The sequence below is a fragment of the Furipterus horrens genome, unplaced genomic scaffold, assembly GCF_987537825.1.
Source record: "Furipterus horrens unplaced genomic scaffold, mFurHor1.1.pri manual_scaffold_5, whole genome shotgun sequence".
NCBI classification, from domain to species: domain Eukaryota; kingdom Metazoa; phylum Chordata; class Mammalia; order Chiroptera; family Furipteridae; genus Furipterus; species Furipterus horrens.
This window is the reverse complement of record NW_028327175.1, coordinates 80,389,851-80,534,029: the sequence shown is the minus strand read 5'-3', so window position 1 is coordinate 80,534,029 and position 144,179 is coordinate 80,389,851. Positions and strand designations below refer to the sequence as shown.

Here is a 144,179-nt window from a genome sequence, read left to right as displayed (position 1 = left end):
CCTGAGACAGAAAGACAGGGTGAGGCATGTTAGGCAGCAGGAGAAACTCAAATTGCAACACAGCCCAACCCAGTGGGGAGCTCGGGAGTAAATAACTTGTCCCAAAACAACTGCCTGGGACTTTATATCCCTGAAATCAATGGCCAGTCCAATTTAGTCACCAGATGCAGACTGCCCCAGGATGGGCATGGCTTCAGGCAAAGAGACTCTCTGCAGCTAAGTCAGATCCTGAAGGAGTTGACAGCTGGAGGCTGTCTACTGGTTGCACTTCCTACTGCTGGTCTGAAAATCTTTCCTTGAAGAGGGATCTTCATGGTGTATATCAGTGTCTACCACACTAATGGGTTAGTCTTAACCAGGGATGGGGGAAAAGAGATAAGAAGATAAAAAGATATGAATGGATAACGAGTGAAAAAGCTGGAGCCACCTAGAGTGTGAAGTCAAATCCCACTCTCAGTCTTGGGCCTGGGAAGACATTGGAGTCAGCAGTTCCTTACAGCCTTCACTACTTTGACCTACTCCATGGAATCCCCAACCTGCCTCTGTCATCTCAATTCCTCTTGGTCTGGGCCTCAACTTCCTCGATGTTGATGAGGGCATTGGGTCACTCAGTGTCCACACTTACAGAATCCAAAATGTGCGAGTTAACGGGCTGGGCAGTTAATGCTCTATTTGATGACCCATTGACCAAAAGGAAGTAGAATATAAATTTTGTCTTTCTCTTAGAAGACAATTCTGTGAGGTTGAGCAATCAGTTGTATTTGACACCAGCTGTGCAGTGGGTAACAAACTATCATGTTGACTCTCTTACCTTTCCATCTCAGTCCTTTCTCTCATTCTTTCCCTGGGATTTCACTCTCTAACAAAGCTATAGCACATAAACTTCTGCCTTAGGCTCTGCTCTTTGAAGAAGCCAGGCAAAGCTGGTTTGTTTCTTAGGTTAGGGTAAAATGTCTCAGGATCAAAATTTCCCACTCAGCAGACAAGCTAGTCATGTGCAAATGGGTGGGTTGTCCAGCACCTGAAGACGTACTGTGGAGAAAGAAACTCCCAACCAACCCTCTCCCTCATCAAGGGGAAAATCTGGATTCTCATCTTGTCCCTTCCCCACTTCCCCTTGTAATCAGAGCTTTAATGTATGCAAATCTCCCCCAATGCCTTGCCTACCACTATGACCAAAAAATTTAAAATTCAGGACAATACTTATGTCATTTTCCTCCCTACTCAGAATGCAGGAATTATTAAATGTGCTTGTGATTTTTCTCTTAAGATGGGGAACTCAAGAACATAGAGAGAGAAAAAAACTTTTTACATCTTGAAACTTCATCTGGTATTTAGTGTTTGATATAGAAACATTACTCCCATTGTTCAAACGTCTAGCCTCTGACACACCTACAAGAGCACTTTCAGATGTTCCTTTATGAAGAATTCCTTGGGGCCATGGTGGAAATGGGCCAAATGAAAACTGAAGTCCATTATATCAAACGGTACGGTTTACAATTCCAAATAGATTATTCCCAGACCAATGTGATGCACCAAATGGAGCCTCTTGGCAATGGGGTTTATTTTCAAGTGTCACTCAGTTCAGCAGTTGAGTTGCACATAAATGTACAATAATGTAAATAATGTAGCTGATTCACCTGCTGAAGATTAAGTGTATATTTTTTTCTTCCTCTTTCGGACACTGGAAGTCATTCCATCTGAAGGCAGATGTGTTCGGGTGGCTATTCTTGGAACAGGGCTAGAGTTCCATTGTGGGAAAAGAGAGCGGGACCAGCCTTCTAGTGTCCATGGTTGTTACACTCCCAGAACACTCCAGACCACCTCCAGATACCATGATCCTTTGAGGAACATGGACACCTTGGGATTGGTTACCCTCAGGCAAAACGTGAGAAGCCCCTACTCTAGGGATGAGCTAGGGCCCAAGAGACAGGGCAGAACTTACCAGGAAAGCCTAAAGTTATGGAAGCCTTAAACTGTTATCTCCTGGCCTCCTTCTCCTTTCCTCGCAATCTCCAATATTAGAGAAACAGATGCTTCACCAACTAATTCAGCATGTGGCTCAGAGGAAATAATAAGAGATCAAGAGAGTTTGTCAAAGCTTCATACTGTCATTGCACTGAGGCAGAGGCCTGAGACAGCTGTCCAGATGTTTGCACTTAGATGAACTTAGGCTCCACAGGCTCTCTCCTTCTGTAGCCACAGCTCCTTTCAGGATTCTGTGAACAGGGGTCTTATTTTGAAAAGATTTTCTCAAATGGATAAGAGAAATATAACAAGAGGATGGCCAGATACACTTGAATTAAATATCAAAGGCTGGGTGTAGAGAGAGAGTGGTGTGGAGGCAAGAGCACTGGTCTTTCCTTCCCAAGGAAAGACATCTCTGAGTTCCCCAATAAGGCTCACTCACACCTCTTAGAACAGCAGAAGTCTCATCTCCAAGAATGAGGGTGTTAGCTTATATTACAGATTTTCAAACTTGTTTGTTGTGAAGATTAACACTAGCCAAAGTATTTTTTCAAAAAACTGCTCTTACTAAACTTGGAAAAAAAACCAACTGAAAACTATTAATCTAAAGGATTGCTAAAGTCCCTGACTGAAAATTCCATCTCTTATGCCCTGCACCCTCCCCACAAACAGATAATATCTTATCCTCCAGATACATGCAGCACAGATCCAACCTTAGTCAATTTTAAAGTCATAGATTGATATTCAAATATTAGAACAGTTATTTTTTTCTGGCAGAGAAGAAGAAAGGTTAGTAGGTGTAGCCACAATGGGAATAATCCTTGATAAACAGAAGAACATGTATTGAGAAATCTTGTCCTAGTTAGCATATCCTGAATTTGCATAGGAGGAAATGGGAACCTTATATATGGCTCTATAATTGAGAGCCTTAATTTTATGAAGGTTTAGAAGGTTACCAAGGTCCCTTCTGCTCTGCAAGATAGTTCTTCAGCCCCTTACAGGTCTTCTTTCTACCATTAAAGACACCTTCATTCCACTTTGGCTCATCCCAACAGATCAAGAATTCAGAGACTCCCATGGATGGATGTCAAAAGTCCCTGATATGCTGCCATTAGCTTGTTTCTCCTTAGACACTGGGAGGGAGTTAGGCAGATCTATTTGGTAAAATATAAATGTGGAATTGTAAGAATGCAGCTGGCTCAGAATCTCTAATATACTAATCTGTTGTATTCCTAGTATTATCCAAATGTGGAACAAAAACATTTTATATATACCCCTTGAAAAACCAGTCTATCAGCACTGAATTAACTTCTTGAGAGCAAGATAATAGTCAAGATATTTACCAAGGACTGTATCACGTGAATGGACATATCAGAATGGATGAGGAACTGGAGTGAATTCTAGAGACCTCCTATTGTGCCAAGTATTGACTTTTAGTTGACAGATGACGTTAAAAGTTGAATTGTACCCATCCCACCTCACCCCTCAAATTCATATATTAAAGTCCTAACTCCCAGTATCTCAGAATGTCTTATTTGGAAATAGGTCTTTGTAGATGTAATTAGTGGACCTCTAACCCAATATGACTGGTATGCTTATAAAAAGGAGAAATTTGGACACAGATGCTCACACAGGAAGAGCACCATGTGAACATAAAGACAGAGATCAGGGTGATGTTGTCTACAAGCCAAGGAAGAGCAAAATTTTTCCACAAACTACCAGGAGCTAGGGGAGTGGCCTGGAATAGATCCTTCCCTAAGCACATTCAGAGGGAGCATGACCCTGTTAATACCTTGATCTCAGACTTCTAGTTTCCAGCGCTTGTAAGACAATACACTTATGTTGTATGAGCCACCCAGTCTGTGGTGCTTAGTTATAGCAGCCCTAGTAAACTAATATCGATGGTGAGGAGTTCTGGGAGTTTCAGGAGTGGGGTATAAGTGGCAGTAGGAGAACATCTGGAGGCTTGTGCAGTGCCTATTTTCATACTAACAGGTATGAAAGCATTTCAGCATTTACCAATCACTTTGGCCATACCATTGACTGGAAGATCTTGGGGTGCTCACAGTCTCTCATTTCCAGGAATGTATGAGAAAGGGAGAAAGAAATATCTTTTCTGGAGAGTTAAAGGCTGCACCTGCTTTAATTGGGGATTGGAGAAGGATATTTTTATTTAGGGCTAGTTTAGTTTTGTAATTTACAGTATTTTGTACCTACTGCTAGTTGCTTAAGTGGCCTTGCTACTGACAGAGGAAACAGGAGTCTAAGACTCTGATCTCTGGCAATTTACAGTCTAGTTGGAAAAACTAAGATTACGTCACTTGAAAGAGAAGCTTATATAAAGCAACTGAAACTTAAGTGCAATATTCTTCATATAAGTTGTTGTTGTTATTATTATTTTAAGAACGAGCACAGATGACTAACTTGAATCGAAGGTTCCTATCAATCCAGAAGCTCCTCTGTGAGATGAATGGCTATGAAATGCTCAGGCTGGTAATTTATATCTTCTGCTCCTCCTCCCCCTGCTCCAGTGTGCAAGTTGCTCAGAATATTTGGGCGTGAGCATCCCTGATTGTGGGCTCTTTCTAAAGAATTGGAACAGATCCCTATGCTTTCCACATATGATGTCAACGTTCTTGCAATTTTTTTTTTGGTCTCGATTTTGACATTTTAATTCATTTTTACATTTGGTTTCTATGAGTCCTTTCCTGGTTGTGAAATGTTAGGGTGGTTAGTTTGTGTTTCATTAACTTCCCCTCAAGCCTGTCAAGATTTCTAGTTTCCTTAGAGCATGTGGATGTGGGCCAGACCCATAAATGTTAGCTGTGCACTGACCTTTTCTAGCAAAAGCCAAGGGGGAGTTCTCTGCATGGTAAGGAAAGCAGGTCTGACTAACAGGAAGAAGGAAGGAATGTGCAAGGCTGAAACATAAGCAGCAACAGGTCTTCCCAGAAGTGGTGGAATTTGCCAAGGGACACATTGGAACACAGGGCCTGCCAGGAACACTCTGCAATTTTTAGCCCCATTTAGCGGAGCCTCAGCAATATCACCTCTAAATGAGAATGTTCATACAAGTGAGAGGACATGGATAAATTCTGATCTCTCAGAGAATTACATTTGGGAATTCTAAGGGATATAAGCCTGGCCACACAATTCAGCAAGAAGCTCCAACATCTGCTCCCTCTGTCTCTGGGCCCAGTGTGGGATCCCATGAAGCCAACTGGCAAATGTGTTATTTCCTCTAGTCAGAAACATAGCATCTTGAGAAATCTAAATTTACCTTGAGTTTTCTCCCCCTTTCATAAGTTGTTTGTTATCAGGCTTCGTTTTTCTTCTAGTCAGATTTTCTTCATAATTATTTCAAACCTTAAACTTGGACACACACTCAAAGCTAAATGGTGCCACTGCATACACTGTGAGCCTAGAAGACAAGAGTTTTGGAAAGAGAACTGGAAACAGATTTTGAACAGCAATTATTTAGAAATGGATCTAGGTGCTTTTATGTACATTTAAAATTATTTCCATGAACCTCCTATTGGATCTTTCTGGATCCTTCATAATTGCTTCAGGGGTAACATTGGTGTGGTATAAGTAACACTTTACATTTTATCAGTTCTACCCCAATTATCAACCCTTTATAAATAATCACCTTGACTTGCACACAACTGCTTTGCTGATATAAATAAAGGATTAAATTATGTTTACTTTTCATTTTTTCTCTAAATCTTAGAGTTGGTCTATTGGTTTTACAAATTCTCAGCCTGTAATTGTCTATAACCAGATACCTTCTTCAGGGTAGAGCTTTCAGAGGAGTGTGTTGATGATACTTAGGCTTTAACATCCCCCTTCCTAGTAAAATCTTAACATACTCCTAAAAAGACTGAAAAGGAACAGAATGACAATGACCAGAAGGGAGGGGGGAGAGGGAGTAGGGGGGAAAGAAGGGGAAGCATCTAGTCAAGGAACTAGTATAAGTGACCCATGGACATGGACAACTAAATGGGGATTGATTGTGGGAGAGGAGGGAGGTGGGCGGGACAGGGGAGAGCAAAGAGGGGAAAATGGGACAACTGTAATAGAAAAACAACAACAACAAAAAAAGACAAAAACATTAGTATGATTTTCTGAAAACTACAAGCCAGTAATCTGGATGAATTAAAGCATTAAGACACAAACCTGCCATAAAATAGAAACCCAAAATGAAGGTCAATTGAAAAAGGAGGATCAAAACTATGAACACTAAAATGAAAACTGCATCATAAGAAACAACAACAGAAGCTAGGGGATTGAAACAAAGGCAAACTAAATAGGCAACGAGAGTGGGAAAAGAACTATAGGTATGGGGAACATATTGGGGGGAGGCCAGCAGGGAGGGGGAAGGGGGAGAGGGAGGGAGATGGTATAGGATTAAGAAGCACAGTAGGAGGGAATGGAATAGACAGAAGTTGAGAAGAACTATATGCACAACCAATGGACATGGACTAAAAGGGGGGGACAACTGGAGAGAGGGGGGCCACTGGGTGGAGGGGAGCAGAGGGAAGGGAAATTGGGACAAATGTAACACTATAATCAATAAAACACATTAAAAAACAAAAGAAAGAAAAAATAAAGGATTTAGAAGAATTTTAATATTTTCTCTTTTCCAGTCCATTTCTGTTCTGGTTGGATTGTTTGTGGGAATCTACATATGTGAACACTTGACTTGTTTTAGTCAGATGCTTTGGGGCTCTTGGTCTGGTATACAGAATAGCAATGATGGGAAGTCAAATGGGGAGGAAGATGAAGGCCCAGGAAATGGGAGTGAAACTCAGACCAATGGTTTTTTTTGCTGGTCACTGGACTCTGGTGATTTCTGAAAACTGTTACAACCCGTCTTGTATGTTTACAGAGGAATGTCATTTTCCAAGATAAATGAAGTTTTCTTTAAAGTTACATATTACTTCATAGCAAAACCGGGGTCCGTTTCTACTTGCACACAGAAGACATTCCAAGAATGTGTATTTGCTAAATTTAGATGAATTCCTAAAGGTTGTGTGTGACTTCCATTTTTATAAGTTGAATCATACTTTTAAAACATATGGGGCACACATTTAAAGGAATACTACATTGGGTCATTTTGTAAAATTAATACCCACCTCCTGATATATGTTTTGTAAGCAGAATTGGGTTTACTGGTTTTCTTAAAACTGAGCACACAGATCCTGTTTTTCATCTGTAACATGAGACGAGTGAACTCAATGATTTTGGGTATTTCTTTCAATTGTTAAAATTATAAAATTTTAGAATCAACTTCTAACTAATGATACATTTGAGAAATTGAGAGATTTGGCCACCTTTTCTGCTTTGAGGGATCGGGAGGAAAAGAATAGTGATTCTGCTCATGTTTTGTCTTCTTTTATTCACGGTTAACCCCTTATTGTAATTATATTCACCTGTAATAACAATTATTTGTATTAAGCCAGATCCACTTCTCACATTAGGCAGAGCTCTACCATGGATTAGATGCATTGTTCACTTTTAGATGTGCTTTACTGCTTGACTTATAAATGAACTGAACTCTGCTGAGTTGAGGGAGGAACACTTGAGAATTCCTCCTCCTTGCTGTGGCTAAACATACTATGTGTGTTAACAGCAAAATCAAGGGCCTTTTTTTTTTTTTTTGGTGGGAGTTCCCACAGGAAACAATCAAGAACATCTTTCTACTTTTTTGTTTTTCGTTATATAGTTAACTGTATTTAAATACACTGATAAATAATGGTAATTTAGCAAACCCTCTCTTGGACCAAATCTTATCCCACAAATCCTTACAAAATGAAACAGTTTGTTGGTTCCTATCATAACTAGAATATTATCAAGATAAAAAGTTCTTGATGATTAGCATTTTTCTTGTCCAACTTCATGTAAAAAAACATAGCGACTTTAATACTGTTAGAAATAACGTTTATTAAAAATGACTCAAGCAGTATAAAAAATCACCATAAATTCCACTAGTCAGATGCAGTAGTCATTAAAATGTGATGGACAGCATTACAGGCATCTCTCTATCTATCTACAGAGAGAACTGATGGAAGAACAGATAAATGTACAGATAGGTGGAAAGAAGGAAAGAAGGAAGGAAGGAAGGAAGGAAGGAAGGAAAGATAATTATACTATAAAGGCTTTTGGATTTTTAAAATGTGCTCTTAAATACTTTTATACTTTAGATTAGCTTTATATTTACAGAAAAATTACAAGAGTAGTACAGAGGGTTCTCTTATACCATGGTCCAGGTGTCCCAGCTGTTAATCTTACATTAGTATGCTAATTTGTCAAAACAAATGAAACGATACATTATTAACTGAAGTCCATACTTTAATTTTTATCTGCTGTCCTTTTTCTGCCCCAGGATCTCACCCAATATACCACATTATATTGTCATCATTCCTCCTTAGGCTCATCCTGACTTCGACAGTTTCTCAGATCTGTTGTTGTTGTTGTTCTTGATGACTGGCAGTTTTGAAGACTACAGGTCAGGAGACTTTGTAGGCTGGTCCTCAATTTGGATTTATCTGATTTTTTTTTTTTTCTCATGATTGAGGTTAGAGTTCTTGGGAGGAAGACCACAAAGGTAAAGTGACATTCCCACATCATATCCAGGGCACATGCTATCGACATGAACTTTTCCCTGATAACGTTAAGCTTGATTGCACGGCTGAGGCAGTGTTTGTCACCTTTCTCCACTCTTCTCCCTCTTTCCATATAGTACTTACTGCTTGGATGGAAGTTGCTATGCACAGCCTATACTTAAGGGACAGAGAGTTATGCTTTATCAATTTGAGAATATAATACATGTACCTATATAAATTATTTGAAATTTTTTGTATAATTTTCTGTTATTTATTTACCCACTTATTTATTTGTGTCAGTATGGACTCAAAGATATTTACTTTACACTTCGGGTTATAATCCAATACTATGTTATTTATTTTGTTGTTCAAATTATTTTAGCTGTGGTCATTGAGATCTTTCTCAGTTGGCTCTTGGGTCCTTTCAACAAATACCCATTGTCTTGTTTTCTGAGCACTTCCTTACTTTCTGGCACCAAAAAGTGCTCCAGACTCATCTTGTACATTCCCTGCTCCCACCCTAGAATCAGACACTTCTCCGATGAGCCCTTTCCTTTTTATTGAAGAATGGTATTTAGAATCCAAGATCTGGGTGTTGAGTGTGCTTATTTCCACCTGGGTAAGGCACTTTTCATTTTTGCTTCTTCCAGATCCTTTCAGCTGACAGAGTAAAGACATATGTGTGTATACTAACCACTGTATACATATTTATAAATATTTCTATATGCATCCATCTATATCTATATTAGGCTAAACATGAGTTCATAGTTATGTCTCCAATTCTAATGCATTAGCATACATTCTGTAGATATTGCAACTTGCAGAAGTATAAGCTAACCTGGTTTTCACCTCTTTCACATAACTCACTTTCCATAACAATTTTGCTTACCTTTGAAATTCAGTAACTTCACCAGCCAATATATTAAAGTTGATCATGTTAACTGGACCCTGATTCCATAAGAGCAACAAAAGTGTTCAGAAGACAAGACTAGGAAGACACCTTCTCCACAATTCCCTAGGTGGTGGCCCCAATCCTGGGACAAGGAGTTATCTTCAGCCTCTCCTGTTGTCCATATTAGGGAAGACAACTTTCCCCAGGGCAAGGATCTCCAAATAAAGAATTTATAATTTTATTAAAAATCACCTGATTTTAAATGTTTAAATTTGTACAGAGTAAAAGTCACCATCTGTGATGTACAGTTCCATGTCTTTTGACAAATGTATGGAGATGTACACTATATCTACCACCACAGTCATGGTGTAGAACAGTTCACTTAGCTCCCATCCACTTTGATTCCCTCCTGTTGCCCTCTGTAGACACCCTCTCCCTCTATTTATAATTGTTGTTACCCATTGACCTACTCCTCATCCCTCAAGTTTGGTCTTCTCCAAAATGCCATATAAATGGAAACATATAGTAAGCAGCCTTTTGGGTCTAGCTATTTCACTTAGCAAAAATGCATTTGAGATTCTTCCATGTTATATCATAAAATCATTTAATTTTAATATTAATACCAATATATTAAGTCAGCATAGCTTAGATTTTTGCTCTAATCATTTCCATGAATGCTTGGATTAGTTTTCTATTTCTAAAAAGATGTTATGTATTTATTTTTAGAGAGAGGAAGGGAGGGAGAAAGAGAAGGAGAGAAACATTGATGTGAGAGAAAAACACCAGTTAGCTGACTCTCATATGTGCCCTGACTGGGGACCAAACCCACAACTCAGGCATATACCCTGTCCAGGAATCAAACCAGTGACCTTTTGCTCTGCAGGACGATGTCCAAATGACTGAGCCACACCAGTCAGGGTTGTAATAGTTTCTATTGTGGCATAACAAATTACCAGTCTTAGGAACTTAACATTTGCTTATTACCTCAAAATTTCCATAGGTCTGGAGTCCAGGAACAGCTTGGCTGAGTCCTCTGTTCAGGGCCTCACAAAGCTGCAATCAATATGTCAGCCTAGGGTGCTACCTCATTTGAGATTCACAATCTTCCTCTAAGCTCACTGGTTGTTGGCAGAATTTAGTCTCTTGCAACTATAGGACTGAGGTCTTGTCCTGTCAACACTGACTTTTGTGCAGTGAAACTGATTTTGGATTTCTCACCTCCAGAACTATAAGAAAATGAACTTGCATGTTTTAAGTTTAAAGCCACTAAGTTTGTGGTAATTTGTTATAGCAGTAATGAGAAACTAATACATTGCACATTAGGAGAGAAGTGTATGTTCAGGAGAAATATTAAAACACAACAGGATTCTCAAAGTCTTTTAATTGCCAACTCCTGGCAAGTAAGACATTTTACATCAATATCCAAGATGAACAAGCATACACAGTTGTATACACACAAACACATAATAAAAAGTTTTAAAAGTTATAATTTATTCTAAAAAGTATACTCTGATATTTTCTGTACTATTTTATTCTACTTCATTATTTCATTTTTTAGAAAATGCTGGTTAAGACCCACTACATTGATTTGTTAATCTCTTGACTATCTTGAAAAACACTGAAGTTCAGTGGAGAAACTTGGTCCTAAGTGAGAGAGACTCTGGGTCCCTCGGAGTGGATGAAGAAACTACTCAGACACTCTCCATCTGAAGAAGGAAGGGAGGGGGTTTTCTCTAGTGGAAAATCGCCTATTTCTTTATTAGCCAGGGTTTTTATTCACTTTCCACATGCGGAAGTACTTAAGGAAGATATGCAGCACTTCCCCAAATGGTAGGGAGTGAAAGGGAAATGCAGATCAATACAGGGTTGAAACAACCAGTTATTTTACACAAGGTCAAAAGCACTTCCTCTTACTTAATCGTTCTGTTCTTCACATTTTACTGACAAGGATTTGAGGCTTTACAGAGAAAAACAGAGCAGGTTCCATTTTCCTTAAAAGCCACTTCATATTCTATTCTATCTTTAAAATCCCCCGGAGGGTGGGGTTCAGAGCAGGCCTGGGAGACAACCTGCTGGCTATGGGCCCAGCTGGGGGCGGCTCCGCACAGCGGTCAGAGCCTCTTAAACCAGGCCTGTCTGCTTCCCACATCTCCCCATGTCTGTCTGTCCCCCAGACCTAAGAAAGGTAGATTGGGATCAACTGAGATAAACTTTAAATGTCAACTTCTTGACAGCATATGATAAATTCTTCTTAGTATCTCATGGGTGGTGTCACTGCCATCAGGGGCCTAAACAAAAGACAGTGCAAATTTTTCCCTGGAATTCTGAATTCTCCGTTTCAGTGGTTCTCAACTGAGGGTGATTTTGCAGTCCAGGGAACATTAGTCAATGTCTACAAACATTTTTGCTGTTATAACTGGGAGAGAGGCCATTCCTGGCATCAAGTGGGTAGAGGCCAGTGATGCTACTGCTAATCATGCTCCAGTGCAGAGGACAGACCCCTCAACAATGAATTACCCAGCCCCAAAGGTTAATAGTGCCAAGGTTGAAAAACCAAGCTCTAGCTGCCTCTTCTCTTAGTCAGCTGTATCCAACAGGACAGTGTTAATGTCTTCTGAAGCCCTTCTCCAGGCTTGTCCTCCTTTATGCTGTCATATGGTCCAACATTATGCCTTTCCTACCCAGCATAAAATATTCACAGGCTCTTGTGAGTTAAGTTTGTGTTTTAGTCCATTTGAGCTGCTGTAACAAATACACAGACTGGGTAGCTTATAAACAACAGAAATTTATTTATCCCAGTTCTGGAGGCTGGAAGTCCAAATCAGGGTGCCAGCATGGTCAAGTAAGGATCCTCTTCCAGACTACAGACCTCTTGCTGTATCCTCACATGGTGGAAGAGACATGCAAGCTCTAGGGAGCTTCCTTTATAGGGACACTGAACCCATTCATGAGGGCTCCACCCTCATGACTGAATCACCTCTCAAAGGCCCCATCTCCTAATAACATCACCTTGGGGGTTAGATATCAACATATGAACTTTGGAGGGACACAGACATTCAGACCATAGCAGCTGTGATAAATGACAGCTGCGTTTTAAAAAAAGTTTATTAGTAAATCTGAAAGCAGTAATTGGTGAAATGTGCTAGAATCTCCTTGGCACACAGTGGCTTATTCCACACTGCTACTCCCAGTGAACTAAACCACCACACCTACCAATTGCTTCAAACTTTCAAACTGCAACATATACTACTTAACTCAACTAGTCATCTAAAATCAGCTGCTTTAGGTTGTTACATTTTACTCCAGTCAGATTTAAAGCACATTTGAAAATCATTTGAGTGGGACACATGAATGCATTGGCTCATTGAAAATGGAAAAGATAATGACTTCAACATTATAAAGCTATTTAGTAGAAGTTTTTGTCACTCTAAACGTAATTTTACTAGTCCCTGATTCTATATATTCCACCACTGGGCACTAGAAAACATTTTAAGGGTAGAAGGAATACTCAGTAACCAGCTTTTGTTGTTTCCAAAAATAACTGATATAAAATATACCATATGTTTAGGAAATGACACCTAATTAAAGCCAACATGGGAGAATTTTCTGAGGAAGATCCGGGCTACAGTCACAAGGCCAGGTCATTGGGGTAGGGTGGGTGGTGGTACACATAAAGTGAGTAGTGGTACTTAGTATTAGATAATAAATTGTTAAATCACATAAGGGAATAATTTTTAACCTAATTCCTGTTGAGTTTGATTTCTCAGCTGTTTTAGACTTAAATAGGCATGCTGATCTCAAAACTGCAGTTAGTTTTCTTCTATCACGTCAAGTTTTTTTCTGTACAGCTTATCTTAATGCGACCACTCTAGGCTGCATTGAGCCTGGATGGAGGGAAGCACTAGTACTCTCTCCTACTGGCTGAGAGCAAACCTCCCATGAGTGGGGAGGGGTGAGGGATGACTTTGGAGACCAGCGACAGGATCATACTTGTCTAGGCTATTCAGTTACACATGAGACAGTGTGGTGAGAGATTGTGTGCTGCTCTATACAGTGAATCGTATTCTGAAGTGTAGTCTGACTTCTAGTCTGTAAACAAGGAGTTAGCAGTATTGTTTTATTTACATACGTACTTATTCCCTTTCCTTCATACCATGTCTGCCTCTGCTATTTCTCATTGTAAGTGCCTAAACAACCCTGATTCGTTTCGTTATATCTGTGGCAGTATCACCATTCCCAAAGGACAAACATCAGCGCATTTGTCAGGAAAGGCTTTTTTTGCATATTTTAAAGTAAAACTTGGTGATCAAGGTAAGTCTTGGGCCCCTCACAAGGTGTGCAAGCAGTGTGTCGAGAGTTTACGGATGTGGATGAAGGGAACACATGATAAATTGCCATTTGGTATACCTATGGTTTGGCAAGAGCCCAGAGATCATTCAAGTGACTGTTACTTTTGTGTAGTGAAAATGTCAGGATATAACAAGAAAAATAAATGTAAAATAGAGTATCCTAGTCTACCATCAGCTATACCCCCACTGCCTCAATCAGCTGAAATCCTAGTGCCAGTTTTCATAGAATTACCCTCTTCTGAAAAACAGGAGTATGGTGAAGAACTAAGTGACAGCAACGATGAAGATTTTGACATTGAAGATGACTCAGTTTGTAAGGGATTTGATCAGCATGAGTTGAATGACTTGGCATGAGATTTGGGACTATCCAAAAAGGTTTCATAACTCCCAGCATCTAGACTGCATGAAAAAAACTTGCTTGAAAAAGGAGTGAAGGCGTCCTACTTTTGATCAAGAGAAAGTGCATTTCTGCAGTACTTTCAAAGGCTGTATGTATTGCCACAACATACATGGTTTAATGGAGGAATTGGGAATTCCAATCTAGAATGCAACTGAATGGCAACTTCATCGATAGCTCAAAGCGGAGCTTGAAGTGTGTCCTCCTGCACAATGGCAATTTATTTGGTGCTGTCCCAATTGGCCATTCAGTTTGTTTTTGTGAAGAATATGAAGACATAAAGAGAGTCATTGATCTGTTGCAATATCACAAGCACAATTGGATCATCTGTGTTGACTTTAAAATGGTCTTGTTTCCTTCTTGGTCAGCAATGTGGATACACCAAGTATCCCTCTTTTCTGTGTATGTGGGGCAGCAGAGCTCATGAGAAGCATTAGGTGGAGTCGAATTGGCCTCCAAGATCTGACCTCAAACCTGGTGATCCAAACATTCTACATGAGCCACTTGTTGACAGAAAGAACATTCTATTCCCACCTCTGCACATAACACTGGGTCTCATGAAGCAATTTGTTAAGCTTCGCCAACTGAAGGACTGTTTCAAGTATCTCATTTTGTCATTTTCTAGCCTGTCATTTGAAAAGATAAAATACCTTAATATGTATGTTTGGTAGCAGAACTTTACTACTTGTACACAATCTGACTTACAGTAACAATATATAGCCTTTATATGAATAAAATAACTCTAAATAAACAGTATATTCAGGTAATTTTTTCTTTATTTTCTTTTGTATGTACATTGTGTATGATTTTGGGGACAAAGGGAGGATATTCTGTGCCTTAAAAAGTTGATGTGACAGAGAAAAACTGGGGTCATTTTAGGATTCAGATGCCAAAAGTTAGTCAAAAACAAGTGTCATATCTAACTCAATGAAAATTGTGTTCCCCAGTGCCATCTATTTTACCTTTCATATTTGGGGAGGGGATTTGGAAAAATATATCACATGTATTGTTAATTCCAGAATGAATGGTTTTGCAGTTTGGGTATTATTTTCTCTTCTAGTTTCACAGGAACATGAAAATACTTATAAAAATAAACTCCAGGAAGTGAAAGCTACATTACAAAGAACGTTTTAAACATAATAATTAGAATTTCTGTCTTCTATGGACAACGGGGAGGGATATGATTGCGGGAGAGGGGGTGGGTTGGGTGGGGGAGAAAAATTGGGGGAAAAGGGGACAACTGTAATTGAAAAACCAAAAAATAAATAAATAAATAAATAAATAAAATTAAAAAAAGAGAATTTCTGTCTTCTGAAATTAAGATAGCTTTACTGTGGAAAATACTCTGTGATCTTAATTTCTGTGTTGCAATATGTACCACCAACCCCTGGGGAGGTTGGAGTCCTGATGAGGAGAGGTCTTAGAAACCAAACTTCACACTTGAATAGTTAAGGAAGGTGTCTGAAAGAGAAATTTTCAGGAGGGCATTGTTCTAAGAAGGATTCTTCTGTATTTGTATATACATATTTCCCCCTGCAGCAAAGGCATGTATACTTGTTTTTTTTTTAAGTGACCATTTTATTAAATGCTGTCTTTGTGTTTGGCACTAGTCTAGGCATTAATTCATGTAGACATCTCGGTAATTCTATGAGGTAAGTACCATTGGTATTTCCACTATCCATTATAAAACCAAGGTTTAGAGGGATTGAGTGTCTGGCTTAAAAAGGAACCAAGCTAGTATTAGAAATTAAGCAATTGGACACTAGCAGTCATGCAAACCATCATCTAGATCATGCAGTGCATGGGGTTCTTTCAAGCCCTCCAAGAGATTTATTTTATCATGGAATCAAAGCGAAGGGAATTGTTAAGGAATAGATGATTGAAACAGGAGAGGTCTGAGAGTTTCTTTTTCATCCAGTCCTTTTAATTATTTTTTTTAGATTTTATTTATTTAATTTTAGATAGAGGTGAAGGGAAAGAGAAAAAGAAGGAGAGAAACATCAATGTGAGAGAGAAACATTGATTGGTTGCCTCTCACACGCGCCCTTACTGGGGACTGAATCTGCAACCCAGGCATGTGCCTTGACTGGGAATAAGAACCAGTGACCTTTTGCTTTGCGGGGTGATGCCCAACCAGCTGAGCCACTCTGGTCAGGGTTCAATTTTATTTTTTTAAATTGAAATATATTTGACATATATTTAATATATAACATTGTGTAAGCTTAAGGTGTAAAACATGTTGATTCGATACTATATGTTGCAGTATGAGTGCCATTATAGCTGGCACCTCTATCACAGCACGTACCTCTCATTTCATTTTTTGTGATGGTAATGATTAAGATGCAGTCTTTCAGCAAGTTTTCTGTTTATAATACCATATTGTTGACTATCATCACCATATTGTGCATTACATCTCCAGAATTTACTTACCTACTAGTTGCAAACTTGTCCATTTAAATCTCTCTCCTATTCCCCCACCCTCCAGCCACTACTAACCATCATTTCACTTTCTTTTTTTATGAATTTGGCTTTTTAAAGATTCCATATATGTGATATCACACAGTATTTTCTTTCTTTGTCTGACTTACACACTTAGCATAATGTCCTCAAAGTCCAACCATGTTGTCACAAATTGCAGGATTTCCTTCTTTCACATGGCTGAATAATATTCCATTATATACATATAATATCTTTATTGATTCATCTATTGATGAGCACTTGGGTTGCTTCCATATCTTTGCTACTGTGAATATGCTGCAATAAATATAGGTGTGCATATATCTCTTCAACATTGTGTTTTCATTTCCTTGGGATGTATACCTGGACGTGCAATTGCTGGATCATATAGTTCTAATTTTATTTTATTTTTTGAGGAATCTCCATATCATTTTTCACAGTGGCTGGTCCAATTTACATTCCCACCAACAGTTTACATGGGTTCCCTTTTCTCCACATCCTTGCCAACACTTGTTACCTCTTGTCTTCTTGATGAAAGCCATTCTGACAGGTTTGAGGTGCTATCTCATTATGGCTTTGATTTGCATTTCTCTGATGATTAATAATGTAACACATCTTTTCATGTTTCTGTTGGCCATTTGGATGTCTTCTCTGAAAAAATGTCCATTTAGTTCCACTGCCCATTTTTAAATTGGATTGTTTTGCTGTTGTTGAGTTGCATGAGTTTTTATATAGTCTGGATATGTACTCCTTATCCAGTATATGGTTTGAAAATCTTTTCTCTCACTCTGTCTACTATCTTTTCACAATTATTTCCCTTGCTGTGTAAAAGCTTCTAAGTTTAATGTAGTCCCACTTGTTGATTTTACTTTTGTTGTTTTGCTTTCAGTGTTATATCCAAAAAATTATTGCCCAGACCACTATTGAGGAACTTTTTCCCTGTATTTTCTTGTAGGAGTTTTACAGTATCAGGTCTTATGTTTAAATCTTTGAACCACTTTGTGAGTTAATTTTTGTGAATGGTGGAATACAAAAGTCTAATTCTGAAGAATTCAACAAATTCAATGAAGAATGAGCTTAGGAAATAGGGAGATCAGATTGAAAAAAAATCACAATCTGGAGAATAGGAATTTAAAAATAACTCACAAGAAGATAACTAAGATTTTAAAAGGCAAAGAAACCCTAGTAGAGCTATCAGATAAAATGACAAAAGCAAATAGAAAAATAATTGGTCTAGATCTGACCAGTAGTCTCAGTTGTGTATCATCCGCAAAGCAAATGGCTACCAGTTTGATTCCTGCTTAGTGCACGTCTAGTTGGGGGTTCAGTCCCCAATTGGGCAACTGTTCAATTTTTCTCTTTTGCATTAATGTATCTCTCCCTCTCTTTTTCCTCCCTTCACCTCTCTCTAAAATAACAAAAATAAAATCTTTAAAAAATAAATAATAAATTAATAAATAACATTATTTGGTCTACCAGAAAGAGAAGAGAAGGAGAAGAAAGCTGAGAGTGTAGTTAGAAAAATAATAACAGAGAACTTCCCAACCCAGGGGGAAAAAGCAATTATCTCAATGGAAAAAGACCTTCTCCAAAATACATTATAATGAAACTGTCAAAAATCACTGATATAAAGAAAAATCTTCAAGACAGCCAGAGAAAAAAGAAAAGTAACCTAAAAAGAACCCTGAGTAGGCTATCAGCAGATTTCACACCAGAAACTACTGTCTAGAAGAGTGTGTGTGGAATGACATATTCAAATAGTTGAAAGATCAAAATTGCCAGGTGAGAATACTTTATCTGACAAAGTTATCCTTCAGACATGAAGAAAAAGTAAGGGCTTTTCTAATACAAAACTGAGGGTGTTCACCACCACTATGCCTGCCTTATAAGAAATGCTGAAGAGTTCTTCAAACTGACATGAAATGAAAAGATGCTAATAAGTGACATAAATATAAATGAAAGTACTTAACATTCTAGCAAAGGTAAAAATAAAAAGAATATAGATGGTATTGGGTAGTAGGGACATTTTAACAACTCATAAACACAGGATGTCTTTTAATTTGTTTGTGCCTTCATTGACTTCTTTCAAGTCTTGTATTGGATTGCCCAAAATGTTTGTTTGGCTTTTAAGTAAAAGTAAAAGATATTTTTCATTTTCACCAATAACAAGATTAAACAACGTATTCACTGTTTTGCTCCATTACTTTCTGCCATCTTTCAGGCAACTTCATAATTCCACCTTCCCAAAACGTTTTATCTTTTTGAGCAAAGAACTGTTCCAGGTGCCTTTTGAAGTCTTCCTGAGATTTGAAATTTTTTCCATTAAGAGAATTTTGGAAAGACCAAAGTAAATGGAAATCTGAAGATGCACTGTCTGGTGAATACGGTGGATTAATCAGAACTTCCCAGCCAAGCTGTAACACTTTTTGCCTGGTTATCAAAGAAACATGCGGTCTTGCATTATCCTGTTGGAAGATTATGCACTTTCTATTGACTAATTCTGGACACTTTTTGTGGAGTGTTGCTTTCAGTTGGTGCAACTGGAAGCAGCACTTGTTGGAATTAATTGTTTAGTTTTTGGAAGGAGCTAGTATTAGAGGATTCCATTCAAATCCTAACACATACACATCACCTTCTCTGGATAAAGACCAGCCTTTAGTATGGCTGGTGGTGGTCCATTTCACTTGCCCCATAATCTCTTCTATTCCACATTATTGTAAAGTATCCACTTTTCATCACCTGTCACAATTTGTTTTAAAAATGGAACATTTTCATTACCTTTAAGTAGAGAATCACATGTGAAAATACAGTCAAGAAGGGTTTCGTTTTTTTTTCTCCTTAACTTATGTGGAACCCCAAACATCAAAGTGAGTAACATAATCAAGCTGGTGCAAATGATTTTCAACTTTTGATTAGAATATTTTGAGTATGCCAGCTATCTCCAGCCTGGTATAACATTGATTTTTCTCAATTAATGTTTTTGACTTGATTGCTACCAACTTCAACTGGCCTACCTGACTGTGGAGCATTATCCAGTGAGAAATCTCCAGCACAAAACTTCTCAAACCACTTTTCACATGTTCAATCAGTCACTGCACCTTCTCCATACACTGCAAAATCTTTTTTTCAATTTTAGTTGTGTTTTTACCTTTCTTGAAATAATGAAGTACAATATGTCAAAAATGTTGCTTATTTTTGTCCATCTTCAATATTAAAATGGCTACACAAAAATTCACCAACTTTGATGCTTTTTTAAATGCACACTGATATGACAGCTATTACAATACAATCTAACAAAATTGATTTGAATAAAGTTAAAGACAACTAAGCGCTACTAGAGCCCTTTTACAGAAAAACAAACAAACAAACAAATGGACTTGTTGGCCAACCTTATAGTTTTCATTCACTGGAGATTTCTTTCACTTCCCTGTGGAGGTCGTGCCTAATCTGAGAGATACAAAAAAATTTTTTCTTTTAAAATTTAATCTTGTATCTTTTCCATTACCATTTAATCCCTTTTTATACCTCCCTCTTTCCCCACCAATCACCACACTGCTGTCAATTCCATGAGTCCTTTTTCCTTTTTGCTCAATCCCTCCATCCCCTAACCTCCCCCCGCTACTAGCTGTTGTCTGCTCTCCATCTATGAGTCTGTCTCTGTTGTGCTTGTTAGTTCAGTTTGTTCATTAGATTGCACATATGAGTGAAATCATACGGTATTTGTCTTTCTCTGACTGGCTTATTTTACTTATTTTATCATAATGTTCTTCAAGTCCTTCCATACTGTTGCAAAGGGTAAAATTTTCTTATTTTTTACAGCCAAGTAGTATTCCCTTGTGTAAATGCCCCATAGTTGTTTTATCCACTCATCTATTGATGGGACAGTTGGGCTGCTTCCATACCTTAGCTATTGTAAATAACACTGCAATGAACACAGTGGTTCTTATGTTCTTTTGAATTAAGTGTTTTGGTTTCCTTCAGATATATTCCCAGAAACGGAATCCCTGGGTCAAAAGGCAAATCCATTTTTAATTTTTTGAGGTATCTCCATTGATTTCCACAGTGGCCGCACCAGTCTGCATTCCCACCAACAACAGAAAAAGATTTCCCTTTCTCTACATCTTTGACAGCATGTTGTTTGTTGATTTATTCACGGTAGCCATCCTGACAGGTGTGAGATATTATCTCATTGTGGTTTTAACTTACATTTCTTTGATCAGTGATGTTGAGCATCTTATCATATGTTTATTGGTCATCTGCATGTCTTCTCTGGAGAAGTGTCTATTCAGGTCCTTTGCCCATTTTTTAATTGGGTTGTTTGGCTTTTTGGTGTTGACTTTTGTAAGTACTTTATAAATTTTGGATATTGGCTCCTTATTAAATGTATGGGCAAATATGTTCTCCCATTCTGTGAGTTGTCTTTTTATTTTGTTGATGATTTCCTTTGCCATGCAAAAACATTTTAGTCTGATATACTCTCATTTCTTTATTTTTTCTTTTGTTTCCCTTGCCTGAGGAGACAGATTTGTTATAAAATTGCTATAAGCAATGTCCAAGATTTTGCTGCTTACTTTTTTTTTTAACAAAAATATTTCACTCTCTATTACAGTTGTCCCAATTTTGCCCCCTTTGCCCTTCTCTGCCCAGCCCACTCCCTGCTTCCACAGTAATTCCCCACCTTTTGGTCCATGTCAATGGGTCATTCACACATGTCCCTTGACTAGTCCTTCCCCTCACTTCCACCCTTATCCCCCTCCCCTCTGGATGCTGTCAGTCTATTCCTTGTTTCCATGCCTCTGGTTCTATTTTGCTCGTTAGTTGATTTTGTTAATTAGGTTCCTCTTATAGGTGAGATCATATGGTATTTGTCTTTCACCAAACTGGCTTATTTCACTTAGTATAATACTCTCCAGTTCCATCCATGCTGTTGCAAAAGGTAGGAGTTCCTTCTCTCTTTCTGCTGCTTAGTATTCCATTGTCTAAGTGTACCAGTTTTTTGATCCACTCATCTACTGATGGGCACTTAGTCTGTTTCGAGCACTTGGCTATTGTAAACAGTGCTGCTATGAACACAGGAGTGCATAATTTCTTTTGAATTGGTGTTTTGTGATTATTAAGAGTATATTCCTAGCAGTGGTATTGCTGGGTCAACTGCTGCCTATGTTTCCTTCTAGGATTTTTATGATTTTGGTTTTACATTTAAGTCTTCGATCCATTTTGAATGTATTCTTGTGTGTGGTGTAAGAAGGTAGTCTAGTTTCATTTTTCTGCACCTATCTGTCCAATTTACTCAACACCATTTACTAAATAAACTATCTTTAGCCCATTGTATGTGTTTGCTTCCTATGTCAAATGTTAATTGACTATAAAGTTGTGGGATTTTTCCTGGGTTCTCCATTCTGTTCCATTCATCTATACATCTGTTTTATGCCAGTACCAGGCTGTTTTGATTAGTACAGTGTTGTAGTATAGTTTGATATTAGGTAGCATAACTCCTCCAACTTGTTCTTTTCCAGAATTGCTATTGCTCTGTGGGGTCTTTTGTGGTTCCATATAAATTTTTGAAGTATTTGTTGTAGTTCTGTAAAATATATCATTGGAATCTTGATAGGAATTGCATTGAATCTATAGATTGCTTTGGGTAGTATGGACATTTTAAAGATGTTAATTCTTTCCATCCATAAACACAGCATGTGCTTCCACTTATTTGTATCTTCTTCAATTTCTTTCTTCAGTGTCTTATAATTTTCCATGTACACATATTTCACATCCTTGGTTAGCTTTATTCCTAGGCAGTATTTTACCCTTTTTGAAGCAATTGTGAATGGGCTTGTTTTCGTAATTTCCTTTTCTATTAGTTCATTACTGGCAATATAAAAATGCAACTGATTACTGGATATTAATTTTGTATCCTGCAACTTTGCTGTATTCATTTGTTAGATCTAGTAGTTTTTTGGTGTAATCTTTAGGGTTCTCTACAGTATCCTGTTATCTGTGAATAAAGACAGTTTTATTTCTTCCTTTCCATTTTGGATGCTTTATATTTCTTCTTCTTGTCTGATTGCTGTGGCTAGGACTTCCAGTACTATGCTGAATAAAAGAGATGAAAGCAGACATCCCCGTCTTGTTTCCAATCTTAAGGGTTCCTGGGAATGCTTGTAGTTTTTGCCCATTAAGTATGATGCTGGCAGTGGATTTGTCATATAGGATTTTTATTATGTTTAGGTATGTTCCCTCTATTCCCACTTTGCTGAGAGTTTTTATCATAAATGAGTGCTGGATTTTATCAAAAGCTTTTTCTGTATCTCTTCATACGATCATGTAGTTTTATCCTTCATTTTGTTTATGTGGTGAATCACATTGATATGTTAATGTTGTACCAACCTTGCACTCCTGGAATAAATCCCACTTGATCATGGTGTATGATCTTTCTGATGCATTGCTGTATTTGGCTTGCTAATATTTCTTTTTTTTTTTTCAGATAGGCCTGTAATGCTATGAACTTCCCTCTGTCCCATAGATTTTGGGCTATTGTGTCCTCATTTCCATTTGTTTCAAGGTATCTTCTGATTTCTTCCTTAATTTTGATGTTGAGACCATTCATTGTTTAATAGCAGGTTATTTAGCTTCCATGTCTTTGTGTGTTCTTCAGTGTTATTCTTGTGATTTCTAGTTTCATAGCATTGTGGTCAGAGATGCTTGATATGACTGAAACCTTTTTAAATGTATTGAGACTTGTTTGTGTCCTAACATGTGGTCTATCCTAGAAAAAGTTCCATGTGCACTTGAAAGGTATGTATAGTCTGCTGATTTGGGGTGAAATGTTCTGAAGGTATCAATTAAATCCATTTGCTCTAGTGTGTTGTTTAAGGCCACTGTCTCCTTGTTGATTTTCTGCCTGGAAGGTCTATCCATTGAAGCCAATGGGGTGTTAATATCCCCATTTATGATTTTATTTCTGTTGATCTCTGCCTTTATGACCATCAAGATTTGCTTTCCATATTTAGGTGCTCCTATGTTGGGTACATAACTGTTTACTAGGGTTACATCCTCTTGTTGGATTGTTCCCTTTATCATTAGTAGTGTCCTTCTTTGTCTGTTACTATACCCTGGTTTTAAAGTCTATTATGGAAAACGGTGGTGTGGTAGACATGGGTCAACTCTTTGTACAACCACATCAAAATTACAACTAAATATAGAACAACAATCACTCAGAACTGTCAGAAATGGAGTTGAATGGAAGTCTGACAACTATGAAATTAAAGAAACCACATCTATCCAGACTGGTAGGAGGGGCGCAGATGTGGAATGGGCTGGTCCCCCACCCACATGTGGTGGATAAAAATTTGGGAGGGATACCTCAGGAGTGAGGAGTCCCAGCCCCATACCAGGACCCCCACGCTAGGGTTCCACTGCCAGGAAGATAAGTTGCCACAACTTCTGGCTGCAAAAACCAGTGAGGATTGAGGTGGTGGAAGAAATAGCAGCAGCCCCAAGTGGTTTCTCTTAAAGAATCCACACATAGACTCACCTACTCAAACTCACTCCCTGTGAGTTCCAGCACTGGGGTAGCAGCTTGAAAGGCACCAATGGCATACAGGGAGAAATTGTCTGGCATCAAGGTAAGCAGAGGCCACTGTCTCTTTTCTAAACCCTCCCCAACAGCAATCAAAGCTCAACTGCCAGAGGGGGGTGTATCAGCCCAAACAAAGGACACACCTCCAGTACTCAACTTGGGTGATAGGAAAAGCTGTGCCACTGGACCCTACAGGACACCTACTGCATTAGGCCACATTACCAAGACAGGGAGCAAAAGTAGCTCTACCTAATACATAGAAACAAATATAGGGAGGCTGAGAAAATGAGAAGACAAAGAAACATGGCCCAAATGAAAGAACAGACCCAAACTCCAGAAAAAGAGATAAACAAAATGGAAACAAGCAATCTATCAGATGCAGAGTTCAAAATACTGACTATAATGATGCTCAAGGAACTTAGTGAGGACCTCAGCAACATAAAAAAGATCCATTCAGAAATGAAGGATACACTAACTGAAATAAAGAGCAGTTTACAGGGAAACACAGGAGAGTGGATGAATCCAAGAATCAAATCAATGATTAGGAACATAAGGAAGTAAAAAACCACCCATCAGAACAACAAGAAGAAAAAACAACCCCAAAAAACGAGGATAGTATAATTAGCCTCTGGGACAACTTCAAGAGGTGCAACATTTGCATCATAATGGTGCTAGAAGGAGAACAGAAAGAGCAAGAAATTCAAAATATATTTGACAAAATAATGAAAGAAAACTTCCTTAATTTGGTGAAGGAAACAGACATGCAAGTCTACGAAGCAGATAGTCCCAAACAGGATGGATGCAAAGAGGCCCACTCCAAGATACATCATAATTAAAATGCCAAAGGTTAACAATAAAGAGAGAATCTTCAAAGCAGCAAGAGAAAAGAAGTTAGTTACCTTCAGGGAAGTTCCCATAAGACTGTCAGCTAATTTCTCAAAATACACTTTGCAAGCGAGAAGGATTTGCCAAGACATATTCAAAGTCACGAAAAGCAGAGACTTATAGCCAAAATTGTTTACCCAGCAAAGCTATCATTTAGAATCAAAGATCAGATAAAGTGCTTCCCGGACAAGAAAAAAACTAAAGAAATTCATCATCACCAAACCATTATTTTATGGAATGATAAAGGGACTTATTTAAGAAAAAGATGATCAAAACTATGAACAATAAAATGGCAATAAATATATATCTATCGATAATTGAATCTTCAAAACAAAGTAAGCAAATAAGAAGAACAGAGAGAATCATGGGTATGGAGACCATTTTGATGGTTTACTAGATGTGAGGGGGTTAGAGGAATGAGTGAAAAGGTGAGGAGATTAAGAAGTACAAGTAGGTAGTTACAGAATAGCCTTGAGGGATATAAAGTACAGTATAGGAAATGGAGTAGCCAAAGAACTTATACACATGACCCATGGACATGAATAATGGTGGGGGATTGCCTGAGGGAGTTGGGGTGCTGGGTGGAGGGGGACTAAGGGAGGAAGATCAGGACTACTGTAATAGCATAATCAATAAAATATAATTTAAAAAAATAAAATCTGTTTTGTAAGATATAAGTACTGCTATCCCAACTTTTCTTTTCTTTTCCATTTACATGAAATATCTTCTCTATCCCTTTACCTTTAGTCTGTGTGTATCTTTCATTCTGAGATAGGTCTCTCGGATGCAGTATATCTATGGGTCTTATTTTCTTATCCATTCAACTATCTTATGTCTTTTGCTTGGAGCATTTAAGCCATTTACATTTAAGGTGATTATTGATAGATACATAGGTATGTAGGTAGTACCATTTTATTTTTATTTTTAGACTGTTTTCCTCTGGTTTTTTTCTTTTTCTTTTTTTAAAGTGTATTTTATTGATTATGTTGTTACAGCAGTCCCAATTTTTTTCTTCCCTTTGCCCATTATCCCCCTTCCCTCCAGCAATCCCACCCCCTTTAGTTCATGTCCATGGGTCGTGCATATAAGTTCTTTGGCTTCGCCCTTTCCTATGTTATTCTTAACTTCCCCGTCTATTGTGCACCAACCAATTATCCTTCTTAATCCCTGCACCGTTTCCCCATCCCAGCTGATAATCCTCCAAATGATCCCCATACCTGTGATTCTGTTCCTATTCTGGTTGTTTGCTTAGTTTATTTTTTAGATTCAGTTGCTGATAGTTGTGAGTTTGTTGTCACTTTAATGTTCATAATTTTTATCTTTTTTCTTAAATAAGTCCCTTTGACATTTCATATAATAATAGCTGGGTGATGATGAGCTCCTTCAGCTTTACCTTGTCTGGGAATCACTTTATCTGCCCTTCCCTTCTAAGTGATAGCTTTGCTGGATAGAGTAATCTTGGTTGTAAGTCCTTGCTTTTCATCACCTTGAATACTTCTTGCCAGTCCCTTCTTGCCTACAAAGTTTCTTTTAAGAAATCAGCTGAGATTCTTATAGGCACCCTTTTGTAGGCAACTCTCTGCTTTTCTCTTGCTGCTTTTAAGATTCTCTCTTTGTCTTCTTCTTCTCCTTCTTAAAGCAAGCCCCTTATTTAATATCTGTTGCAGTACTGGTTTGTTGTGAACAAATTCCTTTAGCTTTTTCTCATCTGGGAAGCTCCTTATTTCTCCTTTGATTTTAAATGATAGCCTTCCTGGATATAGTAGCCTTGGTAGTAGGTCCCTGCTTTATATCACCTTGAATATTTCATGCCACTCCCTTCTGGCCTGAAACGTTTCTGCTGAGTATTCAGATGCCAGTCTAACTAGTGCCCCTTTGTAAATAACTACCTGCTTTTCTCTTGTACCTTTTAGGATGCTCTCCTTGTCTTTAAGCCTTGTCATTTTAATTATGATGTGTCTTGGTGAAGGCTTCTTTGGGTCCAACTTGTTTGGGACTCTCTGAGTTTCCTGGACTTGTGTGTCTTTTTCCTTCACCAGATTAGGAAAATTTTCAATCATTATTTCTTTAAATAGGTTCTTAATCCCTTGCTCGTTCCTTCTCCTTCTGGTATTAACATAATGAGGATGTTGTTATACTTCATGCCACCCAAAATGTTCCTCAAACTCTCATTTTTTAAAATTCCTTTTTTGTTTTTGCTTTTCTGCCTGGCTGTTTTTTCTACCTTGTCTTCTGAAACACTGATTCAATCCTCTGCTTTAACCTACTGTTTGTTTCCAAAGTATTATTTATTTCAGACAGTGCATTCTTTATTTCTGACTGGTCCTTTTTTATGGTTTCTATATCTTTTTTCATGCTGTTGAGTATCCTTATAATCACTACTCTAAACTCTATCTAATAAATTGCTTGCCTCCATTTTATCTAGTTCTGGAGAATTCACTTATTCTTCCATTTGGGGTCTGTTTCTTTGTCTTTGCATTTTGATTGCTTCTTTGTATTTTCTGCCTTAGCTTTTAAACTGATCAGTTGTTAATCTTATCAAGCTGTGATCAGCAGCCAAGATTAAACACCACATGGTGGGACAGAGCAATTCCTGCAGGATGGGCTGTTGCTTCCCCCTCAGGCTGATGCCACTTGGAGGAGAGTGGTCTGCCTGAGAAAGATGGCCTCTGCAGTATGGGGAATGACTCAGCACAGGGATCCTGGTAGCTGTTCCTTCAGTTCTCTCCTCAATAACCACTAGCCCTAGATCTCCTTAAGGATCTCCAGTCCACTGTGCCCTCCCCATGCTGGAACCCAGGGTAGGTGGCTACAAATGAAATTTTGTGCATTGGCCCTTTGAGAGGCTCTCTGTGTCTCCAGCCATCTCTCCTTGGCAGGGAGAAACCCTGCTGCTTTTCACAGCTGGATGTTATCTGGGTTCCCTTCTGGTTCTAGTGTTGTAAGCTGGGGAGCCAGCTTGGGTTTTAGACCCCACACTTCTCAGGGGAACCCCCCAGCCACTGAAATATTCCTCTGACACTTCAGCTGGAGTCCCTGGGAGGCGAGCCAGCCCTCTAGCTCCTCCTCCACACTGCCTACCAGTCTTGTGGTATGGTCGTTTCTTCTGTCTGTCCATGGTTATAAGGCTTCTCTCCAGCTAGCGTTCAGTTGGTTATTCTGGACGATTTCTCTATAACTTAGTTGTAATTCCATTTTTGTCCTGGGAGGAGGTTAGTGTAGCTTCCACTTAGTCCTCCGCCATAGGTTCAAGGTCATAACTGGCTTGAACATTATGGCTTAACATTAGTCCTGTACATACATGTATGCACCCAATATATATAACAATATTTAAGAAAAGAGTATTTGTATCTCTCAGATCAGCTGTTCAGCTGTAACCTCTGCCATGTAAATATATTCCTAGGTAGTTGGGATCGAAGATGGCAGCAGAGTAGTTGACAGTAACACCTCCTCCCAGGAACAAACTGGAATTACAACTAAAAAAAAAAAAAAAAAAAAAAACAATCAACCTGAATAACCAATCAAAACCAGCTGAACAGAAGTCTTATAATCTTTACAGAGGAGGCCATATTGTAACTGGAAAGAAGGACAGAGATGTGAAAAGGGCTGGCTGTGCTTCTGCTGTCAGTGGCTGAGTTTCTGAAGGGATACCTCAGCTGCAAAGGCCTCCCTGAGGAGTAAGGGGTTTCAACCCCATGCTGAGCTCCCTAGCTCAAGGCACCAAAGCTAAAAAGAAGTACCCACGTAGTATCTGGCTATGAAAATCAGCAGGGATTCTGTCTACCAGGGAGAGACAAGAGTCTGCTAGAGATCCAGGTACCTTCTTAAAGGGTCAACACACAAAATGTTGTTTGTAACCACTCATCCTGGGCTCCAACAAAGAGAAGGAAGAGCAAACCTGAGTCCTGTGACAACAGAATGGAGTTTGTGGCTCTGGGAAAAGGACTAAAGGAACAGCTGCCAGGGTCCCTGTGCTGGGCCCCTCTTCCACTACAGATGATATTGTTCTTGGATGGAGTGTTCCCCCCATATGACAGCAACCTGGGGGAATGCGATAGCTCCACCTTCTGGACTCCCTGTCACCTCATCCTGCAGAGCTTGGGCCCTGCAGAGGAGTCAGCCGCCAGGGCCCAGAGTACAGAGGTCTGGGCAGACCCAGAGGGTGTCAGTGACTGAGTTGCGTGGATCTAGGGTGGGAACCATTCCCCCCACCTTCCCCTGAGTCATCCAGCACTTTCCCTGGCACCTTCCCTAAGATCCACTAGTCCCACCCTCTGGACTCTGGGCAGTCCCACCCACCTGATGCCTGGCAGCCCACTGAGCTGAGCTCAGGAACTCAAGGAGGTTGGGCAGAATCCAGGACAGGGAGAGCTGTGTGGCTCTGGGGCCAAGGCCATTCTCTCTTTATGGGAGCCTGACTGGTGCCTACCCCTCACAAAGATGCACTAGCCCCAACCTCTGGATTCCCTGAAGCACCTCTCTGACAAACTTGGGCTCTCCAGGTGGTCCATGCAGAATGCAGGACAGATTGAGTTGTGTGGCCACTATTCCACTCACACACCCAACCGGTGGAGAGCCCTTGCATCACACAGCCAAATCTTGGTTTCAAAGAGAACATTTGGGGAGGCAAGACAAGAACTGTAAGGAAAACCTTGGTCTAACTAGAAGAGGAATCCCATTCATGGTTCCCAACGTAAGACCATATAAGAAAATGTGGCTGATCATGAGAAATCAGAATTATAAGTGTTAGAACTTAAGAAAATAGTATAGCTTTGACTTTGGGATGGAACAGTCAAGTGGAGCCCCAAAGAATTTTGTGTTCAAAAGCAACTAAGTATTTGCTGAAATTATTTTTTCAATATCTGAGCAAGAAGGGATCAGATTCAAGATTTAAATACATTAGGTTATGCAGTTTTTAGAAAAAGGTTTGTTATCTCCCACTCCAGAACTCATCCTATACAATGTGTTATAAGATACACTCCTCTTGATTGTGAAATAATTGAGCTTTAGAATAATCCAGTGAGTTTCTGAATATTAAAAACAGAAGTATAAATTAAATAAATCATCATTAACAGCTGCTTAACAGTGATAAAATATACTTTTATTTACTTTGTTGAGTCAAAGGGTCGTAAAAAAAATTATTGCTAAAGTAGATATCAGGCAAACAGAAAGGTGCTTTAGAAGTCCAGTTACCTTGGAGTTTATTTAAACTAATAGGAAAGGGTTATAATGTTTTCATGCAATACATACTTGGTTCTTTAAATAACAATTGTGACAAATAACAGAAAGAATTAAGGAATGTTGCACGTGTGATTTATACAAAACATCAACATTTTGGGTTGTACATAATTTAGAGAAATGTTCCAAACACTTTTTGAAATACTGTTGTAGCCAATATATAGAAGCATGCCTTATGTGGGCATAGGAATGCAGTTTAGAAAAGAAAGAAAAAAATCATACTGGAATTACTCAATTTCTTCAGAATCACTCAGCATGGAAAACGACATTGAACCACCATATTGATTTTACACAACTTCTATACAGTACCTTGACTTAAATCCAAGAGCAAAAGTTAAGACTCTCCCCTATTTTTGGTAAACAACTGCATGGTAAACTTAGATATCTTTTCCCCCTGGATTTTACCTGGGAGTGGCCTTTAAATTTTTTTTTTATTTAAAAGAGGGCAGGTTTGGCACTTTTATACTGATGTCACCAATGTTAATATTTCTTGGGATCTCAGGAAGATTCATATTCTTTACAGCTGATACAGCACGGGCTGGAGCTCCCGCTAAGCCAGCCTGTATACAGAAGCAAATAAAAGAAAAAGAAAATGCACAACTCAGGTGTAGCTCATAAAATAACACTAAAAATGGAGGGCAATACTAAAAGATTTTCATATAACAAGCTTAGAGACCACATGGTAAATCTGAATTGATATGAGATGGTTACTTTGAAATACTAATCTATAAAGAGAAAACAGTTGACATTAAAAAGTACAGAAAATACATGCAATGATAACAATGTAAAAATTTAAATACAAATTAAACTGTACTACTTGGTACACACAATAGTCAAATGACAAAGCTATATCTTCACCTATATCATGATATAACTGACATAAGCATGAAGCATAGTTTACATTAGTTTTGTTATTAAGCATCTCTTACAATAATCATGATATATCTTGGGTTTTTTGCTTTAAAAATGGCATTCACTATCAATATATGGTTTGAAATAAAAACTAAAAGTAACAAATCATGCTTGTTTAGTTTCTTTACTTAGGGCTAATGTCTTAAAAACGTTTCAAAACAATAATATTTTTAAATATTTTTTAAATATTATGAGGGCTATTCTAAACTTTAAAGGAAGTTCTTGAACATTAAAAAAAAAAAATTCAGGCTTTTAAAGTAAAGCCTCAATCCAAAGAGAAGAGTTCTGCCTAAAAATGAAACTGTAACAAGAGGATCATTCCAACCTTCTTTACTATGCATTAATAAAGACATAAAAAGAATCTATCATATCAAATAGGTTCAACAACATATGTTTAGTTTACAAAATACAAATTTAAAAAATAGCATAAATGGAAAAGATAGCATATACATAAATATAAATAAAATTTATAAATAAATTTATAAACAAAATTTAAAATTTCTAGTACCATTAGTGTACATATTTGGCTTTTACTTAGTAAGAAAATTTATAATTTTGTGAAGTAATTTTGAAAGAAAGTATGCTTAAAAATAAAAGAAAAAGGAATATATATCATTTTTTCTCAAATAGCTACATCAAGAGTCTTCATATTTTTAAGGTTTAATTTATGTATCAATTAGAGTTCATCAATTTTTATTCAGGCTATATAATAAAGCCAACAAACACATTCAATTTGTGGCATATATTGTCTTGCACAAAAGCAGACACTTAAGTAACAAAAACAAATCTCTACTTTCATTAGATTACACATATACAGAGGTGGGCAAAAGTAGGTTTACAGTTTTTTGTATGAAAATATTACCATAATTAAAATATTATAACAGAAGAATAAACTGTTTCGCTTACTGACAACTGTACAACTGACAACCTACTTTCGTCCCATCCTGTATAAGAAACAATGTTTATGTAATTAGAGACACTAATTTTAAAGTCCGTTTTTGTAATTTTAGGGTTTTTTTTTCTCATGTCATCCTACCTTTTTTGTTAATTAAAAATAATAATAATAAAGCTGTTACCTGAGAAAAATCTTGACTGATACAAAATAGGCCAGTGTAAACTATTTGCTGAATAAAGGATACAAACATTGTTAAGCAATGAAATAAAGCCATGGATTATCAAGTCAGAATTGGAAATAATAGAAAAATCTGTAAAATAGTATTAATAATAGATATGGTCCACACAGGTAATGATTCGAGTGATATGGATGAAACACTCCATACCCAATTGAAGACTTAATAGGGCTGGGACTTCAATTTTTTTAATTTAAAAGTTGTTTTTGATGTATAACTAAAAATTTGACTGACCTCTACATTTATACCTACCTGAAGTGATGCAGCTTTTGTTATATCCCACTTCCCTCCCACTGCCCCGAAAGACGAAGATACATATGAGTATTACTTAGGATAGCATAAATCATATTGAAAAGGGTCTTTAAGTTGATCATTTCAAGATCAATGTCAAGCTATCAAAATTTAGAATGGTGAAGGATCAAAGAAGAATTTGGTTCAAATAGCTTTACTATCTTGTAGGCTCTCTTCCTTTTACCAGGAAGTATATTGTCTCCCAAGGGGAGAAAATGATTTTACAAAATTACAGACACCCTGGAACTAGTATCATTTTTCCAGGAAGAATAACTTTATAATTTTTCTAAATAGCAAACCAATTTGCCATTATTTTTACTTTGAAATTTCTACACAGAGTACAAATGATGAGTAGGTTATAGAAAAGTATTGATTATATAAATATAAATGTTTTAAAAGGCATAAATTATTAGAAGGTTTTGTGAGAGAGAAAAGATAGATATGTGTGTGTTTTACTGGATGCTATGATTTATATTTATAAATAGTTAAAATAATTGTTTTCAGTATTAAACTAAATATAATTGTCAAGAAGCCTTCTTTTCCATAATACGCTATACCATGAATGGCTAAACTGAACTTAAGCAAACAAAATGAGAATTAAAATACACCCTGTTTAAATTTCATTAGATTAACTCATTTCTTTGTGACCAGAGATGGTGTCGACTATTGGCTACTAATGAGAACATATAAAGGCAATAGCATATATGTGCCAAGTACTTATTATGTAGAAACAAAAGTTTTTAAATACAACAAATTACAATTCTTCTAAACATAAGCAGCAAGCTATAGACATGCAAAGGGTGGTAATTATTCAGAACACACAAATGAATTAAACGAATCAAATTATTTCTCAAGCATGTTCAATATTTTTGTGTAGGATGCCATGAATTTAAAAGGTACACAACCTTAAAATTGTAATGTGTATGTCAATTAAGTTTTAATTAAACAAACATCTTAAGAAATTAGATTCTACAGAAGATAAAATGTAAGGAAAAATATAAGAAGGACTGTTGATTAGTAAGTAGACATTTAAATGATCTATCAATGTTTATATGTAAAAACTAAAGACTTAAAAAAAAACCTTCATGTTACCAGGTAGTTAACACCCAAAGTACTACAAAATCAATTTCATTTTCAGACTTCCATGAAAGTGAAGTCTGAAACATTTTTATTAAAGAATAAAATGTAAAAGAGGTAATTTGCCACTAGAAAATCAATTTGCCAATACAAGTGTAATTTTCACCCTAGTTCAGCTTTTTTTCAATAAGATATATTCAAAGCAACAAGATAACTTTTACTAACACTCAAATTTATAAAATTTAAGTTTACCTGACTTGTTAGTAGTTTATACAATTTAAAATGTAAAAAATAAGATATTTTCTGACAGTACAACATAGTTCTTAAAGATTAAAGATTACACAGTTGACACAAGCAGAAATAAAAAGAATGAAACCCTACTCGAGAAATAACTTGTTTCCATCTATGTTATTTTACTTGAGCACCACCATGGCGGGTAAACTGCAGCAACTCCACTAACAAAAACAAATACATGAATCCAAAGCCATTAAGAGTATGAATTAGATGAAAGAATGAAGTACAGTATAAAAGAATGGTCATGTTTTCTCTCCCATGAGGTTAAATAAATTAACAGAATTAAGAGAAAGAAAACAAAATGAAGTCTGCAAGTATACCAAAATGAGGCCAAACAGATAGAAGACTTATACAGACATACTCTCGGAAATTTCAAGCACTAAAATCACAAAGATAGTAATGGATGGATATGATCTTTTAGATTTTGTTTTTAAATTGCCAGACCCAAAAATAAACAAAATATGTGCAAGCAAAACTGAAAAAGCAGCATTACTAAAATATATTTCAAAAAATCTGAAAGCTCCCTTTTCCTTATGCAATAGCAATTAACTTACTCAGAGGGAAAAGGAAAGAGTCTAAATATTTATTTTATCTAAGACATTAAATACCAACCTACCATCTAAAAATTTTTTTTCAAGCTTGAAATATAACATAAGAAGATGGTAGCTGGAATAATTTGTACATACTAAAACCTTTATCCACCCTTCCTGCTGGAAGTTGGTATATGCATATTCAAAATTTTGACTTAACAGCAAAGTGAAAGAACATCAACATTAATAAACACAGTATTAAATGGTTTCAGACTCAAAATCATTAACAAAATAATGGCAGATTGTGGAAAATGTTTTAAATAAAACAAAAGGTATTTAATATTTAAATTTCTAAATGTAAGGTAGAATAACTTTTAATCTGGGAACTATTAACAGGCTTGCTCTTTGCTTTAAAGACAATGCTTTAATACTACAACTGTAAACAAAGAGATTAGAAACACTGATGACAATCCTCTAGTAAGCAAGAACATAGCATTTTATTAAAAAATTTATCAATATTAGAATATTTAAAAATTTTAAACCTCCCAAACTACTAATCATTTTGTATAATCATTTAAAATTTTAATTCTAGCAAAGGATTTGCATGTGTGAAATAAATATAGCAGATAAAAGCTAGTCATGGATTAAACATAACTAGTTTTGACCATTACAAGTACCTCAGGGGCCTTCACCATAATTTTTGCAGAAAACAGTATAACTGTACATGTCAGCATCGAGGGGAAGAACCAATTTACAAGCTGACTTTCCAACATCTGTTACTTAGTCCCTCTTTTCTTATTCTATACTCTTTAAAAATAGATACTTGATTTTTAAAAAGAAAAAAGCAAAAAAAAAGCTAATTACTGGTTCTAGTTATGGAAGTTAAGTGGCTGATAGCTCCTTGCTAGCAAATAGCAATTTAACATAAATTAAAGACTAGAACATTGAAATTGGCAGTGATTTGGTTCAATAAAGTGAATCACACCGTTGTTTATTTTCTATTTCAGGGATAAAGTAATATGGATACAGGAATCAAACATAGTACTCCAGCTTCATGACATAGCCCATGATCTTGGGATAAGAAATTATAAAGCCACCTCTCTGTTGCTGTTTCTCAAACACATCCAGAAAGTAATAATTTAGTGGCTAAAAACTATGCCAAATTCTCAGTGCCATTTTCCTAATCAGTAAGGTAGGTAACCTAACTTATTAAATTTATAGATTTTTTTTTCTTCCCAAGACTCAATAAAGTATTTTTATTTTGAAATTTTTAAATGGGGTCCTATAAACATTTTCATTTTTCCTGAAATGGCTTTGTACAAAAGAGTTGTTCATCATCTACATGGAAATGTTTAAGAAGTAATTGACACGGTTAAATTATAGTGTGAAAAACTGTATAGAAAATACCAGAGAAAATTTAGTTTTTTAAAGCTAGGAGTCTACTGAAAACATTTCTGATATTTAGCAATATGTTTTACAATAATATTCAAGATTTATAATATTTTATTGAGTCTTATTATGACATGTTTGGATGTCAAAGGTTGTTATAATGGAAATCCACTTTATTTTGGTAAATATAGTTAATTCTACTTTTTATACCATTTAATTCAAATTTAAAAGATTTATGATCTTGTTTTTTTATTGGCCACTTTTAATATGCATCTGTTAGTCAAAATTAGTAAAAGCAATTCTGTTAAGACTTTGGAAACGAAAACCATTAGGGGAGTGGGAAGAGTACTATTTAACAGTCACTATTCTAAGCCTTCACTGATTCCTACTTTGTATGAAAAATTCTGAAGGTTCAGCTTTTGGTTTTTAAATTCACAGCTTCTAAAACCTAGCAGGCAATTTTATGTTAGAATTCTAATTTAGAAAGACAGAGAAAAAAATCTGCGAGAGTTAAAGATTGGTTCTGCCATATGATGTCCAAAATAAACTCTAAATTTAATATACAGAGTAAATTGTCATTTCTACAAAATGGAATTTTGTCAATATAAAATGACAATATTTAAAAAAAAAGAACAAAAAATTTAAACTTTCCTTTTACAATGCAGGCAGACAAAACAGAACAAACATGACATCAATGATACACTAGTAAAATACACTAAGTCCAATAAAAGATGAAGAAATTACAAGGAGAAACTAGAATGAAAATAGGCTACAGGGACTATATGGGTTCATTAACACAAAGAATTTTTGAGTCTGGCCTAAACAATAAATTGCCTTTGACATCATTTTGCTTTCCCTTTTGTTAAAGTACATTTTTCCCAAAGTCAGCAATACCTTGTCTACCTGTCCTGTCTGGGAGATTGAAAGATAAAGGTCTGTAAGAGAGAAGAATGGAAAGAGCTAGAAAGATCACGATGTTCCGGGAAAAAAAAGAGGACTGACTTTAAAAAGGTAGTGACTAGATACAGAGCCATTTATTCATCTTATAAATAACATGAAATACATAAAAACTAACAAGTCTCCCCAACCCCACCCATCTACCTCCACCCCCCACATAGTCCTTTCACTCCTAGGCAGATTCGTATGCCTCTCAGACTTTCCCCGAATCCCACCACTTCCCAGCTTAAACTCTCCTTTCTCAAGATCCCAATGTTATAGTAAACCATTTTTCTATCAAAGCAGGATAGATGAAAATATACTTAAAACACATCTTTGTTTCTTCTCTGTTTAAAGATGTGGGTGATCTTTGCTCCTACCTGTCTAGGCATTAGGAATTAAACTGGATCACTTTTGACTATCACTGAAAATATAGTATCATTAACCCAAAATAATAAAATCTTTGATATCAGAGTAAGTAAAGGCTCCTAGATAGATCCATATTACCTTTTAAAAGCTGTATTTCAATTAAACCTTGGCTGATTTTTAAAAATAATGCTATTCTAAATATTACTTAAGTTAATTTTAAATATATGATAACCAGGTCTTTTCATCAAACATGATACTCTGGGTTCTAATTAAGTCTTTCTTGGTAAGTTTTTGCTTACATAATAAATTTTAACTAAAATTTAATGAGTTAGATCAATAAAAGTTTATAGTTTGCTTTCAAGTAATCTTGGATTATTCTACAGTCATATGTTTGGTAGATATAATCATTTTAATTAACATGGAAATAGAACCCAAATGAAACTTTTTGACATTTCAGTGTCTAGAATAAAGCTGGTAGACTTCCTAACATACTTAAAATATTTGAAAATTACTGAAAAATTACAAAAAGTCAACATTATTTTTCAATATAATTTCTTAAAATATGATCAAGACTAATGGCCTCACTTTGACTCAAAATCCTATTTTATAACTATATATTAGCAATGAGACACTTAATAAACATATGTTGTGGTTTATCCTCAATGAGATTTAAAACATACTTTCTTGTAAAGGAGAAAAAGAAAAACTAATCTGGTAGCAGATAACAACTGACTGCATATTAAAAGATGATCAGTGGATGAAAAAAGGGAGTATTCACTAATATTCAAAACCGTTTTAAATGGCATTGCTTCTGTAAGAGAATTTTTAAGTTATAGTATTCTTATAACTATTTCCATCAAAAATATAAATTCTGTATTTTACTACTCTTTATAGATTAAAAAACTGCTCTAACAAAATTTTACTGGATAATCAAAAAGCAAATATCCATTATGCAGTTATTATAGGCCCTTTATGACTTCCATCAATATTATATACATCACACTAAGGAGAAAGGGGAAAAAAGGACACTACCAATGGAAAGACGTTAAATACCTGGAAATGTAAACATTCCAGACAAGAAGTCAATATATTTTTACAGATGATTCCACGGAATTTACAAATTACCACATCTACTCATTTTAGAGTGATTAATGGATTGTGTCACTGTCTCTTGGCATTTAAAATCTGTATCCACACAGTATTGTAACACAAAGTTTAACGGATTATGTAAATTTAAAACAATCATTTTAAGACTTTAAAAACTACAACTTACAGTTTATAGTAAATCTTTTACTATACCATATAATATATTGCAAACTAACCACATTAAATAATATTTTGAGTTGCTTTTCTTGTCCTAGTCTAATCTAGTTTATGTTTTCCCCTTTCAAAAACTAGTATTTTAAAAATTGGCTATAGAATACACAAAATATATAGTTACTTAAAAGAGTCATAATTTTAAGTTCTTCAACATTATAAGCCTTACTTTTGGAAAACCAATAGGGATGGTATATTGAGATAAGAAATGCAGGACTATTTTAATTTTCAATAAAACATGGGAAAGTGTTTTTATACAAAGCTCAACTGCTTCTAACTCTCAGATTTCATATTTATCCATCATCTTTATTTTATTTAATTCCAGTAAGCATAGTATTATATTAACCTGGTCCTTTAAAGTGTCAACAGATAATAAGTCTTTAGAACTCACCTGCTGTAAATTAACACAAATGTATTTTTAATACCTTGCTGCTTTTATATAATGTTTACTTTATATCAACCAAACACATGAATTTGTACTAATAATTATAAACAAAATATATTTTCCTAATCTATATTACTATAAATACCAAAGGTAAGAGCGTCCTCAAACAAGCATAGCACTCACTGAATGATATGCAATGCTATTATCTCTCTAAACCTGTTATAGTAATAATAAAACCACCAAAATAATGTGAACTCGAGTGGCTCTGCTACAGCACCTGTTACTAATATTCAGCCTAGCTCATGAGGGAAGAGTCACTAAAATTCTAACCTACAGTTTTATACAGTGCTAAAGTGCTGGTAGGTCTTCATTCTAACGATACAAAGTTAGCAGTGTATAACTAACCAAATCTTTCTCTTATAGAATGCAATAAAAGCCATGAATACATGTAGCAATGAATGTATAACTCAGCAAATGGGTCAGTGACCTTTGGCAAGATTAAGGCATTGAATTTCCTTTTACAATATGTACTCAGGCTTGCTAAGCAACTATTATAATTTATTACCTCCTCATGAGAATTCCATTACTTTCTCTTTCCTTTCAGAAATAGTTTGTAAAGCTAAGTTTGTATAACTTTAAAATATAAGTTCTAAGATTTCCTTGATAATTACTGACTAATGTTTTCTAAAGCAAACATTTATTCCATTTTCAAATACATAATTTCTTTTTTAAGTAACAAGAATTTGGAATTGTGATAATTACCCAAGGCAGTTGACTATGGCTAAAAGTAAGATGCACAAAACTATTTGGTAGATAGTAGTCACAGAACACTTGGCATATGAAAATTTGTATATTCCCTTTTTAAAACTGAGTAAGCTGTACCTAAAGGGTGATACTGAAGGACAAACAGTGAAAGCTACAAATCATACATAATTCATTACCATGCTAACTACCTTCATTAACTAGAGCACTTTCCACTCTTACCTCAGATTTCTCCAGTTTATTTTGTGCATCAATTTGTGTAACAATCTCATTCATGTTGGTCTCCAATACCATTCCCCCCATCACCATTTCTGCAAGAATATTGTGTACCTAAAGAAAAAAAAAACACACACACACACCCATAAAGAAAACTCACTACAAAAACATTTCATAATTCCAGTAGTTTTTTGTTTAAATACTGCTGTGTCTACTTTTTAAGTATAAGCTGTAAAAGAAAATAATTTGGAGTAAAGGCTCATAATCCACTTTTGTCACTACTGTCAAGCCTTAGATAATTATATAACCTTTTTAAGTCTTAGTTTAATGGGCTGTAAAACAGAGATAATAATAGTACCTCCTCCATACATTGTTGAAAAGATTAAGATCATTCATGAAAGTGCCCAAAACAAAGTAAATGATCAATGAGCATTAGCTACCATTTTTATCATATTAACCTTAATGCTAAAAAAACAAAAAACAAAACAAAACAAAAAAATCTGCAAAGGCCTTTTATAGACTCTTAGCCAATAATTATTAATTTTTTTATGCTCAAGGTGCTTAATAAAGCTATGTAGCATTACTACAAGCTCTAACTGAAAAATAGAATGAAAATTCCTTTTTATTGTAGGTACTTTTAATATGCTTTTGTCCCAAAGCCCTACCTATATGAAACACTGAAATTTTTTATCAAATACATCTTATGACTAAAAATAGTATCTTCCATTGGGGAGAATAAATTTAACCCAGGTTTTTTTCTCATAAGGTATTGGATCAAATATCACCAATTCAAAGCTGAATTAAGTTTCACTGAATAATTATACTCTGCTATAAGTTTTACAAAATAATAAGACATTAAGAATGGAGACTCTGAAATTAGATAAGACAGAAATACTGACTCTACCACTTACTAGTCATATGCCCTTCAGCAGTTACACGACCTCTCTGAGTCTGTTACCATACTGGTGAATTAGAGAAAGAAATAGGATAGGCATTTCATAAGATTATCATAAGAATAACTTATGGAAAGTGCTTAGAGTACTTATAGGTATTACAGAGTAATTTCATTTTTTTAAATAAAAACTTTTTTTATTAATCCTGACTGGTATAGCTCAGAAGGTTAAGCATCGTCCTGCAAACCGAAAGGTTGCTTGTTCAATTCCTGGTCAGTGCACATGCCTGGGTTGCAGGCCAGGTCCTCCAGTCAGGGGCTTATGAAAGACAACCGATTAATGTTTCTCTCACATATCGATGTCTCTCTCCCTTTCTTCTCCCTCCCTTCCCCTCTCTGTAAAAATAAATAAATTCTATAAAGAAAAAACAAAAATTTTTTGGTTAAATATGATATATAATTATATTATTTTATTTTTATTTCTTTATAACAGTTCATGCAAATATATTCATGATTTTAAAAATATCCTGTCATATTTACTAACTTTTCATTACGGCAAGATGGATACCTCATGTACAAATTTTGAATAAAGAATTACAGAAATTACTTTTCCTAGCAAACAACACAAAACCAGAGGCCACAATTCTTTTTAAAAACCTGTGCTAATCAAATCATCACTTATCTTTTTTGTTACTAGATATTATTTATTAAAACTATATTTTGATGCTGTACTCACAGTATCTAATATATTTCTCACATTAACCTTTGTTAAAGCTGAGAGAATAAACCAGCTTACTCAAGTCACATAAACTAATATGTGGCAAATTAACAATTCAAACCTAAATCGGAGTGATCTAAATCCAATTTCTTGCTTTCTTCTGTTAATAGTAAATGAAATTAACAGTAAATTAACTTTTAGTCGTAATTTATGAAAATTCAATTAAAGGTCAAGAATGTGACTAGATAATGAAATAAATTTATCTTATAATAGCTAATAGGTACTACATGCAGGAAAAGTATTCAGATAGAAAGGCCATGGTCAGCCAACAGAGATTTATTAAAACTTCTGTTTTAGCAGCAGTACTTCCTCCCTCCTTTTTAAAACAAATTCTCATGAAAAGCAGTCTGTAAAGTTGATAAAAGTGCATCAACTCCACCACTCCCACTTTGGTCAGGCTTTCTTGTGGGTTAATCATTATATACATTGTACTGCAGCCTTTCAAAAGCCTCTCAGAATACAAGCACTGCAGTAGTAGTGGAAACCATAAATTTTAGTATTATAGAAACATCTTCCAGTTGAGAGGTATCAAAAATATGAGCACCTTGCAAATATGGGCCATACCCAAGAAAGTCTAAGAAGGTATATCAATATACTAAATCCTTAAAGAAACATAATCTCATTTATTATGAAGGTAATATATGCCTAAAGATTGTATTCTTGGTGAGGAAGTAGTACATATTAAGTAGAAATTCAAGGAGAGAAACAGTATGGAAATAAGAATTATTAATTGGAGGGCTATCCCAATATTATCAAGGTTATGGTGTCCAAAGCAAGGCATGTCACGCGAGATGGGAAAATTTAGAAGCTGATCGTAAAATGTGCAGTTACAAAAAATGTATGTTCCAAGAGTTGGGAAGAATTTTTGGCAGATTTAATATGAGAAAGAGGATGATAAAAGCTCTGCTTTTAACATAACCCTAACTCATATGGTTAGCATATTCCATTATTTTGTTTTATACATTTTACTTAAAACAGATTTTTATAGAAGTAAAAGAGTGACAATAACCTTGTAATACAACTCATCTACTAGGTTCTTTGATGTTCACCTAAAATAAGCGTTCAATGAATTTTTACCTTTTATAATTTTTATAAGTAATCAAGTGTTTTTTAAAAAGTAGCAAATACCACATTAACAATGTACTTTAGCATTAAAAAAACACATAGCTTTTTTTGGACATAAACCATAACTTTTTACAGAAATCACAATATAGGCAAACAATTAAAAGTTCAAGCCATACAGAAACATATGTACAAGCAATAAGTGTCCACTGCCTTCTGCTTCTCTTATTAGGTCCCTCTATCTGAAGATAATTACAGTTAACTGAATCTTACATACCCTTCCAAAAAACTTGTTATGCACATACTTATTATATGTGTGTGTACATGTGTATCTAATTTACACAAATGAGATCACACTATATATATGATATTTCACAATTCTGCAAGAAAATAAAAAATGTATTAAAATTAGAGGCAGCAGAGAATGAAGATGTAAATTTAAAAAATAATTTAAAATACTGGTGCCAGATATATGTACAAGGATAATCAATGACACTGTTAGTTAAAAGCAAAGATACAAAAATACAAAATTGTAAAATGGTGAATCCACACTATTATCACACAGCTAAAACTGAGAAAAATCTATCGGTTGCTTAACAAATACATACAGGTTATTAAATGAAAAATGGAGTAGGATAGAACAATACACAGAAACAAAATGGGGAGACAAAAAAGTATGCCCCAAATGTAAGAACATGAGAAATCCCAGAAAAAGAATTACATGAAATGGAAGCAATCAAAATACCAACGCAGAGTTTAAAACAATGGTTATAAGGATGCTCAAGGACCTTATGGGAAAAATGGATGATTTCAGTGAGAACTTAAGGAGATAGTAAGTAATAAAAAGGACATAGAAAACACACACACACACACACATACACAGATAAATGAAGAATACAATATCTAAAATGAAGACTACACTAGAAGAAATCAATCGCTGGTTAAATGAAGTACAGGAGGGAATCTGTGATTTAGAGGACAAGATAGCAGTAAGTACAAGCATCAAAAAGAAAAGAGAATTTTAAAAAATGAGAAAAATCTAAGGGAACTCTGGGACAAAATCAAGTGTTACAACAGTTGCATCACAGTGGAATCAGGAGAAGAGAGTGAACAAGGGATAGAGAACCTGTTTGAAAAAAAAAAGGCTGAAAATTTCCTTAATCTGGTGAAGGAAGAAAGAGTCACACAAGTTCAGGAAAAACAGAGAGTCCCAATCAATAAAGAGTCTGACTCCATTTTTGATATTTGGCTGTTGATAGTCTGACAGTTTTCAATTCCTACAACTCCCCTTCTTTTTCTATCCCACACCTGGGCAAGCTGATAAGAAAGTCCAGGAGTTGCTCCTTCCTTTGCACTGGTGGGAAGTTCAAACCACTTAAGACCTGGCTTGAATGTGGAAACTCATTCCAGCCCCATTCCATAATCACATAAAACCCGGAGTCAACTTCCGGCCAAGATGGAGGCCTAGACTGACATGCTCTGTCTCCCTCCACAACTAAGAAGGACCACAACTATTGCAAAACCAGAAATAAGCAGAAGTTCCAGAAAATAAAGCTACATGGAAGTCCAATGTATGAAGTTATAAACAAGTGGTACTTGTCCGGATGGGTAGGAGGGGCGAAAACGGGGTGGAGAGGTCAAGCTGTGCTGGCAGCAGCGGCAGCAGCAACGGCAGTGGGACGGTGGTAAGCACAGACACCCATATTTAAGGGGAGGCGAGAAGCGCTTGGGGAGTACCCCCAGCTACAGACCAGACCCGTTAGCTTGTGATTCCAATGCTGGGGAAGGTAGACCCCCGTTGCCTTGGACTGAGGGGGCATGGGGACGGAGGAGGAGGCTCCTGGTCTCTCAGCGGAGAGTGAAGGGCAGGAATCCATCTTGGACCCCCACCCCCACAGAAAATGCCAGAGTGTGGTGAGACGGGTCACACGGTTGTGACGAGTGCACGGGGCTCTGCCCCCTATAGCATAGAAGTTGTGACAGCCCTGCCCAGGAAGCAAAGGTAAACACAAACTGTCAGGATGGAACAGATCATGATAGAGATCCTGGTGACACAGCTGACCAGACAGGAAATATCTAATCTAATGAAGCAAGAGATAGGAAATCTTTCTGAGGCACAGTTCAGAGCTTTGGCTATATGACTGCTTACAGACCTGACAGCAGATCATAAACAAGACAGGGAAGAAATGAAGGGTAGTCCTACTGAAATGAACAAAAACACATGTGAAACTATTGGTGAAGGAAAGAAACCAGGAATCAAATCAACAAATCAGTACATAGGGAAGGAACAGACAACCAGTGCAGAAAGAGGAAATGAAAAGTGAGGAAAATGAGAAGATCAGAAACCTCTGGGACAGCTATAAGCAGGCCAACATCTGAAACATAGGGTTGCCAGAAGGTGAAGAAGAACTAGAAACTGAAAAATTATGTGAAACAATAATGAAGCAGAACTTCTCTAAATTGGGGAAGGAAATGGAATTACAGGTCCAGGAAGCACAGAGAGTTTCAAAAAAATTGGACTCAGGGAGGACCACACCAAGACACATTATAATCAAAATGTCAAAAATTAAGGATAAAGAGAATCTTAAAAGCAGCAAGAGAGAAGAAGAGAATTAGGTACAAAGGGGTCCCAATAAGACCATCAGCTGATTTCTCAAAAGGAACTCCGCAGGCAAGAAGGGACTGCCAAGAAATATTCAAAGTAATGAAAAGCAAAACCTAAAGCCACGATTACTCTATCCAGTGAAGCTGTCATTCAAAATAGAAGAGCAGAGAAAGTGCTTTCAGGACAAAGTAAACTGAAGGAGTTCATTAGATCCTAACCAATGTTATACAAGATGTTAAAGGGAATTGTTTAGGAGAAGGAGGATCAACACTATGAACATTAAAATGAAAACTGTATCACAACAACCAACAACAGAAGTTAGGGAATCAAAACAAAGGCAAACTAAGTAGGCAGTGAGAGTGGGAAAAGAATTATAGGTATGGGGAACATTATGGGGGGGTCAGCAGGGAGGGGGGTGGGGGAGAGGGAGGGAGATGGTACAGGAATTAAGAAGCATAGTAGGAGACTTCCGGCCAAGATGGAGGCTTAGACGGACACGCTTGGTCTCCCTCTACAACTAGAGAGGAATACAACTACTTCAAAACAAAAGATAACTAGAAATTCCAGAAAATAAAACTATACGGAAGCCCAACGTATGAAATTATAAACCAGCGGCGCCCTTTGGGCAGGTAGGAAGAGCGAAAGGGGGCGGTGCTGTTTGCGGTCGCACCTGGGACAGCGGCAGGGAGAACAATCCCAGCGGCAGGGAGAACAATCCCAGCTGCAGTCGAACCTCCGGCAGTTCGCGACCCCAACGCTGGGGAAAGCAGCCACCACATCGCCTTGAACAGTGAGGCCCAAGAGGGCGGGAGGACGGATCCCGGTCTCCTAGCGGAATAACTGTGTGAATCCATCTTGGACCCCCGCCCCCACAAAAAGCGCCAGAGGGCTGCGAAATAGGTTGCGGAACGGCGCCGGTCGCTGGGTTGTGACGAGTACACAGGCACTGCCCCCTATAGCCGGCCCAAGAAAACAAAACGCATCTGTCAAAATGAGGCAGACAACTATAGAAATCCCGGTGGCGCAGCTCACCAGGCAACAGATGAAGAATCTGACAGATGAACAAATAAGAAACCTGTCAGAGGCTCAGTTCAGGGCCATTGTTATCAGGTGGCTTACAGAATTAACAAAAGATCTGGAAAAAGATGAGAAAGAATCGGAAAACACTCATAATGAAAGGAACAAAACCACATACGAGACAGATGGTGAGGAAAAAAAACCCAGAGTTCAAACCAACAAACCAGAACATAGAGAAGGAACAAACAGTCAACCAGTGCAGAGAGAGGAAACGGGAAGCGAGGATGAGAGGATCAGAAACCTCTGGGACAGCTATAAAAGGCCCAACATAAGAATCATTGGTTTGCCAGAAGGCGAAGAGGATGAACTAGAAATTGAAAAATTGAGTGAAAATATAATAAAGGAGAACTTCCCAAATTTGGGGAAGGAAATAGACTTACAGGTCCAGGAAGCACAGAGAGTTCCAAAAAAACTGGACCCAGGGAGAACCACTCCAAGACACATTATAATCAAAATGTCAAAAGTTAAAGATAAAGAGAGAATCTTAAAAGCAGCAAGAGAGAAGAAAAGAATTATGTACAAAGGGGTCCCAATTAGACTATCAGCTGACTTCTCAAGGGAGACCCTGCAGGCAAGAAGGGACTGGCAAGAAATATTCAAAGTAATGAAAAACAAAAACCTAGAACCACGAATACTCTATCCAGCAAAATTGTCATTCAGAATAGAAGGGCAGAGAAAGTGTTTCCAGGACAAAACAAAACTGAAAGAGTTCATTAGATCCAAACCACTGTTATATGAGATGTTAAAGGGACTGGTTTAGAAAAAGGAGGATCAAGACAATGAAATCTAAAATGAAAACTGCATCACAAGAAACAATGGAAGCTAGGGAATTGAAACAAAGGCAAACTAAACAAGCAACGAGAGTGGAAAAAGAACTATAGGTATGGGGAACATATTGGGGGGAGGTCAACAGGGAGGGGGAACAGGGAGAGGGAGGGAGATGATATAGGAATTGGGGATCATGGTAGGAGGGAATGGAATAGACAGAGAGAGGTTGAGAAGAACTATATACACAACTAATGGACATGGTCTAAAAGGGGGGTACAACTGGAGGATGGGGGGCCACCGGGTGGAGGGGAGCAGAGGGAAGGGAAATTGGGACAAATGTAACATTATAATCAATAAAACACATTAAAAAAAAAAAAGAGCTAGACACCATACAAACAGAAAAAAAAAAAAAAAAAAAAAGAAGCATAGTAGGAGGGAGTGGAGTAGATAAGATGTTGAGAAGAACTATATGCACAACCCATGGGCATGGACTAAGGGGGGGGCAACTGTAGGGAGGGGGGTCACTGGGTGGAGGGGAACAAAGGGAAAAGAAATTGGGACAACTGTAACAGCATAATCAATAAAACATATTAAAAAAACAAACAAACAAAAAAAAAAACCCTAAGTCAATTGTTGTTCCTTGCTTTCCCCAGAAAATGTTACTGTGTGAGTGATAAACCTCTTCAGGTCAGATCCTTCTGGTCTGTGTGTGGCATCTTCAGTCTCTACATTCAAACCAATTTTGGGTAGGATGAGCTATCCCACTGCTTCAGGGTGACTACAATATTAGCCTATGTGAAGGATAGAGAAATCAGTATTTAAAGATTTAATAAGAAATTGAAAAAGACACCAGCTTAGGGACTGGGCAGGAGGCCACATGGAAACTTTCAAAGAAGGACTGAAAAGAGGCTAGCACTTTTTAGACAGAGAATCGTCGTCGTCGGCAGTCGTCCGTCTCGAGAGACGATGGTGTAGCTTCTTAAGAGTCTATCTGCACCGCCGAGAATGGCTGTGCAGTCCGACTCGGGAGTGACACGGTATCTGTCTCCTCCCGTGTTGAATTGACATCTTACGATGACGCTGGAGTGTCCTCTCCAGTGAAGCTGAAGCTACAGAGCCTGGGCAGGGTGATATGGAGGGTCTGCTGTTGCCCATGCAGCAGACCCCCCCTCTCTTCGCAGCTGAAGGGTCCAAGGGAAAGACGGAGTCAATACAGCTTGGCTTCAGGTGCGCCGCAGGAGTTGCCGGTGTTGACTACAACGTCAAACCGCCTTAGGGACTCCGGCTCCGGATTTTCTGTCGGGGTTTACTCCCCTAGCCTTTCCCCTGAAGAGGTATGCCGCAAGGCAGCGGAGGTTTTTTGGAGTCAGAGTTTTCCTTCTCTGATGTGTCCTGACTGGAAGATCGAACCAGCGACACTTAGCTCGCAGGCCGACGCTCAATCCACTGAGCTAAACCAGCCAGGGCAATAGACAGAGAATATAAGGACAGGAAATGTTTATTTGACTGGCCCCTGACTCTCGGTATCCTAACTCTTTTCTCTCATTGCATTGAAAAAAATTAAGAGCTTAGCTCAGGAAGAAGAGATATAGTTAACTTTGGCAAGTTTTAAAAGTGACACACTGTTGTGTGAAATGAACACAAGGAATATGCATGCAGAATGCTCTGACAATCTTAGAGGAAATGAACTACCTGATGTTTATAAGTATTTAAACACTATTCATTTCTAGATAGAACAATATAGATTAGTAGATTTGCTTTTTAAAGTAACATATTGCTTAGATTTTTTAAAAATTAATAAACGTTACTTTTAGAGCAGTTTTAAGTTCACAGGAAAATTAAATGCAAAGTACAGAGAGTACTCATGCATCCCTGTCCCCACATGTGTTCAAATGCCCGATTATTGACATGCCACATCACAGTAGGGCACTTGCTACAATCCATGAATGTACACTGACAGGTCATTACCACCCAGAGCCCATATTTTACATTCGTATTCACTCTTGATGTTGTACATTCTACAGGTTTTGTCCACCACAAAGTATCTTACAGAAAAAAGCTACATTGATAGTTTTTTAAAAATATATTTTGTCTATACTATTAAAGTAAAAAGGATTCTTTTCAGCCAATACTGCCTCTAGCTACCTCCCAAAAGTGCTGTTGCTAAAAATAAAGCCTCTAGTCTAAGCTCCTACTTATAGTCCTCACCACACTATTAACTGGATTTTTCTTAAATTAACATTAGGAAAGGGTTATGGAAAATGATATATCTATTTAATGCTCTGCTCATTTGACATGATATCTTTCCAGAAATATCTGTAACTAGATACAGAATTTTACATGATATATAATTCCATTTTTAAAAGACATTTCTGTACTTATTTGTACAGAAAGATCTAGAAATATACATACTCTAAGTGTTAATGCTAGTGTTAAGTTAAAGAGGCCATTAGACTGAGGTGGTTCTAACAGCTCAGCAGCCTATGGAAGCAAACCAAAACCCAAGCCTGTAAATGCCTGACGTTAAGATATCTAAACCTAAGGATGACCAATGACAAACAGCCTACTCAGCTTTCCCAAATAATACAACTGCTTAAGCTATAGCCAATCAGATAATTTCCTTGTTTTGCTCCTGTCTCTTCTCTATAAGTCTTTCGTCTAGGTCCTGTCAGTAAAGTGCTCCTAACCACTTTTGGTTTGGTGCTGCCCAATTTGAATAAATTTTTGCTCAAGTTAACTCTTAAAATTTTTATTCTGTTTTATTTTTTTAATTCCTCATCCAAAGATTTGTTTATTGATTTTAGAGAGAGAGAGAGGGAGGGGGTCAGGGGAGGAGAAAGACAGAAACATCAATTGATTGTTTCCCATATGTGCCCCGACTGGGGATTGAACCTGCAACCTAAGTATGTGCCCTGAGAAGGAATCAAACCAGCAACCTTCTGGCACATAGATGACGCTCCAACCAACTGAGCCACCCAGGCAGGGCTTCAAAATTTTAATATGCCTCAATTTATCTTTTAACACTAGGCAATCTCTGAAACTGAGATGGTTTCTATTTATTTTCCCCTTCTCTGTACTTTCTCATTTTTCTAAAATGAATGTATATTTATAAAACAGAAGTTTAAAAAACACTGTATGTCATGAATGGAAGTTGTATATGAGTAGAGCTTCATTTCCCCATTGAGGAAAACTTTTATCCTCTAGTACAAATGGGAGAACTTTACTCACAGCAATATTTTATAATAGAATTGTCAATTTTCTTTAAAAATTGCTAGATGTATTATATAAGCTATGATCTTTGAGCAGTCATTTTAAAAAGTTTTTTATAGCATATTAATCATGTACCAAAACATAATTTTGAATACTGTGAATCCTAATGCCTAAAAATAACAGAAGTCTTTGTAAGTGTGAGAAAGCATAATACGTATTAATTAAAGAAAAGCAGAAAACTAAAAATAGACCTTAAAAAAAGCAAGTTTAAGTTCTCTGTCCAAAATGAGTTAATACATGAAATCAAATCACTTAATGAGAAAAATGATCTAGAAAATTGGTTAATGATAAATATATCCTTCTGATGTATTTTTAAAAATCACATTTTTTGCTAAAATTTTTGGCAGCTTATTTTCAGACTATTTTATTCAATGGTTTAATCATTCAAAACAATCTGTTACATTACATTAACTTGATACAGGAAAAAAATATCTGTATATAGTAGAAGTGGAATCTCTTCCTTCTAAATTCCATATCACTAATACGCAGTGATACTGATTAGAAAACTCAATTATTCTCTTTCCCCTACCTCCAGCTTTCAATAGTCTATCAGATACTGGCAATTTTTTCCCTTCATCCCTACTATGATGCCTTAATTCATTGCTGTCTGGACTACTGTAAAAGATTTCTAAATTGATCTCCCTGTCTTTAATCTCCCACCTACCAATCCAACTTCCATGAAGTAGAAGTACTTTAAAATCAGGCCTCTTGATCAAAATAATTGCCCCTCACAAGAAGCCTGTACTTTATATATCTCTGCCTGTAGAGTCATCTCTCATTTTCTGTCTGTGAAAATATCTACTAATTCTTTAAAATCCAGTTTAAATATAATGTCCTCCATTCACATAATACTAGGCAGAAGTAGGTGGTTCAGGTGTTTCCCCTTAACGCTCCAAACATACTTTTACTTGTTAATGACACTGTTTCTACCTTCAGATGTGAGTTCCTCTAGGACAGGATCTGAACCTTCTTCACTAAGCACAGTGTCTGGATCATAATAAAAATAATTTAAAATTGAATATAAAGAAATAAAAATAGTATTATTCACTAAATCCACTTTTACTTTGGCAAATAAAAATTAACATTTTTTGAAGGGAGGGGAGAGGAGGAAAAGGGGGGAAAGAAGGGGAAGAGTCTAGTCAAAGAACTAATACGAATGACCCATGGCCATGGACAACTAAACCAGGATGGACTGTGAGAAGGGGGAGGTGGGTGGAGCAAGGGAGAGCAAAGGGGGAAAAATGGGACAACTGTAATAGGAAAACAATAAAAAATAAATTTTTAAAAATTAACATTTTTCTTAGGTAAAAAGCTTAGAAGTATAGAAGTATTACCTTGTCTACATGGAAAATTAAATCCAGTTCACAGACATTTTCAAAACATTTGTCTAATGTTTCCACAAATACCTAAAAAAAAGAAAAAAGAAAAAGGTTAAAAGCTTTTGAGAACTAAGTTCATTCAAATCTATTATCTACAAGGCAGACAATTCTTAATTGTGAACTAAATATTCTGTGAGTCTATTATTACATATCTTTTTTAAATTAAAAAAATGTATTAAGTGCAAAAGGAATAATTATAGACCAATTTTCATGTAAACTACTTTTTAATAATTAACATATAAAGCATACTTTGCTGAAAATAACTAAGAGCTAGAAATTCTTAGCACCATTACTTACGAAAGCACTAAAAGAAATACTCAAACCAAGTTTCCTATCCTCATGTGAGGAAAAAAGAAAGCTTATCATAAGTATTTATCAGGATAGATGGGCACAGTCCAAGTCTCTATCACATATAATGTAGCCAGTAACTTCTAATTAGCAAATCCGTATAAAAAGTCACTAAAAGTACATATGGAAAGAACACAGACTTTGGAATCAGACTTACTGGGTTCAAACTCTGGTCATACCTTATATGACCTTTTATGGGAAAGGATTAACGCAACAGACCTGGGTTGCTCAAACCCTGCACATTCCCCAAAATGGCCTGTTTTCAGACTGGCCTTTGGTTAGCTCTTGGGAACGGAGCCCTTGAAAAGTTCTATCTGAAAAGAGTTTTTATATGTCTGAAGCACTGGGCCACACTGTACGGGTATGAACAGTTTATGTTATCAATGTGATTTACAGCAAATCATCTCCTTTTCTCTGAGATTCTAAAACTTAAGTACAAGGTCAGCCACACAAGGGCTACGTACCTATGTGACTGACATCCAGTGAAAATCCTGGACACCCAGGCTAGGATGAGCTTCCCTGGTTGGGAACACTTTCCACATGTCATCATCTATCATTTCTCGGGGAATTAAGCACGTCTTATGTGACTCCAGGGGGAACGAACACCTGGAAGCTCACACATGGTTTCCTCCAGACTTCCCCTCATGTGCCATTGATGATTTTACTCCGTTATCCTCTCACAATAAACCCTCACCATAAGCATAGCAGATTTTGAATCCTGTGAATACTAGCAAATCATTCGGATGGTCTTGGAGACCTCTGAATACAAAGTATCAAAAACTTAATCTCTAAAATTTCACCTTGCATAGTTGGCAATAACTACTCTATTCATATTTCTATTCCCACTACCCTTCTCAATGGTAGCTTTCACAGACAGAGTAACCATTCTATTTATCATCCAAATTTGGGGTAGGGTGTATTAAGAGTAAAAGAGAACAGCTATTAATGATAATAATAATAATAATAATAATAATAATAATAATAATAATAATAAATGCAATGTTATAATAATATAATACCAATAATAATAATAATAATAATAATAGATGCAATGTTATAATAATATAATACCCTGGAACAAGAAATGTAAACCAGGACAGTTCCAAGCAAACTGAAATGTATAGTCATTCTATTCATATGTGGTCCAATGGGACAAACAGTAAATTCTAAACAGCAGGTTTCTTGCCGTAACTGCTCTGACCTCAGGTCAATTTACACAGATCTACAATCCAAGGTTCCTTCCTGGCATCAATGAAGGCAAATAAGAGAGGTGAAACAATATAGATATATAACTAGATGGCTATAATGAACATTGGCTCAGACCAAGGATAGGCAAATTTCTCTGTAAATAGCTGGAAAGGAAATATTTTAGGCTTTTTGGGGCCATACAATGTAGCACAAAAGCAGCCATAGATAATACCTAAACAAATAAGCATGGCTCTGTTCCATTAAAACTTTATTTACAAAAACAGGTGGCAGGATGAATTTGATATGCAGGCTGTAGTTTGTTGACACTTAACTTAGACCAGAGTCACTGAGAAGAATAAGAGGTCTGTAGTAACCAAGAATATATGTTTTACTCATAATATCACTTATGCAGACAGGTGTTAAGATGACCAAGTGTGGAGCATACACAGGTCAGCCTCAATTGAGTTTCTAGTTTATTTAAATATTTTGTGTGGTAGAAAATAAATATCATTGAGTATCTACCAAACTCTCAACTTTATTAATTCTTCCTCAAGGCCTTGGTGACATGCTCCTGAAATGACTTTGTTCATTCTATTTTCAACTAATTCAGATTCACTTTCCTTCTTGTTATAACAGATTATTGTTATAAGGACTAAATGAGATAATGCTGCTTGAACACAAAGCACTTCATACATATTAAGTTCTTGGGGAAATTAAGAATGGGTGTGAAAAAGAGAAAACTCCCATTGAAGAGGAGGAAAATATTGACTTTGGAAACAGTGTCTTTAACTTGGAAATGGTCTGAATACCAATTTATAAAATCATAGTTAAATAAGTTATGGGAAATAGAGCCATTTAAATTCCATTCCCTTCAATAAATGTTCACTGGAATATAACATACAAACAGAAAAATGCACAAATCATAATAATGTACAACCTGATGAATTTCACAAAGTAAAATATTTGTATAACCAACAGTTAAATGAAATGTTAGAAATTACCAGCACTGCAGAAGCCCCCTTATATTCCATCCGTTGCTACCACCATCAAAGGTAACATTACCCTACTTTCTAACACTATAGATAATGTTTTCCCTGTTTCTGAATGATATTTAAATGGGATCATACAGTATGTAACCTTCTGTGATTGGATTCTTTATCATTATTTTAAATACAATAGCTCATTCATTCTTGTGCAGTATACCATTGCATTAATATACCACAATGTATTTATCTATTCCACCACTGTCAGAAATTTGGATTGTTTCCAGAATAGGGCCATTAGAATTAGGACTGCTGAGAACAACCTTTTATGTGTCTTTAGTGAATTTATGTACACATATATACTGAATGTAAACCTAGAGTAGAATTTCTGGGTCACAGAGTGGTATACATTCAGCTTTGTAGACAGTGCCATATAGATTTTCAAAGAAATTATAAAAATTTACACTCCAAATAGCAATATGTGAGAGTTGTCACAGTTCCATATCCTTTCTAACACTTTATGTTGTCTATCTTTTAATTTTAGACATTCTTATGGGTGTGCAGTGGTATGTCATTGTGATATTCATTTGTATTTCCCTGATGGCTAATGAGACTGAGCATAATTTCCTACTTATTGGCCATTTAGATATCCTTTTTTGTGATGTCTGTTCAAAACTTCTCATTTTTTCTACTGGTCTTTTTCTTTTTCTTCTTTTTTTAAATCCTCACCTGAGGATACTACACGGATTTTAGAGAGAGAGAAAGGTGGGAGAAAGAAACATCAATGTGAGAAAGAAATATCGATTGGTTGCCTCCTGTGTGCACCCCAACTGGGATCCATTCTGCAACCTTTTGGTGTACTGAAAGACACTCCAACCAGCTGAATGACCTGGCCAGGGCATAATTAATCTGTGTTACGTCCAATTTAAGTAATCTTTGTCTACAGCAAGGTCAAGAAGATATTCTCCCAGAAAAAAACAAAAGCTTTAAGTTTTCTTTTTCATGTTTGAACTGATCTGGAATTGATTTTTGTGTATGGTGTGAGGTGGTCCTCCTAAATGTAAAATCATTATTAAGAGTTATTAATCAGAAAAAAGTTTCCAATATACCTTTTATTTCCTCATGCTTAATTTTTCCAATTCCAGTGGTTTAACCACCCATATGTTAGCATATGTAGTAGCTAGTTAGTTAAGGAAGGGAGCAAATGAAATTAAACATCAAGCCTGATTCACTGAGGAAGCCACAGCATCGACAGCGTCCCCAAGGGACAGCTGCATCCTCTGCCAAGAGAGTTAATCACTGAAGCAGGCAGAAAGAATCAGCTACCAGTCATTAGCTAGGATTACAGAGGAATGAATTAAAACAGCCGGGTAAATTCCTTAGCTAGACGCATGTGCAGTAGAAGCTAAAATACCGCAGGGGGAGGTAAGTGCATCAGTGATAAGAACCAGGTGAGACAAAATTTTGAGGCATGCACAGTGGGAGCCAAAATGGCGACATCAAGGTGTGGAGTCTAGCCTGGAAAACCTGGGAAAAAGAACAAATTGGTTACGGGGAGGGCCCAGCACAAGCCCCGGAAGAATTAGGAAAGAAATTGGTTAGTATGAAAGAAAGCCTGCTGTCTCCCTAGGCCCAGGTAATATAATCAAAGCTTAACAAAGTCCTGGCTTCGTAGGACCAACGTGTGTTTGCTCGTTCATTCATGTATTCGCTGTAGCAGCTGTGCGGCTCCAAGCCCAGCACTGGTTGGGGCCCAAGCGCGGCCTTGGCAGTGATGTGCAGATGGGGAAATGAGATACAGAAAGTTCTGCATCTCTGGGCTCATCTTTCTTGGCTTGCTGAGGACAAGTGCAGGACTGAGGCCCCAGAAGATGGACTTGTCCCACAGTGGGACGGAGCTGAACCACGTGGCCATGGTGAGACACCAGACAGTTAAATAGTCCTTTATTTTTGCTCCAATAAATTGTAACCACTACACCTCATCCTCCTACGCGTGGGTCCCTGAAATGCTTTTCTCGTTATTCTGTGGAAGAACCCTATTTCCACCAGCAACACATATACTGTAGCCATCTTTTTTTAACCATCAGAAGATGACTATCTTAGTGAAAATGCTGTCTAAATAGTTTTCCTTCACTTACCTTAAAGATTTAGTTAAATGATTTAGATAAAGTGCTCAGCATAGTGCCCAAAACACATCTAATAAATGGAAGCCAGTATTATTTATTTGGATGTTCAAAACTTGTGATTATAAAAGGAAAATTTAAAAAAAATCTAATTCTAAACAAATACTGATATAAAAGCAAGGTAACTACATGCTGAGGCTGTCAAGGCTTTGTGATTTGTTCGTTAACTTAGAAAGAAAAATATGTTGTCAATATTTAAACCTGAACGATACCACCTATGAAAAATGTGAATACTTAAAAAAAAAAAGTAACCTGCAGCAAAATGTCATAATTATTGAGGTATATGTTCTTAATTTAGGTAAATAATTCCAAAGATTTAATGCACTCAAATGTTAAATTTGGTTAAAAAAAAACACCCCTTTTCAAAAAATGTTCCATTACTTTTCTTTAGCTTTAGCAAAATTACTTAATATAATTAGAAAATTAATGTTTCAAAGATAGATACACAGTACCTATCCATTACATGGACAAGACCAATACAAAATTAATAATCTACAAACTGAAGTAAAAAAAAATTTAAACGAATTAATGGGCCTTGGGGGTTCTAGCCAGAACAACAACAAAATAATAAAATTGCTGCTGCACTATGTTTCACAAGGAGAAAGATTTTTTAAAAGCAAAAAAACTAATAGTGAATAGTAAATAGCACCCTCTTGTGTTTCATTTTTTAAATAATATAAAGTTTAAAGTCAATTTCAATATAATAGTTATCTACTAAATAGCTACTCATTAATCTCTAGCCTCAAGGACTTCAAAGGCTAGTGGGAGGGAAAATATTTTTTATTTACTAAGGGAATTGTATTTTAAAGTTTCCTTCATTTTAATAATACGTGGATTTCCAAAAATACATAGCTATTTAACGCTAAGTCTCAGTTTCTTTTTTTGGACATAATCATGGCACCTACAGCACAGAATTGTTTCAGTGATTGAATGAATATAAAGGGCTAAGAACAGTGTCTCACCAAGAAAAAGGTACTCCATATATGTTAGCTAGTAGTATAATACTATACACGTATAGAGAAATAAAAATGTACATTAGGTTAAAAAAAAAGGTGGCACAAAATATCCTTAAAAAATATCACTTAAGAGATTCTACATAAAACAATATGTAATTTCTTTCAGGAGGAATTAACCCTACTGTTTCTAATCTATAATATTAAATGATGTACATAAATGTTAAACTGACATGTTATAAGAAAGAAAAAGTCTTAAGCCCAAGAAAAGTAGGCATAAATTTGAGAATACTAACAATATGTCAAGTGATCTAAAAAATATTTTCTTAGCAGCAAGATGTTCTAAAGAAATCAATGGTTTAGCTGAAACCAGGAATCAAAAAACACCACTAAAAATGTACAAATAAAGCTAGGGAATACAAACTGCACTTAAAATCAGATCAATTACCTTTGAAAAAAAAATATGAATGTAGCCTAGGTATACTCTCCAATATATACTATTGAATATAATATTGAGAACCTTAAATGTACGACATTTAAGATGTGTATATAGCACTCAACTGAGCATATGCCTGGATTCTGGACTAGATTTGCACTAAACCTGACATGGGCACTAATGTGCCAATGATGACAATCTTAGTAAAAATAGAGATGTTTATTGTGTATTTACAGATATTAAACTTTCAATTTCAACATGAAGAAATTAAGAGTTGATGAAAGGACTACCTGTATTCTGTATTTATGTCATAAAGATTCTGAAAGAGATCACGTCAATGATTCATTCTGTGTGACTCATTTCTCTTAGAAAAGGTTAATGATGATAATAGCTAGCATTTATTGAGTATATACTATTATGACATTGTTATTGTTTCAAGTGCTTTAAATAAATTATTTTATTTAACCTTTCACAGTAACCCCATAAGGCAGGTACTTTTATTAGCAATTATTTGCAGAAGAGTAGTCTAAAGCAAAAAGTTAACTACTAAGTAGTAGGGTTCATTATTGAATTCCAGAAGGTCTCATCGCAGAACCCACATTCTTATTTACTAGGAATAATCCTCCCAACAACAGTAAAAAATAGCACTTCATTTTTAATGCACTAAAAAGTGATTATTTAGAAAATTTGGAAAATACAGAAAAATATAAAGCAAATTTTTAACTTTTAATACTTTTACCACTCATATTAACATAGTATTGTGCAAAACAGACTACTTGTAGAATAGGAAATTTAATTACACTGTAATCCCTCCATGAAAGTGATTTAATATGATTTGTATGTCAGATTTAGAAGTCTAAGAAGAACAGGGTTTTAAGTTTGGAACGCTAATATATCAAATATTAATTTTAAAATTAAAGTAGCCTCTGACTCTCTGCACAAAAGCTAATCATGAGAACATTAAAAAAAAACATATTGACATAAATTGTTAGAATTATATTTAAACTTCCAAGCAAAAGTTGATTTAAAAAATGGTATTTGGCCTTGAAAGATATTCTACCTTTAATTAAACATGGTACACTTGATATTTAGAGCACTGATTTAAAATAAAATGAAATGAATAAAAAATCTTAGAACATTTTCCCTTACAGAGATTCAACTAATAAATACAGAAGGCATAAAGGAGAAAATCACCATTTGGCAAATACCACAATAATAATTCTTTCAGGTGATAATTATCAATAGATTTTAAAATTAGTGCCCCCCCCCAAAAAAACATGATTAGAAAAATGATATTTACATAGTCTCAAATTTATTCCTCATAAAATACTTTAAGCACAAAGGGAAAATGGAAGTTTACAATAAACCTGACAGGCACCACCTTAATCAAGGAATCAGAATAAATATTACAAGTACTGGGACAAAATGACACCATGTACCTCCAGATATGATGCATTAAAAAGGGAGTAACATCACTTCTGTGGTGCTTCTTGCCAAAAATACAACCTGATTTAATTATTAAGAAACACCAAACAAATCCAAACTGAGGGCTATTCTACACAATAACCGGCCAGTACTCTTCAAAGAATCAAGGTATAAAGGACATGAATAAAAGACAAAAATAAACTACTGTTACAGAGTAAAAACGACTTGGGAGACAGGAAAACTAATGCAATATGTGAACTGAATTGAACACTGAATGAAAAAAATGACATTAATGGAACAATTGGCAAATTTTGTATAAAGCCTGTAGATTAGACAATAGTATTGTATCAAGGCTAATCTCCCGATTTTAATCATTGTACTGTGGTTATATGGAAGATGTTAAATTTGGGGAATCTGGGTGAATATAGATAGGGAACATTCTTTGTTTTGTGTTGTCAATTCTTTTGTAAATCTGAAATAATTTCAATATGAAGTTCTTAAAAAACTTAAGGAATCAAAATATCAAATAAGCAGGCTGAAAGGGCACTCTCATCTTCTACATCCAATTTCTTCCTGAAAACCTACCATTCTACACTGGGAAATAAAGAATTTACCTTTAAGAGAAACACCATAAGCTGAGTTGTCTCCTTTCTCTCAAACTTTTTCCTTAAGGGGAAAAATCAAATTTTAAGTTGCTTCCTGTTTCAAAATTCTAACTTTAAGTACCTGAGTTCCAAAATAAAATACTTCCTTCACCACTATGAAGTAAATAATAACAATGTCTACTACATTCTAGACCCCATGCTGACTGCTTTACATATTAGCTCTAATTCTTAAAACAATGCTGTCAAGGTAGGTATGAATATCAGCATTTACAAATAAGAAAATTTGGGATGGGTAAGGCTAAGTTATTTGCTCAAAGTTATATAACTGTTAGATGACCGAGCCAACATTTAAACATCTGACTCCAAACACCAATTTGATACTATGATGCCTCCCAAGAGGACTGTTGAGAAGTCAACATGTAAATTAGAATAATAAATATTACCAAGTTTAATACCAGGTTTATCATGAAGGAGTAGCAATGTAACTAACTGGAAAGTAAATTTTATGTTTCTAATTACTGGAAATTAAACTATTCAACAAGAAATAAGAGGAAAAAAATTTTTAGGAATGCTGAATCAGTTTAGCAGTGTCTAATTCAATTGTTTACAGAAATATTTTTTGTTTCCCACATAAATATAAGAAATAACTCTTACAGAAAACGAAAATTTTTAATACTCTGGTAATATAGTATAGTGTAGCAAGCAGAATTTTCCTAAAATGATCATGGGCACTCACTCCAGAGTGCCTGGAAAATAAGCCAACTGGGCCACGGCTCCCTCTTTCTGTAGCAGGAGGAACTGCACCAGAACTCATCTCATGGAGACAGGGGTTTGTCCCTTCCTGTAACTTCAATAAGGGAGCTGCAACCTCCCCTAATCTCCAAGTGCTAGTCAGCTGAGTTTCCCAGATAATTCTTAAAAACAAGTGGCACATAGACCTATATTGCCTAAAGCTTAAATAGTGTATATGTCACCCTAATGACAAGGGTGCTTTCAAGCCTAACCTTATAATAAAAGTGAACAATGATATGGGGTGAGGTGGGGTGAGGCCTCCATTGGCACACAATTCTGTTAGGTAGCACCCACCTCAGCATAATTTGCTATGCAATACTGGGAAGATTGGGGAATCTTTCTTCACCTAAGTATTCTTGGCTTACAAGTATTCCCAATTAAGTCTATTTCTTAACACATAACTATCACCATGTAGAATACATCTTAGCCATCACACATTTATAGAATAAAAAGATTAACAAATTCTTATAAAAGTGAAAAATTAGAAGAGCTTCTTTATCCAATTCAGTTTGTATACTAATAAAATATTTTATATGCCTTCCTTATAAATACATGCTTTAATGATGTTAGCTAAAACTACTAATTGCTACTGTCAGCCATTTAGCCATGAGCTTCATGTACAGTATCTTTTTTAATGCCTATTCTCATTATTCTGTGAGTTGGTATTTTTATTATCCCCATTTTGCAGATGACAATAATTAGGGTCAAAGAGGTTAAACTTGCCCAAAGCTAAACAGCTAGTACAAAGCAGAGCCTGAATGATTTTAACCATTATAGTTTGCTTTTATTCACTGATCTTTCAAACAACCTCACAGGGTCTGTAGGCAGCATATTAAAACAGGCATACTTTACAAGTGAAAAAATTCAAGATCTATAAAGATTAAGTGATATGCTCAATTACACACTAAATTAGCATTAAGAACCATTAGTAAAATAATTTCATAAAAGCTAGTCTAGCACTGAGTAACACAGTATGACAAATGCTATACATGGAACTCTAGTTTTTATGTGTATTCTAACAACATGGCCAAAACATATCTTTCTATATCTAAAGAAAAGTTTAGCTGTTAGCTTTCAATTATTTCTAAACTACAACAAGACTGATGGTGATGTAATTGCTAAATGTGGCACAGAAAACAATGACAGAATTGGGAATTATCTAGTGAACTTTTATGTCTCCATTATCACTTGACATAACAAATTAATTGAGGACAATATGACTGCTTATAAATAACTCAAACAACTAACATTAATATTTAATGAACTTCTATTCTCACTCTGTAAATATTTTAACAGTCTCAATGAAGACATGCTACAACAGAAAAGACTAAAAACAGCTTTGATCAACTCTGAAATTTGCTTATATGGCAGTCAATATCACACTAAAATACTATACATCAGAAACAAAAAAGAATCATTTTTTTCTCCCCAACTTATAAAATTTTTAAAAGGAAAGAGGAAAACAAGTTGATTATTCAATTGCATGACATAAGGTATTTACCAACAAGGACTTATCTCAGGTTTTGTATAAGATATAAAGTAAAATCTGGGACAACACACATCTTAGAAACATAAAATCTTTGCATAAAAAATATGCTTTTGTGATCATTTGAATGCTCATTTTTAATATTCAAAATACCACAGCATATATTTAGTAATTATACATTAATGTTTGTTAAGTTTTCCAATCTGTTCTCTAAAGAATATGCAAAACCAGGAGGTTTTGATCCAAACTCTTGGTCTATAATGATCCACGTTTACTTTCTACAATACTGCACACTTGCCTATCTCAAAACAGGAGGCTGAACAACGCAAGAAAATCAGTTTTCAATAAGCTCTGAATAGCTGTTTCATGAAAATAGAAACAATAAGCTACTTCATTCCATATTTGTTCACTCAATGTTTTTAAAGTGACTGACTCATGTATGAGCAGTCCCTCGTGATAATCTTAAAGCAATACAATTATTTGTAGCAAGTACATTTTCTTATTGTTTTAGTTAATTTTTTAATTTCAGTGGAATATCATAAAAAGAAAATACAAAGTATTAAGTGTATACAGAGATTAATGATTTTCACAAATTAAAAATACCAATGCAACCAGCACTAAGATTTTAAAAATTGCTATTGCATAGCAACCACTATATTTTACTTTTCTAGCTAACACTTCTCTTTCTAATTAGCCTTTGGGTTTTTATTGTCACTTACTTCACAAAGAATGCTAAATGTTGGGTATTAAATACATCTATTCATTCAACAGTTACCTGCTGAGGACTTACTATGTTGCCTGGACCTTTGTATACACTGGAGATAAATAAGTGAACAAAATAAACAAAAATCCTGACCCGTATACAGCTTATATTCTGGTAAGGCTAAATGACAATAAACAAGATAAAGTCAGTCAAATATATGGTATACTAAATGGTGACAGGTACTAAGGAAAAGAATAATAAAGCAGGAAAGGCGTTAGAAAATATCAAAGAGAAGGGCCAGCCAATACTGTATTGAGGAAGTGACATCTAGGTCAAGACCTGAAAGAATAATGGAGGTAGACATGGAAATATCAAATGGAAGAACAATCTAATCTAGATAGAAAGATGAGCAAGTACAAAGGCTCTGAGGTAGAAGCATACCTAATATGTTTAAGGAAGAGCAAGGAGGGCCAGTGTGGGTAGAAGAAAAGGGAAAGAAGTAGATGACAAAGATAAGTAGTAGGGTATGGGGAAGGAAATCAAATTATGTGGGGCTTCATGGGTCACTTATAAGTAATTTGGCCTTTACTCTGAGAATAAAAGCCATTGAAGCATCAGAATGGAAGATGTGAAAGATTTCAAAAGTATCACTTTGGCTGTTTTACTGAGATAAGACCAAAAGGAAAAGACAGTGGAAGCAGAAAGATCAAGCAGGACACTACTGTAATAACCCAGGCAAGAGCTGGTGGTGGCTTGAATCAATATAGTGGTAATGCAGAGAGTAGTAAGTGGTCATATTCTGTATATCCAACAGGATTTGCCAGAGAAAAAGAGGTAGGAGAGGTCAGAAAACTGAAATAAATCAACTACAGAAGTAGGTAAGTAAGTTATTCTGGAAGACAAGTGAGGAGGACTGATGAAAACCTTTGGATCAGTAACTGTGGAGCCTAAAATCTGATGGGAGTGTGTTCAAGATAAAGTGGGAAAAGAAAAAATTGAGACATTGTATACAGATATCTTAGAAGTGTTTTTGCTGTAAAGGGAGGGGAAAAAATGAGGCAGTGGCTGGAGAAGGAAATAGAGACGGACATTTTTTAAGATGGGAGAAAAAAAAATGTAGGTTAGTGGAAATGATCTAACAGAGAGGAAAAATGGGAACGAGTATGGTTGCACCAATACTAGTGTATAGGCACAGGCCAGTGTGTCCTTGGACTTAGAGAAGGACATTCGGCTTGTGAGTGGGAACCCCTGTGTTGTGTACGAACAGAGTGACTTAAAAATGGGTGATGTTGAGAAAGGCAAGAAGATTTTTGTTCAGAAGTGTGCACAGTGCCAGAACGTGCAAAAGAGAGGCAAGCACAAGACTTGGCCAAATTTCCATGGTCCATCTGGGAGAAAGACAGGTCGAGCCCCTGGATTTTCTTACACAGATGCCAACAAAAACAAAGGTATCACCCAGGGAGAGGCTACACTGATGGAATATTTGGAGAATCCCAAGAAATACATCTCTAGAACAAAAATGATCTTTGCTGCATTAAGAAGAGTGCAGAAAGAGCAGACTTGATAGCTTACCTCAAAAAAGCTACTATTCAGTAATAGTTGGCCACTGCCTTATTTATTACAACAAATGTCTCATGACATTTTTTTATGTGTATCATATTTAAATTGATCTTATACACCCGAATTCAAATCATGAATGGCTGACAGAACATTTCTTTTGGGTAGTCCTGACTTAAATAAAATTGGCTTATAGTTAAATGAATATGATCAGCTTTTTGAACTTTGATGGTAATTTCTGTTAAGTAAGTGCTATCACTGTTTTCACCTTCTAAAAATATGATTGGACTTGATTCGTAGTGCTCAACTTTTCAAAGATGGCGAATGCCATCTAAAAACCTTGAGGGGATTGGTTTTATATTTAGATTTATATAACTGGTTATATTAATATGTTTAAATACTGAGGAAATCCTTTCACTGTCTCTTAAACAGCAAGACTTTCTTGTGGTTCAAGTTGTGTTCATTAGCCTGTTAAAAGGCGAGGGCTAAAGATAAGCTGGAAGTGTACAGTTTATCTTTTTGTTCCTAACTATGCCAACTTAATTAAAATTCCTTGTATCTAAACTGTTGCCTTTTATTTAATGAAAGGCATTTTAGTGTGATTAACGTGTAATATCAAATTAAGAATATTTAACACTTCTCCATTTTATAGATGATCTATAGGGTTAGATGCTTTTAAAATTCAGTGTGACATGATATAGTAGCAAACTTTGTGAATTCTTTAAGTCAGACTAAGTTATAATTCAGGATTGTCTTGAACAGCTATTCAAAAACAACTGTAGAATTATTGTATGTATGTGGTAATGGTGCTTTTACTTACAAGAATGATTAAAGTAAAGGAGAATAGATCATCAACACAAAATTGTAAATTATGTGTTCATAAGGCTTAAGACAATTAAAAATGAAATCACAGATCAACCAACCAATCAATAAATAAAACAGAGGGAAAATAACAGGAGAAAGAGGGAGAATTGCTATGGCAACAAGGAGAAAACTAGCACATAAGTGAGTGAATTGGCCTTAGCTAGGAGTAGAGTGAGTTCATCTCTCATAGAAGAGAGAGTAGAATATATGGACACAGGTGTAGAGTCTGTAGAAGTTCTCTGACTGCTTTAATTTTCTCAGTGAACTAAGAAGCAAGATGCTAGAAATGCTAGAGATTTAAGAAGAGTGGAGAATATCAGTAGTTATCTAGAGTATGGTACAGTGAATGGACCAGAGGATTATAGTATGATTACTGGGTAGCATTAAGGACTCATTGAGGTTAGGGATCATGAATTTAGAGTGAAGCCAGTAACTATGGTTATAGTTTTTTTTTTTTTCTCCACTATATTCAGATGTATAGGTACAGGGAAGGAGTTGAGTATATATACAAGGTTATGATTAGCATGACTGACCACAGAATTTAAGCTGGGTAAGGAAAGTAAGAGATCAAGAAGGTCAAGGACAGTGAAAAAAAAAGATTTAAAAGACTTAAGATCACAACAGGCTCAAAGAATTGTTGCAGTAACAGAAATTGTGTTATGAAAGATAAGAGGGGGCAGAGAGTGCAAACTGTGAAATTGAAATGATAGAAAAACTGAAGTTTGGATAAAGACAAGATCTAGAAATGAATAGTGAGGTAGGGTAGAGAGCAAAATTCATTTGAGAAGAGGAATTCCAGGTTTGAAGACACCAGTGTACTGGAAGAACTGTTCACTTGAACACTGAAGTCACGTGCAGTATTGAAGTGAATGCAGTGGATAATTTTCAGTGAGTCTCCCATTTCTGTACATAATGTGAGCAGTTACTGACTGACTTTATTGTGGACTATCTTCTCAAGCAAGCATGTCTAGCAAACAGCCTTGGAAAACAGTGTCTTCCTCCAAAGCAAAGGGTAGGTTTACCCTTAGAAAATATTCTATTCCTCCACTTCAGAAGAAAACATGCTTAGTGTCCACTATAAAAGATTCCAGTTCCCTAAGCTTGGGGTTTCTCTGCTATAACTCAATCTACTCTATATGCAGGTATCACACAGCCCTTTTCAAGTCACACTTTGGAAATTGGGACTTGAGGACCCAATGTATGCAAATGCTGTTCCTTGGTTCCTGCTTTTGCTGTTAGTAGTAATGAAGTCCTTTGTTTCTGGCCCAGAAATCTCTTGTCTTCTGCCAGGATCTTTGAAATTGTGGTAGTTAACTTATTAGCTTGCAAACAGGGTAAAATCTCAGACACTTGGAAGTTTTTCACAGAATCTCCAATGAGTGAAAGATGAGAATAAAAGATTACTTCAGTGGGGTGGTAGAGGGTGGTATAGTTTGATAACATGAGATAAAGCTTAGAGGTGTTTTAGAAGAGATAATGGTCTGGAAAATGCAAGAACACCTCCAGGCTCAATGGTATAAAGAAAGCTTGAGAGAAAACCGCTACCACTGGAGAGGGTTACATGTAATGTCATCAGGGAGAGGAAATTTAACTTAGGGCAAAAAATTGAAGGTAATATTAATAAGAGAGGTTGAAGATAATGGGAAATTTGTTGTTGAGTGACCTTGAGATCCAGGTACCTTATGAAAGATTTTCAGAAAACAGAGAGGAGAGGGTTTTGAGGTCAAATCTGAATACACCTGGTAAGAGTGGTAACTTACATGAACAAGAAAAAAGGAGTGTGATGAAATTAGTTGTGATTAGTCTTAATCAGAGTAATTTAGTCTATGTGTTTTTTCCATCCCTTCCCCCTCTTTTACCCACCCAATATCTACTACAGAACACTTCATTTCTTATCAAACAAAATATCACTTTAGAAAATTTACAACATACAAGTTTTTAAAAGTGTAAATTCCAAAATTGTTATTTAATATAAGAGGCAAATGTCAACTTACTTGAATTAGATCTAAAATGCCAAGTTCACTTTCTGAAGAATCCACACAGAAGACAAAATATAATGTTGCATAATGTCTATAAATCAGTTTGTTGTCAGATCCTCCAATTAATCTAAATGACAAAACAAAACAATTGGAACATTATAAGAACAAAATGAAAAACATTTTCATTAGCTAAAGCAAACTGACAATTTGCTTAAAACCTTTCATAAAATGAAAGATAACATTTAATGGCATTGCATTCAAGTTAACTTGTATCAGAGGCTAACTAAATTAAGATGGTTGTTTTCTTCAAAAATGTTAAAGTAAGATATGCTTAATTTAAATTCATTCTTTCATTAAACTGTTGACTGAGTACCTACGATGTGTCTGGCACTGTTGTAGGTAAGGAGGAAAAAACAAATAAATAAAGAAAAATTATCAGAGTGGAAAGCACTACAAAGAAAATCAAAATGGAATAATACCATATTGATGGATTCGTTACTTCAGATTAGACATTAAGAGTGACATTTAGGCTGAGATCTAATGATTATGAGCCAGCCATGACAAAATTTAGAGAAGAACGTGTTAGACAGAGGTAACAACTTAAAAAAAGGTCATTTCACCAATAACAAAACATGGATGTTCAGGGAAGAAAAAGCCTGCACACAAAATAAGATTAGTAAGCAGTGAGGTCAGAAAGGGAAAAAATCAGATCATAGGCATTTGTGTTTACTAAATTTAATTCCATAGGTAAGAGTAAGTTATACAGCTTAAGACTGATTAGCAACTAGAAAAAAAAAAAAAAAGACATTTCTTCTTAAGTTTGGACAGATTTCCCAACAAGATCTCCAAAAATAATTTTGTTTTGAAATATAAATACAAACACCCCCCCTAAGCTAAGAGATATTCAATTATTTCATCAAATATTTTTGTTTTTATTGATTAGTATTAAAGCATTGTAAAAATAATCTTTCCAAACATCTTATATTTTTTCTAAATACAGTTTATCTATTTCATAGTTTAAGTTTACAATAATCAGTTTGTTCACTTCTCAAAAGACCCTCTAACACTAACATAAATCAAGACTAAATATAATCAAAGCTAACTGAACACTCAAACAAGACACAAGAAAATGGCATCTATTATTTACTCAGTAAAAGTAACACTGAATTTGTAAGTTCTGTAGAAACAATTTCTTTATATACACAATATATTTTTATTCTCCAACAGCAAAAGGGGAAATAAACTTTGACAATTTTTTTTTACCATGCTAGATATGTTTCTAGAAAAGATTTAATTAAAAATATGGTTATGCACATTAAACATTCTCTGAAATTATTTTTATAGGTTATGAGTGCAATTGTTCCTTGAAAAAGACAAAAAGAGCCAGCCATGACAAAATTTAGAGAACAGCATTCCAGGCAGAGGTAACAACTAATAAAAAGGCCATTTCATCAAGAACAAAACATGGATGTTCAGGGAAGAAAAAGATAGTCTGAGCACAAAGAAAGATTAGTAAGCAATGAGGTAAGGCTTTACTTCATCTGGAGTCAGCAGTTTCGCATTTACCTTAAACTTTTGTTTGGCTCTGCTTTAAAAGAAGATGACCAAACTTTTGAAAGTTTTAAAATGGCTATTAATGTTATTAAAATAAATAAAAAATATTAATATGGCAAGTATGTATTTTGCCTATAAAAATATAATTTCATCTTTAAACTACAGTACCATACTAACAAACATGGTACAAATTCTTGTATGGAATGCAATACACCATATAAAACCACAGAATTTTAGAAATCCCCTTAGTCCAAATACCTCATTTTACACAGGTTCAAAACTGACGTATTAATACAAAAATTTGAGTTACCTGACCGGGAAAACCAGCATGCTAGTGACAAAACTAGAACTAAACCAGATGTGTAGCCTCATCTCTCATGCAGTATTTGCTTTCTACTTTTTATAAGGTTGGAAAAGAATAATCACAAAGTCAACCCATAATTTCTAGTTCAAACAGTGCCCTGGTTAGATCAGTAGAGCTCTTGCACATCTACCACATGCAGTGCACTATGCTGGACAGTAAGTTTCGTATGAGATAAGAGATTTAGAGGCTGATAGGAAGGGAAGTAATAGTAATGGCAAAGACAACTAAACTATGAAAGTTTAAGAGAAATAAGAAAAGCACAATTACAAAAACAGAAAGCAGGTGTACCTGTCAACTATTAAGTTGGAAGCCTTGAGTTAATGGCAAAATTTACAAATATTTTGTCAATTTAAGAAAAGCATGATATAACTTTTTATGAAAGCAAACTTCCTACCTGATAAAAAGTAATTTATGTTCAGATAAGAATTACTTCTCTACTGTCCTATTTTTCATAATATGCATTGTATACCTTAAAATACAAAAGTGTAGGTTTCTCTAACCTGTGATTATTCATAATGGGGATCAGTTAAACTTTAGTTTTTGAATTGTCAATGAGGAAATATCTTGTTCAGAAATTAATTATATAAACAAGGGGAAACATTTATAAAACTATTTAATGCAAATTATTTTCATGAAACCCATTAATTTAAAAGTATTTATAATAGCTGCAAGTTAGTTTTAAGTAATTTTATCTTAAAATTATTTTTATTGAAATATATTTGATATATAATACTGTATAAATTATAAGTAATTCTTATTTAATCATTTAAAATAGAAAATTAGCTGAATTCTAATCTATCTCTGTACAGATATGCCTATATATATACGTGTACACACAGAGACATATATTTAAAAAGCAGACTTCAGTCTTGTTTGTAATAACAAAATAAAGAATATAATCTAAAATTTAATGAACATATCTATTCACTCTAAGGAATAACCAGTAGTCATTACAAAGAATGAGGTTGCTCTAGATATTTATATGCAAAGCTTTTCAAAACACTAAGTGAAAACAAGCAACATGCTAACTAGCATACACAGTTTGATCCCATAGGTAAAATATTTTAAGATCATACTTTTATATGCTAGTCAAAGCAAAATTAATTTTCTAGAAGGATACACAAGAAACTGGGAAGAAGGTCTAAAATTGGAAGAGAGAGACTCTTGATTTATAGTTTATACTTCCTTGTAATTTTTGAATTTTTACCATAGAGAATATATTACCTTTAGATAAAATACTTTTATACAATTATTTTAAAAATTGCTTATCTTTAAAATTTTCTTTAAGTTAGATTTATAGCTAACATAGGTGGCAATTAATTCACCTGATCCAATAAACTAAAATTAGGAAATTTTACCATGAACAGGTTTAACAGTATGTATTTTAATCATAGTAAAAGATTAGAATTGTCTATGAAAAGCTTTACTTACAATCCTCCTTCTAGGAAATTACAAACATTTTCATCCCTCTTAGATACCAAATGGAATGTCTCCCTGATGATTTGCTGTTGTGTATCTTCACTCTGAGAAAGAATAATTCATATATGTTAGGATCAAATTTATAGGTTTAAAAGCATTTTAAAATTTTATAAATAGGCTTCTGGTCAAGAAGGTAGAGTAGATGAACGCTGTGCTCACTTCCTCCCATGACCAGAACAAAATTACAACTAAACTACAGAACAACCCTCATTGAGAACCTCCTGAAGATTAGCTGAACAGAAGTCCTATAACTAAGGATACACCAAAGAAGCCAGCTGGAGGCAGGTAGGAGAGGTGAAAACCAGGGGGGATTGGAGCTGAGTGAGATAGAGGGCTTCTGAAGTCCTAGGCACTCCTCGTAAAGGTCCTGTAGTGCACAGACTTACTTGCTGACAGATTCACTCATTCTGGAGAGGCAGATCAAAGGGTGTCAGGGAGGAACAGAACTGTCTGGCTTTGGGGTAAGGGCTGGAGGGGCAGGTTTTTCCCAGACAGAAGTGTTAGCAGAGGCCATTGTTCCTTTGTTGAACCCCCACCCACCCCTGACCCAACCCACACTCACAGGTGGGTGCCATATCTGGGCTTCCATCAAACTTGCTAACAGTTTGCCTAATTCTGGTGATTCTCTGCGACCCTACCTCACCCAGCTTGTAGGCCCACCCAAGCTGTTTCCAGTGGCTTTTCCATACAAACGGCCTGTCTTGGCTCATGCTTCAGACTTTCCTAAAATCTCTTAAAGGTTCAAAAACCCAAAACAAGCAGCACCTAGCCTCACTGTACCCTATATCTCTTAATAAAATTGAGTGCCAAGCCTAGCACTCGCAGTGGCAATCCTCAATGCTCCTTAGACTCTCCCAGGCTTCTCCAAACCCAGCATAAGTGTCAACCATCTGTAGATCACTTTGTAGCTCGTACTACGTAGCCCTGAACAGGGCACAGGCAGCAGCTGACCTTGGGCTGCACTAGAGTCCATCCCAACCACTTTCACAAATGACACACTCTAAGGGCAGATTTAGCAGACACCAGTACTGCTCTGTAGGATCAACCCTTGCACAAACCGCTCCTCCACTGTAGTCACAGCCAGCTCTTATGACCAATCAGCTGAGGTTCAATGCCTCCCAATGACATGCCAACAGTAATCAAGGCTCAACTACAAGAGCAGGGCATGCACAACCCACACAAGGGACACTTCCAGAGTATCCTGCTCAGGTTACCAGGGAGACTGCGCCACTGGGTCCCCCATGACATTTAGTCCATAAGGTCACTCTACCAAGACCAAGAAACATAGAAGTTCTACCTAATATATAGAAACAAAGGGAGGTGGCCAAAATGAGGAGACAAAGAAGCATGTCCCAGATGAAAGATCAACAAAGCTTCAAAAAAAGAACTAAAGAAAATGGAGACAAGCAAAGGAAATAGACATATAAGCCCAGGAAGCAGAGAGTCCTAAACAAGATGAATTTGAAGAAGCCCACAACAAGACACATCATAATTAAAATGCCCAAGGTTAAACACAAAGAGAAACTCTAAATAGCAGCAAAAGAGACCCAAGATGGAGGGGAAGATACAATAACCTCCTAGGACCAAACTATTACAACTAAATTAAAGAAAAATCATCCTGAATAACCAACTGAACACTAGCTGGAGAGAAGCCTCATAACCAAGGATATACAGAAGAAACTACTTCACCACAATAAGACTGGTAGGGAGTATGGAGGTGCATCAGGGCTGACTGGACTCCCACAGATGTCAGCTAAAGTTCCAGAGGAACATTAAGTGGTCAGGCGGGTTCCTCCTGAGAAGTGTGGGGTCTAAAACCCAAGGTGGGGTCCCCAGTCTAAAGCACCACAACTGGGAAAGGAACCCAAATAACATCCATCTGTAAAAGCAGTGGGGTTTCCATCTGCTAGGGAGAGACAGTTAGAGACGCAGAGAGCCTTTTAAAGGGCTAACACACCAAATTTCATTTGCAGCCACTTACCTTGGGTTCTGGCACAGGGAGGACAAAGTGGATTAGAGACTTGTGAGAAAAGTCTGGGGTTGGTGGATGTGGGAAGAGAGCTGAGAAATCAGCTGCCAGGGTTTCCCCATACTGCAGGAGCCATCTTTCTTGGGCAGAGCACTGTCCTCCATGTGGCATCAGCCTGAGGAGGAACAATTTCCCCACCCACAGGAATGCCTCTCATGCCACCCTGTGAAGTTTAAGCCAGGCTGCTGAGTAGAGCTCCGGGACTTTAGCTGACCCTCCTTCAGGTTCTGTGCTGGTAAAAGCTAGCTCGGTGCACAGCCTAGTTCTTTCTGGATACACCCAGGCCCAGCAGGGGAGCCATAAGCTGTGGATAGCTAACACCTCCAAATAGATTGCCCAGGGCCAGTCACAAACAGCATCTGACATAAGTCTGCACCAGTCTTTGCAGAACTACCTAATTCATAGAAATAAATACAAAGAAGCAGCCAAAATGGGAAGACAAAGAAACAGGCACCAATGAAAAAAACAAGAGAACTCGCCAGAAAAACTAAATAAAATTGAGGCAAGCAATTTATCAGATACAGAGTTTAGAGTAATGATTATAAGGATACTCAACAGCATGAAAAAAGTCTATAAAAACCATAAAAAAGGACTAGTCAGAAATAAAGAATGAAATACCTGAAATAAATAATACACTGAAAGGAATAAGCAGTAGGTTCGATGAAACAGAGGATCAAATCAGTGATCTGAAATACAAGGTAGATAAAAACACCCAGACAGAGCAGCAAAAGGAAACAAACTTTTTTTTTAATGAGCAGAGCTTAAGAAACCTTTGGGACAACAGAAGTGTAACAACATCTGCATCATAGAAATTCCAGAGGGAGACTTCCGGGCAAGATGGAGGCATAGACAGACACGCTGCGTCTCCCTCCACAACTAAGAAGGAATACAACTACCTCAAAACTGTAGACAACCAGAAGTTCCAGAAAATCAAGCTGCATGGAAGTCCAACAAACAAAGATATGAAGAAGACATACTCATCCAGACAGGTAGGAGGGGCGGAGAGGAAGCAGTGTGGCAGCGGTAGCAGTGGTGGCAGCGGCAGGCCAGTGGAAAGCATAGTCACACATTTTTAAAAGTAGGGAGGGACACCTGGGGAGCGCTGACAGTGCCAGACCAGACCATGCAGCTCATGGTTCCAGCACCAGGAAAAATAAAGCTTCATTGCTTCTGACTGTGAAAACCCGTGAGAGTTGGGGCAGAGGAAGAAATTGCTGGTCTCTCAGCACAGTCCATTTGTTTAAAGGGCCCCCATGGTCCTAGAATACCTGTGGACCCACCCACTCTGGGAATGTTGACCAGGGCAACAGCTAGAGGTATGCCAGTGCCATATGGGAAGCAGGAGAAGTCCCTGGAAAAGGGGTGAGTGCTAAGCATGCAGTATTGTTCCCTCTCAGACCCCTTCCCCACAAACAGCACCACGACGTGATGAAATGGGCCACATTATACTGACAAATACTTAAGGCTCTGCCCCTTACAACACAACAGGTGCGACAGCTCTACCTAAGACAGAGAAGCAAACACAGAATCCAGTCAAGATGAGGAGACAAGAAATATGGCCCCAAAAAGGGAACGATCAAGGTTTCAATGATAGAACTAAGTGATGAGGAGACAGCAAATGTAACAGATGAGAAAATAGCCAACCTAACAGACATAGAGTTCAAAACACTGGTGTTAAAGATGCTCACAGACTTGAAAGATATGCTTAAGTATGGCAAACGCAGAAAGGAAGAGTGAAGGTTATGCTAAATGAAATGAAGGAAAATCCACACAAAACAATGGTAAAGGGAAGGAAACTGGCGTTCAAATCAATGATTTGGAACATAAGGAAGAAAAAACAGCCAATCGGTATAAAATGAGGAAACAAGAATTGAAAAAAATGAGGAGAGGCTTAAGAACCTCTGGGACAACTTTAAACATGCCAACATCCGAACCATAGGGGTGCCAGAAGGAGAAGAGAAAGAGCAAGAAATTGAAAACTTATGTGAAAAAATAATGAAGGAAAACTTCCCAAATTTGGCAAAGGAAATAGACATACAAGTCCAGGAAATGTAGAGCGTTCCAAACAAGCTAGACCCAAAAAGGACCACACCAAGACACACCATAATTAAAATGCCAAAGGTGAAAGATAAAAAGAGAATCTTAAATGCAGCAAAAGAAAAGAAGAGAGTTACCTACAAAGGGGTGCCTATAAGACTATCAGCTGGTTTCTCAAAAGAAACTTTCCTGGATACTGTGGCTCAGTGGATTGAGTGTTGGCATGCGAGCCAAGTGTCGCTGATTGGATTCCCAGTCATGGCACATGACTAGGTTGCATGTCAGGTCCCCAGTTGGGGGCACGAGTGAGAGGCAACCACAAAGTGATGTTTCTCCCCCTCTCTTTCTCCTTTCCCTTCTCTCTAAAAATAAACAAACAAATAAACAAATAAATAAATTATTTAAAAAAGAAAAAAGAAACTTTGCAGGCAAGAAGGGACTGGCAAGAAATATTCAAGGTGATGAAAAGCAAGGACTTACCACCAAGATTACTCTATCCAGCAAAGCTATCATTTAGAATGGAAGGGCAGATAAAGTGCTTCCCAGACAAGGTAAAGCTAAAGATCATCATCACCAAGCCATCATTATATGAAATGTTAAAGGGACTTACTTAAGAAAAAGAAGATCAAAACTATCAACATTAAAATGACAACAAACTCACAACTATCAACAACTGAATCTAAAATATAAGAACAAAATTCAACTAAGCAAACCAAAATGGGAACAGAATCATAGGTATGGGGATCATCTGGAGGGTTATCAGCTGGAAGAGGGAAGGGGGAGAAATGGGGAAATGGTTCAGGGATTAAGAAGAATAATTGTTTTGTACGAAATAGACAGGGGGAAGCTAAGAATAATATAGGAAAGGGTGAAGCCAAAGAGCTTATATGAATGACCCATGGACATGAACTAAGGGAGTGGGGGATTGCTGAAGGGAAGGGGGGTACTGGGCAGAGGGGAGCAAAGAGAAAAGAAATTGGGACAACTGTAACAACATAATCAATGTAATATACTTTAAAAAAGACTATAAACACTGTCATTTTATTTTTTATATTCAAAACAGGCAAAACTAAACAATAAATTGTGTAAGAACAATATGTGACAAAAATAAAATATAATTTAAAAAATTCAAAATGGTGATTATAGAGAGAAAACAGGATGAAATACAAGAGAGATACAGAAAGATTTCAAAGATATTGATAATTTTTCTTAAAAAGGGACGGTAAACACACAGTAGGTCATTATTTATTATATCTTACAGGTAGTTAATATATATATATTCTTTTGTACCTATTCAATATTTCATTTAAAATTTGAAAAGAAAGGAGGGAGAAAAAGCACTGTGTAAGACAGATGTCCTTTTCCTTCCTCATGTTTGCTTTATTGTTTCTGTCACCTCCTTCTGTCTTCAACTAGAGCTAAGTGGTGTCCCTTGGACGACCTCAACTATTCTTGTGGCTTCAACCATATTATCTTCCTAATCTTCAAATGTCCCATATCTCTAGTGCCTAAAAGAAGACTGTCTTCTTTTATGAGTTGGGGTAGATACTTCCAGCTTCCAAAGACATACGAGGTCTGTCCAAAAAAAGTCCAACTGTTGTTAATATAAAAAGAATGGTTTGCGTGACATCAATGTAACCTGGGAGCCAAGGAGAGTGGACTGGAATGCACATGCGTGAACAGTGATGACTCCACTGTATTAGTCAGTGGGGCGGTAGATGCCGTCGAGTGAGCATGTGGACTGTGTGGTTGTGGCATTCAAAATGTCTGAGCGAGTACAGCAGTGAATCTGCATCAACTTTGCGTTAAGCTTAAATATTCCTCTGTGGAAAGTATTCAGATGATTCAGAAGGCCACAGCTAAGGATAACTGGTGATTGGCAGCTTAATCATGATGACGCAGCCACTCACACATCACGTCTTGTGCAGTTTTTTTGTGAAACACCAAATCACCCAGGTGACTCAGCCCCCCTACAGACCTGATTTGGTGCCCTGTGACTTCTGGCTTTTCCCAAAACTAAAATCACCTTTGAAAGGGAAGAGATCTCAGATCATCAATGAGATTCAGGAAAATATGACAAGGCAGCTGATGGCAATTGGGAGAAGATGTGTAAAGTCCCAAGGTGCCTACTTGAAGGGGACTGAGGCATCGCTGTCCTATGCACAACATTTCTTGTATCTCATATCTTCTTCAACAAATGTCTGTTTTTCATGTTACATGGCTAGATACTTTCTGGATATTCGTATCTCTACTTATAGCCCATAAATTTATGTTAAAACTTAAATGTTGAAGATTAAAAAACATTACATTTTTTCTAAAATCTATTTTTATCACTATAATCTAATCTTAGTTAATAATATCACCATTCACCAGACTCTTAAGCCAAAACTCCTGATGGCTGCATTTCTTTCACTTCCCATGTCCATTCAATCACTGAATTCAGTTAATTTTATTTCAGCAACAGTAAAGCTAGATTCAAAGACATGACCTCAACTCAGATTCTTACTCTTACTCAGAATACTTAAGAACCAGCCAAATGTTTACTTTGCCACCTGTCTCTCTACTCCATCCCACACATCACCAGAATTACTTTCTAAAAAAAACCAAAACAGTATTTGTTACTTCCCTTCTAAAAGCCCTTCAGTTTCCATCTAATCTAAAATAAAATCCAAACTCCCTACCCTGTCATAAAACACCCTCCAAAATTTAACTCAGACTAAAGTCTCAAATTTCATCTTCTATTTCTTTCTATACAATCTGCTCGAACCACATTGAACTTCTCTCTGCTCCCTTCATATTTTCCTTTCTCATCCCATTCTCTAACAACATCCTTTTAAGATGCAGCTCAAACATGATAACTTCCATGAAGTCTTTTTTTTTTTTTTCACTTTCCTAGGAAAAATTAGTCCCTTTTTCTTTAGTGATTCTTTGGCACTGTTTTTATTTCTGTGTACATTTATAACAAAGTGCTCAAATTTCCTTTGTTAGACATTTGAAGTCAAACAGACTTTGAGCTCCTCCAGATATTCTCTGAATCTGAAATTCTCAACAAGTGGCTAGCACAGAGTAGCCAATAAAGGTGTACTGAATAAATAAATGTGTAATTTAAAAGATGGAATCCATATCCCTTTGTCTTATCAAATATCAAGGTCATTTTCCACACATACATAAAAAGACACAATGAAGTAAAGACAATATGGTGTAATCGTTAAAAAGTATAAGGCCTTTTCTAATTAAGGTGGTAGACTAAACATACATCTACTTTTGTTGTCTTCTCCCCTAGCTAAAAATGATGATAAATAGTTGGCTTTCTTATATATTTTTTAAAAGACCTAAAACCACAAGGATGAAAGTAGGAAAGGAAGAAAAGGGAAACAAAATTTGTAAAGTGGTTGAATAAGTGGTAAAGTATTAAGTTAACCTGAGAAAATGTAATCCTAAATTGGTGACCAGGAAACCCAAGAACTAACCCAATTTGTACTACAACATAGCCAAAGACTCAGGAATTGGTGGTCTTAGGTACTTCTGGAAGTGAAGATGTAGAGAGGAATGTAAAATAAGAAGGGCTGTGGAAGAAGCAGAAAGATCACTAAATTCCCTCCAGCATCCCCAAGAAAAGTCTGTAGGCTTATTCCCAGGAGTAGCAAGGAGTATATGGTAGGCAGAATAATGGCCCACCAAAGATGACAATATCCTGATCCCTGGAACCTGTGAATATACAGCCTCTTACAAGACTAAGGGACTTTGTAGATGTGATTAAATTAATGACCTTGAAAGGGGCAGATTAACCCATATTATGTAAGTGGGCCTAATTTAATCACATGACTCCTTAGAATCATAAAATTTTTCCTGGGTTATGGTCAGAGGGAGATGTGACTAGAGAAGTCATCAGAGAAATGCTATGTAACTGGTTATAAGAATGAGAAAGGAAGCCATAAGCCAAGAACAGTAGGTGGCCTCAAAGGCAAGGAAATGGATTCTCTCCTAGAGCCTCCAGAAAGATATGCAGTTCTGCTGATACCTTGATTTTAGCCCAGTAAAACCCATGTCAGACTTCTAACTCACGGAACTGTTGCTTATTAAGTTTGTGTTGTTTTAAGCTACTAAGTATGTGGCCATGTGGTAGAGCAGCAGTAAAAACAAAATACAGGGACCATACTAAAAACGTTGGGGAGAGTGGGATAAAAAATGTACACATATCAGATGCTGAAATCCCTAGCTCTCTTCTTCAATCAGTTTCTATAATTCCTACAGTCAGGTCTTCTTCATCCTCCAGGCAGGAGCCTGGAACTCACTTCTCCTGGGAAATCTACTCAGATCTTGAAATAATGACATTGAAGATTCCAACTATGGCAGAAACTATTCGTTATTTGTTCTAGTTGTTTTACTTACCAGACACAAAATTCAACAATATTTTCCATTCTTCCTTGAATTTAGGGGAATCCATACAACTCATTTCTGGCCAATGGAATGTGGTTGGTGGATGCAGAGCTATGCCAGAGCTGGCACAACTGAAAGTCAATTGTGCATTCAGTGCCATCACCTGAAACTGGCCATATAGCAAACACTTCAAATCAGAGCTTTTTCCTCCCTGGTAAGACAGTTGTTAAAAATATAGGTACCATCTAAGCTTCACCCATAAAAATTCCTGCACAATCGTTCATGTTAGCTAGATGCAGAAGTTCTTTTCATCCATTATCAAGAATGACAAACAAATGCCCACACAGAAGGTTCTAGCTGATCAGGACGACCAGTATTGGACTTTACGTGAGTGAGAAATAAAACTCTCATTATGTTAAGCCACTAAGATTTGGGAGATTGTTGTTACATCAACTGCAATTCTTAAACTAGCTAAATTGCCTGATCATCTCAAGTTAAGCTCATATAGACAATCTCTAATAATAGATTCATAGCTTCCAATTAGTTTTTAGTATCCTAGCCTTAGACAGGAGCAGTCAACCAAGGACACTGAACATTTAACATAAAAGCTAAAGATGAAATAGGAGGGAAAGTGACTCCGAAGAAACAAACTAAGTAGGGAGAAGAAAATTTTAAAATACATACCATTAATATCAGACAGGTAAGAAAGAAAATGTCACCATGAAACAAGAAAGGAATAACAGAAAACAGTAACATTCAAAGATTAAAAAGGAACTCATGGAAATTAAAACTATTAAGAGAAATTTTAACACTTGTATGAGAAAAGCTGAAATACGAAGTTGAGAAAATCATCCCGAAAATAGTCAAAGGGCAAAAAGACAAAAAAACATGAGAAAGGATAAAAGTAGAACAGTCCAGAGAAATGCTGAATAAAAGATTCAAAAAGAGGACACAAACAGAAAGTTTTCAACCAGAGAGGACAAGAGTTTTCAGAATAAAAGGACCCATCAAGTATCCAGCACAATTAATGAAAACTGACTCATAGCATGGGTCTGTGAAACTTTAGAAACTACAAGTAAGAATCTTCATACTTTCTGGGCAGTAAAACAGATCATATGCAAAGAATAATCAGAATTGTTTTAGGCTTTTGACAAGCAATACTGGAAACTGAAAGGTATGGCGCAAGCTGATCGGATTTCCTAACACTATAGTTTCATCACTGAAGTCAAGAGATACATTTCATTAGTCACAACCCCTACATGACTTTAGTCTAAAGACTGTAACAGAATTACAAAAGGCATTATTTCATTAATGCATTAATGAAAAATAATTTTTTTAAATTCAGTAACCCACTAGTAAAACTTTCTCTTTTCCTATGTTCTTTTCCTGTCCTTAGGCATGTCATAAAAGGTATCTACAAAACCAAAACTTCCCTCTTAATCTGACATTAAATGTCATTATCGTTATCCCTCCCTCCCACATACAGAGAATTTTCTTCTTAAAATGTATTCATTCACTCCACTAGATGTTAGAATAGTGAGGATTACCAAGATGAAAAAAAAAAAAATCCTTTCTCAGACCTTAATATAAGAAATAAAATATGAATTAACTATTTTAAACTTTTATTTCGTGTTCTATATCTTGCTTTTTTATATTTCAAAAAAGAAATAGATATCTTTATAATCAAAATTAGAGGGCAATCCCTGACATACAAATAATATAATATATAATATATAACATATAACAGTATAAGAAGTAAAGGGGAACAATGACTTTCAACAGCAAGATTATCATCTTCAAAGAAAAGTGACAGACATTTAGGAAGGTCCTTACAAAATGGGTAGATCCCTGGCTGCGTGGCTCAGTTAGTTGGAGCGTCATCCTGTGCACTGAAGGTTTTGGGTTTGATACCCAGTCAGGGCACATACCTAGGCTGTGGATTCAATCCCTGGTCAGGGCGCACACTGGAGGCAACAGATTGATGTTTCCCTCTCTTCCCCATCCCACTTCCTCTCTCTATAAAATCAGTGAACAAATCCTCAGGTGAGAATTAAGAAAAAGAAAGAATAGGTGTTGATAGAATTAAAAAATGCAGAGAATAGATAAAAGTAAAATCCTGAGAACCAAGAGGAGTCTTTCATGAAGATAAAAAGCTTCAGGGAATGGTTAAGTGATACCTGAGTTAGCTAGGCCTGGAACAAGGGGTCGAATCTAGACATTTGGCAATGGAAGGAAAGGACATTTTAAGCAGTGAGAATAGAATAAACTTTGGTGCCCTATACAAACACACCCCATTTCCAAAAGCTCTTTCCTTACATATTTTGCTCTTGCCTGGCCAGTTTTCTCAGTGTTCCTTATCTTTTAGGACAGTTTCTTCAAACAGGCATTGCCACCACAGGGCCATTGCATCTTCTCCCTCTGCTTGGATTGATCTTCCCTCAGATATCTGCAAGGCTTTGCTCAAATGTCACCTTCACCCTGGCTGGTGTGGCTCAGTGAACTGAGTTCCACCTGCAAACCAAAGGGTCGCAGGTTCGATTCCCAGTCAGGGCACATGCCTTGCTTGCAGGCCATGTCCCCAGTTGGGGGTGTGTGAGAGGCAAGCACACCTTGATGTTTCTCTTCCTCTCTTTCTCCCTCCCTTCCCCTCTATATAAAAATAAATAAATAAAATCTTAAGGAAAAACAATGTCACCTCAGTGCGAACTTACCTGCCTATCTTATTTTAAATTATTATCCTTAGACTCCCTATCACCCTTCTCTGCTTTTTTCCCACAGCACTTGTCACTACATGACACACTCGGTGTTCCTCGTCGCGTACAGCTCGAGGTAGTGCTCGGTCCACCGCCGCATTTGCTGTTCCTGGTCAGTGATGACCTCACCTGTCTTGGACTTAAGGGGGGCGATCTTGGAGGGGATTGGGCTCTGTAGCTTCAACATGACACACTATATATTCTATTATGCTTCTTATTAGCTTTGTGTTCCCTCCCCACCAAAACAACAGAAGTTATGTTTGTTCATCTTCAGATTTTAAAACACTACCTGTACCTGGTAGGCATGAAATAAATATTTGTTGACAAACTGATTGAAATAATGAGTGAAAAAGATTTATGCCCTCAAATAGGTTATGGTCTAGTGAAGCAAGCAAATTATAAACAAATAAATAACCTTACATTATTCCTGAATGATAAATTGGCAAAACCCAATTTATAAAAGACTAATTACACAAAAACAGCTTCTGGCATCCCTAATTTTACATGACCAGTGATCACTAGATTCTTCTTTATACACCTCTTCGCTCCCTGCCCCCAGTAACACTGTCACTTATGCAATGGCCAAAAATTACACCAGAACTGCCACTGCTGTCAGAATTGCCTCTTCCCACATTAACCTTCACTGCTACTTATTGAGAAAAGGTAAAACATATTCCATTTCATTGTTAGACAAGAGAAAGTTGTATTCCTGCATTTCCAGATTACATTCATTTTTCGGTAGATGGTTAAATTCTAAACTACAGGAATGGTTACAATGATATGGATTAGGCAAAAAAACTTTTTAATATTGCTTAATTATTAAATGTAGACATGGAAAGGCAAAATTTTTAATTGTTTCATTACTGGAACATATTTTGCTATACTGCAAATGGATGACACAAGCAAAATGGTTAATAGGAAGTTCCTTCAATAAAGACTAGTACCATATTTTAGGTAAATGTAAAGTTAAAGGCTTTTTTTTTCACCCAGAAGAATCAACTAGAATTCTGTCCTGGATTAAGGAATGATGTAGAACTCTTAAATAAAGGATTAGCATTTAAATTACATTATACTCAAGCCAAACAGTAGTAGAAAATATTCTTTATTGCTGGCAAAAGCAAAACTACTTAAGGGATGAGGAATATACTTAAGGAAATGAAGAATAAGCTCAAGATTTCTCACTCAACTAATGCCTCCACAGACTGCCATTATCATTTTAGGTAAAGTGACATTTTCATATTTAATTTTTAATGGCAGGAATGATTTCTATCTGGGATTAATTTGCATAAAAGCACTAGTCTCGGCACGATTTAAATATTTAATTAAAAGTTCATTTCTGCCTATAAGCAAATGCCCCAATTACTATGCAATAGGTATATCTCTACGTTAAATACACCGACGATAGCCCAACTTCATGTGTTCTACCTAATGTAGAATTTTGTCCTCAGATGGGCACATAACCCTCCCTCAACCATTACTAAATTACTTATCTTTACTACCTTAAGATCTCCTGCATTTTTTAAACAATATTTACACTTACAAAATAATTTTACAAATATTACTATTCTTCATAAGTAGAAAAAAACTATAAATTAGGGCAAATTCCCGTACGTAGAAAAATACCAAACCAGCAGCTAAAATCATACCTTTCAGGTACGGAATCACAGTTACAGCTGGTCAATTACAAACGTCTCCGGTTATTGCAGGAGCAATAATTTACAGCCCCGAAGGGATAAGTCCGATAAAAATGTTAGTTCCTCACTTATCTTTTTCTTTAACCAAGGAGACACGTGAAAGTCAAACTGGGCAGTCGATCACGTATTGCAACGTACAAGAGAGACTGTACAAAGCATGCAGTTATCAAAACGCAGGAAGCTAAAGTTCCTGCGCGATGGGAGGATTGCAGTGAACAACAGTAGCCCATCTGTCCACAGGAGAAGAGAAAGAAGTCCTCCAGGAGAGGCTGGGAGTCAGGAAGATGGGGCTGCGAGACAAAATTATCTCTGCTCTGTCCTCCTGAGAGGCTAACAGAAGTCTTTGGTCTCAGGGAGGCAAGAGCACCAGTGGGCTCGCGGGCGCAGGTGGGCTGAGGCTGCCGGACTCACTAGGGCCCCGCACTGGGAAGTCTCCCGGGCCTCGCCCGCGCAGCCGGGAAACCACCCAGGCAACCGACTGGCGGCGGAGCCGCCCAGGCAAAGCCACGTCGGAGGATGGAAGCGCAGCGGGAGGTTGGCACCTGGCTCACACCCACCCGGAGGCTGACAGCCCGTAAGCCCAAGGCTGCCAGGGCGCGAGAAGGGCCGCGGCGCGCCTAAGGGAGTCGCACGGAGGGCGCTGCCAGCTGCTAACGACTCCCGCTCGCCCTTAACGGTGGCGGTGGGATACTCACGTAAGGCTGGTAGAACTTGGAGAGCCGCGGCTTGCCGTGATTGTTGAAAATAAGGATCGCCTTGATCATGGCTGAGCCGGGCAGACCGGGTGGGCGCAGGGGGCCAGGGCGGGGGCGGGCACGCGATCCTCGCCTCGGGATCCAGCCGGCGATCCTTCCCCACCCGCCCCCTCCTGGACGCGCGCGCGCTCCCGAGTTGTGGGGCGGGGCGTGGGCGGGGCCGGAGCTGGCGGCCTAGGAGGGAAGCGGAAACACCCACTACAGTACCCACTTGCGGGGGGGTGGGGAGGGACGCCTGCGTACTCATAGGTCCGCGGTGAAGGAACCCACCCTCCCCTTCTCGAGGTGTGTTGCTGTGGGAAAAACCGGAGTCGCGTTAAGGGTTAGGGATCTGCGACACGTTCGACAAAGTACTGGCCGGCCACTTCAACTCTCACTGTTGGGTTGGGCCCCCTTGTTCCGGCGCCTGCTTAGCGACTCTCCCCGGCGCAAAGCCCGCCCACTGCACATGCTGAGCCACCCCACCTTCGCTCACGCCTCCCACCGGACAAGATGGCGGAGGAGTCGGAGTGCGTGCTGCCGCTCCCTCCCGCAGGCGCGGCTGAGAGCGAAGGACCTGCGGACGTCTCCCCAGGAACAGGCACCCCGGAGCCGCCTTCTTCCGCTGCAGTCTCCCCGGGAACAGAGGAACCTGCTGGCGACACCAAGAAAAAAAGTAATTTTGCAAGTAGTTCTTTCTGGACAGAGGCGGGAGGTTTACATGGCTTCCCACTAGGGATGGCGGCCAACAAAGAAGGAAAATTTAGAGGGCAGGTCCCAGACGTGGTTTTTGACCAGTCAGGAGAAAGTGTACTTTTCGGCTTTGAAGACCTTTGAAATGAGTCTCTTTAAAAAGCCATTACTAGACGCACCGGCGCAGTGTGGTGCCCAGTACTTGTTTGCCACATTATACAGGTCACTGAAATGGTCGGATGTCGAACTGAGTGGGATCCCGGGAGCTCCAGGTACTTTACACGGTATCTATTATTAGAATAATGATTTAAGATAGGGATGGTAGGTGGCAAGTGTGGTTAGAATTCACACCTTCGAACTAGTTAGTTCGCGGTATTTTATATCAATTGCGTCTGAATTCACTTCTTGAACTAAAAACTGGAATTTTACCCAGAATGAAGAATGTTAAGGGGGAAACTAATGGCATAGGCATCACCTTAAAAACAAAACGAAACATTTCGGAATCTTTGTAAATCATTTCACTGCTTGAATTAGCTGTCATCGACTCTGTATTGCTTGAAAATTAGTTTGCCATTGTAAAATACAGAAATTCCTAAATTTGCTTGTCCCGGAGTGCTCGATGTAGACTTGCTTATGAGAAAATCAGCAAATCAACACCTACAATTCAAAGAGGTTGACCCTGGGCCTCAGGTTTTTTCAGTCCAGAGTCCTAGTGTAGGTATTGGCATGTTTTCTGCTCAGTGACCTCAAGGCCTCTCCTCAAACTTCCCGGTTTCTTCTGCCATGAAGGATAATTGTCTCTCCCAGCACTGTCCCCCTTTAAAGTTACGTTGCCTCTACATTTGGGGGAAATCTATTCTGTCATTTTCACATGATAAATTACTAGAGAAACAAACATTTGATTACTTTTATAGATAACTACTAGAACCTTTTCTTCATAAGAATTCCATTAGTTTTACAGAGTTGTATCCCCCGCCCCCCATTTTACTGTAAGCAATAACATACTTTCGAAGGACTTGTTTTAAGCTCTATCAGTTTTAGTCAGAAAGTTACTACTTGATGCTGAAGATAGCTTTGTAAAACAGTGGCTAAAATATAATGACCCGCAACTGGGATACGGCCTGGGGTTATATGGCATGTTTTCTTTAGTCTACACAGTGTATGCATGTATGTCTGTGTGTGTGTGTGTGTGTGTGTGTGTGAATATATATTTTTTAACCATCATTTAAAAATTGGTTGTTTTTTTTTTGGCTTCCATGAGCTTTGAGTTTGCCTCTCTGACATAAAACTTAGTTTCTAGCTATTGAATTTCTACCCTGAAATTGTCATCTTTTTTTGGAGGACCTCTTCTGATGAAAGAAGCTTAGCTATTTCATATGCTCCACATCTGGTTTAATCTACAGAAGAACAATGATTATTAAAGCAAACTGAGGCTGTTGGTCTTGGCTTTACATTAGGATCACCTGGGAGAACTTTTGAACCTACCTATGCCAAGACCCTAATTTAAAAAGATTCTTATTTAATTCATGTGGACACCTGTATTCTTGTAAGTTAATTGAAATGTTATGCCATTTGATTATAATACTTAGCTAGAGTTGAGAACTACAAGCAAATCATCTTTAGAATTAAAAAATAATTATAATTAAAATAAATGTATCCTTCTCTAGTTCCTTGCCCTTCCAATTCTTTTGCCTTCAGTAGTGCAACTCATAATATTTTCTTCTTCACTTTTTGAAATGACCAGTTGCAAGTGAGTTATTGATAGCCCCAGGGGATTGAGGGAGCATTAAAGGTGAATTATTAAAAATTCCTTCATTTATCTTCCAATTCATTCTTGTTCTCTAAATATGTGGAGGAAGGAAGATAAAATTTAGCAGGAAAACTGCTGTGTGCATTTTGTGTTCTAGGTGTCTTCATTACAAGGGTAAATTTGAATAAATTGATCTCCGACTCCATTGGGTCCCAGTTTTTTAATACCAAAGAATGGTCCAAGAACGATGTAATAAAATAGAATTAACGTTAGGGGGCAGCATTACACTATTTTGCTTTCAGTGTTGCTTTTGATTGTAGATAGGCTTCTTTTTCCTTTTTATTGAATTTATTGGGGTGACACTGGTTAATAAAATTATATAGGTTTCAGGTGTACAGTTCTGTAATACGTCATCTGTATATTGTATTGTGTGTTCACCATCTCCTCCCCCTTTTTTTAAGCATAGTAATTTCAGGAGACAGATTCATAGTTTGGGTTTGTATTTTGGATTATTGAAACCTTTAATTTCTCTAGCTGAAAGCTTTTGGCCCCTAGGTATTGTATTTTTTTTCTAATAATGTGTTCTTTTATTAAAAAGGTTTTATAGAAAACTTAGTGTTTGCAATAAGCACAAGTAAAACCAAATAATAATTACCTATAATGTCATGACTGAGAAATAGCATTTTGGTACATGTTCCACATTTACATGAATTTGTGCTAGTGATGGTTTTAAAGAAAGTATATGTACTATTACACATTATATTTAGTACATTTGATAACTTAGTAATATTGTTAAGTATGCTTTTATAATGTGTTCTTTAATGGCACCTTATAATCTTAAGGTTCAATAAGTATGCATTATGAGCTGAACACTTTACATGTATTAACTCATTTAATCCTCAATACAATCTTATGAGGTAGGTGTTATTATCTTCATTTTACAAGTGGAGAAACTGTGGCACTGAGAGATTAAAGAGCTTACCCAGATATATATACCTAGCAAGTGGCAGAGCCAGGATTTTGAACCCAGGCATTTTAGAGTATATGTTCTTTACTGAATTATATAAATTCTGTAATAGACTACAAAATTCTTTATTTAACCAATGCCCTATAAATATCCTTGTTGGCAAGCCCTGGTCAGTAGTTCAGTTGATTAGAGCATCGCCCCCATACACCAAGGTTGTGGGTTTAATCCTCTGTTTGGGCACATACAAGAATCTACCAATGAATACATAAATAAGTAGAACAACAAATCAACGTCTCTCTCTCCCTCTGTCCCTTGTTGGATATTTAAGTTTACCAGTTCTTTCCCTATAAAATATGTTTCAACAAAGGTGAAATTTTTCTAAGCGAATCTTTTTACATCTCATATTTTATTAGTCTTGAGTCCTAGAATTATTAGTAGTATGATATTATTGAGTCAAAGTATATCACTTAAGTATTTGGTAATGTATTAACCATATTGTTCTCCAGAAAGGGTGTACCACTTTGTATTCCCAACAGCATTATCATGGTCTTTACTAATTTGGTAGATGAAAAGGGCCATGACACTATATATTTTATATGTTTATTGACCATATATATATTTAACCCAGAATTGTTAAAATTAATTTTAAAGATTATTTGCATGGGGACAGCTTTTTAGGATCGTAGAATCAATCAGTGAAAATGAATCTTACTTAATATTTGTACATCTTAGACATACCTCCAATATCATAAATATTGTGTTAGTCAAAAACTCCATTTCGTTTTTCCCCTAAAAGACACGTTCTTCATTTTCACCAATAACTTTATTGATTTAGATATTTTGAGTATGTCAGCTATCATCCACTATTTCCTTCTAGCTGGGTAGAGGCTAGGGGCGCTGCTAAACATCTTCCAATGCATAAGACAGCCCACAGCACAGAATTATTTGGCCAAAATGTTAATAGTACCAAGAAATTAAGCAAACCACTTTTGACATGTTCAGTCAGTCACAGCCCCTTCTCCATACACTGCACAAATCTTTTTTTGTGATTCAGTTGTATTTTTGCCTTTCTTGAAGTAATAAAGCATAAAGCTGAAAGTATTGCATATTTCTTTCATTTCAGTATTAAAATGGCTGCACAAAAATTCCCCAATTTTGAAAAGCTTTTTTTTTAATGCATACTGATATGACGTAACTATCACAAGACAGTCTAACAAAATTGTTTCTAATGAAGTTAAAGACAACTAACCACTACTAGAGCCATTTGGGGAAGAAAGCCAAATGAACTTTTTGACCAACTCAATATATAAACTGTGTGTTGATTAAAGGTTTAAGTTCACTTTAGATGTTTCAGTGTAATTGTCAATTTTTTTTCTTTTACAGTTGACATTCTGCTAAAGGCTGTGGGAGACACCCCTATAATGAAAACAAAGAAGTGGGCTGTAGAACGAACCCGAACTATCCAAGGACTCATTGACTTCATCAAAAAGTTCCTTAAACTTGTGGCTTCAGAACAATTGGTATGAAACCAATGGTGAATATTTTTCTACAGTAATTCACAATAGTTACTAGCCAACAATCAATAACTACTGTATATAGAAATACATATGGGGCCACATATGTTACTTCAGTAATATTCTTTTATTTCTTTTGTTTGTGGAATTTCTGTACTTTATTGAAGGATTCTCTGGGGAATTCTGAAATGAACTGAATTTTAGATTTACAATGATTTTTTTTTTTTTAACTTACTGTATTTGTTCTTTTTTTTTTCAAAAAGTCACTGAATGCCCATGCAGAAAGATCTATCATAGAACATTGATACAGAAATTTTTAGGGTTAAAAATTTTTTCGATACCGTATTGCTTTCTTTCCATTCTTTGTGAGGTAAACAATATATATTTGCCCTATGTTATGGGAGAACTAAGAGATATTATTTCATATTATAGTACATGTTAAGCACTTTATGGTAGCAGTTGCAAAGATTAATATTTTCAATGCCACTGTTTCTTTTCTCACCTGAGGATGTGTTCTACTGATTTTTTTAGAGAGAAAGGAAGGGAAAGGAAGAGAGAAACATCGATTGGTTGCCTCCTGTACATGCCCCACCCGGGGATCAAACCTGCAGTCTTTTGGTATACGGGACAGTGCTCCAGCCAGCTGAACCACCTGGCTCATATCATTGATTTTTAACTTGGTATTCAACTACAGAAATTTAAATGTCTACATGTATTTGGAATGTTGTTGCGTTTTAATACATCAGACACCTTTATCTGCAGATCACATCTTGGCCAATATTAATATTGATCTAAGAGTTTGGCTGTATGTGGCTCGCATAAAGTGAACATGCGTGCAGGAACAAGCACAAGACAGATCAATCACTAGAAGTAATTTGAGGTAAAAATAGCATAGAGCCAGGGATTCCTCCAAAGGAAAAAGTATTGGGAATATTTTCGTTTTTTAGCTGACCATTTTATTCTGTGACCAATCAGGGTGAGAGAAGCATCTATTTTATAAGAATATAGAATTTAATTAAATGTCAGAGATGGGCAAGAAAATTGTGTCATCCAAAGCATATGGTAGCTAAATCCTGTGGAGCAGAGGACCTTGCCTAGAGTCCAAATCTAAATGGAAAAGTCAGGGAAATGAAGACATACACTTGAGAAAAATGAGCATGAGGAGTTGGAGAGGTAGGAAACCAGAGGAGTACTGAGTAATTAAGGCACTGCTTTTAGAACCTTATAGTTTAAAGAAAAGATAAAACTATGCTATAGTCTATGTTAATGTTAGAGTCTTGACCTTTTGTATTGCCTATATCTGGTAACATGAAAGGATTTAATATCCGCATATGTTAGACTGTCAACCACTTTAAACTGTAAAAACAGCAATTTTATATGGTTCAACCTTAAACCTCTATAGTGAATCTGATTATCCCTTTCCATTTAAGCAATAGGAAACATAAAAATAATGTTTTGTCACATTTTTAAATTAAACTAGAGCTTACATCTTCTGGCTTTCATCTAGCTGTACCCTTTCAGCAAAATGGATGTTAAAGAAAAAATAATAATAGGGATTTAGGGAAGATAGCAGTGGTGTCAGAAGGCATAGTTGAACCCTGGCCAGTGTGGCTCAGTGGTCGGAGTGTCTTCAGGTAACAAAAGATTGTGGCTTTGATTCCCGGTCAGGGCACATACCTAAGATTGCAGGCTCATCCCTGTCTGAGGGCAGGCGCATGCGACCCCTGGTCCCCACATGGATGCCTGGTCTGGGTGCATACAGAGGCAACCGATCACTGCTTCTCTCCCCCTTCCCCTTTCTCTGTCTCTCTCTCTGTCTCTCTGTCCCTCTCTCTCAAAGCAAATGAAAGTGACCTTTGGGTGAGTATTTAAAAAAGAAGGTGGTATAGTTGAATCTCCAAATTTCCACAAAAACCTAGTCAACTAGATGGCAAAACCAAATACCCATGTTCAGTATTTATAACAAAACTAGATAACAAATATCCTTATGGACCTTAAAATGAAGGTTTGTGGGGACAAACTACCAACAACCGCACCTGCGTGGTATCAGCAATGTGCTGAAAAGGAGCAAGCAAGCAATAGGATTGTCACCTAAAAACACTGAGAAAGGGAGAAACTGGGAATAGCTAACAGTTTTTTACTGAAAGGTGCAGTGGACTATTTAAGAATAGTAGTTTTATTCTCTCCAATAGTAGGTTATTACCATATATCTAAACTAAGGTGAACTAAAGGGCTAAAGCAGTCGAGCCTGTAAGAACTCTGAACATTCAGTAAAGCTCCATCCCTTCCAGGATAAGATGCCACACTGAGGAGGAGCTTCTAGAAGTGAAACAAATTGAGCAGAATAGGAACATGAGAGAGGAAGGAAAGAGAAGGACCAGATCAAAGTAGAAGGGAACAGACCTGGAGTCTCAGAAAGCAGGCTTCCATATTGTTGGACACTATACCAAAAAGAAAAAGAAAAGAAAAGAAAAAAACAGAAGAGGGAGTTCTATGGAGTTAGAAAAACTACCCAAACCTCATTCTAAAAGTTGAAAACTAAATTCATATAAAAACAAGCAATAGAAAAGTATCAAGGTCAATTCTCAAACAATGTTATTGGGGGAAAAAAAGAAAAATAATAACATTGCTAAACACAAAGCATGCCAGAAAACTGTGACTACAAAACAGATTAATAACTATTACTTATTATTTCAAAGCAAGCTAAAAGACATTAAGAAAATTATATAAGAATGAAGAACATAAATCAGCATTAGTAAACCTCAAATGAAGTTACCGCTCAGGAAAACAATTATAAATACCCTTGTACTAGTTATCTCAGAAATGGACATTAAACTTGAAGGAATAAGAGCAAATAACAAATAATGCCTTAAAATATAGGAGGCAAAAAAAAATTTTTTTTAATCAAAAAGAAGTGAAAGGTAAAAACGATTTGAGAAAAAGTGACAAATATGAGTATGTCCAAAGGAGAGTAAAGATACGGATAACAGGAGTTCCTGAAGAAGAAAACCAGAGCAAAGGACAAAACATACTTAAAAGTATCATTCAAAGGAAATTCCTCTGAAGAGATTTGACATGATTGTACATACTAAAAAATATACCCAATACCTAAGAATGTCAGTCCAGAAAAGTGAGCATTAAGACACATTCTGGTAAAATTATTGGATCTGATATTTTTTTAAAAACCTTTGGACATCTAGGGGGGGAAAAGAGGAAATGACTTAGAAAATTAAGTTATCATTAAACTTTGAAAGTGAAGAAAAAAGGAAAAGAAGTGTGAAATAAGGAGTTTATATATAACAAAACTGACTATTAATCAGGGCACAAATTGTTAGTAATGTATAAGATTCAGGGAATACTATTTTCATAAACTCTTCCTGAAGAATATACTAGAGAAAGCTTTTTAACAACCAGAAGAGCTAGAGGGACATCAACATAAAGACTGGTGATTTAAAAACAAAATCACTGTTATTTAAAATAATTTTGTCATCCCAGGTTCTAACATTTAGCAAAAGATTGCATTTAGGAATATTTACTTCCATGGAATTTTAAGCTAGCTAAAATGCTTTTTTAAAAAATTAAAGTCACTTTCAGTTTTTTATTTTTATTAAATATTTTATTCTATTACAGTGTCCAAATTTTGCCCCTTTTGCTCTTCACTGCCCAGTCCACCGCCCCCCCCCCGACTCCCACAATCAATCCCAGCCTTGTTGTCCATGTCTATGAGTCATTCACATGTTCCTTGACTAGTCCCTTCCCCTTCTTTTCACTCTTACCCACCTCTCCCCTCCCCTCCCCTCCCCTGCCCTCTGGTCGCCATCAGTCTGTTCCTTGTTTCTGTGCCTCTGGTCCTGTTTTCCTCATTTGTGGGGTTTTTTGTTGTTGTTGTTGTTGTTGTTCATTAGGTTTCTCTTATAGTTTAGATCATATGATACGTGTCTTTCAACTACTGACTTATTTCACTTAGCATAATACTCTCCAGTTCCTTCCTTGCTGTTGCAAAGGGTACTGCATAGTATTTCATTGTGTAAATGTACCACAGTTTTTTGATCTACTTGTTTACTGATGAGCACTTAGGCTGTTTCCAGCACTTGGCTATTGTAAATTATGCTCCTATGAACATAGGGGTGTGTGGGTTCTTTTGATTGGTGCTTCAGGATTCTTAGGGTATAATCCCAGCAATGGAATCACTGGATCAAAAGGCAGTTCTATTTTTAGTTTTTTGAGGAAATTCTATATTGTTTTCCATAATGGCTGCACTAGTCTGCATTCCCATCAACAGTGCACTAGGGTTCCCATTTCTCTACATTCTCGCCAGCACCTGTTTGTTGATTTGTTGATGTTGGCCATTCTGACTGGTGTAAAGTGGTATCTCATTGTGGTTTTTATTTGCATCTCTCAGATGGCTAGTGATGTTGAGCATTCTTTCATATGCCTATATACCCCTCTGTATATCCTCCTTGGAGAAGTGTCTGTTCAGGTCCTTTGCCCATTTTTAATTGGATTGTTTTTCTTCTTGGTGTTGAGCCTTGTGAGTTCTTTATATATTTTGGAGCTCAAACCCTTCTCCGAGGTATCATTGGCAAATACATTTCCCAAATGGTTGGTTCTCTTTTCATTTTGCTGATGTTTTCTTTAGCTGAACAGAAACTCTTTAGTTTGATGTAGTCCCATTTGTTTATTCTTTCCTTTGTATTCCTTGCCCTAAGAGATGTTTCAGCAAAAATATTGCTGCATGGAATATCTGAGATTGTACTGCCTATGTTTTCCTGTAGGACTTTCATGGTGTCACGGCTTATATTTAAGTCCTTTATCCATCTCGAGTTTATTCTGGTGTATGGTGTAAGATGATGTTCTAGTTTCACTTTTTTGCAGTTCTCCCAACACAATTTGTTGAAGAGGTTATCTTTACTCCATTTTATGCTCCTGTGCCTTTTGTCAAATATTAATTGACCATAGAGACTTGGGTTTATTTCTGGGCTCTTTATTCTGTTCCATCGATCTATGTGTCTGTTTTGATTATAGTGACCTTGTAATATAGTTTGATATCAGGTATTGTGATTCCCTCCTACTTTGTTGTTCTTTCTCAGATTGCTGAGGCTATTTGGGGTCGTTTATGGTTCCATATAGATTTTTGAAATATTGGTTCTATATCTGTGAAGTATATGTCATTGGTATTTTAATAGGGATTGCGTTGAATCTATAGATGGCTTTGGTTAGTGTGGATATTTTAATGATGTTAATTCTTCTAATCCATGAACATGATATATGCTTCCATTTATTTGTATCTTCCTTAATTTTTCTTCACTCTTCAGTAGTGTTCTGAATACAGATCTTTTATCTCCTTGGTTACGTTTATTCCTAGGTACTTTATTTTTCTTGTTGCAATAGTAAATGGGATTTTTTCCCTAGTTTATGTTTCTGCTATTTCATTGTTGGTATACAAAAATGCCCTTGATTTCTGGATATTGGCTTTGTATCCCACTATTTTGCCAAAATCACTTACTAGGTCAAATAGTTTTTTGGTGGAGTCTGTAGGGTTTTCTGTGTACACTATCATGTCATCTGCAAGCAATAATAATTTTACTTACTCTTCCAGTTTGGATGCCTTTTATTTCTTCTTCTTGTCTGATCATTGTGGCTAGAACTTCCAATACTATGTGGAATAGAAGTGGTGAATGCAGACACCCTTGTCTTGTTCCTGATCTTAGGGGGTAAGCTTTTAGTTTTTGCCAACCTACTGTTGACAGTAGGTTTCTCGTATATAGCCTTTATTATGTTGAGGTATGTTTCTCTACTCCCATTATAGTGAGTGTTTTTATCATAAATAGGTGCTGTACTTTTATCAAATGCTTTTTCAGCATCTGTTGATATTATTGTGTAATTTTTGTCTTTCATTTTGCTTATGTGATGTATTATGTTTATTGATTTGCGAATATTAAACCATCCTTCCATCCCTGGGATGAATCCCACTTGATTGTGGTGTATGATCTTTTTAATGTGTTACTGGATCTGGTTTGCCAATATTTTGTTGAGGATTTTAGCATCTATGTTTATCGGCAACACTGGCCTGTAGTTTTCTTTCTTTGTTGTGTCTTTACCTGGTTTTGGAATTAGGGTAATATTGGCCTTATAAAAAGAGTTTGGCAGTCTTCCCTCTTCTTGAATTTTTTGTAATAGTTTGAGAAGTTAGCTCTTCCCTAAATGTTCGGTAAAATTCACCTGGGAAGCCGTCCATTCCAGGACTTTTGTATACTGGGAGTTTTTTGAATACTGCTTCAATTTCACAAGCTGTTAATTGGTCTACTCAGGCTTTCCGCTGCTTCTTGATTTAGTTTTGGAAGAAGATTATATGTTTCTTGAAATTTGTCCATTTCAACCAGGTCAAATTTTTTGGCATATAGTTGTTCGTGCTAGTATCTGACAATCCTTTATATTTCTGTTGCATCAGTTGTAATTCCTCTTTTGTTTCATATTTTATTTTATGTGGGTCCCCTCTTTTTTTCTTGGTAAGTCCGGTTAAATGCTTGTCGATTTTGTTTTATCTTTTAAGAGAACCAGCCCCTGAATTTTTTGATCTTTTGAATTGTTCTTTTAGTTTCTATGTCATTTTAATTCTGCTCTGATCTTGATTATTTCCTTCTATTCACTCTGGGCTTTGTTTGTTGTTTTTCCTCTAGTTCTTGTAGATGTAGAGTTAGGTTGTTTATTTGAGATTTTTCTCTCTTTTGTAGGGAATCCTCTATTGCTATGAATTTCCTCTCAGGGCTGCCTTCACTGTGCCCCTTCATAATACTTAAGGGAAAATACAACCATTATAAACATAAATGCACCAAACATAGAAGCCCCCAGATATAGAAGGAAAATCTTGGAGAACCTTAAGAACAAACTCAACAGCAACACAGTCATTATAGGGATTTTAACAGCCCACTGTCAACAATGGATAGATCATCCAAACAAAAAATCAACAAGGATATTGTGGCACTGAACGACACTCTAGATCCAATGGACTTAATTGATAATACACATAACCTTTCACCCCAAAGAAGCAAAATATACATTATTTTCAAATACACATGGAACATTCTCAAAAACAGACACATGGTAGGACACAAAACAAGCCTCAACAAATTCAAGAAAATTGAAACATTCTTTCAGATAACAATTACTTAAAACTAGAAACCAACCTCAAAGAAAAAACTCAAAAACATTCAGATTCATGGAGACTGAATAACATGCTATAAAAAGTGAATGGGTTAACAGTAAGATCAAGAAAGAAATGAAAAAGTTTCTGGAAACAAATTAAAATGAACACACAACAGCCCCATAACCTATAGAAAAAGTTACTCATATTTAGAGCCAGAATTCAAACGTAGATCTGCCTCAGTAGAGCCTCTGTTCTTAATTGTCACACTGTATCATCTAACAGAAAAATGTAAGCAATATTTGTTTTTGTTGGTGACACAGATAGTGTCTATCAGCCAACTAACTATTTGTTCTGATATTGTTGGGTTTTAAAGACTTATGTTAAGCCCAGGAAATTTTAATCTTAGAATTTGACTTATAGACAAAGGAAAATTGAATATGTTGCCTGCAAATAATTTTTTTTTTCCTAGAAAGAAAATTATCAAAAGCTACTTTGACACTGTGACCTTTTGTTTTTAGTATCCTCAGGAATTTTTTAAGTACAGGTTTCCCCCACTATCTGAAAGAAGAGCATTCCCTATGAAACCTTTCCTAAGCCAAAATGGCATAAAGTAAATAAGCAATTACCATTCATTTATATGGAAAAATTTTGAGCATACCCAGACCACTCCCCAAAATAACCTACCAAATCATATTAAATACACTTAATTATATCCAATTTTATGCTAAGCATAACACCCTTACAGGCTTCCTTAGGCTTTCTTACTTCTTAGGAGACAGCTTGCTAATGGATTCCCAAAATCAAGATAAAGCACAGATGCTCACATAGTTCCAAGCTTTAGTATAGCTTGATGCTGAGATGCTGAGTGTAGTTCCCCATGAAAGAGTTTGGCAGTGCCAATCTTACTGTTTCCATAATGGCTCACTTCAAAACACGCTGAATGCTATTTTTGCTTTCTTTGTAAAAGTGAAAATCCTCTTCAGATTTCTTCAGTTAGTGAAAACTGGTACTAATGCAGGTCTTTCATAACATGAACTTTCAAAAAGCAGAGGATACATTTACTAGAATGTTTTAGTAAAAACAGACTAAATTGAAACATTAAATAATGAATCCTTTAAAGACCAAGGTTATATAAGACATTAGGTTTCAATTATGTTACAGTCCTTTTTGGCTGTAAGTGACTTTATAGTAGTGCACCCAGCCAGGAGTTCGGTACCTTTTAAGTGTTTTTAATGGTGATAAAGGTAAAAAAGAAAAACAGAAACAAAAATTCCAACTCTGTATGTCATTTACCCAAGAAAAATGCAGACTATCTCAAATATTAGAGCTGATTTTAGGCTGTGTGTGTGAAATTTTGTTAGGAAAATGTCTATCGTCAATTAATGACTAATTGGGAAAATTAATACTTTTAATAATTTCTTGAATAACCCTTCAAAAGCTATTTGTAAAAACAATATTTAAAAGTTTCTTTGTTAAAATTAAGTGGGAACCACTGTTTTAGGAGCAAAAATTCTGTTGTTTCTATACCTCCAGGAACGATGCGATCTTCATAAAGATCTCATTAGTTGACTGATTTATGAGAATTAGAAAAAGGAGTTTAGGGAAACTTTCTTCAATTCTGAAGACAAAGATTTGAAATAGCTGGCTGATTGGACCCCAGAAAAATGTAAATTAATCAACATACCATTAAAAATGAACCGCCATTTTTTTTTCTTGCAGTTTATTTATGTGAATCAGTCCTTTGCCCCTTCCCCTGACCAGGAAGTTGGAACCCTCTATGAGGTAACACATAACTACTTTATTTTCTTAATGGCAGATGCACATCTGTGAATAATATGATTATTAATCATATTATCTTAAGAGATGCTATTCTTAATCGCCTCTCAGGGAAAAAAGAGATTACTTCCTTGTTTTTTGTTATATCTCTAACACCTTGAACATAGCTGATCTCAGTAAATTAAACACTGATTAAAGAATTAAGAAATTAATAATACAAACAGAATGTGACTTCAAAGTATGCCCAGAAAGTAAGGTCTGCTTTTTCACCAATAATTTGTTATTTCTACATTGTTTATATAATCCACATTTGCCTCCAAGAAATTTAAAAAGAGACTATAGAACAATTACTTCATTTAACATTCTTATAGTTTCATGGCAATACTCATTATAGTATATATACACATTAACACTGCTAGTACAAAACAGTATGTACATTACAGTTAGTGATGTAAAGAAGGGACAAGGTTAAAATATGTAAGCCCATCTATGATGTTTAAAGAGAGGTTTTATTAAACATGATTACTAATATGTATCTGGTAGCAACTTGCATCTCTTGAAAGAAGCAGTTTTATAACATAACTTATATGTACATTGTATGCAGATGTTTATGATACATAAATGTTTTTATTTAATTTTTGTCATTCTTAGATGAAACTAAATTTAATTTATTGCCTTTTTTTCTTTTTGTAGTGTTTTGGCAGTGATGGTAAACTGGTCCTACATTACTGCAAATCTCAAGCATGGGGATAAACTCAGAAAAGATCTTGATAATTAAAATGAATCTTCACAAAGAAAACAGCTCTGAAAAGTTTGACGCTTCTGGCAAGAGACTTGTGAATATGATCTATTTAGCATGTTATCTGCTATGATCCATGTTTATACATTTAAAAAATTCAGAGTAGATAGACTCACAAAAATGTGATTTGCATTACAGAAATCATCATAAAACATTGACATTGGAGTATACCCAGTACTATAACTATTGCTCCATATATGCCTCTAAGGTACTGAAAAGGAGACTAAGATTCTAAAAGCCTCTTTGTTACCAGTTCTTAAAATTGTTTACTTGTAGGACTAGCACTCTGCTGATTGTTTTTCCACTGTAAAAGTCAGTTTAGTTCACTAAAGAATTTTTTTTTTTGTGCTAAATCTGAGAGTTCAGTTTGTTTGAGGTATGGGATATGCCTGTTCTCATTTACATTTATACCTTCAGTATTATGAAACAAAATGTCAATTGTCCTGCTGATTTTATACCTTACGTAGTCCAGTAGAGGGCAGCCCAGCTGGGAGAAAGAGGCAGTTCGGTTTTACGTCTTTGCCAGATGATAATGGAGGAAAAAAACTGTTCCTGATCATTTCTAGCAAACATCTGGGCAAGACAATATATATACTGACACAGTGGAAGACTGCTTTAGAGATTTTGCATAGTTTAGATTTAATTATGTTATTGGGGGAAAAAAGGGATTTTACAAATTTTGGACAAATTTTAGTCCAATCATTTTATGATTGTTGAGTCCCAATGATTATAGCTGTGGTGATATTGTTTTATTTTTAGTGTCAAAAGCACTCAAGTAAAGGTGCCAACATCTTTGAGTTTTTTATAATGCATTTTTCAACTTGAAAATGCTCAAAGAATAACTGAAAATACCTTTAGTTTTTATGCACATTTCATGCTGTGACTAAAAGTACTTTTTTTATAATGCTATTAGATTAGTAATTGCTTGAAATGAGATTTAACATTTTTTTCTCCATTCTGTATTATATTTGTAAGCAGTATTTAAAAAGTATCATTTCACTGATACATGGAATCTGAAAAACTAAACAAATGAACAGATAAAACAGACTCATAGATACAGAATAACTGATAGTTGTCAGAGGGTTGGGTGGTAGGGGTATGGGCAAAAATGGTGAAGGGGATTAAGAGGTACAAGCTTATAAATTACAGGGATGTAAAGTACAGCATAGGGAATACCGTCAACAGTACCACTATAACTGTACAGTGACACATGGATAGTGGACTTTTTGTGGTGTGGAAGTTCACTGTTATACACCTGAAACTAATACAATATTGTATATCAACTATAAAACAGCTTTACATTCCAGAATAAAAATTAGACATGAAGCAAAAAAAAAAAAAAAAAAAAAAAAAAGCATTTAAATAAATTGAATGAAATGTCCAAATAGGATCTAAAGTGTGTGCAAGAATTCTAAGTATTTATTTTCAAAGGTAATGGGCGTGGCTTGGTTCTGTCAAAGGACTTTGAACTATACTTATGTCCCTTTAATCCTAGAATGTGCTTTATGGTTAATGATCTGCTATACGTTAGCATTAAAGGATACTAAGGAACAATTGAGTTCATGCTGATGAAATCACTGTTCAGTTCTCATTTTCTATCCAAGAATGAATTATTAAATCCCCTTATACTAATGTTCCTGTGTTATAACTTAATACAGCTAGTAGTTAGCACTGGAATAATATGGGTTGTATTGTGCAAATTTATCTTGTAAGACTAGGTAAGAAATCTATATATATGTTGAAAACTGGAAAGTGTACTTTCAAATCACATAGGTTGGATATGGCAAAGAATTGTTCTCTAGCGCCATTTATAGTTTATTAAAGGATGTGAATATATTTATATGCATATATATATTTAACAAATAGCAAAAATGTGTTTAACTTATATCTACTAGTAAGGTTTCAGGTGATGGAATATTTACTACCTCAATAAGCAAAACTACTTGAGTTTGAATTTGTGACATCAGTTGTTCACTTATGACCTAAAGAACTTAGTAGTTGATTAAATCCAGGGTTAGCTAAATATGTGTATGCCTTGATTGTCTTTTTTTCCCCTAATAACCTCGAAGAACATAGTATAGGGGTTTACACTATTACAAGTCATATTTACACTATTATCTCTTAATTCTTACCCAAATAATCATTTTATGCTAACTTTGCAACATTTACTTGTAAGCCTGGATCCCATAAGTTACTGGGTGTCTAGAACCTTATACACAATTCACAAATATTTTTGCAGATGTCTAGTTTAAACTGTTAACTGTAATAGAACCGGAGGTAGAGAGGTGAGACTGAACCCTCAGGTTATATATTGTTTTCCATGGTTATGAGAAAATCAATGTCAGTTATATCATGCTTTATCTTACTATGCAAAGATAATCTACAACATACAGAGTGTATATAATTATTAGAATATTGTGCTTCCATCTTTAAAGGTATCTACACCAAGGACTTCATTATGAGTTTCTCATACTTAGGGTATAAAGTAAGCTGAATAAGATTGGATACTTCCTGGAATCTAATTTTCTAGACTTTAACCCTGAAGGCACATTAAATATCATCTACTCTAATCACAAAAGAAAACTGAAATGTGCAGACTATGCCTTCGATTATATAGCATTAGTCAACCAGTTTAGTCGTGTGTAACCCAAAACGGGAAAGTGCAGTGTTCACGGGGTATGAAAATCTCCTTCCATGCATCTTCTACTTCATTTTCCAAGGATTATAATATACTGAGTAAGGTTCTGGCACCAGGGAAGTCAGCTACAGACCACATAATGGAAGGAAAAGTATGCCGAAAGCAGTGCAGCAGGTTTAGTCTTACAAGTACTGTTTTCCTACATTATTCAATCCACACTATTCCTTGAACCTGCCTTTTCTCTTACATCTCATATGTTTCAGTTATGGAAGTGCAATTACCTTCACCCCTTCAGATCCTGCCTCTACCTAACCCAGATTTTACCTCTTCCTTAAAGTTTGTCTGAATCAGTCAAGGGGGAGATACTCTTACAAAAACAGTTACAGCGAACTACCACTATTAACACTGCTGCATACTACCTTATGAGCATTGTGGCCAACACCCTTTCATGATTGTATACACATATGTCCCTAAAAATAGGACGTTTTTGTTTTTTATTTGGTACCCATACACATAATACTTCGTACTTTCTCTTATGCATACCTAATCAGTAATTCATTATATATTGAGCGAACAAAATTACATGTGGCTTTCAAAGTATGGTTTAACTTTGAAAAGCAACAGTAAAGAAAATTAGTATACAATAGTCCCCTCTTACCCATGACCTCCAGTGGATTCCTAAAACCCTAGATAGTACTGAACCCTATAGATGGTATTTTTCTTTAACAGTATACTGTAATAAAAGTGATGTGAATGGTGTCTCCAAAAATACACTTCTCATCCTTGTGATGATGTGAGATGATACAGTGCCTATATGATGAGATGGCTTCCCATATCAACAAAAGCTGAAGACCTTTACATCTGCAGTCCCCACTTCTGCATACCCATGTTCATCTGTGTTACTTAAGAACTAAGTTTGCTTCCACCCCAGGGCTTTTGCTCTTTGTTTCCTCCGCTCAGAAGCTTCCCCCAGAAAACATGTACATGTCTGTTGACATCCTTCAGTCCCTGCTCAAGTATTGCGTCATCGAGATGTTCCCCTGAACTCCCTGTAAAATACCATGCCCCTCAACCCTCCTCCCCCTGTTTTAGTTTTCCTCCATTGTAAATTTTATACAATATTTGTGTCCACTATGTATACTGTATGTAATATTTCTTGATGTCTACCCATCCCACCCCCTCATTAGAACATAAGCCCTCTTAGGTGAGAGACTTGGTTTTGTGAGCAGTGCCTAGCATGTAGTACATGATATTTTAAAAATCCAGCCAGTAGGATGGATAGTTAGATGTATATTTCCAGACCTAATAATTCTGGTTCCCTTCTCTAGATATCTACCCCATGTCAATGACTGTGTTAAAATGTGTAAATCATTGCCCTGGGCAATGCAGAGTGCAGTAGAACTACTACTATGGATCTCGGTATTCCACTTATGTTACTAGAGCCTCTCTTTGCAACACACATCACAAAAGGCTGCCTTCTGGTGTGCTTCCTACCCAAAGCCCTTTCTGAACAATAGTAATTGAGCTGTCATTTTTACTTCCTAAGAACATTGTCGGCACAAATAAATTTGTACGTTATATATACATACATAAAGGGGTGTCCAAAAGTAGGTTAAGTTATCAGCCATCATTACCTAAAAGATAAGTCATAAACAGGGATATGAAATAAGATAATACAAATTAATAATACAAGAATAAACTTTCGTGTACTGCCAACTCTAAGCCTACTTTTGCCCACCCCTGTATATACACATATTGAAGCAAAGTCTAGAAAAAAACGGATTAGTCTTCCAGAAGTCTAGACCTTTTTTAACCTTGAATCCGAATTATTTCCTGAGTCCATTAGTGAGAAAGGAGAAATCTATACTTGCCTGATTTCTATCCCTCACATTTTTCGATTAGTTGTTGTTTAGTTTTTGTTTTTTGCCTTGTTCTCTAAGCATGCTAAGCGCTCTGCACAGCATATAAATGTTTCAGTATAGGTATTACCAGCAGGCTCCTTCAAGCACACTCCTAGAAATGAAAGAATTAAATAGTCTAATTAGAACCCTTCAGTGCATTGGGAGAAAACACACACGCAGAACTACCTTTCATCATGAATTGAAACATCTGGTCTTTGCACTGAACATTTTTTATGTAATGTTTGATTTTAAGATCAAAGGGATGCCTGGCCTTCTACACTTTTTCTAGTCTTGCTCCACAGTTGTGTCTCCTTTGTCAAATGTACTTTCAGTACAATACACAATACAACATACAGATAAGTATTACGGAATTGTATACCTGAAACATATAATTTTATTAACCAAGGCCACCAAAATAAATTCAATAAAAAAAGGTTTTAAAGAATTTAAAGAGGCACAATTATTTCACCTAGCCTGAAGCACATTATCTACAGTTTCAATCCACAAAAACAGATCTCCATCTTGGGAGTGGGAATCCATCCTCAACCTTCGCAAGCTCTTCACAATTCCTCAGTTCTCTTTGAAAGGAAGGGTCCCCTTCCTTCCTCAGCATTTACCCCCAGCAGTGTTTCCCAGAACCCCCGCAGTCTGCGACCTAGGTCGCGAATCCCTGCGGCAGAAAGAAGCCCCAGGGAATGGTGGCGCGTAGAAAGGAGGGTGCGGGGGAGAGTGGGGATGGGCGGCCAAAGTACGCCCAGTTAACGTGGGGGAGAAATTGCGCTCAGCCCATTGTGAGTGCTGGGATTCAGGAGGGAAAGGCTTCCGGTAGGGCTAGATTTCTCCGAGGGCTGACGCCAAACGCGAGAGCCTTATCAACATGCTCTCTTTGCTTCCACCACCTTTCTCCAGTTGCACCCCGCCTCTCTCCACCCTCCGAGGGCCATTGGTACATTCCCGCTGACTCCGAGAGCTTAAAAAGGGCCCGGGAGGCTAAACCCAGCAGATTTGGTTCTGATTTGTGTTTGCTGTGTAGTGTTGCGAGATCCCAGGTCCTCTACGCAGCCCTGGTTGGGGGGTGTCTCTTGGTAGCTTTTTCAGGGATTTTTAAAGCTGTGGCTCTTAAGCATTCGGGGGTCTTGCCTGTGTAGCTGTGTGGCTGGCAGCTAGGGTCCCTCATCCCGCGTTCCTAGGCTCGCTCAGCTCCTTCACCGAAGCCCAGCAGTGAGAAAGGCACGCTGCCACTTCTGCAAAGGATGGAGCAGACCCAGGTGCTAAAGCCACGGACGCTAGCCGATCTGATCCGCATCCTGCACCAGCTCTTCGCCAGCGAGGAGGTCAATGTGGAGGAGGTTCAGGCCGTCATGGAAGCCTACGAGAGCGACCCCACCGAGTGGGCAGTGTACGCCAAGTACGACCAGTACAGGTGAGTGCGCTCTAGCCCAGCCCGCTGAGAATCTCGAGCGTGGGCCTCAAAGCCCACAAGAGCCAGCTCTCGGAGTCCGCGGAGGAGCGGGCTTGGGGGGAAGGGTCGGTGTTTTGCTTGGGGATAGTGCCCGCCGCATCGCGCCCATGATTCTAGCGCCCCCGGGGCCGTCCCGCACCCCAGCGCTGCGCCTCCTCCTCCTTCCGCGCTTTGGGTGGAAGGTAGATTCTGCAGGGATCGCCCACTTGAGTGGAGGCCACCGCGCCTCTAGTTTTCTCATGTGTCAACCTCTCAGCTTCAAAACCACCGCTCCTCCTCCTGCCCCTGGCCTCGGGAGCAGTGCCCTGGGGACCCGACTGCCTGGACTAACGGAGGGTGGTGTTGCCAGGAGAGAACTGTATCAGCCATTCGGAGAAAAGAGTTAACGGTGGAGGACACAATTCCCCAACGCTAGTTCTCCATCACTTCAATCCCGATCGCCTGCAACCAGGCACCTACCTGCCCACAGACATTTTTTGCGTCTTGGAGTTGTCAACTGCTCTTTTTCAATTTGTGATGCCCCTTTTCTCAAACCAGTTTAACTTCCTGAACTGTGGTTTTATTTCAACCCACCATCCAGTTCACGAAATAAACGACTGTCCCCCAAGCAGTATCCTTTCTTTTATTCTTAGTTCTGAGGATCTAAAATGTAAATTGAAGACCGCTGCTTCCCAGCTGTGCTGGAGTGAGATGCCCCAGGAGGACTGGTCCTTTGCAGTGCTGACTTGATGATTAAGTAAAAATAATTCTCTACCTATCCTCTGGGGCCAGAAGTAAGATTTAATCGCCCCGAGGAATGAGAGGTTCTTTTCCAAAGGGTTGCTAGAGCTTCAGTCTTTACAGTTAGTTGGATCTAGGGGGATAGCTGAAATAGAAGAATATGGAAAGATTATGCTTTCCTTGGTTAACAGTTTGTTAAGTCTTTTCACTAAACATACTTAGGGCGTTTGGTAAAGTTTTGTCGGCAAGGGCTCTTTCAACTGTATTTTGGGATTTGAAATAAGTGAAGTCTATCTAGAATCCCATTTTCCCCTTGCAAGTGGCTCTAGGAAATTCCTTTGGTTCCCATCAACTCAGTTCATGGCAAGGTCCTTCTGTGGCTGCCAATAAAGTTACCAGGGCCTAGTTTTTAATTTTGCTGTTAGTGCCAAGTAATTTAGGGCTTGTATGGGCCAGGTGCTTTTCCAGTCACTTGACACTTGTATTAATTCATTTACCTTGACGACCCTACAAGCTTGATTCCATTCTTATCCCTATTTTACAGATAAGAAATTGTAGGTAATACAAAGTTCGGGTTACCTGCACAAGGTCATACATCTGTCAAGTGGCACCAGAATTCAAATTAGCATTATTGTTCCAGAGCCCACACTCTAAACCACTATTAAACTTTTTGCAGACATATGGTGCATGATAGCAGTTTTCTTCTTCTGCCTAGAGATGTTGATCAAGTGAAATTAATTAATCAGGTAGGCTGTAAGTGCTCTTAATTTTTAGAACAAGGATATTTCCAGGGGCCTTGAATTTATCTTGATTGACAAGCTCTAAACCATTTGAAATGCAACCACTTGAATTGTATCTGATATCTCATATAGCTCATTAAGATAATGGGTACAGTCCTGGGCAGGCATTTGGGGAAGGAGAGAGGGAGAAGGGAGAGTAGAAATCAATTTGATAGTGTTTTTTGCATATAATAAGTTTCCAGGCACTGTGAGGGATTCTGATCTTTGACCTTGGGAAGATGGGGCAGAAGAACCAAGACAGATATGTTCCAGTGTGGGTCTGACAGTGAATTCTCTGGAAGAAGCCCCAGAGAAGCAAGAGGGATGACCCTAAGAATGGTGGAGGGAGAAGTAGGATCCTGGTACAGGAACCGAATTTACTGTGAATTAAAGGCCATGTGTACAGCCCCTTGCTAGGCCATAAATGGCTACCAAGTGAGGATGACTGACATCTAAAGAGCTTTTGCTAATCACCTCCCTTAGTGATCCTGTGCTGCCAAATCTGGAGGAAGGGGCATGTAGGACATAAGTGAACAGATGACCATGTGAGCAAACACTACCTCAGAAATGGGGTAAAGATTGCTTTCCTTAAAAGTGACAGTCTAAATGAATGTCATAATTATCAAACTTTGCTAATTAAATGACATCATTACTACCTCTTGGACCAATAGAAACTTTAAAGTTGATTTTATTTTATGTTTTCTGATGGTGTGATTGTGGTTGTATTGGTTCCGGAATTTTTTTTTTTTTTTTTTTTTTTGGCTTATTACTGTTTTCTCATCATTGTAAAACGTTTAGCGTATTAGTTACTTTCCTCATGTAGTCTCTTATGTTCTGGTTCTTAGGTCAACCCCCACTTTATTTGTGGAGGACTTTTCATTAGGAGCACTTTTGAATGTGCTTTGGGTGTGGGCTATAGTAAAACTAAGGGGAACTCTAGAACAGCTATTTAATAAAACCTTGTTTCTCAAGTTCAGGTGTAGCTACCTGAGGGAAAAGACAAAACAAAACAATAACAACATTCTTGCCTAGAACACTTGATGCACTTTGCAAATACCTTCTGTGTGAAAATTGTATTCCTTTTGTCAGTTTGAGGCAGTCACATGGAGAATAAAGGAATTTACTATTATTCCTGTTAACTCTTCCAGGTCAATTAAAACAGCAGCTGTAAATGTGATGATTCAAAATATAAAAATGTCCAAAATGAACTGGGAAAAATATTTTTTATTTGTGCTTATTTTCTAATTAGAAAACCACAATCAGAGTTGTTTAGAGCTAAAAATAGTAACATCTGTAAATGAATGATATTTTGTGACACACTCATTTTTCCCAGAGCTTGCTTCAACCAAATTCAAACTTCTGAATACATTCTTTTCAGGTACACCCGAAATCTTGTGGATCAAGGAAATGGAAAATTTAATCTAATGATTCTATGTTGGGGTGAAGGACATGGCAGGTAATACAACTATTCATTCACAGATATTTATTAGAATATGTATTCCAGTATATGAAATGCACAGTGCTAGGCTGGCCACAAGTCTTGAAAGCACTAACAAATCTCATTTTGTAATTATTTGTCCCTTAGTCCCAACAAAAAAAGTCTCATGGAATTAATATGAGGGGTTTAAGCATATGCCATGCATATCAAAAGCAGCTCCCAAAATTAGTAATAAATAGGTGGCAACTAGTTTAACTTATTTTCTCTCCAAATTTTTATGGGATTGTGCTAAAACGTGATCTTTGTTGTATTTTGAACTGTGTAAACATAATTGTGGGACCAAAGACCCTAGTGTCCAGATTTGGAGCTAGAAAAGCAATTTACATATTCAGAAAATTTCTTTCTACTTCAGGTTTATTGTTTATTTTCTTTATATAGAGGGTAAGGCAATTTAATCTAATACCAATTCTTTGAAACTTTGTTCCTTATTTTTCCTTAGTTTAAATATTTGCCAACATTGTTATTAATTGAGTATTATCTCTTTAAACAGGTCCTTGTCAGTCTTTTGCAAATGGTGAAAACAATAATCCAGACCCATTTTTGATGGGAGAAAGAAAACATGAATTTACAAGACTTTGGAAAATTAAGTCTATAGAGTACATTTATGTATTCATATGGAGTGGAGTAGTTTTCACTCATTATCTCAATATTTTTTCAAAGCAGGTTATATATCAAGAGTAGGACTAGGCTCTATGGATTTAGGAAACAAGTTCTTCCTATGGTACATATGGGGGCTAATAGAATTCAACATATGAAATAAATGCCAAAAATGAATATTTTAATCAATCCTACAGCTAATTCTACTTAATAAACTTAAATACTATTTACTCTAAGATTATATGAATAAATTCTTTCTCCAAATCAAATTTATTTTCTTTTTTCCCATAAATATTGGGATGTAATCACAGGTAGGAGACTCTAAATCTACAAATCTAACATTATATATAATTTTAGGGTAGTGGTAATAGATACACATACCTTTTGTCCCCCAAAGGAAGGATAAAAGAGAAAGAGCCTAGGAAAAATCATTAAATGTTAAGTAATGTTCTCAGTGTGAGGCAGTGATTATAGGTGATTATTTTTGTCCTTTCTGAAATTGTTTCATTGTAGTTTTATAATCAAGTATTAGCCCAGCTTAAATGAGTTGTTAAAAACTGTATCTTGGAAAAGGTAAAAGGTTGCTGGGTTTGTGTTTCTTTTATGAAAGTAATATTACAAGTTTTCGAAAAAAAATTAACTATTCTTTCGTAGGGGATATGCATGAAAACTGTACCCTTTATATGCATTGATATAAAACAGTGGTCCCCAACCTTTTTGGCACCAGGGACCAGTTTCCTGGAAGACAATTTTCCACCGACTAGCGGTGGGGTGAGGGGCAGACAGGAGGCGGAGCTCAGGTGGTAATAAGAGTGTAACTTACCTCACTTGCCTGCTGCTCACCTCCTGCTGTGTGGCCCAGTTCTGACCCTACTGGTCGGGGGACCAGGGTGGGGACTCATGATATAGGAGACATTCTGTTTATCTTGAACAATGTTGAATCATAATGACATTTAAAAATACAGCTGAAATGGATTTTGTCCTGGGGGATGTCCTATTGACAGTGTGCAGCTGTAAGTTCTGGGCCGACTGTTACTGCAGGCCTGGGTACTGGACCATCTACTGACTTCATTTGTCATTTTGTGTGTATATAGCAGTATCCATGACCACACCAACTCCCACTGCTTTCTGAAGATGCTGCAGGGAAATCTAAAGGAGACATTATTTGCCTGGCCTGACAAAAAGTCCAATGAGATGATCAAGAAATCAGAAAGAATCTTGAGAGAAAACCAGTGTGCCTATATCAACGGTAACATCCAATACCTTTTCCTAAGGGCAAGTGGGAAAAACTTTAACTCCCATCTGAAATATTGGTTACTTACACATGTGCAGTAGAACTTGGATCATGGAGTCGTGATTTCAAATACTTGGGAAAGGGCCTGAAAGCAGTGGGTTTTGTTTTTTAAAGTTTTGCATCTGGATTAAATCACTTATTAGAAACACATGCGTATAGATGAGTGCCAACTGAAAAGTCATTTACCTGCCAAGTCTTAGGACAGTTAGAATCAAATATTAATTTACATATGTACTGTCTTAATAAAGGAGTGAAGCCAAGGTGGAAATATTAGTCTTTGTGTTCGAAAATGTAAAGAAATGGCCCTGGTCAGGTAGCTCAGTTGGTTAGAGGCTCGTACTGATACACCAAGGTTGGGGACTCCATCCTAGGTCAAGGGCACATACGAGACTCAACCAATGAATGCATAAATAAGTGGAACAACAAATCACACATTCTCTCTCTCTCTCTCTCTCTCTCTTTCTCTCTCTCTCTCTCTCTCTCTCTCTCTCAGACTGTCTCTCAAATCAATAAATTAAAAAATAAAATTTTAAAGAAAGAAAATGTAAAGATATGTTCTGAAAGTAGTTAAGAATGCTAGCTAGTCCCTGTTTTTCTAAAATGCATATAACATACTTAAAAGAGTATTCTCAAGGGAAATTTTACACAGCATATCATTTAGCAGTGATTTATGGATCTCTCATCAAGAATTCATTCTGTACCCTAAATGTGATATGGGAAAGCCAAATACTTTTTAGAAGAGGTACTGATTAACATCTGTATTCTTAAAGGGGAGATAGTAACTTTCCAGAAAGCTTGTTATGCTTATATGAGATAATTTATTCCCATTTACAGATGAGATTCCAACACATAAGAAAATTAAATTACTTGTCCAAATCACTCAACTTTTAAGTAGCAGCCAGGATTTGAACCTAAGCAACTTGATTCCAAAGGCCATACTCTTACTGGATGCATCCCACTTACATACAATAAAATATTAGAAATTTTTCTAGCAAAGCAGGCTCTTTTTTAAAGACAAATATTGGCCTTGATACTTGGCTTACATTTGTTCATTAGTTCCAGCATGCACTTAGGTCAGATTATATAGGAGTCCCCCATTTTCTGTGGGGTATACATCTGAGACTCCCAGTGGATACTTGAAACTGGAGTTTTTACTGGATCCTATATATATTATGCTTTTTCCTATACATACATACATGCCTATGATCAAGTTTAATTTATAAGTAAGGCACTGTAAGAGAAAAATCAATGATTAATGATAAAAATAGAACAATTATAATATACTATAATAAAAGTTAGGCAAATGTGGCTTCTCAAAGTATCTGATACCTGAGATGGCTACTAAGTGTCTAAAGGGCAGCGAGCCTATACAGCAGGTTAGACAAAGGGATGATTCATGGCTGAGTGGGATGGAGCAGGAGATTTTATCACGCTACTTGGAACAGCACACAATTTAAAACTTATGAATTGTTTGTTTCTGGAATATCCCATTTTATATATTCAGACCATGATTGACTGCAGATAACTGAAACTGCAGAAAGCGAAACTGCAGATAAAGAGGGACTACTGTATGGGAAGTTTTTCTCTCCATTTACATAACACACGATGTTAGTTTCTTATTTAGCAGGAAACTTCTATTTGAAGGTTGCTATATACGTGAAGCACACCAGATTTTCAAGAACAAGTGTGTTGCCCATATAATGCACAACAAAGCAAAAGGTCTTTCAGAATAATTACTGTAATTTTTGCACTATAAGACGCACCTGACCATAAGATGCACCGAGGTTTTAGAGGAGGAAAACAAGATAAAAAATATTCTGAACCAAATGGTGTACTAAAATATTTAATAAAATATAACAGAATAATATTTCAACCATGTAATGTGAACAGCGGTCAACAGTGGTATGTATTAAGAACCATCATCACTGTCATTAACAAATGAGGAGAGACTTTAAGGTTCAAGTACTCTTCTAGTTTTCTGGGAACCCCAAGAACTCATCATTGCTAGTGCCAGAATTTATGAAGCTCACTTGCTCACAACCACTGATATCACTTTCTTTGCTATCTTCATACTGACCAGATGCCCTGAGATTCAGCAATAAAGTGGGACATTTAGGTGTCCCCAGGGCTTTCGCGTGGGCCCACCGCTTCCTCTTCTAACAGCTGTCACCACCACTGACAGGTCAGGTAATACACATCACGGTTTGTGATGCAATATTTGCTCCATAAGTTGCACAGACATTTTCCCCTCACTTTTGGGGGGGAAAGAGTGCATCTTATGGAGCAAAAAATATGGTACTTTCAGCTAGTCACAGAGTCTTTGTAAAACTAGATTAGATCTTGAAGAATTGGTAGAGTCTTGAATGCAAAGAGTATGGGAGCCAAGCAGTTAAGGTAAATGGGTGCTGTAGGCTGGGAATGAGGCTGTGGATACTGGTGTGTACAAGCCAGGAGGCACCAATGTGCACCCAGCTCCCATGAAATCATCCTGATGCCTTTTTCCATAGAAGTGGGAAATTCTGATTTTTATGGGAAATTTTAATAACTGGTAAAATATTGGGTGGGATAAGCTAAATATTTCTGTATACTAATTTCCCATGTGATCTAAAATCACAAATTTACAACATTTGATTTTTACAGATGTGGGGTAGGAGTGCAAATAGATACTAATAAGTGGGAAGGACGTTTTTAAATACAGGAAAAAGCAATGAGTGAAAGCACAGTCATTGCTAAAATAAAAACTAGTCAGAAATGGTCTACATGAAGGGAAACAAGAAAAATGGGCTTGGACAGGAGTAGTGGGAGAGTCCAGTGAGATCAGGTTCTGGGCCTCCAAGACCAGCTTAAAGTAAGAGCTTGCTTTGGTCAGCAGAATTTTATCTGGGAACATCTTGATGAGTTAGGTAGCTGCATGCAGCATAGGGTGGAGGAAAGGGAGATTTGGGGCAAGGAGACCCAGTGAGCTATTGTAATAGGCAAAAGGTGGACATGGGCAGGATCAAACTGGCATCCATACGTATCACCAAGTTCAGAATTACTGTGACAGAGGGTACGTCATGGGGATAAAGGAAAGGAGGCAAAGACCAAAAAAAAAATAATAATAATGTTGGGATTATTAACAACTGGGACCAGACATGAGCCTCAGGAGCTTCTCTAAAGGATAGGTAACTAGCATTTGTGAGGCCTTTACTTACAGAGTTGGCCAGCATGCATTGGGTGGTGTTATACTTGCAACTGGAGAAACACATAATTAACTTGTATAAGGACAGTCAGTTCTTAAGAATGTTGAACTTTAGTTCAACATTGTGCTTAAGCCAGTATATTTTTAAAGCCGTAAGTGATAAAATTAAAGAGTTTACAGATCTGAGAATGAGACCCCATACTTATAAGTGAGAGAAACTGAGGATTCTAGAAGCTTTAAATTGTTTAAATGTAGGCTTGCTGAGACTAAGTCCTCTGCCTCTAGGCTTTGCTCTTTGTCATGCAAGCTCATGGAGCCAGATCATAAAGCATAAGGCCAAATCAGGTGCTGCCTACATTAACTACACTAATTAATTAATCCTCAAACTTTCTCCTAACTATAAATTTCTCCTCAGCATATTTTTTTTAAATCGTGTTATTTTGTCATTATTTGTTTATTTTAATCTTTGAGACATCTCCTCCAGGGCCTTTGGATCAGCTTCCGTGTGATTTGGTTGATCTCTAGGCCAGAGCTCAACTGTCATTCAGGGGTCCCCTCACATCACCCAGACTTCCCCTTTGTCATCTTCTTTTATTAATCCTCATGTTTCCTGATCTCATGCCAGCTTCATTCTTGGTCTAGAACCCTGTTTTAGTAGAGCAGATCCTCCAAAGGCTCTTTGAAGAAGGGTATGTGGATTTTGAGACCTCGTATATCTAAAAATCACTATATTGAACCCCTTACAATGTGATTGATAATTTGGCCTGGCAATCATATTTTCTCAAAATTATGAAGATAATGACTTGTTTTTTAGTTTTCAGTCCTCTTGTGGAAAGCCTGGTGTCATTCTGATTCTTGAATCTTTCTGCGAAGCCTATTTTTCTTTCTAGAAACTTTTGAGATCTTTTTTGTTGTATTTTCTCTGTCCCCAGTTTTATAGTGATGTGCTGTGTTTCATAACTTGCATTCATTGTGCTGGGTACTCAGTGAGCTCTTTCAATCTGGAAATCATGTCCTTCCATTCAAGAAAATATTGTCAAGTTATTTCTTAGACTTTTTAAAAAATCTGTTTCTGAAACTCTTATTACTCAGATATTAAACCTCCTCTGATTTATTTTATCTTTCCTATTTTCTATCTTTGTTCTTTTGTTCTTTGAGGCTTCCTCAGTTTTTCTTCCAACTTTTCTATTCAGGTTTTTATTTCTAAAAGCTTTTTTTATTCTCTGGTTCTTTTATAGTATTTTCTCTTATCTCTCTGAGGGTATTAATGATAAGTTTGTTTTTTAAGTCTTCTCCTGAATTGTGTCAGTTTCTAGTTGCTTTTTTTCAGGTTGCTCTGGCCTCTGTGTTTCATACTAGAGGACTTGTTCAAATGTTTGGTGACCTTGCCTTTGTGCTAATATTTAAAAACAGGCACAGAAAAACTCAGTTAGTAGCTCTGAACACTGGACTTTAGGACAATCTGGCAGATTTTTTTTCCTTGAGGAACAACCAATGGCAGTATCCTTAGGGCTTTGTTCTTGTGCCAATCAGATTCCCTGAGAAATTACTTCTTATCTCCTGCCTGGGGCAAAAATTCCTGTCTGGCAGCATTCTGGCAGTGAGCTGGTGAAGACAGTGGGGCTCTTCCCATTTAGTATGTAAATTTTCACTTCAGTCGCCTGTTTTTCACCTGTCCTGAGTTCACCTATTATATTTTTTCTAGAGAATAGATCTCAGACTTCTACCAGGGGGAAGGAGTGGGAGAAGTGGTGAAAGGGATTAAGGCTCTACTGAAACAGGCTCTTAAACTAGTTCTTGTATTGTTAGCCCTACCTTCATCATCCTTTCCAGAAATTCCCGTGCTGCAATTTCTGAGCTGTTTGGGAGGTTCACAATATAAATCAGTAGATGCGTATTTAGCTTTCTCTCCTCTGCAAAGCTATTGGTCTATAATTAACTTTGAACAACATGGGTTTAAACTGGATGGGTCCATGTACACACAGATTGTTTTTCAACAAATACTTGTAATGTTTTCTACCCAAGGTTGGAAGTCTGCGGATGCAGAGTGCTGACTGTATGCGTTGATGTATCCTATTTTATACAGGGGACTTGTGTCCTTGGATTTTCATATACATGGGGGGTCCTGGAGCCAATTCCCCATGGATATTGAGGGACACTTAAGTTTTGGAGAAATGAAAAGTTATATGTGGGTTTTTGTCTGCAGAGAGTAGGAGTTGGTGCCCCTAATGTCCGTGTCATTCAAGACTCAACTGTATGTTTAAGCTTTTAAATTTTTATTAATTTTTTCTCTTTTTCCATTTTCTTTGTGTGTTGATATTTTTTTTTTATTCTTTTACTGAAGTTTTAGGGCATTTTCAGGAAAGAACAGAGTATATGGCTTACTGTCTTTAATGAGAAATTCAATTCTAATTAATTTTTGTACATTCCATATGTACCCAATTGATTTATGATCTTAGGTGATTAACAAACTTTTTACCTACACCTATCATTAAAATCCTTCATCTGTTCTTTTTGGGTGTTGTTTAGATTCCATTGGCTTACATCGAGTAGAAAATATTAGTCATACGGAACCTGCTGTGAGCCTTCACTTATACAGTCCACCTTTTGATACATGCCATGCTTTTGATCAAAGAACAGGACATAAGAACAAAGTCACCATGACATTCTATAGCAAATTTGGAACCAGGACTCCATTTGTAAGTATTTGTGGGTTGGCAACATTACACTATATGAACTGTTTTTTTGTTCTAGATATTTGAATATCTTAAGTATGTTTGAAGTTCAGATGAACTTTAACTTAGGGGAAAGTCCCCTTATATACTAATTCTTTTCTTTAACTCCAGAGACTATATTTTTCGATTTATAAATAAACTTAAATGCAAAGAATTATTGAGAAAGTTCAAAATGTATGCTCATTTTTTAATGTTTTCATTTATTAGAGAAATAAGAGTGAAACCTATTCAATATAACTTTGCTATGACTTGATATTCATAGGTCTCATTTGCTGGGACAATACAAATAACTGGCAGAGTTAACCTTTGCAAAGTTTGAGACCTTATTCTGATGACACAAGTGAAGAAACTTGCCTGTTTTGATTGCCAAATTATTTTTCATTTGAGTAGTGATGCTATTCAGACCACAAATAAATGAGAGTAGACTATAACAACATGTTCCCCGTTGAGGGACAAGTGTTCCCACCTAAAATAATAAAGCAACCAATAGTAATATCATATGGCAATCTTCTACCTCTGGTGAAATAAATTGGTCATCTAGGGGAATGTAAAGACTGAAAACAGTTCCCGTGAATCTCTCAAAAAGTATGGCCCTTGAGAGAAGCCAGGGCAGAATTTTCTCAAGTGATTGCCCTGCTTTGTTTTCTGCATTTTGATCCCCAAGAATTAGCTGCTCTTATGACAGGAACAAAACAACATGGCTCCATTGCCATGGGTGAGTTTGCATATACTAAGATAGCAGGAGTACTTAGAACAAACTGAAGTGCCTGGTATGAAGATTCTTACACAACTTTTTTTTTTTTTCTTTTCTTTTCTTTTTTTCTAGCAGACAACTTTGGGATCACTGGAGAACAACTAAAGAGAGCACCAAACCCTCTAAGGTCTGCTGAATTTTTGCCTAGGACAGGAAGGCCTCCCACCAATTGCTGTTCAGTAATACACTTTACAAAGCCAATACTTAGATCTCCTGTAAGGCAGATGCTAATTATAAGGCATTAAGTGAGCAAATTGTGCCCTGAGCTACTACAGAAGAAAAATCCCACTAAAGAAACAGGAAGGCTTGTGATTTTTAAAGCCAAATAAAGTTCTCTCCTGGTTTTATTCTCTAAATCCATTGGAAGCATACAGGGAATGTCAGTGAAGGTTTTTATAGCTTTTGGAAACACTTTGTCTCTGAACTGTAATTAGCAACAAGAAACTACAGACATCAAATGCCTATCTTGTGACTTGGATAACTAAATGTAGATGTCTTTAGTATACTTTGTATGTTCTTAATATTTGAAGATAATTTTTTGAATCTGGATTTTATTTTTTCAATCATATTTTACAAATTCCTATTCTACAAATAATAAGATGTTGTAGATAGAGAAACTTAAGGTACTTTGACATTTGGTAATGAAATGAAGGGCAAAGGATTTAGAAAAGTACATGTACCCGAACTCACAACAAACCAAAAACATTAACTCATGTCTGGTGTGTCCAGTGGTCATAGTCAAAAACTTTGTACTGCTCTCAGTTTCCCAAATAATTTTAATAAAACTGGATTTGAACACAATTTGAAGTTGTCTTTCTCTTTAACTTCATAAGAATTTCATAAAAGTCATAGTTTTTTAGATTTGGTTAGACTACCAAATCTAAAAGTATGATTTTATAATGTAAGAATATGAGAGGACCAAAAAATGCATTCAAAAATAGCTTACCTTTTTGGGATTTACATGTATTCACTAATTGGCTGGAGATACTAACCTAAGGGGATAAATGTAGACAAACCAATTTTGCCTAAAAATTGTGTGCAGGTCTGTACAGGCATACCTCGTTTTATTGTACTTTGCTTTGTTGCACTAAAAATTGTGTGCAGGTCTGTACAGGCATACCTCGTTTTATTGTACTTTGCTTTGTTGCACTATATAGATGTTTTGTTTTTTACAAAGTGAAGGCAAGACCCTCCACCAGCAAAAAGATTACAACTCACTTTATAGTAGTAGTCTGGAACCAAACCTGCAGTCTGCAGTATCTCCCAGGTATGCCTGTCTGTGTTTAAATGTGAATTATTTCCCAACATTTAAAAAACTAGAGATTTCATAAAAGAAGAAGATGTGGATTTCTGCTTCTTGAAAATTTGAAGTATCTAGCAACACTGGACCTGCATTGCATTCTCATTGACATCAGCCAGCAGCCCCCAACTTGCCTATTTCCCTTATGTATATTACCAGCAAAGCCCACATATGCATTTGAGTTTGCTATCCCTAGTTCAGGCAATTTTCTTAGAATATCTGTCATAATCTCAGAATTTATTATCTCTGGAAACAATGAAAGTCCTCTGAAGATAGTTCTACATGGGTCATACCATCTCATAGAATTATTTACACCTTTGCTTCCTTTCATCTTTGAGAAGGATGTTAATATTTATTGAGTACTTACTACATACTAGGTATTATTATAAGTTGTTTAGATGTACTAACAAACTTAATTTTCTTAACAAAATGAACCTCCTTATGAATTAGGTACTGTATTGGTTTTCCAGTGCTGCTGTAGCACATTATCACAAACTTAGTGGCTTAAAGCAACACAAGTTTTATTTTTCTACAGTTCCACAAGTCGAGTAGTTTTACAGTGCTAAAATCAGTATATCAGCAGGGCTGCATTTTTTCCCCTAGATGTTATTTATTTTTAGAGAGAAGGGAAAGGAGGGGAAAAGAGAGAGTGAGAGAAACATCTACCAGTTGCCTCTGGCACACATGTCCTGACCAGGTACAAGTCTTTCTCTTAAGTTCTGGGCAGGATCTATTTTACTGGGTTTTCTTCTAGAGACTGCCATAGCTTTGTATTCCCTTCCTCCACTTTCAAATCCAGCAATGGCAGACTTAAGTTCTTCTGTATCTTAACTGTCTTGACTATATTGTCTCCTTCTCATGTACTTTCAGGACTCAAATGATTAGGTAACCTCTGTGTGTAAATTGTACCTTTAATCATATCTGTAAAGTCTTTTGCCATGTAAGGTAACATTCATAGGTTCTGGGAGTTAGGATGTGGAACCCTGTGAGGCCATTCTGTCTACCACAGCTTGCCCTCTTCCTAATCCCAATGAGCCATGCCCATTCCACACGCAAAGTAGGCTTCCCTCATCCCAAGATCCCCAAAGTCTCATCCCATCACAATGTCAACTGAAATTCCTAAAACCTTATCTAAATTAGATCTCATCATTTAAATTCAGCAAGGGTAAGGTCTCATTATCATCCACCCAGGAACAAAGTTCTTCCCCACATTTAGACCTTTAGCAAAGGAACATTGAGGGTTAGAATCATGCTGGTTGCTAAAGGTGAATGGGAAATAAAAAAAGAAGGTAGAGAGCTGAATCTAGAAAAGGAGGAATGAGCACTGTGTGTGAGGAGACAGTGAAGGACATAGTTTAGAAACTTGCCAAAAGTTATCCAGCCAAGAAATTTACAGAGCTAGGATTTGATTCCAAGCAACTTTCCTTTAGAATCCATTCTCTTTATATTCAGACCTTTCCGGATAAGAGAAACATAGGCCACTTCCAATTTTTGTTCCTATTTTTAAGTAACAAAATATGGTATATTTATATGTATAAAATACTTAATATATTGCACTTTTAACACACACAAATGTGGTAATGTAACCAAACAAAATGGAGGTTTAGCTGGCTGCCACAAGAAAAGTCAAACTCGTGGGGCAGGGGCTGGTGCAAAAGGAAAGAGGTTTTACTCAGGTGCCACATAACCAGGGAGAAGGGTGGATTCCCATCTCAAAGACCTCCCTTTCTTGCTCAAGCCCAAGGTTCTTATAGGGATAGAAAGAGGAAGGCTTTTTAATCCTATTATCTTTCTAGCTTTTGGCATGTTTGAGGCACTATCCATCTTTCTATCTTTCATCCAGCTCAGGTCCTATCCATTCATCTTTCTAGCCTTCTGTGTGCTTAGATCCTATCCAACCATCTTTCTAGCTTTTGGCACACTCAGTGTAAGAACCTCCTCCTACTGCCATTTTGGCCAATGGGGAAGACTCCCTGGCACTCTGACTGTCTACAATAACAATAATACCCTATGTGTGACAAGTAATGGCCATATCTGAATTTGAGGATCCTTGTTGTAAGGCTCAACCTAAATGGCTGCTCTGGTGGTCCAGGCTGTCCTGGCCATCCTGCCCACCCTGACCTCTGTGATTGGCCCTGTTCTCTACTGCTCATGTCAATAGTCACAGAGAAGCAAACATGCTTCTCCTCAAGAGCTCAGTAAACACTTGGGTTGGTGAGGTGGACATACACATGGCAAGGCAGTGAAGCCATCAAGGGCCCAAAGGGATTATGTAGGAGGGAGAAGGAACACTGAGGGTTGGAATCATGCTTGTTGCTAAAGGTGAATGAGATATAAATGAAGAGGGTAAAGGCCTGAGTCTAGAAGAGGAGGAAGGAACACTGTGTGAGGAGACAGTGACGGGCTGGTGGTGAGCCCACAAACCACCTTAGTATTCAGCACCTCTCATCCGGCCTACAGCTCAAGTTTCAGCACTTGCTGTTCCCTCTGCCTGGTGTGCCCTTCTCGAAGCTCTCTCCATGACTGGCTCTTCTTGCCCTTCAGATGTCAGCTCAAATGCCACCTCCCAAAAGGAGTTCCCCAACCACCCTATCTTAACATAAAATCTGCAAGCGCTCTCCATCCAATTTCACTGATACACTTATGGTTACCTGAAAACTGTCATTACTTTTTTCACTTCTTTATCATCTACATCCTGGTAAGAGGATGCAAGCCCCATGGGGTAGAGACAGTGTTTCATTTACTGATCTGTCCTGAGCACTTAGACCATATTTGACACAAAGGAGGTACTCAGTATTTATGAAATGAATGGAAAAACCCTCAATCTCCTAACATAAGAATTGTATTGACAAACTCTTGATGCTATGGTCTCTTCTATGCGCCACGAAATCATATGCCATGTTATTTTTATTAAGTATAGAAATTCTAAGGATTATTTTTTTTAAGCTACAGATTTCTTTCTCCTGTAGCTGATGTCAGAGGCCTATCTTCTGGTGTGGGTTAATTAATCGTGTACTTAGACAAACTAGTTGATGAGTAAAGGGCTTCTATGCATAGTACATGAAAAGGGACAGCATTAATTACCCCATTTAGCAATGATGCTTAGCCGTTTTTGTTTTTGTTTTTTTTATTCACAGACCACTTTGAAAATTTCTGAATGCTAAAGAACTTCTCCCCAGAAGGGCCAGCACACACCAAAGATGTGAAAAATTTCAGAAAAGATTTTTAGACCCTCTGAAGTCCCCTAGGGACCCCAGTTAAAAAACCCTGTCATATGTGAGTCAAGGCATATGGGAAGTAGTTTGTGACTTATTTCACTTCATTTTTTGAGACAGAAGGGCATTAGCAAGCTGAGTGACTTGTTAACCTTTTAAGAATTACAACAGAGTTTCTAGGAAACAGCAGAGACTAGTACTACTTTATCCAAGGCAAGTCCATACATTTCTCAAGATCTATTTTCTCTCTTTCTACAAACATTTCATATGTTTCAGAAAAGAATGTTTCACAATGTTATTTATCCAGTTAGTAGATGTTCTCTTTAAAAAGTAATAGTGAAATAAGCCAGACACAGAGGTCAAATATTATGTGATTTCACTTACACGAGGTGCATAGAATAGGCCAATTCTTAGAGACAGAAAGTAGACTAGAGGTTACCAAGGGACAAGGAGAGGGGAACAGGGGAGTTATTGTTTAATGAGTACAAAATTTCTTTTGGAGATGGTGAAAATAATTTGGGTATGAATAGTGGTAATGGGTCCACAGCATTGTGAATGAATTGTACATTTATAAATGATTAAAAAGATAAATACTATGTTATATGTATTTTCCCACCATAAAAAAAAAAAATAATAAAGTTATTTCTAAAAAAAAAATGTGCCTGGGGGAGAAAATATATGTGGGTGAAGTGATGTGTATGTGTTGGAATAGGTAAGATCTATTGTCATAGAAAATACAAGTGATATGAAAGGAATATGGCAAAAAGTTTCCTTTCCATTTCTCTCCTCAAGCTCTCAGTTTCCTTCTCTAGAGGTAACCTATATTACTAGTTACTTGTGTTACTTCATTGTTTATACACAGGGTAGCTTCATAACATCCATGTTGTGCACTTCTACGGAGACATTTCCATATCAGAATACAAACAGTTCCTTGCATTCTTTGTCCTGCTGGCTACACGGTATTCTGTTGTATGAAGATACCATAGTTTAGTTCACCAGTCCTCTATTAATGGACTTTGATGCGATTTCCAGCCTTTTACAATTGCAAACAATTCTGCAATGAATAACCATGTACATGATGTCATTTCACAAGTATCAGTTGATTATTTTTTTTATATCTTTTAAAAAATTGTTTATTCTATTACGGTTGTCCCAATTTCTTCTTTTGTTTTCTCTTCTCCCCCCTCCACCTAGCCCACCCCTCTCATCCACAGTCAATTCCCTCTCTGTTGTCCATGGGTCATTCATAAATGTTCTTTGACTAGTCCCTTCCCCCTCCTTCCACCATTCCCCTTCTCCCTCCTCCCTACCTAGTGGATAAAGGACTTAAATATAAGTCTTGATACCATAGCAGTCCTAGAAGAAAACATAGGCAGAAAAATTTCAGACACCCCGTGTAGCAATATTTTTGCTGATATATCTCCTAGGGCAAGGGAAATAAAGGAAAAAATAAACAAATGGGACTACATCAAATTAAAAAGTTTCTGCACAGCTAAAGAAACCATCATCAAAATGAAAAGGGAATCAACTGTATGGGAGAACATATTTGCCAATGATACATTGGACAAGGGTTTAATCCCCAAATATGGATAAAGAACACAAACAACTCAACACCAGGAAGACAAACAACCCAATTTAAAAATGGGCAAAGGACCTGAATAGACACTTCTCCAAAAAGGACATACAGAGGGCCCATAGGCATATGAAAAAAGTGCTCAGCATCACTAGTTGATTATTTCTTTATTATGAAACAACCAAAAGAACTAAGCCCCAGGAAATGAGGTAACAGGATAAGGTCATGGCAAGCTGCTCTGGCTGAAGCATGCCCCTTCTGTGCAGAATCTATCATCTGATGTCATCTCTATTCAGTTTAGCCACTTCCACTCTGCTCCTTGGTCAAGTGCATTCATGTGAACCTTCCAATGCTGTCAGAAGCTTAACACACACAGAGATTACTTATCAATAGCAAGAAAACCCAGGGAAAGCCCATGTGTTTGTGAGAAAACTAATGATCTAGTCATGGTCAATTTACTATTCTGCCTGTGCTCAATAGGAAAGTTTGTTCTTGTTTTTATCCCTGAGCTTTTGGAGTGGTTGAAGAAAATATAGATAGCTTCTTGTGCTATTTGAAAACATGCCTCACAGGTTGCTTAATGAGGGGCATTTTGTTTGTTTTTCAAGTAATTCACAGGGAGACATAAAGAAGCTGTGAGGCAGTAAGATCTACTGAATATGGTTCTCAGCACTGATTTTAAACCTGTATTGGTCTGAGAGACTTAGATACACAAGCTCAAGGAAGTGGACCCCTGCTTACAATATTTATATCTATACTATAGTAACACATATAGTATTTACCTAAAAGCACAACCAAAAAAATTCCTTGCACATGAGGGGTAGAAATATTACACAACTAGAAGGTAATCTAATGCAACTGAAGATTGATTGGCCTTCAAATCCAAGATCCCTCCTCAGCATGTCATAGCAAGAAGTGTCATTGCAACAATAGATCACTGCAAATGCACCTTTCAGTATAAGCTGTATGATTATCATGAGCTTATGCAGGATTCGTCTAACTGATAAATATAAAATAATGATATTATGGAATCATGAAGATGAAATGTACTTGACTAAGCATTTAGCCAAACATGCCTTTTGATAAATGAAGAAATAGAGGCAGGTAAGGTTAAGTTAGACCAACTATACCTGAGCAATGTTGTACTAGTGCAGGTTCATACAGCCCCACAGGAGCTGATCTTTAGGAATTTTGCACACTGGTTGGTAGGTTAAAATTGGCTGTAGTGGGAGCACTTACACTGTGGAAATCTGTCAATGCTATAAATCAGAGTAATTCTCTTCCCCCAGGGAGACTGTTGTTAAATGTTTGCCAGCATGCCATTTTATCTAAGGCTATTGAACCAATTCAAAATAAAGACAAGGTTTGCCTGGGCTATTTAAATATGCATTTTTATCTATAAATTTTTATTGGACTTCTAAATGTTTATGTTACTTCTGCATATGTAGATATATGTTATTGTCACTTCAGAGAAATCCTTTAAGGTAATACAAGGATATTATTTCTCCCAGCCTCATTTGAGAGATGAAAATATTTAAGCACAGGGAGATGAAATATTTTCCCCAAGGGCACCAAGAAGGTAATGGGAAAACCAAAATAGCTTTTGGTTCTGCCCAAGACACATTGTACCTTTGGCAAAGAGAAGAACTATTAAGAAGGGACACAAAGTCAACAATGTGACCCACACAATGGTGACTCTATGGCTTTTCTGTCTGAATCCTGTCATTTGGTTTCTGACTTCATAGTTAAAAAAAAAAAAAAAACGAAAAACCCAACAACAACTCATGAGGTACTCAGGCTGAATGGGATAGTAAAAAGTCTTATTTTTCCTGAGCCAACTCAATTAATTATTATGTCATAACAGAGCTTGGGACTGGGCTGTGCTTTTATTCCTACTTATTTGACAGGGCATGGGTTATAAACTTAGGAATTATGTTCATAGTTATACCCCATGATGCCAGACCAATATGTTTTGAATAGGACTTGATTGATTGCAAGTGACAAAATGTGACCCAAACTGACTTGACCAAAGTGAGTATCTATAAAGGTCAGGGGATACTCAGGCAAGAGTGAATTGAGGGGTTCAAATACCTTTTGAAGACTCTATCTTGCTCCCCACCTTTCTGGACTCTAAAATCTACCCTGTAGTGTTAAGATGACTTCCAATATTTCCAGGCTTCCAGCTTTGATTTCAATTTTGGCACAATAAAGGGCTATTTCTTCAAAGTCTTTTTATAGAAGTTAAGGAATTTGGTGATATGGGCTCTGAGTGTGTCACAGGCCCATTCCTAATGTGCTCACTGTGGTCAGCAGGGCGTGATCTCTGCCCAGGCCCACATCACGTGTTTGCCTCTGGAGTCAGGAGTGGAACCAGTTCCACCAAATCAAAAGGACTGATGGGGGGCGGGGGTAGAGTCACTGAGAAAAAATAGGAATTCTCTTACAAGAAGAAAGGGGGAGGAGCAGACTAGATGCTAGGCAGACAAAATTGATATCTACTACATAGGAACTGAATAGCTCAATAGATATTTGCTAAATTAATGAAGAAATGAATCAAAGATCATAGCAACGAAATCACCATCATCTTCTTTCTTCTGATAACACTAATTCAAACAAGTCAAGGGCAGTTGTTTTTCTTTCTCTTACTAGTGAAACTTATAAAACACCCTGTCACTCCAAAAACAGAGGACTTTACAGATAGACTCATGGCCGTGCCCAAGAAAACTGCTATCAGTTTAAACCCATGTCGAATATCTTCCATCAGTTCTAACCCATGTCAAAATTCTTCCACCAGAATTACAGTTCAGTGTAATAGCAGGCAGGTGGGCTTTTCCCATTGTCCCAGAATCTAGCGAAATCATAAGGTTGAAAATAAAAGATGTCAAGCACTCTCATATTCTAACAAGAACAGACAAAGTCACAAAAAGGTGGGAGTAAGAATTTTTCTTCAGGGTTTATTAGGAGCTGGTAGACCAGTTGTCTGAGCAGCAATCCTATCCCATCATCCCTCCCCAGCCTGTGTGAAATAAGGCTGAGGATTTGGAGTTTTCACTGTCCTTGTGGGTTACTCCAATTGCTCTCCTAATGTTCGCTCCTAAATCTATATAACTGCATTAAGCATGTTAGAACCACATTCCAGCTCCTGCTATGACCACACCTTCCATGTCTCCTGCCCAACCCCAACCCTCCACTCTACTCCTCCCTACTCCTCTCCAGCTGAGCCAGATTTCCACCCAGATCTTAGGCCTCCTGTGCTTTTGGCCAAATAACACTGTCCTACTTCATTGGCTTTGTTCTCCTGTCTCCTGCTTAAAATATACTCTGCCCCAGTATGCTGTCTTCTGAGGGGAGTTGCAACTCCTCTCCCCCACCCAGCTCAAATATCAATTTTTTCCAGAGTTTCCCCTGTCTTTGGGCTTCCATAGAATTTAACTTCCTTGTAACACTTGCCACATTCTGCTCTAGGTTAAAGAAATCTGTGTTTGATCTACCACCATATAACAGTTGCCTCAGGTGCTGGACGGCCCCTAAGACAGAGTCCATTCAGTGGGCCACAGCTAATTCTTGTTGTATTGAGTTGTAGCAAGACAATATTTTTAGAAGATTACTAATTTGTGTCCTTTTTTTTCTACCTTTTTGTTTTCTGGAAAATATTTTCAGACAGTCCTTTAATAACATAAGTAATAATCAAGGGGACCCCCCATCCCTTTGCTTTTGGGAAAACCGGGATGCTATCATTTGTCTGTATATAGACATAGGGATAAATAAGCCAAATGCTCTGGTGATCATGTAAATTGAATATATGTCTCTGCAGATTGTGTAGTTATTTTGGAATAAGTGGATCTTCACTCTGTATAGACAGTGTTAATGTTCAAGCTTGGGCCTGCAGGAGCTAGTTGCAACTCATAGTCACCTCACTCTGCAGAAGAAGGTGTGCAAAGTGACTGGCCTGGCTTGAAACGACCCTGTTGGGATTCCTCTGAGTGTTGTTCAAGACAGACTATGCCAAACTCCTGGTAATGCTGTTGGACTGTTTTCTGCTGTGAGTGTTCTCAGTGTCCTGTTAAACCCAAGGGCAGGATCACATCAGGAGACAGATTAGGGGATGGGGTGAGGCAGGCTCTCCTGATGGGAGTGTATGTTTCCACTCAGTCATTCGGGGAAGAGGCATATTCTGGCTGAGGGAAAGACAAAGTGGGCCACAGACTAGAAGGGGGTTAAAAATTCCTTCTTCTTCCCCAGCAGAAGGGTGAAATGTGGAGTGAGTCTGAGCACTTTTGTAGGGGAGTAGGGCTGCTTCCTTCAAGTGGAGGCAGGAGGCAGCCCTCAGAGCAGGTCTGAGTTTGGGGTATCAGAGAAGCCGCATGTAGCACTACTACGAGGCCCTGTTCTATATATAGTCCATTTCACTGTGCCCAGACCCTCAGTGATGTTTTGCTCATTTCACTTAGCCTTTGCAGGGCTGTGAGAGATCAAGGGAAGGTTTGGGTTGGCCCTGCAAAGGGACTGTGGCGTCCTCTCCTTGAGCCAGAGTTGGGGATGCAGTGATGGGGCCAAGGACCTATAATCTCCGAGAATTACTGGCAAGCAGCATTAGGCTAGGCAGCAAAGAAGAACAAAGGGGATTTGTTGCACACACATGAGACAGCAGCCTGCATGTTCTCAAAAATACTTAGGCGTTTCTTTGCAAGGACCAGGATCCCAAATCACACTAGTGGGGTCTGGAAGCTTCATCATGGGGATATTTAATGTGATGCTGTAAGGTTACAGTTACAGTCTGGTGAGACATTCTTTGTACTTATTATATGCGTAGTGTCTTCAGGTGAGATAGCAGGCCACCAGGCGAAGCAGTTCTCATTCTGTGCCCCCAAGTCCCACCTTTCCCATGAGACCCTTCCAACTCCATTTCCTGCTGCCATCATCCAGCCTGGCCCCAGGAAATGTTGCTCCGTCTTCAACAATTTGGCCTAAGCAAGGATAAGGCTACTCTCCTTATATCTCTTGAACACAGTTATCAATACTAAAAAAAGTTACTCCTGGCTGCTGCGGCTCAGTGAATTGAGCATTGGCCTGCGAACCAACTGTCACTGGTTTGATTCCCAGTCAGGGCACATTACTAGGTTGCACATCAGGTCCCCAGTTGGGGGTGTGTGAGAGGCAACCACACAGTGATGTTTCTCTCCCTCTCTTTCTCCTTTCCCCTTCTCTATAAATACATACATACATACATACATACATAATTGTTTAAAAAAATAAAATAAAATAAATAAAAAATAAAAAAGTTACTCATACTGTAAGCAAATATTGAATTCTAATTAATCATAAACAGGCTGAATTATTTTAGGCTATATGTTTGTAATTTTTCATCATAAAATATTTGCAAAAATACAGTATTACAAAGTTTTTCAATATGCAGATACAGATCCTATAATAACTTTACTCCAATGCTAGAGCAATTTCAATGACATCTCCCCTGAATTCCTTTTCCTATGCTCCAATAAGTGCCATCATATTCTCTATCACACATCCAAGTAGGCTTGCTAATATCTCACTCATCAATTACACATAGTCACTTACCTAGGCACTAGCCCAGCTGGATGACCTCAGGACTCCTCCTCAACCCTCTTTGCAACACACACCTTTCCCCAGGAGCAAGACCCTTACTATAAGGCAGGAAACACTGAGGCAGGGGCTAAGTGAACATGCCCAGTTCCTTTTCTCAACTCACTAATCAGATCACTCCCTCTTCCTCCCAGCACAATGAAGGGTGGGGAAAGACACCGAAAGTATTAGTGAGGCTAAGCAAATTTCATACTGAAACATAATATGCTGTACTTCTCATCATATTAGTATTATATATTTATTATGTTTCTTTAATTTTTTCTACTTTAGCATTGTTGTAAGCCAAAATTCCCATGAAATCAGGGATTTGATTTGCTAAGTATGTGTATTTCCAATATACATTATAAGTACTCAACTATTAAAAATTATTTGGTACCATTTAAAATAATTTTCTATTGCCCTGGCTGGTGTGGCTCAGTGGATTGAGCGCTGGCCTGCGAACCAAAGGGTCGCCAGTTCGATTCTCAGTCAGGGCACATACCTGGGTTGCAGTCCAGGTCCCCAGTTGGGGGTGCATGAGAGGCAACCACACATTGATGTTTCTCTCTCTCTCTTTCTCCCTTTATCCTCCTCTCTCTAAAAATAAATAAATAAAATCTTTAAAATAATTTCCTATATATATTAGTGGATATATCACACTTGGGGAAATGATGCTATAAGAAATTGGCACAGGTCACCCCACAAAATGAGTAAGTCTCAACTCAAGAAGATATATAATTCGATGGTTGCTCAAAGGCACACTTGTGACATGAAAAATAATATTAAATTAAAAATTAGAGGTTATATTTTACTATTTATTGCAACAGCATAAATCCTTAGGTAGAATGATAGCAGAAGACTCATGAAGCAAGAACTAGAAATCAGATGACATTAAAATAGAGTCTCCTGATTTTTCTATTAATCCCAGCATTGTGGGCATGATTCTGAATAATCCTATACATTTTTTTTCAGAAAAATTCCCCAAGGAAATCATTAAAGGTGGTATTAAGCTGCATGTAAATGTAGCTCTACTTATTCTGCTATGCTTTATCTCTCTCCAAGATATAAACTTGTCAGCATAGTTAATTCAGTTTTTGTCTGCAAAAATATTGTTTTTTTATCATCTATGATATTTTAATATCAATGCTATTAATCTTGAGTCTAATGCATTCTTTCTTTACCCATACCAGATATTGGCAGGAATTTGCAGCGGTCTCAACTAGGAGAAAATAATTTGGTTTTAGTTCAAAGATTTCACTTTTTAGTCTGGGAAGGTCAAACCTAATTTCAATTTTTAATTTAAAAATTCAAAATGGTTGGAAATTTAAAACTCTTTTACTATATAATTTTCACATATTTTTTCAAAATAGTCTTAAAATAATTTTTTTTGCTTCATTTACCATCTCTTCACTTTACAAAATGCAAAGAAACTGATGAATAAATTTATCTAAGGATATTTCAATGATTCAAGTGAACAGAGGCCCAAGAAGGCAACCCAGTCCACCTCCAGACATGAGGTGAAATCTCTGGAAAGTCTCAGCATAAGAGGGTGGTTTAGGAATTGCAGAGCAAAGTCACATAGGGGGCCAGGGCTTAGAAAACCAAAGTGCCTGGCTCACCAGCCGAGCCTAGCTGGCCCCTGGGCTCCAGAGCTCCTGCACAGGCTGGAGTAATCCCAAGAAATAATAACCACAATAATAAAAGTAAAAATTGCTACTGCTACTTATGCCAGGCACTGCACTGCATATTCACATATTATTTCACCCCATTTCACAACAACGTTGTGAGGGTGTTTTTATCCTCGTTTTACACATAAAAATACCGGAGGCTCAGAGCAAGTTGCAAAGGGGCAGACTTCTGATTGGGATCAAAATCTGTCTGACTCCAAAGTTTGTGCTCCATGCCCACTGCCGTTCTGCCTCTCCAGCAGGTTTTTCTCACACTTGAGCCGGAGATCAGATAAGTATCCTGGCTTCAGGCTGAGCTGTTCAGATGCTGAGAGCCAGCAAACTGAACTCTCAGGCATAAAAGTGAGGCTTCAAATTCCCCTGGCAAATGGCCCTCATTTTAGAAATTCTTACTTTTCCATTCCACTAGTGGTAATTTTCTAATTTCTCCTACTTATTAAAAAATAGATATTTTTACATTATTATTTAAAAACAAGATACTAAGGGGGTACTATTGCCCTTCTATGCAACTTCATGATGTTTTTGCTTTCTCTTTCTCTAAATGTGAGCTTTACAGTGCAATTACTTTTCTTATCTCCAACTCTTTCCCAATTCCTATCTGTTGAGATATTTTGGTACTCTTCGCTCTAAACTGTTATTCTTTTCTTGCCAGATAGGTCTTCAAATCCTTCCATTTTTGAGACTTCTTATTTGACACTTATATTACAAATTCCTAATCTTTCTACCACTGTTTACTTAGACTTAAAAATGTGTGCTTCCCCACCACCCAACCACCTCCTCAAGCCATGGAAGGAAGTGGTTGTTGGCCAGTGGCCACAGCCTGTTCGACTGAAACAGAACCCCAGGCTGTTCAGTTATGAGGGGCTCGATTGTTCACCACCAAAAAGCATAACTCCTAACACCAGAGTTTGGTGAAAAGGAAAGGAATTGTTTATTTAAAGGTTACATAGATTTAGATTAATGGCAGAATTCTGCCATTAAGTCCCACTTCCTTTAAAACACCCACAAGCATATAGGCTTGGCTTCCCCTGCCAAACCAGGCCACTTTCAGGACAGGAAAGTCAGAGGTACTGTTTCCCTCTAGGAAAATAGAAGTCTGTGGCTTCGTATTTCCCAGTAACAGTTCAGCTCTACCAGCAGCTCCCATTCATCAGTGCTTGTTAGGGGGGTTTCTGCCCATATCTCGGTGTTTTTCAGCTTTTAATTCAGAACTGCATGGAACCTTTTTACACACCTGAACTTATGGCCAGCTGGTGGTGTGCTTCATTCAAACCACGTGGCTTTTCCCTGCTTAATGGCTGCCACCTTCTTTTTAAATTCCTGACTGTAGTCTGGGATGCAGTCAGTGTGTTGTCTGGTCCTGGCCACTGGCAGAATTTTGTGCAGGCCCCAAAAGCTTTTTCATTACCATTCTATGGTCAAAGTCCGTCCCTTCTCCTTGGCATGTAGAGTGGCCATTGTCATTTGCCTAATTAAGAAACTAGGTATCTATCAGGAAAATGGCTGTGCTCCATTGAGTCCCATTCCCTAAATTCTGAAGCTTCTGGCCACTGTATTACAATACCAACCGACTGGCCTGGGTAAATCCCTCCCATTGACCTGCCAACAGCAATTAAGACTCAACTACAAGAGGAGGGAATATTTGGCCCACGTGGAGGCTGCACCTTGAGTACCCAGCTTGGGTGATAGGGGAGGCTGTGCCACTGGACCCTACAGGACACCTACTACATTAGGCCATGCTACCAAGACAGGGAGTCAAAGCAGGTCTACCTAATACATAGAAACAAACACAGGGAGGCTGCCAAAATGAAGAGACAAAGAAATATGGCCCAAATGAAATAATAGAGCAAAACTCAAGAAAAATAACTAAACAAAATGGAGATAAGCAATTTATCATATGCAGAGTTCAAAACACTGATTATAAGGATGCTCAAGGAACTCAGTGGGTACTTAAACAGCATAAATGAGCGAATCAGAAATGAAGGCTACACCAATTGAAATAAGGAACAATTTACAGGAAGTCAACAGTTCAGGGGATCAAGCCAAGAATCAAATCAATGTTTGAAACATAAGGAAGCAAAAGACATCCAATCTGAACAGCAAGAAGAAAAAAGAATCCAAAAAAACAAGGATAGTATTAGGAATCTCTGGGACACCTTCACATGCACCAACCTTCACATCATAGGGGTGCCAGAAAGAAAAGAGAAAGAGAAAGAAATAGGAAACATATTTGAAAAAAATAATAAGAGAAAACTTCCCTAATGTGGTGAAGAAGATAGATATACAAATCCAGGAAGCACAGTTAGTGCTTACTTATGTCAGAAAAAGATCAAAACTATGAACATTAAAATGACAATAAATATATAACTATTAACAATCGAATCTAAAAAATACACTAAACAAATGAAGAACAGAAACAGAGTCATAGATATGGAGAACATCTGGATGGTTGCCAGTTGGGAGGGTGGTTTGGGAAAAGAGGTTGAAGGTGAAGGGATTAAGAAATAAAAACTGGTAGTTACAGAATAGCCATGGGATGTTAAGAACAGTATAGAAAATGGGGTTGCCAAAGAACATATATTCATGACCCATGGACATGAAAAAAGGGGTGAGGATTGCCAAAGGTAGTGGGGTTGCTGGGTGGAGATGGGCAAAGGGGAAAAATTGGGACAACTGTAATAGTATAATCAATAAAATATAATTTAAAAATAAAAAATAAGATAAAATGTGTGCTTTAAGGTTTATTACTAGAGAAGGAAAACTCTGACTCCAAAAAACCTCCGCTGCCTTGCGGCATACCTCTTCAGGGGAAAGGCTAAGGGAGTAAACCCCGACAGAAAATCTGGAGCCGGAGTCCCTAAGACGGTTTGACGTTGTAGTCAACACTGGCAACTCCTGCGGCGCACCTGAAGCCAAGCTGTATTGACTCCGTCTTTCCCTTGGACCCTTCAGCTGTGAAGAGAGGGGGGGGTCTGCTGCATGGGCAACAGCAGACCCTCCATATCACCCTGCCCAGGCTCTGTAGCTTCAGCTTCACTGGAGAGGACACTCCAGCGTCATTGCAAGATGTCGATTCAACACGGGAGGAGACAGATACCGTGTCACTCCCGAGTCGGACTGCACAGCCACTCTCGGTGGTGCAGATAGACTCTTAAGAAGCTACACCATCGTCTCTCGAGACGGACGGCTGCCGACAGGAAGGTTTATTACTCCTCACTCTTCCATCCTCTCTTAAACTTCCCTAATTTTAAAGAAAATTTAAAGTTTTTCATTTACAGTTGAAATTTAATATTATATTAATTTTTGTTTCTTGGGCTTCCTTTAGCTTGAAAGTTTTTTCTATTTTCCTCGGTGGGGATACATGTGAGATATATAACCTAAATCATCACATATTCATCCATAGGTTTCTTTTTACTCTGTGAGGTGAGAGGCATTATGGCTGAGTGTAGGCTTTTTAGATGGCATTCTTTTCTTTCAATGCCCTGTAAGTGTTAATCAATCCACTGTCTCCTGGTTTCCATGCTGCAGTTTAGTAGCTGTCTAATACTAATCTAATATTTGTCTTTTGCCTGGAAGAATGGAAGATTTCTTTTCATCTTTGCAATTTAGAAAACTTACCAGGATATATCTAGGAATAGACATATTAATTACTTTTTTAAATCTGGCCTAGAACTCAGTAAACCTTTCGAAAGTGATGACTTCAGTCTTTATTTAAACCAGAACTTATATCCTTTGATTTGAGATACTTCTTCAGCTTGACCCTCACACCATTAATTGGATTCTCAATTTAATCTTTCCTCTCTTTCCATTTTTTTCACTGAATAACTGAGCTTCAAAATATTTTTGGCCCAGAAAATCCTCTTTATGCTGTAATAAAATCTACCTGAGTGAGTGCTTATTCATTGCTATTTGTTTATTAAATTTATCTTCTCTTTCCTCTAGCAATTGCTATAGTACAAGCTAACCCAACTCCTGATGTTCTGGTTGCTATTTATTCTTTTTTGGCTACTGAATGGCCTAAAACCATTTCTTTGTTCACTCTTGGCTGTCTCCCCTGAGGTTTTAGTCACACTTTGGAGGTGCCTTTAGCAAAGTGATACTGTGAGTGATGCTGCAGATGCTGTGGTGTGCCTGTGATGAACAAGCAAGCAAACTGTGACCACTTCCTTGGTCAAGGACAAGAGTGGAGCTTTCTGCTCCCATTCTTCTCATCAGTAAAGGCTGTGTTCTTCAGGGAAAGAGTGGAGCATGTGGCCCTGTTCAGCTGGGCCCATGGAAGCAATTAGCATAGTTGTTTTGTCAGGTGTGTACAGATCTCATCAAGGTAAGCTTTCCTCAAGATCCCATCCTCATCCCAGGATTCTTCCTCCATGTTTCTCAGAATTTGGTCTGATTTTCAATAGGGAAAGAAAAGTCTTTTCAGCAAATGGTGCTAGGCAATTGGATAGACACATGCAAAAGAATAAAATTGAATGCTTGCCTTACACAATATGTAAAAATTAATTCACTATGGATCAAAGACCTAAGTTCAAGAACTAAAACTATAAAATTTTAGAAGAACACATAGGGGTAAATCTTTAGTTTCTTGGATTTTGTAATGGATTATTAGATATGACACAGAAACCACATGCAGCAAATGAATAAATATATAAATTAGATTTAACCAAAATTAAAAACTTTTATGCTTCTAGAAATACTATCAAGAAAATGAAAAGACAACATACAGAATTGGATAAAATATTTCCAAATCATGTATTTGATAATGGTCTTAAATCTGGGATAAACAGGCATTGGCAAAAGTAGGTTAACAGTTGTGAGTATGCAAAATAGTTTATTCTTGTATTATTATTTATTAATTATTGTATTATGTATTTGTATTAACACTGTAAAACTAATTTTTCTCATGCCTATATGAAGCACTCTTACAACTTGATAATAAAAAACATAATAACAGAATTTTAAAAAATGAGTAAATGATCTTAATAGACATTTCTCCAAAGAAGATATGTAAATGACCAATAAACATGAAAGGATGCTCGATATGATAGTCATCAGGGAAATTCAAATCAAAACCACAATGAGATACCACTTCACACTCACTAGGATGGCTTAAATCAAAAAGTCAGATAAAAAATTTCAGATAATAAGTGCTAATGAGGATGTGGAGAAATTAGAATCCTTATACACTACTGGTAGGAATGTAAAATGGAGCAGCCACTTTGAAAAGCTGTCTGGTACTTCCTCAAACAACTAAACTTAGAGTTTCCATTTGGATCCCGTAATTTCACTCCTAATTAACAACCTAAGTGGAAACAACCCACATATCCATCAACTGATCAATGGATAAACAAAATGTGATATATCTATACAAATACAATGGAATATTATTTAACCATAAGAAGGAATGAACTATTAATAGTTGCTACAACATGGATGACCTTGAAAATATTATGCTAAGTGAAAGAGTTACATTACAAACAACCACATATTATATGATTTCATTTATATGAAATGCGCAGGATTGACAAATCTATAGAGACAGAAAATAAATTAGTGGTGCTTAGGGCTCAGTGGTAGTAGGGGTAGGAGGAGAAGAGGGAGGATAAGGGACAACAACAAGTAGCTAAAGGCTATGGATTTCTTTTTGAGATGATTAAAAAGTTCTAAAATTGCACATATCTCTGAATATAATGAAAACCATTAAAGTGTACACTTTAAATAGGTAGAGTGTATGGTATGTTAATTATCTCTCAATAAAGCTGTTATAAAAATATGATACTGTGAGAAAAAGAATAATATTGCTAATGATATTCATAAGAACAAAGTTTAAAATAATCCCAATCCTGTGTAACCAATAACAAGGTAAGCAATATTTCAAGGTCTTATAAAATGGGCAAAATTATAAGATATTCATTGGTATACAAAGAGCTACAGTGTATTATAAATTATAAAAATAACATATAAAATAAAACTCTGTTAAAATTTAAATTTGACCTAAATATAGGGTTGTAGATTTAGCAAATAAAAACACCAAATGCCCAGTTAAATTTGATTTATTTCTAATTGCCCTATGCGTATATACAGTTAGAGAAATAATACTGCAATGGACATGCATTACTACAAAAGTATTTGTGATTTATCTTAAATAAAATAAAACTATCTTAATTACATACCACTTTCTTTAAGTTTATTTTCCTGAGGACTTTGTTCTCCTTAACAGTTTTTGTTTTGTAGAATTTGTTTATAAATTCTTGTCATTACAGTCTATATTCCTTTACATTGTAATATATTATCTATAGTGCTCACATTCCACTTATTTCATTCTTTTGTCCATTTAACTTTTATCAAGGAGAAAATATGCTCGATATTAGCATTAAAAAACAGTATATGGGGGTTTGGGCCAAGATGGTGGCATAGGTAAACACAGCTTGCCTCCTACAACAACCACATTAAAATTACACTAAACTCTAGAACAACCATAACTCAGAACAGTCAGAAATCAAGCTGAATGGAAGTCCTACAACTATGGAATTAAAGAAGAAACTACATTGTGACTGATATGAGGGACAGAGACATGGAACAAACTTTTCCCACACCCAGATTTGGCCAGGTAAAAGTCAGAAGGGAAATATAAAAAACAAAGCATCCCAGCCCCACACCAGACCCTCAAGCCCAGGGTTCCAGTGCTAGGAAGAGATGTTGCCATAACTTCTGGCTGGAAAAACTAATGGGACTTGAGACTGTAAAAGAGACAAACTACTGGACTCCCTGGCAGTTCCTCCTAAATGGTGGGCACACAGACTTACTCACGCTCACTCCCTCTGAGCTCCAGCATGGGGACAGCAGACCGAAAGGCATCAGAGACATATCAGGAGGAACAGAATCGTCCATCGTCAGGGCAAAAGCTGGAAGAGCGCCCTTCTGCCAGACAGAAGTGCTGGCAGAGGCCGCTATTTTTTTTGAGCCCTCCCCCAACAGAGCCACAGAATCCGCAGGCAGGTGCCATATCTGAGACTCTATTAACCTGGCTCACACTGTTTGCCTCATCCTGGTGATTCCTTGAGGCCCTGCCCCACCCAACTTTTGGGATGACCTACTCTATTTCCAGTGGCTTTTTCATACAAATTGCTTGTCATGGCCCATGTTTTAGATTTTCCTAAATTATCTCAAACAAGCAGCATCTGGCTTCAGCAAGCCCCATACCTCTCACTAAGTTGCCCCAGGCTCAGCACTAGCAGCAGCCAATCTTTTGATCACAAGTTGGCCTCACCTGGTACCTCCAAGCCCAGCACAAGTAGCAGCCATCTGCTGATCACTTTGTAGCTTATGCTGTGTGACCCTAGACAGAACACTGGTGGTGGCTGACCTTGGATGTTCCAACAGAAATCAAGGCTCAACTGCAAGAGGAGGGAGTACATTACCACCAAACCAGCATTATATAAAATGAAGGGTCTATTATCTATCAACAATTGAATATTAAAAAACAAAGTTAACATACAGAAACACAATCATAGATACAGATAACATTTTGATGGTTTTCAGATGGGAGGGGATTTAGGGGAATTAGCAAAAAAGGTGAAGGGATTAAGAAGTACAAATAGGCAGTTACAGAATAGTCATGGGGATATAAAGTATAGCATAGGAAATAGAGTAGCCAATGAACACATAGGCATGACCCGTGGACATGGACAATGGTGTGAGGATTGCTGGAGAAATTGGGGGGGGGGAGTCTCTTTGGGGGTACAAGGGGAGAAAATTGGGACAACTGTAAGAGCATAATTAATAAAATGTTATTAAAAAATAAAGAGAAAAGAAAAAACCAGTATACAAAATGTTTACTGGTATTAAGCTTAAATTCTGATAATTGCACATAACATCTGAAAATTATGTTGCATTTCTTCATCAATAACTTCTTTAATTTTTTTATTTTTTCAATTACAGTTAAAATTCAAAATTATATTAGTTTCAATTGTACAGCATAGTGATGAAACATTTATGTAACTTACAAAGTGATAACCCTCAACAAGTCTAACTCCCACCTGACAACATACATAGTTATTACAAAATTATTCCCTATGCTGCACTTTACAGCCCCATGACTATTTTGTAACTATTAATTTGTATTTCTTAATCCCTTTACTTTTACACGCAGCCCCTCAACAGCCCACCCCTCTACAACCCTCATTTTGTTCTTTGTATCTATGACTTTGCTTCTGTTTTGTTTATTTAGTTTTTAGCTTCCACATATAAGTCAAACCATATGGTATTTGTCTTTCTGTGTCTGACTTTTATTTCACTTAGCATAATATTCTCTAGGTCCAACTATGTTGTTGCAGATGGTAAGATTTCATTCTTTTTTTAAAAAAAGTATTTATTATTTTTCTATTACAGTTGTCCCATTTTTCCCCCATTGCACCACCTCCACCCTGCCCACCCCCATTCTTTTTTTATGACTGATAATATTCCACTGAATTTATGACCACCTCTTCTTTATCCAGTCATCTATTGATGGGCAGTTAGGTCGCTTCCATATCTTGGATACTGTAAATAATGCAGCAAGGAACATAGAGATGCATATATCTTTTTAAATTAGTGTTTTTGATTTCTTCAGCTAAATATCCAGAAGTGGGATTGCTGTGTCATATAGTAGTTCTACCTTTAATTTGACCAGTAACTTTAAAAAATGATGTCCACTGACATATGAGAATTGTTTTGCATTTTCATTTTCTTCTTATTTATCAATACACACAATTACACTTTTCCCATGCTGGAAGAATGTTTATAAATCCATTTAAAGAATCAAATTCTTCAAAGAATAATATCACTTGCAAAACATAGCTATAACAAGTGTCATAAGAATTATTCATTATACTTTAAGTAGGAATTTCTTCCTTATTCAAAATTACTATTACCCCGTAATAATGAACAGGATAAATTCTTCATAAATTTTTGTCTTTTATGAATTCAAGTTCCTATGAACAATGAAATATTTCAAAAACATTGTTTGCTCTTCTTTCAATTTGTATTATCCTTTACTGAGGTGACTGAAAACTGTTGTCGGCAGCCGTCCGTCTCGAGAGACGATGGTGTAGCTTCTTAAGAGTCTATCTGCACCGCCGAGAATGGCTGTGCAGTCCGACTCGGGAGTGACACGGTATCTGTCTCCTCCCATGTTGAATCGACATCTTGCGATGACGCTGAAGCTACAGAGCCTGGGCAGGGTGATATGGAGGGTCTGCTGTTGCCCATGCAGCAGACCCCCCCCTCTCTTCGCAGCGGAAGGGTCCAAGGGAAAGACGGAGTCAATACAGCTTGGCTTCAGGTGCGCCGCAGGAGTTGCCGGTGTTGACTACAACGTCAAACCGCCTTAGGGACTCCGGCTCCGGATTTTCTGTCGGGGTTTACTCCCTTAGTCTTTCCCCTGAAGAGGTATGCCGCAAGGCAGCGGAGGTTTTTTGGAGTCAGAGTTTTCCTTCTCTGATGTGCCCTGACTGGAAGATCGAACCAGCGACACTTAGCTCGCAGGCCGACGCTCAATCCACTGAGCTAAACCAGCCAGGGCTGGACTGAAAACTATGAACAAGAAATAAGTAGCCTTCACTTAATAGATTATTAAAACTCAACAAGAATATTGGGGTCCTTTTTTCCATAATTAAAGTATGATACATTGAAGATTACTTCAAATTATGTTAAAGAGAGCCAGTTGACTTTTTAAGATTTTATTTATTTATTTTTAGAAATGGAGGAAGGGAGGAAGAGAGGGAGAGGAACGTTGATCAGTTGCCTCACATATGCACCCCAGTCCACCTGCAACCCAGGCATGTGCCCTATTGGGAATCAAACCGTCAACCTTTCACTTTGTAGGATGATATCCAACCAACTGAGACACCCCGGTCAGGGCAAGACCCAGTAGATTTTTGAGATAACTGAGTAATGCCAAAAAAAAACCTAACAAAAAATTTTAATAGAGCAATACAAACCGTATAACTGTAAGTGAGTATACTTATTTATTTATTTATTTTAGAGAGAGGGGAAAGGAGGGAAAAAGAGAGGGAGAGAATCATTGATGTGTGAGAGAAATTTCGATTGGTTGCCTTTTGCACAACCCCAAGTGGGGACCTGGCACGCTACCCAGGCATGTACCCTGAACAGGAATCTAACCAATGACCTTTCAGTTTGCAGGACAATGCCACCCCACTAAGCCACACCAGTCAGGGCTGTTAGTCAGTATAAATGCATAACAGAACAATTTATAACAATGTCATGATAGCGTCAATAGAAAAAACATTGTATGCTGTTTGGGCAGCATTATACAGAATGTGGGCAGGGCAGCCCACATTCTCTATGTAATCATTCGTGCTTTGTTTCAACTTCAAATAAACTTTTTCTGCACCTTTACATAAACACCTGCATGGTCAAAATCAAAAGCAACACAGTTTATCTCATTAACTCCTAGCTCAAAAAGAGAGTCCTTGATAAAATTTGCTAATGTTTTTAGAGTCTCATCTCAAAGGAACTTTACTCACAATTGTCATATAAGAAGCCTTTTACATACAAAAAAAAATTACAGAAGCAAAAGGGAAAAATTGTTTCTGATTGTGAATATCTGCATCTGTGTCCATGCTGCAAGACAGTAAGGAGGCCTTTAGGTCTTTGATAACCCTGTAATAGTAAATGCAGCTATTACACTTTTTATTATTGCTATAGATTTGTCCTGGTACTTGAATATTTGCTTGCAGTTTTGGAATCATAAAATATTGATACTTCTGGTAGCAGTATATTTAAACAGCATTCAAGCTGAAAGATTGATGATGATACATATGTGAAAGGCCATTACAACATCTGCTGTGATGATTCTAATTGTCATTAGAATTTCTCTTAATAAAAAAAATTGTTATTGCATCATTTTCTTCCATACTATTTAAGGAAATCATATACCTCTTATGCTTAGGTGTCACTACATGCTAATTTATATCTGACAATTTTTTTTTAATGAAGGAACAACTGCATATTACACAAAGAGTTTCAAAATGATCTTTTCCTCATTTAATAAGTGTCCATTGTTAAGAAATTCATCACAATACCTACTCTTGTCTTTTGGCTTTTGGGGTTTCAAATATATACAAATAAAAAAATTATTTATCTATCCCTGGCTGCTGTGGCTCAGTGGATTGAGCGTCAGCCTGCGAGCCAAGTGTCGCTGTTTTGATTCCCAGTCAGGGCACATGACTAGGTTGCACGTTAGGTCCCCAGTTGGGGGCACAAGTGAGAGGCAACCACACAGTGATGTTTCTCTCCCTTTCTCCTTTCACCTCTCTCTCAAAAAAAATAAACAAATAAATTATTTTTAAAAAATTATTTATCTGATATTGTAAATCACAGCAAAATATGAAAAGATGACTGAATTTTATAATCTTATGGCCATGTCAGAGCCACCAGTGGCTCACAAATCTGAACTCATAGCAAACTGGGAACAGTGGTTGTAGGGCAGCAAGGCTGCGAACTAACAATAAATTGAACTCAATATCTGATGCAAAGAAGGTAAACTTTCTGTTTGCCTGCACGGGAGATTGATACTTGTAAGACAGTTTCCATGAGCAAAAACATACTTGACCTTACATAAGGTTTTGAGAAACTTGATGTTCAGGGACTGGTGGACTTCCAGAAGCAGGAGTGTGTGAAGACTGAGGGACTTTCCTCTGTGTTAATGTGGTTACTGGAGGAAGGCTGCTGCTGACCAGTTGACCATGACCTCAAAGAGCATGGCTACTAGAGTGAAGCAATTGTTGACTGGCTGACAGGGGTCCCTAATCCCCGACTGTGGACCAGTACTGGTCAGTGGCCTGTTAGGAGCTGGGCTGCAGAGCAGGAAGTGAACTGCAGGGCGAGGGAGTTCGCATTAACAACTGAGCTTCACCTCCTGACCCCTACCCCCCGCCCCATCCACGGAAAAATTGTCTTCCACGAAACCAGTCCCTGGAGCCTAAAAGGTTGGGAACTGCTGGTCTAGAAGCATGGACTCTCACAGATTGCTGACTCTCAAAACTAGAGGTATATTACTGATTGGCTTTCAAAAGCTTGGAGCTATTATTACTTACTCACTTTTAGAAGCTTGGAGTGGGCTGTTGATTGTCTGGTTTCTAGGAGCAGAGCCACAGGAGTGAGGCTATAGCTGGTTGGCTGATTATCAGAGCATGTGTACTGATACAAAGTTATCTTGGACTAACAATGCTTACTTGTTCACAACTTGGGAATTTGGCCAAACAATAGTCTTCTCCTGTCTTGAATATGAAAAATAAATACTTTCAATTTTCAGTTCCCCTTTCAGTCTTCTCTCAGCCAAATCTGCAAGAGAGACAATGAGAGATTCTGGGGATGCTTGCTTGTGGAGGTATGGTTTTCAGCTGGTATTGCCAATTTAAGTAATTTAAACACCAATCACTGTGACATAAAAACAGCTCTAACTAATGAGTTTTTGTAATTTTCTGAAAAAAAAATGAAATACAAGGCATTTAAGGTGTCCTGATAAAGTAAAAAGAAAACACAGGACAACATAATTAAATACAGGGTGTGGCCTGTATATACAGGATTCCCGGCAACTCCACCTAAATACAATATTCTAGTTATAACAAGTATTAAACATTACACTTAACAGTAAAAAGATTTGCTTTATAAAATTTTAAAGTTTTTTTAAAGATCATTTGAACAACTTTGGTTTCTTTAAAAACATCAGATTAAATTGAGCTCATGCCTTTTCTCTCTCTCTTTTCATCTCCCCAAACTACACAAAGATATTTAATATTTATTCTGTTAAAGAATGTGTGTAGTTTTTCTTTTGTTGATGATAATTTTCCACTAAAAAGTTCTTTAAATAGGTCTGAGTTTGCATTAACCCATTTGCTTTTGCTTACCTGTTCGCTTTATTCAAGGCTATGATTCCACCTTCTCTCTATAAGATTAATAAATATCACCAGAAGAATCCTTAATGGCTGGTGTTGCCTTTTTTTAAACAATCAAGAACTTCATATTTCTTTACAAATCTTTTTAAATGATTTAGGCAGATCACAAAGAAAAAACCTTTTTAAAGGAATTTCAAGAAATCTTTCATAGATCTCTCAGTAAAGATCAAATCATAAACACAATACTGATATAAATGCTTTATTTTATGCTATATATAAATTTTCTAGAATAAAAGTTGTTTTTTATAGGAAATGGATTATAAGTAACTTTGTGAAACCTAGCTCTATTTTCAGGAACCATTCAATGCAATGGGGCGAAGGGGGGCCACCGTTATTAATTAAGGAATCCTGTGCAGAGCATCTGGGCACATCAGCTCCTCTTCTTATCACACAAAATCAGTGGCAGCAGCTATTCTTACATCCACAGTGGACCCTGGGGATGAAAGGGCATAACAATGCCCCACAGAAAATAGGGAAAAAAGTCAAACATTTTTCCACAAAAGTGTCACCAAACCAAATTATTTTGTGGAAAAATTACCCCAGACACTCAAGGAATAGATAACTTAGGCTATGTTAGCGAAAACATAGGAGTAAGCGGTATTCTTTTATCCTTTTGGTGAGAGTTCAAGTTCATTCAGGCTTTGTTTCTTTTTTGGGGGGGGTTGTTTGTTTGTTTTTAGGGCAATTTGGCTGAAACTATTAACATGGTTGAGAAATGAAAAGTGGGGTATAAAGGAAACAAAGAAATGGAGTGACTCACAGATTTCTGCCCTGAACAACTAGGTAGAGACAGTGCCAGTGACAGAAATGGGAAAGTCGATGAGGAAAATATATTGATATTTCCAGAATCTAGCACACAAGTTTTATGACTGTTTTTATATTCATTATTTCATGAACATGCACTGGAGTTTTCCAGAGGCATCATGATGTGTGGTATCACAACAAACTTAATGCAAAAGTAAATAGGAGACTCTAGCTTTCTTCTATTTAGCTAGACATTAAAGAGATTCTCAAAAATGTAAAATAATGCCACTCTTATCATTACATATATTCTGTTTTGAAAAATACAGTTCTTTTTCATAAAAATGATATTTATATTAACATGCAATGCATCTTTTATTGTTATTTTAAAATAAATTAGTCATGAATAAATATTTTAAATTAGTTTTAATTTTCAATATCAATAAATATGATATAATTCACATAAACAAAAGCTGTTCGGGGTGTTCAATAATTTGTAAGACAGTAAAGTTGCCCTGAGCCAAAATGTTTGAGAACTGTTGTCCCAAATTTATTTTTCCTCTAT

The 144,179-nt window shown here is 37.1% G+C and overlaps 3 protein-coding genes and 1 pseudogene across 5 annotated transcripts; 3 read left to right on the top strand and 1 right to left on the bottom strand.

Moving 5' to 3' along the window:
• Positions 1-30,208: 30,208 nt before the first annotated feature.
• Positions 30,209-84,496, bottom strand: AP3S1 (adaptor related protein complex 3 subunit sigma 1). 2 transcript variants are annotated; one of them, XM_090279033.1, is made up of 7 exons: positions 84,294-84,496; positions 70,658-70,749; positions 67,324-67,435; positions 51,762-51,833; positions 39,982-40,089; positions 36,885-36,925; positions 30,864-30,927 (listed from the first exon to the last, which is right to left on the bottom strand). In XM_090279033.1, exons 1-6 carry the CDS (start codon positions 84,360-84,362, stop codon positions 36,890-36,892), a joined length of 489 nt encoding a protein of 162 aa, XP_090135159.1. In that variant the 5' UTR covers positions 84,363-84,496; the 3' UTR covers positions 30,864-30,927; positions 36,885-36,889. The 2 variants fall into 2 exon arrangements, with proteins under 2 accessions (XP_090135158.1, XP_090135159.1); XM_090279032.1 differs by lacking the exon at positions 36,885-36,925 and having other exon boundaries at positions 30,209-30,927; positions 84,294-84,495.
• LOC150008851 (cytochrome c pseudogene) lies at positions 64,188-64,504 on the top strand (annotated as a pseudogene).
• A 116-nt stretch (positions 84,497-84,612) lies between the features above and the next one.
• Positions 84,613-101,001, top strand: ATG12 (autophagy related 12). The gene is made up of 4 exons (XM_090279031.1): positions 84,613-85,008; positions 89,126-89,262; positions 98,123-98,185; positions 98,873-101,001. The coding sequence occupies exons 1-4, from the start codon at positions 84,846-84,848 to the stop codon at positions 98,930-98,932; spliced, it is 423 nt and encodes a 140-aa protein (XP_090135157.1). The 5' UTR covers positions 84,613-84,845; the 3' UTR covers positions 98,933-101,001.
• A 3,477-nt stretch (positions 101,002-104,478) lies between these two features.
• Positions 104,479-117,338, top strand: CDO1 (cysteine dioxygenase type 1). 2 transcript variants are annotated; one of them, XM_090276603.1, is made up of 5 exons: positions 104,479-104,940; positions 107,857-107,934; positions 109,668-109,822; positions 115,578-115,747; positions 116,613-117,338. In XM_090276603.1, exons 1-5 carry the CDS (start codon positions 104,771-104,773, stop codon positions 116,640-116,642), a joined length of 603 nt encoding a protein of 200 aa, XP_090132729.1. In that variant the 5' UTR covers positions 104,479-104,770; the 3' UTR covers positions 116,643-117,338. The 2 variants fall into 2 exon arrangements, with proteins under 2 accessions (XP_090132729.1, XP_090132728.1); XM_090276602.1 differs by having other exon boundaries at positions 104,498-104,940; positions 116,610-117,338.
• The last annotated feature ends 26,841 nt before the right edge of the window (positions 117,339-144,179 follow it).

Bases quoted from the DNA above. Each gene is read 5' to 3' on its own strand.
- CDO1 (XM_090276602.1), top strand. From the start codon at position 104,771: ATGGAGCAGACCCAGGTGCTAAAGCCACGGACGCTAGCCGATCTGATC. The intron at 109,823-115,577 runs GTAACATCCAAT...GGTGTTGTTTAG, and splicing joins CCAGTGTGCCTATATCAACG to ATTCCATTGGCTTACATCGA. The intron at 115,748-116,609 runs GTAAGTATTTGT...CTTTTTTTCTAG, and splicing joins TTGGAACCAGGACTCCATTT to CAGACAACTTTGGGATCACT.
- AP3S1 (XM_090279032.1), bottom strand. From the start codon at position 84,362: ATGATCAAGGCGATCCTTATTTTCAACAATCACGGCAAGCCGCGGCTC. The intron at 51,834-67,323 runs GTAAGTTGACAT...TCTTTTTTTTAG, and splicing joins GCATTTTAGATCTAATTCAA to GTATTTGTGGAAACATTAGA. The intron at 40,090-51,761 runs GTAATACTTCTA...TTTTTTCTTTAG, and splicing joins TAATTTTCCATGTAGACAAG to GTACACAATATTCTTGCAGA.
- ATG12 (XM_090279031.1), top strand. From the start codon at position 84,846: ATGGCGGAGGAGTCGGAGTGCGTGCTGCCGCTCCCTCCCGCAGGCGCG. The intron at 85,009-89,125 runs GTAATTTTGCAA...TTTCTTTTACAG, and splicing joins TGGCGACACCAAGAAAAAAA to TTGACATTCTGCTAAAGGCT. The intron at 89,263-98,122 runs GTATGAAACCAA...TTTTTCTTGCAG, and splicing joins TTGTGGCTTCAGAACAATTG to TTTATTTATGTGAATCAGTC.